We start from the raw sequence: 144,179 nt of genomic DNA, 5'->3' as shown, positions 1-144,179 counted from the left end.
GAAACTATTTCAACTGGCAGCTCATAGTGATTTTTTTCTTTTTTTTTTTTTTTTTTTTTTTTTGGTCATTACAAGCAGGATGTGCTTATGTGCATTAGAAAAAACAGGCATCTTCAGGTAGGAAACAATCTGCTGGCCCATGCAAATCCATACCTAACACTGGCGGAGGATGTCCTTAACTGAGAAAATAACATAGGACAATAAAATCATCACAAGTGGTGTATTTATTTGAAGTACAAAGACCATTTTCTGACAAAGGAAAGGGTCAAGGTGGGGAAGAGTGTGTGAAATGTTGCCATTTGAACAGTGAGTTTCTCTACAAAGCAGTATTCCAAGACATACTAGCTCTGTGGTTAAGACCTCAGTCTTATTTAGCTTTACAATGTTTGTTGAAATTTTAATAAGAGTGGATAGACAGCCAAAGAGTTTCACATTTCATCGCACAGCCAACCTATGATCTACCTCAGGTTTTTACAACTACTTCCTCATCTTGTGGTGCCTATTGCAGTTGTGGAAGGTAAGTCTCACTCTGGTTCCGGAAGTAGCAACAGAAATGTGGCTGAAGAGTTTAAACATTGAATTAATAGTATGTTCTTGGTTTAATAGCTAAAAGTTCTTTTTTTCTTATTCTTATTTCTGTCACTTTCAAGAAAATCCCATAGTGGTTAGTTTTAGTTGTGTTGTCCAAACATGAGATCTCATGTAGATCAGCACAGAAATGAGTGAGACCTGTCTCGGACTCGTGCATTCCACATTGAGGGCTTTTCATAAAGATTTATAGAAAGCAACTCTCATCAGGCTATTCTAAACAGCTTGAGGGGAAAAGATTTTTTTTTTTTCCCTTGTGGTGATGAAGCATATCAACTGTCTTGGACAACAGGAGCCTTTTTCACCTCCGACCTGCCATAACTGGGTAAGCACCTGCAGGGATACTGGGTGCTGTTCTCTTAGCACAGTTTCTGTTTTTACTAATTGCCCAGGCTTATGATGCTACACTATCATTTTCTTCCCCAGGGATCTTGGCAAAGGCATGCTTAGGAAATACCTTATGTTTCAGGTCTTTAGCAAAACAATACTCTTTTTCTTCCAAGTTTCTCAAGGAAACCATTTGCTTCATGTTAATTTCTTGAGTTGTAGTTAATTGTACTAAATCAGGAACTGGAAACTGTGTTGAAACTTGTGTGGCTTTTGAGATAACATTGAATTCTCTTTCACCATAGAGCTTCTGCCTAGAGCATTTCTTAGCCTTCTTATCCTTGCCCCCATTCCTCCTTTAAAATCATATCACAGCATTTCCAAAATTTTCCCTCAGCCTTTTTGTTTATGCTTAAAAGTAATTTTTAACACTAGCAACTTTTCACAATTTATATATCCACATGATGTGCTAGTTCTGACATTTGTTGTAATGTGGCCTAGGGGAGATATACATTTGGTTGGCTCATTCAGACTGTCCTATCCCAAGTATTGAAAGTCTCCTATTCAGTAGGATTTCAGCATCATTCCTCTGCGTCCAAACCTTTGGTGCTATGTTTCCTGATGGTGAATGCCCTGGGCTTTACCTTGGGTGGTAGGTATTTCCAGTGTAAAGAGCACTGGCTCCCTGTGTTTCAGGTGACTTGAGCTCTAGTTTATTCCTGACTGCTATGGTAGAAAGACTAGGACCTGCTGGAGTAATCTGAACCATGTTAACGCACAGATCCTGCAAGCTCCTCACAAAGACCTTCTAGCTTTGAGTACATCTTATATGGCACAGGTGCCCCCTTTTCTGCAGTTTCTTAGCTTTTAGCAGGCAGTAAGAGGCTTAATAATTGTTCCTCTACAATATTTTAGTGCGAATCTAAGGTCTGATTGAGGTCACATGGAGAGATCCTTTCAGCAAGTTGCTGACAAAAGTCTTTGATGCCAGAAGCACACGTCTTAGAACAAAGATGGTGCAACGCATGGAGTATGCAGGGAAAAAACACCACCACAGTAACGATTGCGCCAATATCAACCAACCTGGTAGCCTCATTTGTTGTAAGGAGTAAGAAGAGGGATTATCCACTTGATAAAGCTGACATAAGAACTTTTCTTGCACTCGATTTACAAGGAGAGCTGGATTAGTAGGTGGTCATGATCTAAAAAAACTCATAATTTACTTTGATGACTAGGAGTAGAATCCAAAAAAGGAAGAAAGATACAGGAGGGGGAGGAAATCCTGTTCTTAAAATGTAGGTGTGTAAGGAGTGGCTGCTGTGCAAGGAATGACTGAGCAGGCTTGAACTCTTCAGCTTGTAACAGAGGGGATGCAGTGTGAGGATGGCAGAGATCAACAAAATAAGGAGCAGTATAGAAAGAATGGATAGGGATGTGCTGTTTGTTGTTTCATCTAATATAAAACCTAGGGCAATTTAGATCATGAAAGAAACAGACTCAAAATGAATGCAAAGAGATGGTTTCTTCACCCCAAGATGAAGAAGCTGCACGGAACATCTTGACAAAAGATGTTGTGGATTTAAGAGTTTACATGGGTTCGAGAGGAGATTGAAGAATTGTTCAAAAGACACATCCCTGGAGGATCAGTAAATAAGATACATCACTCTTAAGAAATCTGAGCTGAAAGCAGTCTGAGATAGTAGCTGGGAAAGTGTCATTTGCTCTGCCCTTTCCTCAGTCTGGCACCTTCTTCTGGCCACCATCAGAGAAATTGGCCTGGAGGGGCCCTTGGACTGAATCAGCACAGCCTTTCCTGGGTACCCCAGTCAAGCCTGACATTGCTCCTCATGAAACTCCGCTAAAGCAAGATCATCTTCATATTTCGCTTTGAACCATGACAGAGGACTTCCTCTCTGTAGACCATGGCTGTGATGCAAGCTTTCTATCCCACCCACTGAGTCCCAGTGAAAGGCAGAGGCCACTTTGACCCCTTTCTGGGACACAAGCTCCAAGGGAGAAGTTTGTTATTTTCATCATACAGACTTACCTAACATAGTACATACATTAGCATGTATCAAGTGTTTCAGTGTAGATTAGTGCGACATAACCTAGCAAATACTTTACTCACATGAAATATCCTAAAAGAGGGAATGATTTTATTTGCCACCCAAATCAGTTTCCAAGAGGTACGTAATGCTGAGTCTCAGAAATTGCCTTCTTCATAAAAGGCAAAGCTGACAGATGCAGGTTCTGTGGCTTTAAATTACAAAACCTTGTAAAGATAGACATATATATATATATATATAAAAGAGAATGTAATGCTCTAAACCAAAAGCAAATAAAAATTCAATGGGCCTTCATATACTGGTTTTTGTACTCAGAAAGCAAGATTTAATAAAATTCTTTAATTTTATGGCAGAAGACATGTCAAGTGCAGTTTACATTTCTCAGTCAATAATCATATTTTCTTGCAAGTGGCTGATACATTTATTTTTTTAGAGACAGACACAACAAATAATAAGTGTTTTTATTTGAGAGGAGAAACAAGCATTTTTATCAAGATGAAAGGGGCATAATAAATTTATGAGACCTCACATACAGCTATAATATAATAAATTAGGAGGATTAATGGAATTGTGGGCTACAGTAACCCTCACTAGTAGAATGCCTATTTTATGGAGCTTGATAATATAGTTTATCATTGACTCCATGGGAATTCCCACAATATATTAGCTGTGGTGTAACAATAAAGCACACACAGTAAGAGGCATGTCTCTTTTGACACACATTCTCTTCCCACACTTATTTTACCAGGGAAACAACTCCGGTGCAGTTTAATTAAACTGCACCGCAATGAATTAGTCCAGGTCTTAGCCCCCTGACAGCGAGGAGCCTGGCATTACCACAGGGGGCTGTCCCCCTGTGACACCAGAGACTGCAGAAAACCTGGGAAAAAAAGTGTAGGGTCTCTCAAGTGACACTGTCACTGTGCAAGGCCTTAGCTGTCAATCACAGGACCTGAAAAAAGCTCAGACCCCTTTGCATTCAACTTTATCTGCCTACACTTGTTCACTTTGATCTGACCTTTGGGAGGAGATCAGAAAGTGACGTGGAGAGGTACTTAGAAGACCTCACCATTTATGAAAAAAATGGACTTCAGTGGCAGATAAACCCCTCTGTAGTGGATGTTCAGTGGATGAGGGTTGTAGTTATCCCCATGATTCTTTCAGTTTTCAGGAATAGGAATGGGTCAAAATCAAGATTCTAGAGAAAAGAATTTTTTTTTGTAAGGGGAGGTGGCACAGGCGAGTGTCAAAAACTGAATCCAAGTGGAAATGTTAAGGTTGAATGAGCAGATGGGAATCACATCGCTGCAGTCCGCAGGATTCCTTAGTGTTACACAGGCCATTGGACTGCCTGACTTGGTGCATAACTCTTTGAAGGAGAACATAGCTTCCTAGAAAATAAAAATTCCCTCTGTGTTTAGACATCAGCAGGAGCAGAAAGTTCATGACAGTCTTTGGGAACTCTGTGACTGGTTTGCTACTATGCCATTTTAAAAAGGGACATCTAATTTTGTGGACAAGTTTACCCAAGTTACACTTGTTATATGACACCACAGGATGGTGTAATGGCCTGAGTTAAATCAACTGAAGAGCAATCTGTCACGAAATTTCTGTTCCCCCAGAGACATGCAGAGGGTGTAACCAAATCACCTTAACTTGAATACGGGGAGGTCTTCAGTCTCCCAATAAATCATATTTTCCACTCCTTTTAATAGATACTTTATATCTTGTATCTGTCACTAGTACATTGAAACAATCATAAGGTGATATACTTTTCAAAGAAAAGAAGTTGATAATGATTTTTAAACCAAAAAATTGAATTTTATAATTCTCATAATCTTGGAGGGGCATTTAATACGGAGAGTGGTATTTCCCTAGAGCCAAACGTTGGAATATATAGAAAGGTAATTCCCAATAAAACAGCAAAATGATCATCCATTATTTATAGATACGCCTGTATGAAACCTTTTATTAATTCATGAGACTATTTAGGAGTAGAAAACGAGAATTTAATCTTTTAAAAATGCATTTTTAGTGAGAGTACCTTGCTGGACTTAGCTTAACTCTTTTTTGAACATGCACACCACACCACAGAGGAATTCATTAGACAATGGCAATTAGATCTCTAATCATTTGGCACTGCTGGAATTGCTGCACTCTATTTACATGCCAGACATGGTACCTTAGTGATTGGTTCATCCTGTCGCCACATTTCCATCGGCTACCGAGCCTGAGAAATGACAGTCACATTAGATGTCATGTAAAGCATCTGACCTTGCTCTCCCAGCACTTGATCTCTGCACTTCAAGTGGACATTTATCATTGTCCTGCAGAGACAGAACTCAGGTGGTTCAGATTCACCACTGGTTTTCATGTTATAAAGGCGTTATAACATTCCCTTATCTTTATCCTTCTATCTTGGGAGGAACAGAAACAGTTTTGTTGACACCTGGCTAGGTGAATTTATTCTCTGGAGAGAGAGACAAGCAGGTTCCTGTGGGTCAAAAGAGTGGAAACTAGAAGTGTTGAGTCTCTTGGAGGACATACTCTTCAACTGAAACAAATACCCAGTGCTTGTAATGGCTTGCTAGTAGAGTCAAAGAGTTTTATTAATCAATATTCACTGCTTTGTTCTTTTTATGACACAGGGAATGCAGAGGTCAGAGATTTTCAAGAGGAATAAACATAGCAGATAACAGCAGCCATAGCTGCCACACAATGGTCCCACAGCTTCAAAAGGAACAGAAAATCCCATCTGTAGCTAGTAAATTTTCCATTACAGTTCTTTCCATATTGGACATAACTGCTGTGACTGCAGTTACCCTCTCAGATATGCATGTGAGGATTCAGGAGGCCTTGAGTTAGGTTGGTGTGAAGATTTTGATATGCTGTGCAATTCCCCAAAGGGATCCAGTACAAAGCTGTTTTTTTTTTTTTTGTGCTAAAGTCTTGTGAGTTAGTTAGGACAATTTGCAGGTTTCTCTGTGTAGCAGAGATGGATTAATGCAAACTGTGGATCTGAAAGTCACAGTTAAAGCCCATATCTGTGGGTAAGCTGACTGGCTGTCTAAAACAGTGGGGAAAGTTTGCATCCAATTTCAGGCTGCAAGTTTGGGGTATATCTCTTCTTTTAACACTTGAAGGGATAAATCCACAGCTGAAGTAGCTTTTGAAAAGAAGGACTGCAAAAGTGGGTTGATTTTGTTTAGGCATGGTGTTTTTTACAGAGACTCTACCTGTGATTCTTCTCCATCAGTGCTACTCACAAGTGGGTTTTTTTGCAGGCAGACAAGTGAATTTTTGGTGGCATTTACAGGCATCATCTTTTCTGCTTACCCACTCTTATTTTAATGGTTTTGTGATCACAAGTTTTATACCATACATTAACCTCATTTTGCCTCAGTAGTTAAACAAATGTTGCTGTAATTACAGCAAAATACAGATAAAGGCAAAAGAAAACAAACTGACTGGGAACATACTGTAAAATTCAGGCTATTTGTAGCTTGTTTCTAACACTTGTTTGCACCTGTCTTTCAATTTTTTCAAATACTTGGGTACTAATTGGTAAAATTACTGTTCAGGAACAGCGTAGAGTTTATGGGGAAATCCCTCATTATTACTGTTATTTTTTACTTAACTTTTCAGGGAGACTTTTTCCACTGAATTCAGTCTCTCCATCCCCCACCCTGGTGACGCTTGTCACCCAGAGGTTCTCACCTTTTAGGCCAGAGCTGAGATCTTTTCTGGTTTTGTTCAGAACTGATTCTGCAAGGTTAGGTGTTATGAAAATAAGAATTCTCATTAGAGTTTTTAAAAGGTGTCTATAATCCCAGCACAGTCAGAACTGTAAACCATAAATTAATGGATAAATTCACACTCTAGCACAATGCCTTACTGTGGGGATAGACATACATTTTGGCTTCTGTGAGACGCAGGGCAGACTTCATCCAAGTATGCAAGAACAAAGGGAATGCTATTTTGTCTCGTGATTCACCACCACAGTTGTTGGTTGAAACCTAGCTGCAGCTTCTTTGTTACTGCTACCAAGCTAAAAGAAGTGTGACTCTTTTTTTCCTATGTTAAGCTGAAAAAAATTAGGGTAAAAATCCCCAATTTACTACCAAGACACACAATGTACGAATTTGGCCTACAAGTTGTTAAGAGAACTTATATGATATGAGACTTTTCTTACCATAATGTTTCTTTCCACTGTGGGCATGTTGATGGGATAATCTGTTCTAGTGTGAGTTATGCACCCAGTGCTAAAGGTGAGAGTGAGAGTCAAGGTCAATGATCTGACAGTGGTGCCCACGGCAAAGGGGATTTTTGTGACTCACTCTTCATATCGATGGAAGGCGCACTGTGTCCTGTTGGAAATCCTTTACTTTCTTATTTCACTTCTGACTAGATCTAGTTTCTTCCTTCAAAATTGTACTAATTCATTTCTGTAATTTGAAACTGTACATTAAATACATTGGCATGTCTGATCATTTATACAATATTATTTTAGCAACACAGTGGTAAAGTAAACCTAGAATTCTATGTGAAAGCATTAAACCATTCATCTTTTATGCTATAGCTTTCATAATAATACAACTTAAACCAGAAAAGCAACCATAAATTTCAGTGCAATGAAGGAATATTTGTAAGTCTCTCACTGCATTTTGCGTGATTCTTCCTGTGATTGAACACACTAAGGAGTGGCTGAAGTTCACAGCTGTGTGGTTTCTTTTCTTTCTTAATCACTGTTTTCCTGGACAGCTGTTTTAAGAGGGCACAGAAATAAATCTATTTGCAGCAAGTTTATCAGATGTGCTAATGTAATTTTTAATGTCTGAGAGCTTTGCATAGCTACAGCTAAATTTGAAGGCCGTGTTGATTCCCTGTACCTGTGCTTGAGACTAAACGTAGTTGCTGTTCAGTAGCCGGGCCTCCTGCAGAGGATCTTGACATCAAAGAGACAAACTAGCTAAGTCATAATTAGCCCCAAGCTTGTTTGGTGTAAATTGTAAACAATATATCAAGTTGACTAATTGTAATGAGTCTAACTACCAGACACTGAGCCTTAGGGATTGGCGCGCCTTGTCGCCACATTAGCTCCCGGTACGGCCTCTGAGCGCGGAGCAGCGCGCGGTCTGTGCGCAGGGAATCGCAGCACTTGAACCCGGCGCTGCTCAGGGACATCCATCAACGTCGGCAGCAGGCAGCAGTCAGGTGCCCCTGCCCCTCCGGGGTTTTGCGTGCACAGAGCAACTCAGCTGCGGGATTTCTCACATTAATCTGCGCGATTTGGGAGACTCTTTCAGGGGTGAAAGGGTTGAAAGCCACCAGAAGAACTGACAGGAAAGTTACAGGCTCTGTGTTTGCCAGTTTTGGTGACCCAAGCTGTCTTTTGAAATGCATGATTTTGTCTGGGAGGAAAACTTAGCCCCTTCTTTCCTGTTCTGTTTTTGAATGCTGAAGCATCCAGATGCTGAAGTAGCTAATCTATGGAAGGCTCACTAAGTATTTATTATTTACTGGGAAAAATTTCCTTGGCATCATGCAAAAGCAAACAACATTAAGGTGTGTCAGAAAGAGTCAGCTCCTCCTAAGGAAAAATAAAATCCCCTGGACCAGTTATTTTACCTGACTGACACAGATTCTCTGTACTCCTACACTAGCCCTCCTTTTCAAAGTTGCGGGTTCAAAGGCTGTGATAGGCATAACATGAGAAATGCCACACTGCTTGAGTGTCTGCTCTATTACAGGATCAATCCAACACAGAAATAGATCAAAGATTCCTAATGGGGCAAATTTTAATTAGCTCATAATAACTCTGAATATAGGAAAAAACCCACTTATTTTCAGTAATGTCTAGTGACATAAAGGAAGAAAGATGAATGTACTTGCAAACCAATAAGTTATTACAAGATTAGAAAAAAAAAAGTCCTTACAGTTTTTGGTGAGTCCTTGGCAAGTTTTTAGGAGCCCACCTTTTTTAGCAAGCTACTTTTCTCTATTTATCCTTACTAAGAAAAATTTTCCCTGTTCCTCAACTAAAATTGTGCTTGTAAGTATATAATGTATGAAAAAGGGAAGTATTTTTAGGAGCAAGGATGTATGGAGCAAGGAGCAAAATGTACAAACATTTGATTCTGAACTAATCTGAACTATGGTGTGAAGAAGCAAATTACGAAAGCTGCAAAAATGTCACCTGACATACACACTGGGGCACAAAATGTCTGTTTGTAAGAATTAAGGAAGGGTTCTCTCGTGACTTAGTCACAGCTCTGTCTTCTTACTTCACTGGAAATGTTATTTATGGCTTCCAGGAGCAGTTGGCATAGATTTTTCTGCCATTCATGCAAGAACCAATCCTGACCAAGTCATCTTAAGCTGTAATTCTAAGTTGCCTTTCTCCCAAAGCCGGGAAGAAGCACCCACAGAACACTTTCTCAGTCTCAAAGAGAGAAAAAAAAAATAGAAATGCGGTGTTCAGTCTCACAAGGATCCATCATGAAGAGGGAAGACCTTTTTTTTCCTTCCCTTTAAAATACATTTAGTGCAAAGTCAAGGAAGCTGGTGATTGCAGCCAGCTGCCCACCAGCATGGTGCAGAATCCACTCCTCCCATCAGGGCTGCCTTAGTCTTGCAGTGTCACGGGCAGGAGTGGACAGTGCAAACATATCCCAGCCATCAGTCATCTAGTCAGTTATTACACTGAGAAGAAAAGTTACGAGTTTTACTTCCTGGCCTTTAGCATAGAGTCACACTGGGGAAAGCTACGTGTGAGAGTCTTAATTTGCCAGCAGTAACACTCTTGAAGGACAGTGGCATTTTTATTTGGTAGGATGGCTTTTGTAAATTATTTGTTGTGTTTTTGGCATCTCTTCAAACTGTACAAAGCAGCATTTCAACTGTATTAAATTATCCTTAGCCTGTAATACCCTTTCTGAAGCTACATATTGTAGGTAACTCCCCCCTTTGACCCCTGATTAATGTGATGGTGTTAATTGTTCATAACTGATTCAGGATTTCTGGTTTTCTGGATTTCTCACAGATTCCTTTAGCTCAAATTCCTCATATCACAATGGCAAGCTTGGGACTTTGGTACCTGATGAGACTTAGGAAGCTACACAGTCCCCTAAGCTCTGGAATGATTGGCTTCTGAAGTGAGCAGAGTTTACAGGCCAATTCACAAACAACAGAAAAACTAAACAGAATCAGTGTGTCTCCAACTGATACTGTCTGTGTCAGTCAGCCTGTGAAATAAAAAACAGTTTCTCCCAAGTGAGACTCACTGTCCCCTGGAATCTGAAACCCAACTGTGCCAACTTGGCTGGTTTATTTTAGCGCAATGGGAAGAACAGTGAGTCTTTGTCACAATGACAAAGGTAGAATATTTGCTTGTCACCAAATCCTCCCCAAGAAGAGAGCACCAAGATGTCATGCTGTACGTTTCAGTTTGTGACAACAATGATATCCCAGCACCCCAGGAAAGCTCTTCCCCATTTTGAAGGGATACAAGATATAAAACCGAGACACACCTGGCACCAGGTCAGAAGTATCGTTAGCTCGGGAGGACATTCATAGCTTTAGATGTGTAGCTCATACCCCAGCCCTAGCATGGCTCCAACACTCAATAACATAAATATCATACTGATTCACAGGAACACGCTTTAGAGATAGCTCCAACTAACTTTGCTGTGCCACAGGGTGATAAATAACCTTATCACCCCTGTCCCGAGCTGATAAATGATCAGCTGGGCTCTGCCCAGCACACGCAAGTTGGTGCCCTTTGGAATCACCGTTTAATACCTGTATTACAGAACCTGCTGTTTGACAACAGGGTGTGCTCCCCTGAGGCGAGTCCATGGAAGGGATGCGTAAAGCAATTAAGGAGACTGTTATTCTAAAGGGCCATATCAGCTTACCCTTGTTATTATATTGCTCCCTCTCTGGAGAGCTATCACAGGGATCCAGCAATTGAGCAATAAACCCCACACCTTCATTAAGCCTGCATTAGCCTCACTTTGTAACAGCATCATTTTTAGTTAGTATTTTTATGCCTCAGAAAGGGAGTCAGGTGGTTTCCCCGTGGTTAATGTAGAAAGTTGAAGGAAGAGCTTTTAATTTTGGCCAGATGCTATTTTAATCATACACAAATAGGATTGAATGATTGGGTTTTGCATAAAAAAGGGAATGCACCTAAAATACAAAAAGATAACTGGGGAATGTGTGCTTTTTGCAACTGGGCTGGAGGAACCATCAGTTGAAGAAAAAGGTGGTAATTTGCAGCCCATTAACCATGCAACTTGATTTTATCCTGTGTCTCAGCTATTGTGGGATAGTGAGGATCCAGCTCCTTATTTCTGCTTGAGTCTACATCTTCTGATCATGTGGTCAAGAAGAAATCCCTTGGCTCTTGTTAGCTGCCTTGACTGGAAAGGCTCTCTTGGTTTGTTTGGGGTTTTTATCATCCACTGGTAACGTTATTCAGTAACACAGCTCTTCTACTAAATCTTGGGATGATCAGTGTTCCCTCTGGTTTAAATGACTTTATTGATGATGTGACTATTTTAAATTCTGTTACAGTGCTTTGAAAGTGGTCACTGTGGGTACGTCTCATTTGCTTTTACCTCTTGGGGGCTCACGTTTGCCAGTTTAGTACTTAATGGTATTTTATCTAAAACATTTTGTGCCTCTCTTGTGAAAACGTAGGGAGTGAAGCCGATATACTGGGACTGAATACTTATGCAGACACGCACGGATTGTAGAGTGTAAATATATGTACACTGATGTTCATTTCCAGTCTTGGACTCATTTAAGACTTTGAAGTTAAAGCTATAATAATGAAACAGTCAGCTGAGTAATTTTAAGTCAAATGAACATAAGTGTACCATCTGCAGTATTCTTCACAATCATAGGAAACAGAACATGCATCAAAACTTGAGTTTAGGTATCATGCTATAGCAGAATGAATCCCACTCTCCATACTTTCAAAATAGTTTAAACATTTTCACAGGTGTGTTCTTTAAACATCCCTTAGAGTATGCAATTACTTGGGAAAAAAAAGCCCTGCACTAAGATCTGTGTTACCAAAAAGAAAACACAGGATGGCAACATCATTTCCCTAAATGCACAAAGGAAGTTTAACTCTGAAGTAATTTTTGCATTAATTCTAAGATCCTGACTTGGCTTTCAAGGGGAAGGGGAAGAAAAAATATCCCTGATACTTCTCTCTTGACCCAGTACTAATTTTTAGGATAAACTGAAAATTATAACTTTCTTGCTTTCTGTAGCAATTGCTATAGGAACATCTGTCAAAATTCAAACTGATATTTTGATATTTCAATATTTGAATTTTTGTCTCTGTATCGAGCACAGTATTTTGTCACAACCTGCTTTTCTACTCTCTCTTACAGTACATTTGTTCTTTTGGTAGTTTATGTTTTCCTGGACTTGGTGGTATATCCTTCAATTTAAAATGACAACTGGTGGTCTAGTGGTAAGGGCGCGGCGCTATCACCGCGGAGACCCGGGTTCGATTCCCGGTCAGGGCCACTCCCGGGCAGGTGGAGCTCGTTAGCCCTTAAAAGGCAACCCATCTACGTCCTAAGGACCTCGCTGCCACCGTCCAAGCTCGCTTGGCCCCGGCAGATGAACCTTAGGATTAAAGGGTGGGCTCAGTTCCACGCACACTGTGTCTCACCTAAAAAATCCAATGCGCAGGCTGGAAGGTGTAAAGACCTTCCCCAGATCTTCGCTCACGAAGACTGGCCATTAAAATGACAACTAAGCCTATTGTGTGTACTATCATCCATATACATTACTGCAGGAAAAAACCCCAACACAGCTAAAAAACCTTTAGGAAAAATTCATTCTCAGATTTACAGTTGTGACAACTAGGTATCAATTAGTGATCATCAGGAAGTTAGGAGTGGTGTTTTGGCCATCAGTGAAGCGATCTGCCCAGGCAAGAGAGAATAGTGTTTTTCTGATGAAATATATTCGTGATTATGCTAATTCCTCTTAGTATCTCTGTGGTTCAGGTGTGGTGCCCACACCTCACAAGCTGTGGGTGAACCCTCCTGCTGTCACCACTTGAAGACTCTTGTTCCTCTCAACCTCTGTGATATATCTGCTCCCAAACCAGTTTATGCAGTTTCTGTGGGGAAACACCTTTTTATCATTTGAGTTCATCTAAGAACATACAGAGTAGCAGGAGTTATCATACCTAGGTGTCCCAGTTTGTAGATTTGCCATGTGGTCGGGTAAGAAATGTTTTGTTAATAGCAATTTACTTTAAACTCACCCTTTACTTATTCCAGGGGGGAAATGCTAACAAAACTAATTGTTTAAAGCATAGTGACTAGCTGTTACATTTCCAAATATTGATAAAATACACAGATAAAGGAAAACACAGTATCTACTTTTATCGAGAGTAAATGTGAAATGCGATTTTTTTTCCCAGGCCTCAGTTGGATCAGAAAACTGGGCAGACTCACCTTATACCTCTGAACTCCTAGGGAAACCCTGGTGCAGCACAGAGGTTGGAAGCCCGTGGCAAATTTGGGGGCCTGGTAATTTTAAACCAACTGTCCCAGCCCTTTATTTATTGATCTATTTAATGTGCTACCGACTAGTCATGTGTTTGCTACTGCTGTGTTTAACAGAAAGATCTGGTACTTCTTTAAGTAGATTAAGTTTGGTTGTCATTATTTTGGAGATGTAGAAGTTGTTTTGTCAAAGCAGATGTTGTCTCTTGACTACCCAGTTAACAAGCCTGTCTCAGCAAGGGGTAAAACCCAGTTTTCCTGACTTGGTTCTATTGTTCCATATCTTAACATGTAGCTCATTATTAGGTCTTAATTAGGCCAGACATCACTTTGTGTTGTCAACAGGTGTAGGGTTATTATTCTCCTAAGCCTTTTTCCATCATATCAGTGATACAATCTCTAAAACAAAGCTTTTGAACTGGCAGAAAGAGGGGTAGATTGGTTTTGCTTGAAGGAAAATTATATGCAAAACTTAAGATTAAAACTGGATTTCTAGCCCTATAGATGTTCAAAACCATAAATTTATCTAGTTCTGTTCAAAGCCTGAATCGATGTTCATACAAAAGGACCAAAGACAGATGGATCTCAACCTAAAATCTGTATACATGCAGCAGGGCTGGGCAACCATCTTTAAGAACATCTGGGTAATGAGCAAGGAGGAACAGAGAAGCAGGCTGAATTAATTTCTCTCTTCATCCTTGAAGATACCCAGAAGTCTTGAGCAGATTTGCCATTTTTGTCTGGCGTCTCCGAGATAGAGGCATGTGCTCTGCAGCACACACCCATGGGGAGCCCGAGACGCCCGACCTTCATGTGTGTGTTAAATTGAGGAAGGACTGTAACTACTGCACACATGCTGTGTCATCAGCCTGTGCATGTGTAAAAGCCACTGGTGTGAAATTTGCATTCAGAACAAGAGGCTCATGCTAAGTGGGGCAGCCTGTAAAAACCTAGACAAAAGGCCAGAGTCTTTGCATCCCACCTGGAGAAAATCTCCAAGTGGAGAAAGCAAGTGTGTCTGGGAAACATGGACAGTCCTACTCTTGCTAATGTTTGGGCAAGAATTTCTGTGATCCTGTAGCGACAGATTATGCCTAAAAGAATGCTGTAACTGTCAATTAAAATTAAATGTTTAGTCCTACCTTTAGATTATACCTGGTGTGCTGCAGCTTCAGGGACTGAAGCTGATGATACTGATGCCCCTGGTCAAACTATGGAGCTTGATCTTCTAGCTAGGATACAAACTGCACTGGCTCAAACAAGATTTTGGGTTCTTTTTTTCCCTATGGAATGCATTTTAAGAGGTAAAAATAAAAGGAAAAGTATGTAGTCTTTGCTACATGATCAATATACATCTAACTCTTTATAGTTAAATTACCCAAATCAAATAAAGATGAGTCCTTGTTCTGTTCTGAACAAAGCAAAGAAAGGGCAAGAGAAATAAGTTGGGGATTTTTGCAAGTGCATTACATCACAACTATGAGAAGCACTCAGGCTGCAAGTTTATGAGCAGAATATACAACTGTACAATAACCTGGAAAAATAAATAAAGGTAGATGACATCCTGTTTCATTTATGATGTACTGTATTGGAGAAGAGAGTGGCATTTTCTTTAGTTTGAGTTCCAATATGACAAATAGGCCTCCTGTTTGCACATTATTTAATGAAATATAGTTTGTAAGAATGTGGGGTGCAGAGGTAGTCACCTCTGCTCTACTATTGTGGTTTGCATGTGGAAATAATGGCAGGTGCTTATGTGTTCACTTACTTATTAGCCTTCATTTATGAGTATGTGTGTGAGAGAAGGCACACCTTACTAGGTATGCTTTCAAAATTGTGACTCTGATGCTCTGAGAAAGTATGAAGAGTAGGATTGGGTTTACTATGCCATGCAAACAGAGATAAGCACCATTAAGCTACCAAAAAGTCAGAGAAAGAATATAAAAACATAGCAGATCTGGTAATTTTCTGACCACAGGGACTCTTCAAAAAATTATAAACTGAGCTCAAAATTTTCCATCAAATGTGTTTAACTTAAAGAGTAACAGGCAACAGTTTTTCACCATGGCACATTTTCTTTCAGTGAAACTTTTGTACTCAAATTGACAGCAAAAAATACCCTTTCATTATCCTTTCCCACTTAAAAATAAACAAAACAAATGGTTTTCAAGGACTATGTTTTAAAATATCTACTTCAAATCAAAACTCACAAATATTTAAGTCAGTTTCAACCTTTTCACTACTGACTTTTACTGTAGATTAAGGAAATCCAAATGTAAGTTCCTGCACTAGTAAGTATTGATAAAAGTCATATTTTCACAGTTCTGTCAACAAAACACAAAAATAATTAATGAATTTTACCAAATGAGAATTCAAAGAATTTGTGCATTTAACCACTCCACTTTGATTCTAAACTCTCTGTCCTAAATATATGTTAGGTCATGTTTCCCAAATGTATTCAGCCATGTGATATGTAGTACCAGCTCATTCATATCAGATGAAGTGTGACTGGAAATAAAGCTGAATCTTTTTAAGAAGACACAGTCCTTTGCTCCATATTTCCAAACCAAAATAGCCAAGTTCATTGTATTTTTGCTACATTTCATTACTGCTCTTCTTCCTTCTAAGTGAAGACTAATGTAAAGACAATCACTAAAGAAGCAGCAATCATAATACCCTATACTAACTAAATTCAGACTTACGGCTACCCACAGGAGAAATACATGACAGATCCATTGTTCTGTATTAGCAGGATATTGTCCCAGTATATGAACACATGCAAACTTTGAAGGCTTTGAATATTTAAGGCAAGACACTAGTGGCTCATCCCAGTGGGAACCACAGAAAAGGGGAACCTGATTAAATTTAATGTCATTGTCACTTTTTTTTCCATTGCTAAGAATTATATAGGTAGCCATAGCTACCACACTGTTCAGACACCATGACCACAATATTCTCCCTCAGAGGTTGGCGTCAAGGGCTGAATTATTCACTCCAAGAATGCGATTCATTACTAGATGTGATTCTTGCAGATTAAAAGATTTGTCAGTACATAAAATACATGTACATATTCTAGCAGCTAATTTTAAAATCACTGTTATGCCCTTGCTAACCCCTAAAAGACACCAACTTTTATTAGTATGTTTATGTTTGGAGCACATTTGCCCCTGCACTATTGAGAAAGCTGTGAAGTAACTGAGCAGCTTTTTACTGTTTACTGTACAACAAACTATGAAGTTGAAAACTAATGTAGGGATATGTAGTAAGGTACTTACAGACACTGCAGTTAAAATAAGAATGTTTTTAAAATAGTTTCTTAGAAATGTTTGCCTGCTTGAACTGTCCCTTATCTATTGTTTATTCTGTCAGATGAAATCTCAAATAAATATTCTTCTTAACTGCGTAAAGCACATAACTCGGTTTCTCCACTGCTGTTTCTGTTGCTAACTCCCATCTTCCCCAGACTTGCCTCAAAGTGCTATTCCTAACTTGGATAGACTAATTAGACTCATTTCCATCCCAAATAACTTCTCCGAGCATGCCTCATTTACCACTCACTGAGTTACATGAATAAAGAAATGTCTCTATCTACGAGGATCTGCCCAGTGTAAAATGGCTGGTTCCTTTATCGTGTTTAGAGAATAACATTTTCTCCTGCGTGTGATACAAGTAACCGATTTCATCATTTTTCCTTTTTACTCACAATGAAAATCGAGTTCTAAACTAAATCTCCAGCTCATGGTGCTGACAAAGTTGAACACCACAGCAATCCTTTCATGTTATGCTGATTACTCCGACTCAAAACCGAAGTTTTGCTGGGCTTAGGGATGCGACAATGCCGAGCATGAGACAGGCCGGACCATTAACATTTATGCAACTTGATCTCAACAGGGAAGCTGATGACAGGCAAAGTGGCAGAGCGCCCTATTCTATCCCCCCTAATTGTTTCCAGCAAGCAGTGTATGGTAGGATTATCATGAAGAGCTGGTAGGTGAGCAGAGAACTGCTACACTCAGGGATTTCACCTCTGAGTGCCTGTACCTCTCTTCAAAGTATGTAGATGTGAAGGATGCTTTTTGCAAATCATGCCATAAAGCTACACAGGGCCTGCAGAGTCAGAGGCAAAATCTGGGAGCAGGGAGAAGAAACATAGATACAAATACTGAATACTTGTAAACTGGTCCACTCACAAAAGTTGACTTTAATGAATGAACAAAAGAAGTTTCTCTTTTTTTAATGAAACTGTGTTAGTAGCAACTGTGTTATGCTAGACAGAAGGAAATATTTTTTTATTATTTTCCAGTGTGATTTTTCTCAAATTAATTGGTCTGTTATGGTTTCCAGAAAGATTTCATATCCATTAACCTATTTTGAATTCAAGAATGGGCTTTCTAAATAATATAGGTAGCCATTTTCGCGTAGGTAACGTTGTAAGTTAGAAATATGTAATTTAATTATTGTCACTTCTAAGTTGCCTGGGGCCCTTGCTCAAATCAGGTATTTTCTCCTGCAAGTAGTTCTTTGAAATTAAGGTGCCTACTCACAGCAGACAACTGAGCTGAACTAACTTATCACAAATAGTGTGGCCAGCAGGATTAAGGAAGGAATTGTCCCCCTGTACTCGGCACTGGTGAGGCCACACCTCAGATCCTGTGTTCAGTTTTGGGTTCCTCAATAGAAAAAAGACATTTAGGTGCTGGAGCATGTCCAGAGAAGGGCAACAAAGCTGGTGAAGGGTCTGGAGTAATCATATGAAGAGCAGCTGAGGGAGCTGGGATTGTTTAACCTGGAGGAAAGGATGCTCGGGTGGACCTTACTGCTCTCTACAACTTTGTGAAAAGAGGTTGTAGCGAGGTGGAGATTGGTCTCTTGTCTCAAGCAACAAGCAACAGGATAAGAGGAAATGGCCTCTCAAGTTGTACCAGGAGAGGCTAAGACTGAATATTAGCAAGAAATTCCTAATGGAAAGGGCTGTCAAGTATTGGAACAGGCTGCCCAGGGAAGTGGTTGAGTCACCATCCCTGGAGGTATTTAAAAGCTGTGTGGACATGGTTTAACGATGGACATGGCAGTGCTGGGTTAATAGTTGGACTCAATGACCTTAGAAGTATTTTCCAACCTAAATCGTTCTATGATTCTAATGATAAGGGAGTCAGAGCACCAGACCCTCCATTTAGTAAGACCACAAGCATCATACAACTCTGGTCTCTTCAGAAACTGGAGCCAGTGTGGCTTCCAATAGCCATGCCATTTTCTTAGAGGTAACCCAAATCCCAACAGAAAAGCCTGAATTTGTGCCAGCATGCAGGGGTAGCACTGTCAACAGCTGCTGACCTCCTGGAGAGGTGTGCAATCCTGCTGAAGCATGGTCTGCCCCATGCTAGTGCTCTGGCTGGTCCATCACGAGAGATGGAGTGTACCCTGCCCCAGGTACTGCTGGTGGTGGGAGAACTATTTGCCTTCCATCTCCCTCTTCCCTCATGCAGAGGGATGCTTGCATTCTGGCAGCCTCTTTCAAATGCAGAAGCAAGATAGTCAGAAAGCAAATATTGCCCCAATGTAGTTTAAAGTCAATATTTTGAGCTGCTGCTTGGCCTATTTGATGACAGCCAGAGGTTAGAGGTCACCTACCTGTTGATGACGGCAGCAGGAGCACAGGGAGGCAGAGTCGGCAATCTTCCTTGCCATTGTTCAACTAGGCTTGTTTGCAGATTGAGTATGTCAATCACAAAACTCATCCCTTTCTCTTCACTGGGAGCTTTCTGCTTGTACAGAAAAGAGTGGCATGGAAAACGCCCAGTTCTTCTTACAGACAATTCCTACTTTTAGTCCTCCTGAAAAGCATTTTGCCTCTCTTGGAAATTTGTGGGAAATAACAGAGATAAATCTGGAGGCAGCCTGAACGGGATCAGGTTTTGGTGCTAAACGTTAAAGCTTCTGTCCACAGCATCAGTGAGAGGGGAACCACAGGGGCCATCGGTATAAAGCGTGCGAAAAGCCGGAGCGACTGCTCTGCTCTGCAAAGGAAGCCTGGCATCTAGTGGACATTTAGCTGTTGCATCATTTCTGCCTTTTTGCTTAGTAGAGCTGGAGGCTACCTACACACCACCCAAAAACTGGTCCTGACTCTAAATTCGTCTGCCTGACTGCAGGGTGTAGTGAGCTCTAGTCCCTCATTACGGGAAAAAATTGACCCCAACTCTTAAATCTGATCAGCTACCACTTAAAAAGTTGAGCTCTATTATAAATAGTTGCTTCATGGACTTGCCTTTGTGTGTGCTATACATCCTATTTTCTGTGGGTTATTTTCCCCCACAATGAATGTAAACATGTGGAAAACATGATGTTTTTCACGAAATCATGCTGAAAACCTGTTCAGAAAGAGAGACATGAGATACAATATCCATAAAAGGTACTACAGGAAGGACTTACATTTAATCTCAAATATATTTTTATTAGTTTTTCCAACAAGATGTCGGAAAAAACACCCCTACATTTCTTCTTTTCTTCCATTCTGAAAGTAATTTGAACTCACATCATTCTCTTTGAGTATCAAGTCAATGTTTATATGCATTATGTTCCTTTCCTATTCTTATTCAGAGTTTATGTGAGGCCAAGAAGCGTCATGCTGCATAGCTACTTTGAATGGATTTGTTCCTTTCACTTAGAGCAGCATTTTTCTGTACTTATTCATGTTAAGTTGTATGTTACTTTGCACCCAGTCCTATTAAAAATAATAGGATTAATTTTAAAAAAGGGTAATATGCAACATTAACAGGAGAGAATATGATCCATGTAATAATTAAATTATATTTGTTAATTAAGTAAAATGGTATTACAGTGCCTGGTTTATAGTAGTTTAGAAAAAAACTAAAATGAATCGTTTTCTCATAACTAATTCAGTGAGACAACTGATGGACCTAAGTCTCTGAAAAAGCTTTAGCAAGAAAAAAAGGTGCGTTTCTAAGTTGATTTTGAGTGCTTTACAAATGCCAGTGGCAGTTTCTCCCCCTGGTGGCCAGGACAACGAGCTTCCTTCGGTTCCTACATCAGCAGCATCTCTGTTTCTGCTCTCCCTCCTTAGAAGCCTGACGACCAGACTTCTGTGGAAAATGAAAATTGCTAGTGGGCCAGCATTTAGCACAGAACTTGTTCTTTGCTACTGATAGTTCTTTGCAATGGCAAGAGATTTCTCCAGAGTGGCACTCAAGATGTTAATGGGGCAGTAATTAAATTCTTGACGTGTAAATGATGGAGCCTGCCTCACTCTGGTAAAAATTTCTGTCATAATTAAATTCTTTAACCAAGTAGCCATAGAAAAGAGAAAGGCCTAAGAATATGTATTTAATTATTCTTGGTGTTTTTAAAGGAGTGAATGTACATGAAAATCTTTTTTTTTTTTTGTAAAGCTAAGCCAGAAATTATAAAAATGGTAATGACTTCATGAGTGTTTGAAAACTGAGCTGTCAGCACATCGGAAAGTTAGAAAATTAGGCATCACAGTACTTGCTAGGGAATACTTAGCAAATAGCTTATGCTATGCAGGCAATATAATGTGTTGATTTGTCTTTAATGTGTCATGCCAATTAAGAGGCACGTTTGTTTTCATCCCAAAAGGTTTATTCTGTTTTAATTGAAAATCTCAACAAAGCCTTAAAATGTGAAGCATGTCTTCAGAAACCCTTATTGACCATCCCCTTTGCCCTGCCCTTCAAAAAGAAGTGAATTTAAAGAGTTAGAAATTGGAAAAGCTCTGGAGATTAATTTTGTGTAGTGCCAAGCTCCTTTTGTTCTTGTTCTCACAGTGAAAAAAGGACCTTTTTTAAACATGCAGTACAGGAACAAACCAGGGAGAACATTGTGTTTATATGGGGTCATGTCCCTCAGTTGATACCTGCTTTATGGACTACTGTGTCAGCTTGATTTTCCATCTCTGATGCATTAGCTGGATGATGTCCGTGGTACAGCTCTTGGCTTTGCTAGGATAGCAGGAGGAGAAGGAAAATTGCTGGTTTCCGTGCTGGCCATAGTTGTCTGTCTGTCTGTTTTTTGAAGTTCATCACAAAGTGTGGTTGCCAGCAGGGATAAGAGAACTCCTGCCAGCCCCAGCCCTGAGCAGACCAGTGAATATCTGACCTCAGCAACAGCTGCAGTTATGGTGAGGGGCTGTGAAGTCTGCCTGCGCAGCCATGGCCTGTTTTTCCTTTCATCCCTGCACTACAGAGGCAAAGACCATGACAGGAAGAATCAGCAGGTAGCTAAAGGCAATAGTATCTATCTCTAGAAGCTGTAGTTTGGCTCCTCATAGCTTGAGAAGCAGTCTCTTATTCAAAATTTACCTCTTCCCTCTTTTTGTTCTTACCTTTAAAGCAGGATCTGGGAATTTGGGAGAGTGTTACATCCCTAATAGTCTAATTACAACCCATATTGTAAATGGGCTCAAACATCATTTTTTCTCATTTGATCTATGTACATATTGACCAAAGAAAACCGTAATATATTAAAATCAACTGCACAGGCTTGTTCATGTGATATTTTTGTCTTACATGGTAAAAATTATGTAAAAGGCCAAATTAAGGACACCTTCTATGAGATCTGCATGACTTTTTGAGTTGTCCCGTGTTGTTCTTGTTAAAATTGGGCACAAGAAGACAGATTAAGGAGTTAGGAAAAGCATACTAAGGAAAGAGAGAAAGAGAGAGAAATAGTAATTTTTAAAACGCAGTTGGAAGAGGCTGCAGGAGATCATCCAGTTCTTTCTCTGCCTAAAGGCAGGATCAACTATAACTATGTCAGCTTTGACAGATGTTTGCCTAACTGGTTCTTAAAAGTTTCTGATGATGACGAATTCAGAACCTCACCAGATGTTATACTCTCATGTTTAATTACCTCTATGGTTTGAAAGAATTTATTAAGCCTAATGCAATCAGTACTTGTTCTGCTTTTCATGAAAATAGGGGACAGATGTTTCTCTACCTCCTTGCTGTATCTTTATGTGTACCTGAAAACATGTTCTCCTTGGTATTCTTTACTTTACATTCAATATGTCCCATTTATTTAACCTTCCCTTAGAGGCCATGACCTAGAGAAATAAGAATAAACAGAGGTCTTCTCTGAACTATCTCCAATTCAACCACAATAAAACAAGCTGTATGTTCCAAACTGTGTCCCAAACTGGACACAGTTTCTTACCTTACTGAGAACTGGATATAAAAGTTCTACTCAAAGAAAAGAGCAGTCTTTGGGATGCACTGTTTTAATACAAACATACGTGGTATTTCCATTCTTCACAGTGGCATGTCCTGTTATCACTCCCATTTCTGCTTCTGCAGAAGAACGTTTATGTAGGCTATTTTTTGTCTGTCTTGTGTGGAATGGTGATTTTTGCTGTTGCATAAGGTGTAATTTTATTATAACAAGTTCTTTAATTTGCAAGATCACTTTGAATTTTAATCTTAATTTCAATGCAGGACCTCTAGCACGCTTACAGTCCTGTCTTTGTTTGGTGTCATCTTCAAGCTGGGCACGTGCGGTTTGCATCCCCTGACCTGAGTGGTAAATACAAGGATTGGACAAAAGCCATGGGAACACATCACATATGACAGATCCTTCTATGCTGACCACTCACTAATGGGCCATTATTCAGTTCTGGTGGTTAATCTGGATTGTGTTTCTGCCATAGGATATGTTATTGATATGTCATAAGGACACACTGCAAAAAGCCTTACTGAAGTTAATATATATAACATTTGCTGTTTTCTCCATGTTCATAAACCTTCCTGCTGTGCTTCAAAACAAGTTAAATTGTTTTGACATTGGATTTTCACAAATGCACACTGGCTGTTTCTTCCTAGGTATGTGTGTGGGGCGAGTGTGTAGGTGTGTATTAAGTGATTACAACTTCTTGGCATTTTATTGGCATAGTAAATATCTCTCACTTAAAGTGTTTCAAGATTCAGCTGGTCGTGTCACGGCCCTGAAAATTATCTTTCACCTTAGAGTAAATACAAAATCTCACTACACAGATAGGACAGAAAATTGTCATCCTTCTCTCTCTCTCAAAAGTAGCTGGGGAAAAAACAACTGGATCAGGTTTTATAAACGCAATTAGAAAAAAGAATGTAAAAAATGTTTGGTGCAAATATGTATCTGTTCATGTGTATTTATTTATGCAAGTCCCTGTGACACTGCTTTGGTGAATTATGGGGACAGTTATATGAATACTGGGCCAAAAACTTTAATTTCCTGTTCATTTTTACTCTGTCAGTTTATGTACTACACAATGTCAAAAATGCAACGGTATAGGAGAGTTACAGCAGTGTAGCCTGATAGCAGTAAGCCAGAAAGTAAGCATGCAAGCACACACTGGAAATGTACTTGTTTCACTTGGCTCAGAAGGACAAAAATACATTTTGGCACACAGTTTCAAGGTTATGCTCCTGGTAAAATGGTTCCCTGAAACAAAAAATGGATTTGTCTGCGATTTGCAAACAATAGGGGAGGTCTCAGCTGAAGGTGGCCAATCCAAGATCCTTGAGAATGATATATGTTCATACACTTCTGACCCTGAGATCCCTTCACAGTCCTGAGGACTGGCAAACTGGATGTCTACAGGATCACTATCACCTTTGAAACCCAGTTCTTACACTGACTAGATTGTTTCTGAAGCTTGTTATGGTTATTTCTTCAGTCATCAGCTATTGACCTTGAGCTGTTATTGATAGCCTTAACGTGCTAGTAGTTCCCCTTGTAATGTACACACTCTGAATACGGTATAAATAGAAATTAAAAGGTATTTATAAACAATTGAAACTGTCTTGCTGAAGAACTGTATCTGACTAATAAACTGTAGGCATTTTTTGCAATGTAACTTAGCAAACGAAGGTGGTGTGTAGAAAAGTGTCTTCAAAAAGCCTTTCTAAGTCATCCTTGACTATGCACTATCATGAATGTTTTAAACCATCGAAAGACAGTCTGCAGTCCTGTGGGGAACTCTGCATGGATCATCTGCTGTGGGAGCAGAATGAAATGTGAAACTCCCTGATTGTTTCAATGAAACTGGTGTTCCAGTCTTAGGCAGATTTATCTACAATTCAGCAGGTGCTTGTAAGGAGCAGATCTGGGCAGAAGAAAGTCCTCTGGTATAAACCATAGATCTAAATGTGTTTCATGAAACTGAGCTTTCCACCAGGCAACCTACAAAGCCAGTTCAGACTAGCCTGCTTTCATTTCTTGGAACAACAAAAGGGAAATGTCAACTGTAATATCATAAGGTCCACACCTTCAAGAGGTACATTAAATGGAAGTGGTACCAATCTTTGTAGCTGTCACTCACAATAAAATAGCTATTCCAACAGGTATGGAAAGCAGTAAAGTTTTGGGGTTTTTTGTTTCCCCTGGACTGAATTCTTTACTTAAGTAATTATGCCAGTGCAGGTACTGCACACAGTTCAATTATTTTAAGACCATGATTGGACTCTGAGGAAATACAAAGTATTTAAAAGTAAGATTCACATTTTTCTAAGGAAACGATTTGTAAATGTTTCAATATTCTAAGAAAAGAGGCAGCTCTGGGACAGTTCCGACCTAAGGCCTTACTTTGCAATCCCTGTGCAGCTCACACAACAAAACAGTTTGGATATCTATATATTTAGGTATGGTGAGGTTGCTACAGCAACGTCATGTACTACGTACAGCTCTCATTGCTTTTTCAGCTGCAGCTGAACTAGTTTCAACACTTAAATAGATTATTATTTATTATTATTAATAATATTGATAGAGTACAAACCCATCTGCATTGGACAACTTGTCTTGTTGCTCAGAATTTATAACAAAGCAGGAACACCTTCCATCTATGCTGTACAGTATCTGCATGCAAGCCCCAACAGATGTGCTGTAAGGATCTATCTATGTCACAGACTCTGATGCTTTTATACCGCAGTACAGTTTCAGTGTGCTCTCATGTTGTAGTTAATGGAGACCTTCCCCTAATGCAAAGCAGCACCCCCGTGAATATTTCTTGAAGTGACAGGGCACACAAAGGGCATGAATCAAAGGCAAAAGAACAATAGTTGAAACAACAGAGACTTGTTAGGAATGGCTGCAGACACACTTTGCTTTGGCTCATTGTTTACTAATAAACAACAATTTTACTACCTTGTCAAAATGTGGCTTTTCTTATCTTGACATATTTTAACTCCTATTATCAAACCCTTAAGATTGAATTTACTTCTACTAAAGATAATGCTAATTCAATTCTCATTAATTTCTAAATGAGTAACTTTAAACTGATGATATTTTCTTTTGCTTCTCTCAGTGTTTGGGCCATTATTATATATCACTGCTCTGTAAACCTCCACAATGATCTCAGAAGTCCTACATACCATCTGGTATGCTCCTCTATCACTGGCATAGTAACAGAACTGTAGCTTAAGTAAAAACAAGCCTAATTTAACAGCTCTAATGTTGCATGTGAAAGCAATTTTGTATATAAATAGATTCTTTTCAAATTTCTGCTACCATTCTTTCAAAAAGTCTCACAAATCAGCCTTCAAAACAATACCAGACAGCAATCTGTCAGTTCTCCAGTAAGCAGGAGCTAACTGGTGTCATTAGCACCTAAAAAAAGAGGTTTTGCCTGCCTTGCTTGCCAAGAATTCACCATAGCTTGTTAATAATACTAATATCTACCAATTACTCAGTCTTTTCAAGTTCAAAGCACTGTAAAAATATGAAATAATCTGCTGCAGCATTTTCTAGGTTCATGTTAATTCCTGTTAACACAATGCTTTTAAAAACTGACATGTTCTGGAGTGTTGAATTTAATCGCCTTCATTTTCACTGTTTTCTTATTTTGAACTTGCTTTCTCTCTCAGGTTCTGGAATTTCCTTATTCTTTTTCCCACCAAGACTGGTGTTCCTGAATGCCTTGAGTCACAAATACAGACTGACCAGAGCATATGACCCCCTTTACACTTCCTTTCTTGTCTCAACTTTTCATCTTTCTTGTCTCAGCTTTTCTAATATTACTCTTTCAGCTTTGCAGCTTCACCGCCCATTTATCTCTACATTTATCATTGCTGTTTTGGCTGTGTCCTCGAAGTCAGTCAAACAATATGACTTGACATCTATCACATGTATAGTTTATTATCCTCTCCTCATGGAAAAAGTGGTCTAAGTCTTGTCTTAAATTTTAGATGCTTCTTAAACTCTTCCTAAACCTTAGATGCTTAGATGTGTTGCTATAAGTTTGTGTGAGACAAGCACATCAGAGGTGCTAACAGCAGTAAAAATGCTTTGCAAAGAAGCTCATCAGCTTTGCGATGGATATCAGGTCCCAGGAAGGAGCTGAATCCACGTGCTAAAGTGAAAGGGTCCTCACGGCCCCTCCATTTTCTTCCTATGCCCCTCACCCAGCTTAACTTCTGATGTACATACAAGGTGCTTTATTCCCATTTTTGGGGTAACTTGCCTTTTAAGTGGGTGGAATTTCAAGTTGGTGGTAACCTGAGTGTAATTTGTCCTGACCCTATTTTCAGACTGACCTGCTGTTTGCATAAAAGCCCTTTTCATATGTCAACAGTGAGCCTAGCCCAGGAACTCCCTCCTCAGAGGATAGCCTCAGGGAATAACCTCAGATGATCCCTGAACTGCACTGTTCTGACACCAACCAGTCTGCAAATCCACCTGTGCCTTGGCATTCAGCTCTGCAGGGGAAATCTGTCTTCTCCTCCATTTACACATTCAGCTGCCACTTATTTGAATTTGGGATTAGCACAATGCAGATTCCAACAACTTTCAGCTCATCTGTTATCCAAATATTAGATTAATATTTGATTTGGAGGCAAGGCGTCTTCACTGCAGATTGATTTGTCAAATGGTTCCTCCAAATTGTTTTGCTCCTGAAAGCTTACCTGCCTTTTCTTGCTCAGGTGGAAACCCTGATGACAAACTCCTGAGGCTGGAGTGAGTGGAGGCACTATTTAGGTGTGTGAGGTGGAAAGGCCTTTTGAAGCCAATACCACTTCTCCCTGGCATTTGCCTGGTGGAAAGGGCAGGAGAACTGTAATCAGGCACAAGTGAGTCAAACCAGCTGCATGTGCTGGATGAATGCCACCTCTGAGCACTGCGATGTATTGTAAAAAGTGCAGTGGCAAAGAGAACATCAACCAATGCTCATGAGAGTCACCTTCAGAAAATCAAAGTTTATCATCATCATCATCATCATCATGATTTAGTAGGAGGTAGCCAAGACCTAGATTTGCTAACTACTGGTGATAGAAACTGATTTTGATACAAAGAAATTTCCAGGTAGATGTAACATATGTACAGGTGGCATTTCTGGATATACCTGGATCACCTCCAGCTTTTAGGATGTAGCCAGTTTGTCAGACAGCACAGCGAGCCCTGCCTCCACGCAGCCTGGAAACAAGTAATGCTGACAAGTGGCACACAACCTTGTACAGCACAGCCACAATCCTTGCTCGGCTGTTTGGGCTGCTGAAATTTAAAAGGCAAATAACATCAACGGTAAAGGAGCTGTCTGTGAGTCCAGCACTACAGGGCTGGCATGACGGATGGGGAAGTGGCTTTTTTTTTGTTGTTGTTTTTTTTTTCTGTCAGCCAGCACAATCGCTGCAAAATGTTTTTAATAGCTGCTGCACCTGGCTCCCCGGTATAATACTTATTCATATCTGCCAGGCCTTGAAACACTTTAGTTGGCTAGTATTTGAAAGGCAGATATGTAAAGGTAGTTTCGGTACCTCTCTGCCGCTTCGATATTTAAGGCCACCATTTCAGCCCTGGCAAGGTTCTCTGTGCAGTGCCAGCTAACCTCAGGGGCCTTTGCCTGTGCAGACCTGGCTGCACGGGCTCTGCCATCATGCTGCATCAGCTGAAATCCAGACTGGCAGCGGGTCCTGACCCAAGACTTCAAAAGGAGATGTTTTTTCCATTCTTCCTGCCAAAGGTACACAATCCTGGAAGCATGTTGAGGAACCTAAGCTGAAAACTGCCCTAAATCCACACTTGGGGGACAGGATGCCATCTAGAGGGATCTGGACAAGCTCAAGAAGTGGGTCCATGGGAATCTCGTAAGGTTCACCAAGATCAAGGGCAAGGTGCTTCACCAGGCCTGGGGCAACCCCTGGTATCAGTACAGGCTGGGGGATGAACAGATCAAGGGCAGCCCTGCTGAGAAGGACTTGGGGGTGCTGGTGGATGAGAGGCTGGGCATGAGCCAGCAATGTGCACTTGATACCAGAAAGACGACTGGATCCTGGGCTGTACCAAAAGCAGCGTGGCCAACAGGTCAAGGGAAGGGATACTCCCCTTCTACTCTGCTCTGGTGAAATCCCACCTGGAGTGCTGCATCCAGCTCTGGGATCCTCAGCACAGGAAGGACATTGACCTGTTGGAGCAAGTCCAGAGGAGCGCCACTAAGATGGCTACAGTGATGGAAGACCTCTCCTGTGAAAAAGGGCTGAGAGAATTGGGTTTGTTCAGCCTGGAGAAGAGAAGGCTTCGGGGTGACCTAATTGTGGCCTTCCAGTAGCTTAAGGGAGCTACAAGAACGATGGAGAGGGACTTTAGTACACACAAGGGCGTGTAGTGACAGGACCAGAGGGAATGGTTTCAAAGTGAAAGAGCGTAGTTTTAAACCAGATATTAGGAAATAATTCTTTACTGTGAGGCTGGTGACACACTGGCACAGGTTGCCCAGAGAAGCTGTGGATGCCCCATCCATGGAAGTGTTCAATGCCAGGATGGATGCCGCTCTGAGCAACCTGGTCTAGTGGAAGGTGTCCCTGCCCACAGCAGAGGGGTTGGAACTACATGATCTTTTAAGGTCCCTTCCAACCCAAAACATCCTATGATTCTATGATCCCGTGCTTTGGGGCTCCAGATCTTTTATTTTAGGTGTGTGTTGTTTGTTTGTTTGTTTTTTTCCCACGGTACCCCACCCAAAGTTTTGGATTTCGGAGCGGGACAGCAGGGTGCGAATACACAACCGTGTGCTATCTATCAAAAGGGCACCCGTGCGGTGCCAGGGGCTGGAAGGAGCAAACCCGCTCTGTCACGGCGGCAGCGGCGAAGCGCCGCGAGGCTGCAAAAACCCAAATCCCCCCCGCCCAAGCGGGACCCGCCAAGTCCACGGCCCCCTCACGGCCCCGCCTCGAGCCGCTCCCCAGAGGAAAAAGGCGCGAAAGCGCACGCGCCCGCGCGCCCCGTCCGCGCGAGGCGATTGGCGGGGCGGGAGCGGCCGCGTCATCGCCGCGCGCCGGCATGCCCGCGCCCCGCTCCTGAGGGGAGCGCGCGGTGCTCCAGCGGCACGGCCCGGCCCGCGCTGCCGCCCTTCCCGCACTCCTCCCGCCGGCCGGGAGACACCTGCCCCGGGCACGGCCGGGCCCCCGCCGCCGCTCCCCACCAGCGCCTCGCCGGGTCGGCCGCTGTGCGCGACAGGTGCGTGCGGGGCCCGCCGGCGGTGCCCGGGCTCCGTGAGGGGAGCAAGGAGGGCGGTGAGTGGGTGGGTGGGTGTGTGGGTGCATCCCCGCTGCCTGACAGCGCCGCTCGCCCCGCGTTTCGGTGGAGCGTTGGGGCCCTCCGGCCAGTCCCCTCACCAGCGTTTTCCTGATCCGTGTCTGATGGGCCCTGCCTTTCTCTCTCTCCCTCTCTCCCTCTCCCTCTCCCTGGGTTTTCCCACAGAGGCTGCCCGGCCAAGCCCGTCTCCTCTCCTGCGGACAAGGAGGAGTAGGTTAAGAATATGAGTCTCTACAATCTGGACCGGTTTCGCTTTGAGAAGAGGAGAGGCGCGGAGCGGGAGTCGCTGTCCCCTTCGGCAGCCCCAGGGGCGGCAGCTGATGCTGCCGTGGCGGGCGGTGCCGCTGGAGGGGAGGAGGATGAAGCTACAGATGACAGCAACAGGCCAGATACCCCGGCTTCGGATGTGACAGAGATAACCGGTGAGTCAGGTGTTTTGCGTGCAGCATCAGAGCAGTGTCAGTACTCAATTCCTAGGAATAAAATAATTGTCTTTTGTTTTCGTGTTTGTCCTTTTTTTTTTTTTCTTTGGCTGTTTTACAAATGTGTTTCTCTGTGCACAGCAATTTCCACTGAAGTATATGCATTTGTAACATTGTTTGCTCTAATTGAACCTGTGCATTTACAGGCAAGTCTTCTGAAATTACTTCTTTTTTTCAAGTGAGTAAATAAGATTCAAATTAAATGTTAAAGTTGTGTTTTCCTATATATTAACTTTCTTTGCTGATACTTATTTTACACTGACATCTCAGGGTTTTCAAAGAAAAAAAAAAAAGCTTTTAGTTGTCTGATAAGTGCAACACCGTAGACTTAACTTTTTCAGTAGAGCCCTTAGCTAAAGCAATGTGGAATATCACAGAAGAAACTGAAAATACAAGGAACCAAACAGTGTTGTTTTCAACTGGGCCTGGTTTTGTAAAGGACTGAGAAAGCTGCTAATGATTCTTACAAGCTGAGTGTAGTAATAGTTTCGTAGTGTGTTCGTCCTCTTTTTGGGCAGAAGCTTGGGGTCTTTGTGGAAATGTGAAAAACTTGCTTGTGGAATTTATTGGTTTCCTTTTGCTTGTGCAGTAGAGGTGTGCTGTTCCCATTGGGATTCGTTGGCTAATCCTAATAAACAACTGAAATGGCTGTTGACTGCATTATCACATTCATCAGCAACTTTTTTGTTACTGAAGGAGTAAGACGGGGAGAACAGACATTGTTTGCTGCTGATTATTTGATGCTTCTTGGACAGTCCATATAACTTCTGATATGGTGGTCAAGATACAAGTTTTATTAGAGAAAGCAGACAGACTCTGACTGTGCATTTACTCAGAAATGGAACAATATTCCTTAACGTTGTTTAACTACATTTGTTTTGCACAGGACTTTCTTGGTGGAAGGCAGCTTATCATAATACCTTATCTATGTGATAACAGAGAGCCTTTCATGTGCAAGGAGAAGTTCCTCTTGTAAAGCTGAGCCAAGTCAGAATTACAGTAGATGGATATTTACCCTTCCATGAATTTTGGTTTTGTGCACGTTGGTTGTTTTCAGTTGACTGGAATGCTCCCATGTTTACATTAGTAAATATTGGTTGGTGTTTTATGTTAAAAAAAAAAAAAAACACATGCAAAATCTCTAAGTCTTGGTTTGAGAGTTGCCAGTCTGGAGTTGAGTTGCCTGTCCACTAGCAAAAGAATGTTTTGGTGACAGGGAGAACTTAACAGAAAAAGCAAGGAACTGTTAGTTCTGGCTTCTGCATGTGTGTGCTTCATAGTGGTTATATGGAAAAATGGGCAGAAGTGCCCTTTGGAACAGGTGTTGTCTTCCTGTTTGTGATAAATCACTGTCTTGTGTAGGAGTTACTGAGTGCGAGGACCCTTCTTGAACTATGAGTGTAGTTGTGAAGTAAGGGATGGTGCTGCTTGTTTTGTGGCTTACTTGTCTTAGAGATTTATTTTATTTTAATATTATATTTCTTCCTTTAATCTGCCTATGGACTTTGTCAGTGTAAGCACGGAGCTAGACCACAGCTGCCAACAAACTTTGGAGCTTGCTGTTTTTCAAAATACTAGTGTCCCTTGGCTTAGATTCAACAGGGGTGGAGGAGAAGGGATGTGATATCCAATTTATGAGTTAAGATGCAAGATAATAAAAGATAAAGGGCAGCCTAAAAGATGAACTGCAGAGTAAGGCTGAGTAGTTGTGAGGGAAACTATAGGAGGTGGTGGTGGCTGACAGTAAAACACAGTAGAGTACAAGTTCAGGCAAAGTTACAGTAAATGTCCTTCTGAAATGAGAGTCCATGGATGCAGATGCTGGAATCAGGGCACTAATTAGCATTTAAAATTGAGATGTAATTAGTAGTGCTTTGCATTTACAAATGCTTCATTTACAGATACCGAATGTTTAAAGAAGATGGAATGGTTTAGTGACTTCTTTCCCATACTTAATATCATTGTTATGTAACCCATTTAAAAGAATTAATAACCATTTTGAAAATAAAAATCACACTTTCTACATTTACAGAAGTTAACCAAAAATAAAACACTCAAATTTTGTCTGCAGGCTGTGAGGCACTTAGTTGTGATAGAGGAGACAAGATTTGATTAGCAGATGACTGTCCTTCTTGTTTCCTAACTAGTGACAGGAAGAGAGACTTTTTCTTGCCTTGGGTCAAATAAAACAGACAGGTTTGTTTGGTTTGTTGTTTGTGTTTTGTTGGTTTTGTTTGTTTTTTGTGGTTTTTGTTTGTTGTTGTTGAATTGTAATGGAAAAGGTACAGACCTGATAAGCTTATGGCTCTATGTGCTCTCTACTGCTAAATACATAAACAAGTCAGACTGTTGAGTTCTTCTGTACAAGAAGCAGTTAACACCAAGTTAACCAAAGATAACTTACCCTAATGCTTAGTGAATCATATGAGGATATCAATTGTATTTCTTCTGCAGCCAAACAAAGTGGATTAACACAGTACTGGTACAAGAAACTGGAGAAACAAGAGCCTCCAGAGTGTTCTCTCTTTCACTTACACAAACAAAAAAACCTGTTAAATAACTGAGGACTTTTTTGTCCTATTTCTTTTGGTATCATGTAGTCGATCTATTGTGTATGTAAAAAGAATTTTAAAATCAGACTTTTTCCTTCAGGAGCACAAATACTTCAGTATAATTTCCTAGGGATTTCTTCAGATTTCTGTTTTGTCTAGTGCCCTGAAATATGCATTTACCAAAGAGATATGGTTGTCTTAATTTCAGTCATCTTCAAAAAAAATAGTCAGGTGATGTCTGTTGTCTTGAAACACTATTATCTTTTTAACTACTTTTTTTTAGTTTTGTTTTCCCAGAACAAACTAATATTGGTAGATTGTTCTGTACCTCAGGTATGTCTGTATGTAATGCTTCTTGTTGGTTTGTATTGAACATACACACCTTATGTGTATGTTTGTGGCACAATGGCCAGAAGAATTGGTCATCTTTGTACAGCTTCTGTGTATTCAAAATAGCACAGGCTTACAAGGTGTAGGCAGTAATCCTGAACACCACGTGACCGAGTGGTAGAAACCAACTGTGGGAACAGTTATCAAATTATATCTGAGAGCCATCTGTAAAGAGTTGGAAAAATGCATTGGAGTGACTTACTACAATTTTCTATACAAATTAACCAAACTGTTCAGTAATACTAATCTTAGTCTGTTAAGAAAACAGTGAAGCATCTTTTTAGTTTTCATTTAGATGTTTTTAATGCAATGTTTTATGCAAATAGTCTGGTGTACTATGATAATGAAATTATTCCAGTTGTAGAAATAGAGCAGAGCTCTGTTAAAACTGCACAAATTAGAATAATTACTGTAGTTATTTTCAAAATGAGATTTGTATTCGAATCTTGAAAAGCATGCCTACAAAGCTTCAACAATTAATTGAAATAAAAGTTGTGGATTAAATTAAACTACAGTATATAATCCTGTTATTGATGGTTGATTTTGTTGATGTCCTCTCCATACTGTTTGAATGTGTCCCAAATGACTGCACTTTGAGGTTATAATGCTGAGAGTTCACTTGCACTGGGACTGCACTTTTTTGTTCTCATCTGTTGTGATTTCCTTTATGGTCTGAGGAAGCCTTGTCTTTTGCCTATGTCTCAGTTCATAGAGTGTAATTCTACTTAAAGTATTTCTGGTAAAATGTGATGACTGCAGTACCTAGTGACCTTTTCTGAGGATTCATGGGAAGATATATTGAATAATTTTAAAGGACATGTTCAAGAAGCACCTTAGAGTAAGACTGCTATTAAGGATTATTTTAGCCTATAAAAAAGGCTTTCCTTTGAAAACGGAGTATTTTTTAGATTGTAAACTTGAGCAGCATATGCTTGATACTACTTTCCAAAACTAGGTGGAAGTTACTTTCCATTGGACAGTGTATGTTGGACAGTGTTAGTAAATGTGGTAAGCTCTAAGTATTACCTCTCTTTTGTTCTTACTAGGGAGAGAAGGAGCTGACTTTCTTGGAGTGTGATCGATGGCTTGAGTAGGAGGTTGTGTTTAGAATTACAGGGCAGTGTATTCTCTTCTTGTGATAGCAAAAATGGGTTGTTGTTGGGATTTGGTTTTGATGTTAATGCCTACATGTAGGGGTACTTCAGTGTGCTCTTATTTCTGGCCTTAGAGTCAAATACCGGTCTTATGATTGCAGACATTCCTTAATAGTTCTTTTTAACTGCCTAGAATCAGAAAATTCTGCCTCCCATAATACATGTTGTGGCAATAACTTTAATCTGTTACTACTTTACAAGGTTATAATTTACTCTAAATATGAAGACTACTTATTACATGGGTGATTTCTGCTTCCCCCCCTTAATAAAGGATTCTGTTCGTGGAGGAGGGAGAGAAGAAAGTACTGGATCTTTTGAGAGCGAGAATACTTTTTTTTTTCCCCAGGACACTCAGCATTTTATAGGTATAGTTAGGAGTTGTCACAAAGACTGGACAATGATTGCTAAATAAAGTAAAAATAAAATGAGAAATCACTGAGTGAAGCAGTAAATATTAGTTTTATTTAAATATAAACCTTTATACTGTAAAGAATAAAATAACTTTTGTAAACCATACCATTTTTGTAAAATTTTCTTGTGTTTTTGTTTTGTTTTAAAGTCCACTAAAGATGCTTCTTAGCAAAGTTGTCACGGGTACCTGTCATTTCCATGTCATACTGCTTGCAGGAGGAATATGTTTGGAATTAAACCTAAACTACAAGGCAAAGATCATGAAAAGTGACTCTATCAATTCTGTTAATTCAGTATAGATGTGAATTTCTCATGCTTCTTGTAGCCCTGTTTTGGTATTTTCATTCACATCTTTTTATGCATCTTGTATTTCTGTCCTGTTGTGATAGCCCTTGCTTTGCTAACCCAACTTTATAACATTCCCAAAGGTCGCTCTTGCTCGTTTCCTGTCTTCATCTAAAAACTTAAATGGTTTTCAGATGAAACAACTCATCAAGGACAACACATCTTCTTCCAAAAATCGAGAGATTTTTGGTACTGCTGAGGAAGCTTCTACTGCCAACATGTTGGTCTTGGATGCAAGGATGTCTGTCTTGGGATGGTGTATTACTGCTTCAGAACTAATAATTTTTAGGCATTCCTGAGTTTACATGTGTATCAGCTTTTCAAGATAAAAAGATTAATTTGCAAAGCGAGACTTTTCCTTCTTCTAAAAATCATTACCATATTCCTCTGTGTTTTGAAAGTGATGGAAAAGCTTTAGATTTTTAGGATAATTCAATTAAAATTGAGGCCTTTTATCACAGATGAAGGAATTAGACACTCTGTAGCTCATTTCTGCATTTAATCATCAATTTAGTCTAACTTCATCTGTGTCTTGTGTCTACTGGCAAATCAGCTTTGAAAACTGATGTTACACCCTGTAGTCATTTGATTCACCGAGTTTCTATATGAGTGAAGGGAGTCAGAAGAAACTACCTTTATTTCCAGCAGAAATTGTGGTTCCAGAGTCAGCAGCACCAGTAGTGTTTGGTTTACTGTCACATGAGTGTTAAGAAAGGATGGGTGTGTTAAGAGGGGGGAGGATGCCTATGGTGCTGTATTTGCATTATGAGGATTTAAGATCCTTCTATATGAGGACTTACACTGACAGTTGTATTATTAAAACACAACTTTGCCAGGAGTTTTTTTTAGCTGGCTCTCCTGCTCCTTATGCTGGATTTTTCCTGTGCATAGCTAAGGTGACCTCCTTGAGGAATCCATTGAATATAGGGAGCTCGGGGTGCAGCTGCACTGAGAGCTCTGGGGCGTAGGAACCCCAGGCAAGAGGCTGTGACCTGCCAACCCTTTGCTTATCAAAGGGCCTGGGGATGTGTGGCACTGGCCAGGTGACTGGACACAGAGGGACACAGCAGAGCCCATGACTCCAGGCTTCCTGGCCCTTAGACTGTGAGGGTATAAAAGCCCAGGATCGGTGTTCCTCTTTGTAGACACCAGTTTGAGCTGTTATGCTGTTATTGCACTGTGATGAAATTATATTAAGGATCTGGATGTCTGAGACTCTGCTATGGGAAAGGTGGTCTGACTGTGAGTGTGAGGTGTGTAGCTGTGAAGGGGCCTCAGTCCCAGCTCAGAGGGTGTGAGAGTGACTGCCAGGGTAGCTCATGGATGGTCCAACAGGGAAGTTTCTTTAACAACCTTAGGTCTTAAGGCTTCAATGATTGCTCTTCTGAATTGGTATTGAACCCTTATTTACCTTTCCTCATAAATACTAAGTTCGAGTTACGTTCACGCCCATCTCTCTAACCACTGTTAAGCTCCATTTTTGTGGAGCTTTAAGTTATTTTCTTCCTTTGAAGTAGTGCACTCTGTAACGTTTGGTATCATATTTCTTTTGGTTCATTGAGTGCCTTTCCCTTACAAAACCTTTTAGATTCTTGTGTCAATAAAATGCTTGTAATTCTAGGATTTATCTTTTTACCCATTCAATGCTGCCACAGTGAGTTATTTTAAATTTATTTTCTGCAAGATTTCTTTCATGCAGAAAATGCTCTCTGTTGTGCTGTTGTGTGCAGCCGTTGTGTTCTCTGCTCCATGCATCAGTCTTTCTCTCATCATTCATATGCCTATGTTTCTATCCATGTCCTGATTATCTTGGAAGTAGTTCAGAGGGATTTGCTCCAGAATAAATATGTATTTATCTGTAGTTATTAACCTAAAATAAGTGTTCTCTTAAACTTTGTGGTATAAAAATTATTTGTTTGATGTAAGAGGGCTGAAGACCCTTTACCAGGTAAGTTATCACTGTAAGGAATACAGCTTACAGGATAAGGATGTGAGTTCTGTTCAAATGACTGGTGTGTCTACAGAAGAAATAACAGCTGATGTTTTAGGTACAAATAAATATTTAAAGTTATAAGTCATTATCTTCTATTTTTTTCTCCTATTGAAATGCCTTGCACAGAGTATCCCACCATCCCAGAAACTCCCGAAGCTCAGAGGACAAAGAAGCAATTCTATTTCAAGCATCAGCGAGGGGTGCAGTTCCTAGACACGTCTTCAGATAGTGAAGATGAAGAACCAAGAAACTTCAGTGCTGCAAAAGAAAACAAGGCTCTGAGGAGAGACGTGGCCGTAATGTACGCTTTAAACCAGACTTCTGTTGTGCAACCTGATGTGACGTTCTAAGTTGAAATACAGAACCGAAAATCAGTGGGTAGCTTAGGTTCTGGTTTACTCCTTTGTGATTTACCTGCCTCTAACTAAACCCTACTGGATTTTCAAGGAACAAATATCTAGCTAAGACATTTTCTCAGAGGGAGGAGTTCTGTAATACTGAATGATGAGTGTGATGTTTCTGCATTTATAAGTTTATACATTTACACCTCTGCAGTCCTCTTAACTTGAGAGCTTAACTATAAAATATTTACTTTATTAATTTTAAACTGTTGGAGTTGATTTTAGCTTCTTCCTTTTTTTTTTTTTTTTTTTTTTTTAATGAAACTGATGGGACAGGAAAACCAGTAGAGCTTTGATACGTAGTATCAGTTCCTGAGGTAAATTTAAGTATTAGTTGCATATTGTGTTTACTGTGCTTAGTGAAAGGATTTTTTGTAAGTGATTTGGAAATTTATATTTCTTAGTGTTCTGAGAGGGAAGAGTCACTGTGCAGGAGTCACTTGAGTGTGTGCTGAAAAGGCAGCAAGGAGAGGGCAGGTGAGACAAGATGCAGACAGATACCTGCAACCATTTGGAATGGTTTAAAGAAACCCCTGCTAGTTACCTGTCTGTGTGGGAATTGCCTGTGCACCTTAAATGTTCTAGTGCCAAGCAAAACAAGATGACTTAACCTGCATTTTTGATAGTCTGGTTCAACTAATCTGTAGAAAACTTTTATGGGAATCACAGCCTTAACAGGTGTAGTCTCTTGTCAGATTTTCAGTCCTATACAGAGCACGGAGCTACTGAGACATGTTAGCAGAAATGAAATAATGCCTTTTCCTGCTTCTACTGTCTGAAATTCTTTGTTTTTTCTGATTTTCTTTTTAATGCATCTTCCCTGAAGTTTCAACTTAGGGCAGCTGCTTGAGAAGGAGAAAAAAAGTAGTTAGCGGAGTGAACTGCTGTTTCTCTCTGTGGTTGAAGTGGTAGGTTGTGCAAGGATGCAGATATGGCCAGCTGGTTGCATGCAGCACATTGGCTTGTGTGCAGTGCTGTGTAAATATAGTTGCACTGCTCCTGGGATCAAGCCCATCTGGGAGCAAGACGAGTGGTTTCGTACCATGTGGAGCCAATGCTGATAAGCTTTGCAGGATCCAACTTGCAGAGCCACAGCTTGCTATTCCTACTTTGTATTGCAATTGCTGGGAGTAAGAGAGAGAGACAGCCAAGTGACTCCTAGCGGGATTGATGAACATAAAGCTTTGTCCTCTTCTAGTCCTCAGTATTCCTGTGTATCCACCAGTCTCTTCTGCACCAGGCACCCCAGTGTCCAACCCTTTGTCTCCGTGTGTTGTCTCAGATGCTAATTGATGTGTATGGAACCCACTAACTTGTCTCACCAATGACTGTTCTGATTGATTTAGCAGACAAAGTGAGAGTGTGGCACGAGTTAGCTTCTATCTGCCCAGGCTTAGGAGCTCTGGCTTGTGCTGAATTTAGCCTGGTTTTGCACATAATTGGTCATTTGAGTGTCTTTGCATTGTGCATTTTAGTGCATGTGCTACCCGGTGTTTGGGAGATTTGTGGTTTGTTTTTGTGGAGTATCCCAGCTTCCCTCATTCTGAACAAGGACTAGAACAGAAAACAGAAAGTTTGTCTTTCCTAGAAGGAAGTGTACTGCAAGCTTTTTGCCAGAGTCACTGTCTGGACTCTGTTGAATTCAAAGCAGAACTCTAACACAAGGTTTTGTGGGTCTGAGTTGTTTAGCAATTAAATGAGTGTTTCTTCATGCTTGATAAGAATGTGACTGTACAGAGAGGATGAGATTTTTGATGTGTGCAACCCTGGCTTTGTTGACAAATATCGAGATGTTATTCCCTAATAGGAATGGATAGGATAATTGCAGTGATAGTATTTTCATCAATCATTGGATTGATTTTTTTTTAATGCATTTTTTAAAGGAATCTTCTTCCCTATCAATGCAAAAAGATGAGAAATATGCAAAAAGAAGTTTAATATGATATTTCATTAAGACATTTTTAAAGTGGAAGTGGGATTCACCTTTTGAGGCTTACTGTTTGATGCTTGGTGGGCTGAAGAAGAATTTGGGTTATTTCTTATTATTTTCTTACTCTTAAGAGGCACAGCAGAGAGCCCATGCAGCTGTCCATGCCTTTGGAATGGGGAGAAAGGGATTCTATGATGAACAGTTCTCTGTGTGTCTGTTATGTGAGTGGCACGTTACTATTTTTTCCAGAATTGTGTTGCAATCTGCCTGTTGCAACTGCTTAAGAAAGATAGGGTGAGAAAAAGCAGGTTTATTTTTAGTCTTCTACTGTGTAGAGACACCTGCAGGCAAACCTTTCTGATGGTGAAATCCTTATGAAGTGGCCAACTCCATATAGTTCAATTAATTTTCATTGCAAAAGGAGATTCTTATGTGTCTATGGAAAGATGTAGGATGGGAGACCTGTGCTTCTGTTCATTCTCATCTGTACAACTGCATATTGTTAAAGATACATAGGATTGCTTTTCCTGCAGGTTAGCTCTCACAATAAATCTTCCAGTAAATTCTGTTGGGTTGTGGTTTTGTTTTGTTTGTTTGATGTTTTTTGTTTGTTTGTTTGGGTTTTTGTGGGTTTTTGGTTGGGTTTTTTTGTGGGGTTTTGTGTGGTTTTTTTTTTGTTTGGTTGGTTGGGTTTTTGTGGTTTTTTTTTTTTTTGTTTTGGTTTTGGTTTTGGTTGGTTTTTTGGGTTTTTTTGGTTTTTGTTTTTTCAGAAAGGCTCTTGCCATGTTTATATGTTTAAGATGCTGCATAAGGATCTTTTGAATTTTCTTTCTCAGTGAGCTGAGAACTAGAACAGAGTTGATGCTGCATCTGGAAAGTATTTGCAAAGATCTTAATCCATATCTGTTTATCTGTTGGGCAAATAAACAGTAGCAAGACTTTGAGACAAAATTGAGGTAGACTGATGTAATTCAGGTAGCTGAAATGATGAAATATATTAAGGTAATTGTTGCTAAATTGGCAAGTAACCTTTTATAGCACAGTATTAGGGTAAGTCATGGTATTTGCCTCATCTGTTCCTCCTTTCTTCTTCCCTTTGCTAAGTTGAAGTGTGTTTAATGCAAACAGAAGACCATACTTAATACATGCCTTATTTGTCCTGAATGGAGATACCACTTTGGGTACAAGTTGATTCATTGTTACTGAATGCATTTAAACACATTTTGTGCAATCTGTTGGTTTTAGCTTACAGTAATGTTCTGGTAGGGTAAAACATTCATAATCAAAAATAAATTTTAATTCTTTATTTTCTTCCCCTGTACATTGTAGCTCTGATCAGTCTGATGATGATGAAGAGTCTGAAGATGAACTGCCTAAGATGGCATTTGTAAATGGTGGAGATCAGCAGCCAGCTATGAAGAAGGATGTAGAGGAAGACATCAGAGACTCGAAGCTGCAAACATTGAAGGAACTTTTTCCCCAAAGAAGTGACCAAGAATTACTAAAAGTAATAATACTCAGTTCTTTGAGTTATTTTGACTGTTTCATAAGCCGTATTCTTAAGGCTCTGGCTTTATTACAGGGAACAGCCTTGTGGTGGGCTGACCCTGTCTGGATACCAGGTGTCCACCAAAGCTGCTCTGTCACTCTTTTCCTCAACTGGACAGTGGAGAGAATAGAGTGAAAGGCTCATGGGTCAAGATGTGGACAGGGAGAGATCACTCACTGTTCTGGGCAAAACAGACTCAACTTGTGGAAAATTAATTTATTACCAATCAGATCAGACTAGGATAATAGAAATAAACCTTAAAATGCCTTCCTCCCATTCCTCCCTTATTCCTGGGTTTAACTTTATTGCCGATTTTCCCCCACACAGGGGAGCAGAGCACAGGGACTGCCATCACTTCATCACATGTCTCTAGTGCTCCTTCCTCCTCAGCAGGGGGACACCTCACATTCTTCCCCTGCTCGGGTGTGGGTCCCTCTCCACAGGGTACAGGCCTTCAGCCACAGACTGTTCCAATGTGGGTCCCTTCCACAGGGTCACAAGTCCTGCTAGCAGACCTGCTCTGGCATGGGCTCCTCTCTCTGTGGCTCCACAGGTCCTGCCAGGAGCCAGCTTCCAGCATGGGCATCCCATGGGGTCACAGCTTCCTTCTGGCATCCACCTGCTCTGGTGTGGGGTCTTCCACTGACTGCAGGTGGATCTCTGCTCCACCATGGACCTTGATGGGCTGCAGGGGCACAGCTGCCTCACCATGGTCTGCACCACTGGCTGCAGAGGAATCTGCTCTGGTGCCTGGAGCACATCCTCCCCCTCCTTCACAGACCTTGGTGCCTGCAGGGCTGTTTCTCTCATTGATTCTCCCTCCTCTCCTGGTACATGTGTCCCTCTGTGCTCCCCCCCAACCCCTTCCTCTGTTATCCAGAGGTGCTGCCACTGTCGCTGATGGACTTGACCAGTGGTGGGTCTGTCTTGGGGCCAACTGGCATTGGCTCTGTCGGACATGGGGGCAGCTTCTGGCAGCTCCTCATGGAAGAAGACACCCCTATAGCTGCTCTGCTATAAAACCTTGCCACTCAAACACAGTACAAGTCTTAATTGTTGTTTTGTTGAAATCAATAGAGTGTATAAAAGTAACATATTTTAAGGGAAGTACAGCCATGTAATGCTTCCATATACATGTGAATGCGTACATGGGCACTTAGATATGTAAAAAAGTAGAATATATACCCAGACACTTTATATAAATAACTTTGGGTAAGTTCAACAACAGTTGATTCTTTCAGTGTATAGGATATTTTTCTATTATTTCTTTATGTTGTGGCATTTAAGCTTAATTATAGCTGGTTTTGTTGATAACTATTGGTAACTGCCATTGCCCAAGTGCAGCTAACTGATTAAAGGCAGAATGAGTGGAATCATTTCCATCTTCTCCAGCAGACAAAACATTGCACCCCTGCATTTATGACATTTAACATGCAAAGACTTTAGTACTTCCAGTGAGGGGTAAAAGCATAAGTTTCAGCTTACTATCATTTATTCTGATTATGCTGACATGTGAATGTGAGGTACTCTTGACCATTGTCCAATGTACAGCACAAACCTACTGGAACACTGTGGTAATTCATTACAGTAAATTACCCTCCGTACAGTAAAATGTATTTTTAGCAAGGCTACTTTTCAGTACTGATCTGTAACTAGGTTTTCACTAGCTTAGTTTTCAAAGCTAAACGTGTTTCAATTAATCTGTTAAGTTTCCTGGTTGTTGAAATGGCATTAAAGAAACACAGATATTTTCCTGGTGTTCCTTTCTGAGTGTTTTGTTTCCCAGTAGATCAAGCAGTATGTTTAGGCTCCCTTTACTTTAGGAAAGGGTTGCAAGTAGCAGTTTTGGAATTTTTCTCCTGAACATTGCAATAAAATTTTTATTGTTTGTGTATTTTTTCAGTTTTTGGCTATGTAGAATTACTTGAACCAGAGACAGATGACAGTTTGTTGTCACTTAAGAACTAGCTAGAAATGATATGCGGCCTGTCTGACTGCTGCTTTGTGACTTGGCTGCTGGGCAGTATGTAGTACTGGTGGTGTTTGTTTTCAGGAGAATGTGAGATAGATCCTGTATCAGCAGGACTTAGTAGGAAATTGAGGCTGTGCAAGTTTTCGTCCACAGTTACATAGTTGCAGTATTTTTGAAGGAGGACAGAGGCATATCAGGCAAATCTATTGATCTAGAGGATCTAGATCTAAAGGATCTAGAACAGTCTGTCGTGATTAAACCTTGCAAACCTGACAAACTGTTGAAGGCTACTAAGGAAAAATCGTGAGCCTTTTGAAAAGGAAATTGTATGTTTACAGCAAAATTGTAAGATGCTGTTTCCAAACGTTGACAGATACTTGGGCATCAGGATTCCTTGTAACTTCATTTTTTTGTGGATTTTTTTGTATCCGAAACCTTTAGGCCATTTGCTTTTGTTGTAGTTATCTCACTTGCAAAAAGCATTCTAAAAGTATCGATGTAGAATTTGTAAACAAGATCTATTGAAATTATATGTGGATGGAGAAAGAATCTAGGACTGCAGGGAAGTATAGACAAACTTTGAGGCATGTTTAGAAGTTTCATGCATGTTACTTACAGGAAATAGAGCAGTGTGACATAACAATATACAGACATTTTGTGAGTTAATAAATTAGTTTTTTGTTTCATCTTGTTTTATGATAATAGCACTGAATAGACATTGAAAAAAATGCTTTTTAAGTAAACCTGCAGGTATGTTTGTGAAGTAGGGAAAAAGTGATAATAAGATTGTATTTAAAATGCTTTCCAGTATGTGTTTTAAACTGTTTCCAAACACAGCTTATGTGGTACCTATTGATTTTGATCTTGGATTTCATAGTACATGTGTATTTGGGGTGGCTTTTTTAAAGTGTATTTCATTCACGCTGATCCAGCAGTGTCTTCCTCTGTTCAACTGGATTCAATTTCTCCACTTAGCAGTTGACTTTTTTGTTTTGCAGTTGATAGACTCGTCAAGCACAATGGAAGAAGCAGTAGCTGCTGGTTTGAAGCTCAATGACAAAGGTATGTTTAACAAAACAAACAAACAAACAAAAACCGCAAATGAAAACAAAACCTAAAGTTCAGAAGCTGTAGCTAATTTTGTGAACTTGATTGGAAGGTGTTTTAAAAGTGGCGAATTATGTGCTAAAAGTTACACTGTTTATTCTAATAACCCAAATTGAAGTTACAGGCTTTGCAAGGGAAAGATGGGAAGAGGATGTCGACCAAAATCCATAGATAAGGCAATAAAGGAGAATCTGTTGTGTGAAGCTCAGGATTGCTTCATATATATGGATCCTTAAGTGATTTCTGTTCTTGCTGATTCCTTCTTTGCCCAGAACTTGAGGCAAATAGTTATGGGTTAGCAGCAGTAATTCTGAATGTTGTAGGTGAGAAATCTGATAGTATGGAAAAAACATACTGTAGTATATATATCTATTCATAACTAGATCTTTTTTTATCAAGGCCTGTCACAGTTTTCTGTTCAGGTTGATTTCAAGACTTGCTTGTAATTCTGAATAAGAACTGTTAGCCCTGAACATTAGACAGATCCTCAGGGTTCTCTAGCAAAATGTCACCCAAAGCATGCTTTTGAACCCTCAGAGCTTATTTAAGGGTGTTTGTTCTGCACCTGAATTTATACAGTCTCATACTGATATCAAGACAAAACACCCAGCACATGGTGTGGGAGCGTTGAAAGTGTTAGAAGTGGTAAAGGGCCATAATTCTTCATTTGTTTCTTGACATCACCCAAGTCCAGAATTAAATCTTTTTTGTCTTATACTAATCTTTTTGACTGATTTGTTGGAACTGGTGGGGAAGAGTGGAAGATTGATATGAATTCTGATGTCATTATAAAAAGCTAGACCACCATCTGTTTACAGTTTGATTTTCCATGGTTTTCCTGAGAGATCTTCATGGATACAAAGGAAAAAGCTATTTTTGATCACTCTTGATTATTTTAGTTTTTCTGAGTGGTTCATGTGTCTTCATGCAGTATCCTATGGATTTGGAGGCTGAGGAAGAACACCTTTACTGCCTTTTTAAAGTACAAAAGTTTTTGCTTATTCTGTTCCCCCTGTCGTCCTTGCTGTATTTTCATCTTCTGATTTTTCTGTACAAATTCAAAGATTTTTAACCATTATCAGAAAGCTTTAAGAACATTCAGGATAATTTTAGTGAAGGTTGCTTTTGTGTTTATGTTGTTTGATGGATTTTTTTTTTAACCCAACCAGACCAACGTTTGGGGTTATCAATGTGTGCATGGCCAGATTCTATAGATTGAATTTCTTGTATGCTGGTATATTTTTGAGAAGCACACTACTTCTGAGTACTTCTGTTCCTGGAAAATCCCTTCCTGGAAGACTGATTACTTTTCAAGAGTTTCGATTAATATTAAACCAATTTAGGCTAATACATGTCCTTAAACTTTGTCGCAGTCCACAGTGTTTGAACTAAAACACTTTGATTTCTGGTATGTAGGCCTTGCCTTTTGGCCATGTTTTGTTGATCTAAGAATGTTGTTTCACATCCTTTCAATATGAGCCCACAGAAAAATCTTGGCAGCAAAATTCTCACTAATCACAGCTGTTGTATAAAATATTTAGTTAGGAGTAAGAATGCCTGAATGTGATAGTATAAATCACCTCACTTTGGACACATTTTTTAAAAAATGGAGACATTACTGAACATCTGCTTATTTATGTCAATTTATGGTACACTTTGCTTGTTGTGAAATGTTGACTGTGTGAGAGGTCAGGGTGAGATGCCGTCTTGTGAAGCATGGCTTTGCTAAAAAAGTGTGACCAAGACATCCTTGAATTTTTCTGTCCTTTCAAAAAGACAAAAACTTGTATTTATAGCTTGGATTCAATATTTATAACTAAAACAAGAAGCATGACAGACTTTTTACAGGTATGAAGATTAGATGTGACACACTGAAAATCTGTGTGAAGAAAGATATGAAGCTGTAGTATTACCCGCTGTTGTGATTTTTTTCTCATGGTGTCTTCTGTACACCTTGAAAACCATGAAATCAGTGAGGGTGCTTCTGAGCTGAAACCTCATGTTAATCTGTCTGTCTGATGTTCACTGTTTCTTGAGCAGTCAGAAGTGTAGTAGCAGAGGAAGTCACAGAAATAAAGATTTATATTTTTTTTTTTTGTAGAGGTAGCAGTAAATACCAGTGTAAGTAATTAGAAATGCTTCTCTAAAATTTGCTTTTCTCATTGCTCAATAGTTATAAAATTTATGGAAAGAACAAAGATTCCTCTGGAATCTTTGGAAGGCCTGGTGTGCCCTGTCTCCACTCCAAAGATGGTTCCCATCTAGCAGTAGAAGAGTTTCCTCATCCCCTCAGCTGTATGCTTCCTTAGCACAGAAAGGAATAATTAGGTCTACTTCACAAAGTAAATGTCTAAAGAAAGTTGGCATTTTTGTCATTTGCAAACAGGTTTCAAAAGACCACAAGTTATTTTAAAACAATTCTGTGTGTTGATGGGTTCCTGAGACCATGGTTATCCAGATCCTTTGTTGTGGTTTAATTGCCCTCTAAAATTACTCACAACAAGGCTTTCTTCAAATACTATTGAGTGTTCAGCGCATGACCTAAGAGCAGGAAAGTCTTTGAAATACTCTTATATAAAGCCCTTGTATTTTTTTTTAAGGGCAAAGAGGTTTGCAGGCTCACTGGTTGTATTCAGAATTGTCTATCCTGAATGCAGTTTTAATTAAGCATAAGCAGTAATAACATGAGACCTCCAATGGCTTCCAGTGCTTGACCCAACAGCAGCCTGACAGGTCTTAGCTTTGCTGTCAAGAACATCACAGATTTCTCAGACTTAAACTAGAAGCATATCTTCTCCTGGTGATATTGTTTAAATTAGGTCTTGGACAGAAAGGTCAAGGTCTGAATGGTGAAGGAGACCCACCTGGCATGTTCTCTGGATGCTTTCTTTGAATTGCCTCTTGTATATGTTGCATCCTTCCGTACCTGAAGGGAATGTACAGGAAAGACAGAGGGGGACTTCTGACAAGAGAATGTAGTGATGGGACAAGGGAGAATGGCTTTAAGCTGAAAGAGAGTAGGTTTAGCTTAGATGTTAAAAAGAAATGCCATATTGTCAGGATGGTGAGGCACTGGAACAGACTGCCCAGAGAAGCTGTGGATGCCCCATCCCTGGAAGTATTCAAGACCAGACTGGATGGAGCTCTGAGAAATCTGGTCTAGTGGAAAGGTGTCCCTGCCCATGGCAGAAGGGTTAGAACTAGATGGTCTTTAAGCTCCCTTCCAACCCAAACCATTCTATGATTCCATGATATTTTTACCTACGTATATAAATACAGAGAGTTTTGAAGAAAAATTGTAGTGTTTTCTGCTATCTCTTGCTAGATCCTTTAAGGAAGAATTGCTTATAGTTTTCTGCCTGTGGGATGTTTAAATGATTTATGTTTTAAATATTTGTATGTCACATCTCTGATGTTGGAGTGAATGAGTTCAGCAGAAAATGTCTTTGAAAGTATTTCTACACAAAATATCTTCTAGTGTAAAGATATGGCTACTTAATTTTCCAAACTAAAACTATTTTCATCATCCAGACAGACAGTCTCTTGGTCTGGGAAAACAAGTGTGCTTTTTGTGTGTGCACATGTGCTTGTTCACTGGTCTCCTGTGGCAGACTGGGAGGGGAGGTTGGCCTGAGATGCTGATATCAAGACATGAAAGCTCTGCAGGCAGCTACTCTTCCAAAAAATGTTTAACTCTCAGTACAATTTCAGATCATGGACTAGGAATTTTTACTGATTTGTTCTGATAATGCTACTTCAAGCAAAGGTGTTGTGCAGCAACAGTGGTAACGTGTTTGTACCTTTGTGAGCTGTGCACAGTCTGAAAATGCACCTGGCTGGGCAGGTCTCATTGCTGAGATGATAATCTCTTGATAATCACCAGGCCCCAAAGATATTCAGAAAATTATGGCTCATATGGATGTATTCATAAGTAATAAGGTTATCGCAGACTTGATATGCATAATTTTCTTTCAGACATCTGGATTTAATGTTAACAAGTGTTTGGTAACCTCTTTGGTGTGCACCTGAGCCAGAAATCAGTCATCAGCACTTCAAAATTGTCAGTGATGTACATATTCCAACCCACAGATGGGATTCAGCCTGGATTAAATACATGCTTGAATAAAATCAGACAGATATACCTTTACGCAACTTATGTGCAGAAACATGTGGCAAATATAAAAACCAGTATAATAAAATGCTATTTCAGTTGTTATATATATGAGAGGCAACTGCTTGATTAATTGCCAAACCACTAAAGAAAACTTACAGGTAAATAAACATGTACTTTCAAGCAGCTGCTTTGCTTCAAGTTTCAGTGTATCTGTGGGCTATAGTAGGAAACTTATCATGGAGATTGATAAACACATAGTGCAGGTCATTAATAGCTACTGCAGTGTAGGTGCTTGATAATTATCCTACTGTTTTGGGGTGAATGTAGTGAAAATAATTAATTCTTGTTTCCTGTCTCAATTCTTTTTGAAGCTGCCTCTGGTAAAAGGAAAGTAAGAGATTCTCCCACAAATTACAAAACCAGGAAGGAGCAAGTTGCAAAGAAGTCCAAAGCTAGTTATGTAAGTACTGTGGTTTTTTTCTCTCTGTTCATTGTAAAATAAATGGAACTACCTGACTTGGTCTGTCTCTTACCAGAAAATCCAGTCCAATTCAGATCTTGCCATCTGAATGAGGTTTTTCTACTTCCTTATTCTTGCCAGTCTTAGTGGGTTTACCTGCTTTGTTCCTTAGTGCTGGTGGACTTGTATCACAGTACTTATTTCCCTGCTTCAGTGGAAGTGTTTGATGGCAGATAGCAGTATGTGAGGTACTGAGTACCATTCAGTTTTTGCTGATGTTAGTGGGAATTACAGGATATGGATCACTTTGACTCGTCGGGTCATTCCTTATGTTTCCTCAAACAGATGAAGTTAATATCTGTTGCTACTGTTACTCTCTGTAACAGTAGAGGAATAGTAGAGGAAATGTTGCTTATATTTGAAACTATGACTTAAGGAAATCTTTAAAAATAGTGATTACCTTGAAAGGAATGATTACTTTGACTTCTGCTAATAAATAGGAACTGTGTCGTGATCCTGGTGCATTCAGGTTGGTATTTGGCAGATTTGCACAGTCCTACAGTGCTGTCCTGAGGCCATCTCCCAGGCATCCCAATAGACATCCTTGAAAAACATTTATGGTAGATAAAGGGCATTCCACAGTTAATACTGGAGGCTGGTTGGTGGAGAGTGACTGGTTTTGTGTTGAAATTTAGGCTAATATTGTCCTCAGTCAGAACCAAATAAAGAAAATGCAGTTTTCCATTAAAGCAAAAATAATATTACATGTATAGTCCCCTTCTTCCAGAAAGAGAGAGATGAGTTGGGTTTTTTCCTCCTCACCAAACCCCTGGGTTAGGTTATAAAAGGAGAATTTACTGAATTGTTACTCAAGCAACCTAGCAAACAATGCTTCACTGGACATGGTTTCATGCAGCAGTTTGATTTCTGTTCTTAACAGTTTTATGACAATTAAAAGGGGAAGGATTGGAAAAAACAAATCTGGAACATGGGGTTTTAGAACTCGTTATAGAGAACTATAGTGAGACAACTTTCAGGATATTTTTCCTTTCTCTTGCTTTTGCCTCTAGTTCCTAAGACTAGAGCATACTTGACCAGCTTTGTATGGACTGTAACTGCACTCTTAATGGCATTGTAGACTCACTGAGGAAAGGACTAATGTAGGCTCACTGAGGAAAGGAATAATGTCCTCTCTTACTCAGAGTGTTTCTGGGTGATCTGGTCTGTGCTCTTTCAGCAAATAGCACCATTCAGCAAAGTAAATATTGATCAAACCTGTTGGTATCTCTGCTCTAGATGAGTAGATCTGTAACCACTTTGCATTCAAAGCTCTATGAAGAAACTTGTGTAGTTCTTCGTGGTGAATACAAAATGGAGCAGCTTATGGCATGTGGAAGTTTTGGCACTTGTTTGTAAGAAACCCCCCATTTTGCAGGCTGGTAGTAGCTGTTAGTGAAGCTATTGTTGATGAAAACTTTTGCCAGCTTTTGAGGTGACTTCATGATGCTATGGCATAATATTTGTGGATTTTTTTACCCATGAATCTCACTATAAACACACCATTTGACATGTTTGTAGGCTTTCATGTGTTAAATACTGCATGCTTGGTAATCTAATCTGTCAACCTTGCCATCTTCTGCTTTAAATATCATCCAGAATTACGAATGACTTTTGTTTTTAAAGAAAAACAAACTAGATAGTTCTAAATTATTTACATTTTTGTGTATAACTTGCACTGTGTATGCTTATCAAGTAGAGTACCAGTTCTTCATGACTGAAGGCAGTTTCTAGACGTATGAAGTTTTTTGGTCTTTTTTGATCATTAACTAGGTATGAGGAGTCACTTCAACTTAAATTCATCTTAACTCCTTTTGTCATTTAGAGCACCTCTTTAAGGATAGGCAATATTGATTAGGTTTTCTTGTGTTTCTATACTTGTAATTTATATTCAGCCTAACAGATTTCTTTTTTTAACATAGCTTGATGACTCAGAACCCCAAAGACAATGGGAGAGGCAAGAGATGCTTGTGAAGAGGCTTCAAAAGATATTCCCTGGATTGGATAAGGAGGTGAGCTCCTGTTCCCTGATGGCATGTCAGGTTTTGACTTTTTAAGAAAATTGCAGCTGTTGATAGGCCTAATGAAACAGTTCTTACACCAGCAGCACTCTTGCAAAGAGCCCAGGGTAGGAAAGCCTTTGCTGCTTTTGGAATGTAACATGTCCTCAACTGAGAGCAGTTGCATGTGGTTGGGACTATATGGAACTTCTTATCCTTCTTTTCTGGCCCTGTGACAACCTGGTGTAGTTAAATTTGATGACCTTTTATAAGTATGCATGGGGAAATTATCCCTCCCTCTGGCACACATTCTTCCCACCCCCACCCCCGGGACCATTAGATACATTGTGCACTTTATATTACTTTAATACCTGATAACCAGCAACTGATGGAGGCCCTTCAATACTGTGCTTTAAATTGTTGGAAGCAAAGCTTGTTTGTGTATTCTTACACTTTTCGAAAGTGGAGTGCAGCTCTGCCTACACTGAGTGTGTAAGGAGAAACTGAGGGGTTTTCTGCTTTGCATTTCCTTTATTTTGAATCATGTGACTTGCAGGGTTTTTCTTTGCCTTAATGTTATTAGGCACAGAAATTTAGCTTGTGCTTATGTCACCACAATACAGAATGTCTTGTTTTTTTTACTAGGAAATAAGAGAAGTACTTGAGGAACATAACTGGGTGTATGATGAAGCACTGGAGGCCCTGACAATATTTGCAGATGATGAGGGTAAAGACAGATTTATAATCCATTTTATTCCAAGACAAAACAGACTTGTGATGCAAATATTTTCTAATGTCCAGCGATGACAGTCCTGACAGCACCATGCCTGGAAACTTGCACTTATACTTGAAATTAGTATTATGGGCAGGATAGGAGAAGGAAACTCAATTTTTCTGTATTTTCATCTTTTACTCTGTAAGTAGAGATAAATATCTTTGCCCTGCTAATACAGATATTCATAAAAAGTTGTGATTACCTATGGGTATGTCTTAAAAAATGTATTTTGAAATGTGTCAAAGCTGACACCTGCCCCCTTCCTGCTTGTTTAAAAATAAGTTTGTTTTTTAACTGGAATAATTTGTAAATTACTGATTTCTGAACCAGTAACTGCAGATAACTGCATAGGTGGCAAGTGACATGCCATTTTGTCCTTTTAAAATATATTCTGGGAGAGAAAAATACTGGAAATAGGCCTTAAATTATACAACTCATTTGTAAATACCACTACTTTAGATGTGGCAGGGAGCAAAAACAGTCATTCCAAGTAAATCTGCAAGTTAGAACTTAAATACTATTAATGAGTTGAGTGCATTTCAGTGTGTAAGACAGCTGTCAGACATGCATGTGTTTTGCTGTATCAGCTATTTAAGTGTAGTTGGGGTAGGGCATTGTTCTTATTTGGAAGTGGAGAGAGCTGTCAGTGTGCATGAAGTTGTCTCCTTACTGCTGCTTCTGAAGAGGTAGACATCAGGGTTGGAATCAACCAGCAGCAAGCTGGGATTGGGCAGACAAACTTCAACTGCTCTCTTCCCATGAGGGGAAAAAAACCCCCCACAAATCACTTCTGAAAACTACTTGCTCATGTTCAGTTAAATAACTTCTGTCTTATTTTAACACAGTAGGGTTATTTGGTCGGCAATACCTCGTTCTTTGAGTTTCCTTAACAAGTGTATGTTTTCATTGTCCCACCTCTAATACTGTACTACAATGCATTAAAATTTAAAAAATATATAATTTTCATCATGAAAGAAGGCTTGTTTTGTCAAATCAACAGAATTAATATCTCTGCAGTTGTGTGCAGTGTGACCAGTATCTTACCCTTGTGATACATCAGAGTTCTTAACTGTTTGCTCTTACTTCTGAAGCTCACAAATATTATACAACATTGATCATCTGTATTTTAAGATAGTTGCTTAAAACCTTCTGCTATTTGAGCATTATACAAATGAGTATTGCTTATACTCACAGTTGGATCTACTGACGTGTTTTATACAGACTTGCATTTTTTATAAAGACTTGCTTTTCTTTTCTCTCAGTAACACCTCCTGTTGAGTTCTTGTGTATGAAATACTAGAATTGTGTCTTATAGGTTTCATATCGGAAGAACAGTGTGGGTTTTCATTCTCCCTTAACCAGTATGCATTGACTTGTTGCCTTCCATATTGCATGCACAGAAATGGGATTTTCTCCCAGAAGAAAAACTTCTAACTTGACCAAAGCCTCCACCAAGAGCACAAGTGATGAGAGCAAAGAGAAGACAAAGCAGAAACCTGAGAAAGAGCAGAATGGCTTTCAGAAAAAGGCCAAAACCAAAAGGAGCATTTGGAATATTACAAGAGAAACACAAGGCTCAGAGGACGAGTCAGCTTCCGAAGACGGTGGTAGCTCCCTCGACGAGGACTATGGTGGTGCTGATGAAGTGATGGAAGATGGCTACAAAGTGAAAATCCTCAGCTTCCTGCAGGATGCTTCCCCGGGTGAACTGACTTTGATCCCCCAGTGTTCTCAGAAAAAGGCTCAGAAGATAATCGCGCTCCGGCCCTTTAACACCTGGGAGGCTCTGGTAGGTCTGCATTCTTCTTTCCCTATCCCCAGCCTGCCTAGAGTCAAGGTGGCTTCAGCCTAGGGAGGCTTAGATGGGTGGCCTTATCCTGATTAGGCTAAAATGCTGTGTTCCTCCTAAGCCAATAGCATTTCAAATAGTGTCATATGACCTGATTTTGAATGAATTAAGGGGTGATTTTTGTGGAAAACTCAAGCTGATTGGCTGACATTACTGTCACTCACTCTGTAGCATAGAAAGTTGGTTGATTTCACTGCAGAAGAAGAAATTAGAGCTTTCACTTGGGAAGGAGTGTGTTTGCTAGCCTGTTCTGAGCTCTTGTGGCTGAAAACCGATGCAGGAGGGAAGAACGTGGCAGGACCTTTACTGCAGGCACTTGTATTGCAGCAGCAGCTTCCAGAGTAGCTCCATGACTGAAGGAGCCAGCATGGATATTTTCAGTTTCATGCAAGGATGGTCGCTCTCTTTTTCTTTTTTTTTTGTTTGTATTTGTTTTTTTTTTATAACCTACTGCGGCTTTAGTCTCTAGCATGGTTTTGCTGGCTAAGCAGTGCAGCCATGTTTAGTGGAGCGAGCTGCTCTGTTTTTATAAATAAAAAGATAAAGCATCAGAAGGCTGAACCACAATCCACCACAGAAGGGAAAGCAATACCTGTTGGTAAGTACCTTATCTACTGTCACTGGGATGTTACTTTCAAACATTTTCCATAGTTTGTTTGTTGCCTTTGCATTTCATACAGTTCCAGTGAACTGCAAGACATCAAATGCGATAAGAGCAATGTCCTGGTAAGAAACTTGAAGTGTGTTAAGGCAGCTTGTCTTTATTTAATTATTTATTAAATTAATGGTTTGGATTTTAAAGCAGTAACTGTGCACAGGCCCTCTTACAGAGTAGTTGGTGTGTTTTATTTTCAGTATTTGTTCTGAAACCTCCCCCACTGATGTATGCTTGAAATTCTTCCATATGTGTAAAACAATAACGTTTATTATGTGATGTGCAAAATATTTTACCACAAAATAGCAAGAGATACTAAACAGATTTTTAAGGAAAACAAAATGATCTTTGTATGTTGTGTTAAAAGGGGAGAGGGGGGAGACAAGAGGAGGATACTTGAAAAAAATGCAGGGTACAGGTATGCTGCAAAAGAAATCCGTTTTGCCCCAAGCCTTTGGCTTCTCACAGAACATCTGTCACACAGCTATTCCTTTCTAAACTTGTCGGATTTTGCCTGAACTTAATTCTTTGCAGAAATATTTGCTACAGGGCTGTTCTCCTTTTCTCTGTGTAAAAAATTTAACAGTAAAAAAAAGCTGCATGGGCCTGTTTGCGTTGAAAATTTGTCTTTCATAAAGATTGCTGCTGTCAGCAACCACATGTTTATGTAGCGTTGTGAATACTTGCCCAAAGTAGAAGTGGTTTGCAGCAGATTTTAGCAGATGTTTTGTATCAGTGTGAATTTAATTGTTTATAAAGATCCAGTAGCTCAGTCACCCAGCATTTTTCCTAGCAATTAATGAGTGGTTAGAGTAATGGAGAGTGCTGGTTCAGTTACAGCATTAAAGAAATTGGGTTAGTTTCAAGGTCTGCTTTACTGTAATAGTATCTTTTGTAACACAGTGTAAAGCACTAGAAGTTATTATCACTTGTTCATTATTAGAATTAAGGAAGATACTAAGGCTCTCAGGCTGAGATTAAAACTTAAGCCTACTTATTTGTAAAATAAATGTTTTATTCCAGGAAAACATAAGTTAGAATGTCTTATTTATTCTAGACAACCTTTTTAAGTTAGACAGATTTTTTTTAAATGGATTTAAATTATTTTCAAGCCTGTGAAACTAATAAGAGCGCTTCGAAATACTTATTCTTTGGAGTTGATATTTTAGACAAATGTTTAACTTGATCTAGTAACTCTTAAAATACAGAGAAAAAAATTTGTGTTCTGAGATTGCCTTTCTCAGTGCTCATCATATTCACAGCCTAAAATTGCTCATTCCTTCCTGAGGCAGAAGGTTTGGAAAGGTGGCTCCAGGTGCTTCTGCAAAGCCCAGGCATGGAGCTGAGACAGAAGAGGAAGGAGATGTGATGGTCAAATGGGAAATCATGAGGAGCAGCTCTGTTGCAGGAGTAGGGGATTAGAACACAAGGAGAACAGATGGGGATGCAGAGGTAGACAAAGTAAAGGGTGGTCATCAGAAAGCATGGCTGTGAGAGCCAGGAGAGGGAGGGACAAGTACTGAGAATGTCGTTGACATTCTTCCACATGTGAAGGGCAAGGTGAAGCAAAGGTTCAGAACACGCTCAGGACAGGGTGGATAGGAAAGTTCACCTCTCTGTGTCTTGATCTGATGTCATATGTTACATAGTTTTTGTGCAAGGGGCCAGTGTTCAGTGATGTTTTCCTCTCTCGGTGCAGGAAACTGCTTAAAGTGGAACTGGAGTTGGTTGATCGAGGCTGAGGCTGACTTTCACCCTTAAGCAGTAAAGTGAAATCCTGCATCACCTGCAAGTGGTGTAAAGTAGGCCGAGGCAGAATATGCTGGTGTGGCGGTTCAAAGTGTGCTGTGAGAGCTCACAGATTCACTTGTCTGTGATGGTCTCACACTTTTGGGCCTCATTTGAAAAAAAAAAATGAACTTGGGAAGCTGTCATAACCTCTAGTAAACCAAAGGCCACCCGTGGATCTGCTTTGTGTTCTGTACAACGGGGTAACACCCTGTGTTTCACATGCAAACCAGTGGCTAAAGTTTTTCTTGTTGCAACTTGGAGCTGCATGTTAATGTGCTGACATGAAACAATACAATTTCTGTTAGTAGCAGATGGCTTAATTCTCCACACCTGTATTTATGGATTACAGGATTTCTATTCATGCCAACCAGAACTTTAGGCATCAAAACAAATCTTGGTATTTTGTAGTCACCTGTTAGAAACAGTGTTCTTTTTTATTGCTAAATAGAAGTGTCTATTTAGAAAACTTCTTTGCAGGTATTTGACATGTGCTCTCCTTGTCCTGTGAGTGTAGCTAAACTTTCTGGGATTTGTTTAAAATGGAAAAAAACAAAACACCTCCTCCCCAAACGGTAATTGCCTCACTCCATTTCTCTCTTTTTTTTTTTTTTAGTGAAAGCATTGTCTGGTTATACACTTCACCTTAAAAAACCTTGCTTTTACTCTGCAATGTGGCAGTATTGATGAGCTACATAATAGCTGGATCATGCAACCCCTTTTTTTATGGAAGGATTTCTTGGAGTATATAAGTATCTGAAGTCTTGTGCTAAATTTTAACAGATCCCTGGTTTAAAATTCAAATAATCTGTTTGGAAATTACTTATCTTTTAATATAAACATTCTTTAAATCCATTAATAAAAAAATAGGTCTGTCCTGTGAAATATGCATATGTACGCATGAAAATGCTGTAATTACAAATGTGATCCCAGTTACTGCAGAAATATATTTATTAGTTGGTTTTACACTTTCTTCAGACAGCACTACATGGGGTTCAGGAGAAATCCATGGGCCTGGAGGGCATGTTTTGACACAACTTCAGGCTTCTTGGCTCTGACATGGAGAATATCCATATTGTAGGGAAGATTTGAAGTTTAGAGGAAGAAAATAAGAAGTAACTAGTGTGGACTGGAGGAAGCAAGTGGTGGAAGTCAGGCTTCTGTGTCTGTCAGTACTTGGTGACCACAGAAAACCCAGCACAGTTTAGGGAATCTTCTTATCCCTTTTTTTTTGTTTTTTTTCAGTATGCCTAAGTCCAGTTTGGATGTGCCATTTGGGCTAGAGGTTAGAACTGAAACTGAATAATATTGAGCCCCAGACAGACTCCTAAAAAAATCCGATAGCTTTCTTTACAGGTTCTTTGGTGTGCCTTGGTGCCTACATTATGCTTTCATATTATATCTTTAGTATGTAATAGGGTGTGCTCAAAAGGATATGTAATGATATTCAGGGCATTTCTTCTTCCTTTTGGTGTTTTGTTCTGTTGCTGGGCCTTGGCCTTCAAAGCTTGCTTTATGCTATATGTTGCCTCCCGCAGAGGATTTTGAGTCTAATGCTCCTGTATTTTTCATTAGAAACTCTTTAGAGAATTTGAATCTTTTAGGATTTCAGGTTTTACAGAGCAGGGAGCTCTAATGATGACCTTCCGTGTGGATCCACAGTTTGCAGTGGGTCAGGTGTGTAAGGAGTATTGGAGGTTTTGAGAGAAGATCTGGATTCTTTTGCTGTCTCGTACTTGAATTAATTACTGCCTGCAGTAATGGATTTTCACTGTAGCACTTTTGCTGCTGTTACCAGTGTTCATAGAATCTTTTTTTTTGTTATTTTGCAGTTTACAAAAATGACTACAACTGCTGGTTTGTCAGAAGATATAGTGTGGAACTGCAAGATACTGCTGAAGGAGAGGGACGTGGTTTTAAAGCTCATGAATAAATGTGAAGATATTTCAAATAAACTGACAAAGCAAGTAACCAGGATTACTGGAGATGGAGGATGTGGATGGAACATAGAGCAACCCTCCATTCTGAATCGGAGGTATCTTTCCCTTTTTTATACTTACAAGGCTGTTGGACAGTGAGATGTACTTGAAGGCCTTGTTTTACTTCCTCCAGTTTTTGATGGATGTAAAAGTCAACCGTGAGCAATGGGATCATGAGTTGTCTACTTACTTCAAATGAAAGCCCAAACAAACCTGCTTCTGTTATAGGGGATCTTAGCAGTTTCAAAGATGCCAAATTGAAATAAATCTGAGCAAACTTGGAAGGTTTATCAGCTGGACAAAAGACCTTGGTCAGGAAGTTGAGATGTACAAAATAATCTGGAACTTTTTATCCATTGGAAATGGCACCAGGGATGTGTTGGGGAAGGATTTATTTCACAGAGGTAAATTGGTAAGAATCTCCAAATGGATAGGAATAAAGAGAGAACTTAGGAGGAATAGAAATGGATATGGTAGAAGGCATTATCCTAAGGATTAGGAAGCGTGGGGACGAAGGTGCCAGAATATTAACTTGAATTAGACTGTTAGTGGTGAATAGCAAGACAATTCTCAGCTATGTGAAAATAAAACCTGAGAGGAAGGAACTGTCTGGGGGAGCTTGTCAGTGATGTTTCTTTGGCAAAAAGTTCTGAACTAGGTGGTTTGCTGTTGAGTGTGTTTCATGGGTTGGGTGTGTTTGGGTTTTTCTTTGGTGCTGACACAGCCAGTAATTGTACAACAGAGCAAACTTACTGATGCAACTGCTAAATGCCACTTATTTATAGTGTATTTTTAAAATTAGCAGTTCTGTAACTGCTTTTAGCTGGTTGTGTATCATTGATTTTAGAAAAGAAGTATTTATTGTGTTACTCATTTTGATCATTTAAGATCTATGAAAATTCAGATAAACTCATTTTGGAAATACTCTTTGTATTCAGGTGACTGATTAAATAAAATCTGTGGTTTTCACTGCACAAGGAGACCTGGACTGTTAAAATATAGGCAATGTAACACTTGCCATTCTGTGATTACCTTACCATAAGTGTAAAGTTATGTTTCATGGGGAAACAAATGAAAGGTGGTATCAAGCTTGATTTTTTTTTTTTATTTAATAACAGTTTGAAACTGAAGCCGTATCAGAAGATTGGTTTGAACTGGTTAGCACTGCTGTATAAACACAGATTGAATGGCATATTGGCTGATGAAATGGTAAGTGTGAAACTGATTACTTAAGAATCATTTAAAGTTTGCAAAAATGTACTTTGTTAAATTCTTTCCTTTCCTGGAAACTTCAAGCAGATTATAAGTAATTTGTTTTCATTAATATAACTTAAATTGCAAACAGTTTCTCCAAAAGCTTAGAAGCTGCTGAGCTCTTACTTTCATTTTGAAAGCCAAAGGTGTAGCCTAAGATTCGTGACCACTGACAGTGACAAGTCACATGGTGTCTTCTAACACAATGGAATCAGTTTCTGCCTTAAGAGGTTGTTCTCAAACCATGCTTTTAATAACTTCTTGCCCGTAAATACAATTCACTCTACTTGTCCAACATTTAGTGCAGTGAGCCCCTATCTTCTACATTTCTCCACCAGTTTCAAAAGAGGTGGTTAACAGTACAGGAAAAACTAAGTGCCTAGAAACCTTTTCTGCTTCTCCAGAAGCAGCGTTTTCACCATGTCATGGGTTTTGAGGTTTTGTTAAAGGCTGACACCACCAGTAGCTGTACAACACAAAAAACTTAGTAATGCTGCTGCTAAGTGTGTTGTCCTTGCTTTTAATCGTGGCTGCTTTCATCTTGTGATGAACCTTGAATGAGTGGATTGGTTTGCTGCACTATCAGTCAGTGTTTCTCAACTTCTGTATGTTTCATGTTTGTAAGAATGTGCCTGTTTTGTGATAGAAAAGATAAATTTTTAAATGCCTGATACAGAAAACGTGAAAGTGAGTATTGGTGGAAATGTGGACTTATCTTAAAGAAATCCAATTGCCATATTAAATTCCATTTCAGATGTTGCTGGAATACCCTTTGTACAGCTGATGCAAATGGAAATAAACATTTTGTTTCCAAGTCATCATTTTTTTTCATTGGTTTAGGAAGGTAAATTTTTGAAGATGATTTGAGAGATGAACTTGCACTAAAATGAAAAGCTTCATAAATGGAAAAGATGAATCTTTGATGCTCAAATATTGAGCTGAAATGATAATGGAGTTTGACTGAGGCTCTACATAAGGAGGAACTGTCTTCTGTGAAAGTGTGGTTAAGCAGAACAAACTTTCTAATCAGATTTCTAATCTTTACTGAGTCTTTGCTACACTGTAATTGTCCTATGTGTACACTATTATGTTCTACAGACTGTAAGTTTTGTTTAAATGGATTTGTTTTCTCTTAGGGCTTGGGAAAAACAATTCAAGCTATTGCATTTCTAGCTTATCTCTACCAAGAGGGCAATAGAGGTCCCCATTTGATAGTTGTGCCAGCTTCAACATTAGGTAAGTTCTAAGCTTCAAAAATATTTCTTTGTTTAAAAAAAAACAAACAAAAAAACAAAAAAAAACCAAAAAACAAAAGGCAATCATGGACAGACTGAAGCAAAGATAATTTAATGAAAGAAAACTTGATTTTTTTATGATAGTATTCAACTCCTTAAGTAACTTGGATTGGAATGCAAACCATATTGAAGACAATCTTGTTCTGAATTAATTAGACCTAGCATGGAATTTTTTTTGAATGATATATATGCTTTGCAAAAAATAAAGCTGCTTGTTAGAATTTGAACTTGTGTAGCAAAGTAATCATTTTACTTACCAAATATTGGCTGAAATTCCAACTCTTCAGGCTGTGCTTAGGGTTAGGTTTCATGACATTTGAAACATTCGGTGTCTTTTTTCCTCTTTGTGCACAGCATCTGTCAAAGCAGATCAAAATCCTAAAATGATGAGGCTGACTGTCTTTTAGGTGTGTGTTCTGATTGTTTTATGGCCTCAGTTGAAAGTAGGAAGAATATGGTGGAATAAAATATGTCAACAGAGCTGATGAGGTTGAGCAGAAACTGGTTCTTGATAGAGTTGAATTTGGTTTTGTTGAATGATTATAGAAAGAAGAAAGTAACAACTTGAATTTAGAAAGTAAATGCTGAGTTTAATATAAAATACTTATCTGGGCTTCAAAAATTTCTCTTAACACATCAGAAAAGCTTCTGGTTGTTCAACTGCAGTTCAAAATTGCCATTTTTAGTGTGCTTTCAAAGTTCACTAGAACCCGCCTTTTTTTTCATAACTCTTAAGCATGCATATTGCTTAAAACCCGAGGTGTACATAAATATGTGAACAAAGATGCTTTTGTGAAGTCAGCCTTAGAGGTTCATGAATTGTAGTGGCAGGTTGGCCACTAGAATTGACCTCTGGGATGCCTGGGAAGTACAGCCTACTGGCAGCTTTCCTAACACTTTTCTGGAGGTATCTCCCCAGTCCTGATCTGGGTCCTGCCCATGCCCAAGTGGCATTTACCTGCGGCCCCCTTCTGCTGTGGTTTGGGGTCAGAGGTGGTTGGTGTTGGCTGTCAAACAGCTTCCCCTCGGGCACAGCAGAGTTGCCCATGGCCTCTCTGCTGGCTGCACACCTGGAGCTGTGTCGGGTTGTCAGGCTGCCTTGCCTGCCCCCAGAGGCACTGTCTCTCCTGATGACACACATCTGGAGGCAAGTACTGACAAATGAAGTGATTTGCTTTCTGAGGAATTAACTGTCTAGGGAACAAATCAAGCTGCAAAGTTAAGCATTGTGTTAATTTTGTATGGTGGTTACAGATCATGCAGGGTCTGTTTGTGTAGGAGTTTAAAGTGCAAGCTGGTCAAGCAAGAGTTACTGGAAGTCCAGTTGTGGGATGTTCAGTTTCTTTTATATTATCAGTTTTCCAGTATTGAGACATAATGTTTCTTAACCTTCAGGAGAATTTAAAAGAATTTGCTTTAAACTCAGATGTTTGTTTCAGGTCTGAGGTGTGATGTTATGTAAGACATAATAAGGTATAAATGACTTGGTTTTTGTTTTATTGATGTCTTACAGATAACTGGATAAGAGAAGTTCATCTGTGGTGTCCTGAGCTGAATGTCCTTTTTTACTATGGTGAGGAATCCAATTTAGGAGTGAATCCAATGATACAGCTACTTGTGGTCAGCCGAAGAAAAGATTAATTGCTCATGGAAGCATTATTTTAAGACAGTTGTTTAAATACACACATTTAATGATGAATGATTTCTGTGTACTGTCTTTAATTTTTATGTATATATAAATTTATGTAACTGTACTTCTGTTTTGTCCTTTTGTAGGATCTCTAGAAGATAGGAAACATCTCAGGCTGGACATTATTAATAAAGTCATTGATTTCAATGTGATCGTAACTACGTAAGTGCAGTTATAAAACTACAAAAAAGTGAGATTTAGTGAGGTCCTGCTGACCTCTAGTGGTACAGCAAAACAGACAGTCTTGGGATTTGGTTTTCAGTCACAGTTAACTGGAGTTTTATTGTTGTGTAAGATACTATGTCATAGATGCTTTAGATACTATCTGTACATGCTGACAGATACATCTTATGCTGTAATAGATTTGCACAGCTTTTTGGAAAGTGTTACAGAGAGCATTGGCTCATCAAGTACACTGTGATTATTTGCCAGTAGTAAACTACCTTGCCTTATGGTTGGTTACTTCCAGGCAGTTTCACTGCCCCTCATGTATTCTCTCCACAACTCTTAACAATTTTAGAGAATTTGATTTGATTGTGATAAGAGTTTTAAAAAACAGACTAAGTGCAAGTGATATCTTTCTCTGACAGATACAACTCTGCAATTAGTAGCTCAGAAGATCGAGGACTGTTCCGCAAGTTGAAGCTTAACTATGCCATTTTTGATGAAGGTCATATGCTCAAGAACATGAGCTCTGTACGCTACCAGCACCTTATGACAATCAACGTAAGAGGTTTAGTTATTGTTGGGTAAGGGGGAACAACTCCTGGTTTTTCTGTTCTGTAGCTATGAGTGGAAGGGAAGTGGAATATTAACTGTCAAGTACATGTAGTACTTGTCCAATAGTAATATACTTAAGATCACTTGCTGCAACTTATTTTTCAAGATGTTTTCATCAATAGCCTTTTTAAGAAGCTGATCTTTAAGCAATAAAACTATGGTTTTTACTTGCAATTCAAAACTTGCGCATAAGTACTGTATAACATTAGAGAACTTAATAGGGGAGCAACAATAAGCACAATCATTAAGGAAGGGGGAAAAATCCCAACAAAAAACCCTGCAACAAGAGCAACCAAAACAAAACGCTAACAGAACAATTGAGAAAATAAATCCAGGAAGGCTTTTTTTGAAAATTGTCTTAGATTGTTATGTGCACAGTTCCCCACAGATCTGTAAGCAGTTTTGTTGACTTAACAAGGAAATTATTCCATGAGATCCAAATATATAATAACTTGAAGCAGTTATAATTAAAACCAAGCTCATTTTCTCACTTCTCCATAGCTATGTTGTCTCTGCCAATAGTAATTTTTAGCCTGTTTGACCAATGTTTCTTGCTGCTCTTTCCACTTTGCACAAACAGGCCAAGAATCGCTTGCTGCTAACAGGGACTCCAGTTCAAAATAATCTGTTGGAATTGATGTCCCTCTTGAATTTTGTCATGCCACATATGTTCAGCAGTAGCACGAGTGAAATTCGAAGGATGTTCTCTTCAAAAACAGTAAGTATTATGTATTCTCTTGTTGAAAATAACTTTTTTTTGCTAGCAGACTGTGGTTGCCGCATAGCTTCTGTTTTATTGGTGTCTTACGGAAACAGGTAATGGGATTATGAAAATCTAGAAAATGAAACAATGGAATAAACCATTTAAAGTGAAATATGTCATAACAGGATATCTCAGAGTACTAATGGTCATGTTAAATATGTCTCTTCTGGCTGGGTTTTTCCATCGAGTTTTAACAGTTAAGGTGGTGGCATCACAACTGAAAACTTAACACTGTGATTTAATTCTTGCAATATTTTCTTTAGAAGAGTGCTGAAGAACAAAGCATATATGAAAAGGAGAGAATTGCACATGCAAAGCAGATAATAAAACCATTCATCTTGAGAAGAGTAAAAGATGAGGTAACGTTTTATCTTTAAAATAATGGTTTCGTATTATCAAAAAGCCTGATAATCTTTGAGACCAACAGCTTAATATAAGGTGAAATTTTTGGTAGTGCTAGTTTTACCTGTTTATCTAGCAAGAACAAGAAACTTGAGCTATCTTTCAGGTTTTTGCAAGTAAATGTGACCTGGTGCAGCTTTGTATTTTGATATTTGCTGACTATTTACTGTTGAGAATTTTAGTTAGGAAAGATCACCAAATAGTGTTTCAGTGCACTAAGTGACAAGAATTGAAAAGTCCTCCAGATCATGAAAATATTTGTGACTTTATAGTAATGGCATTTTAACTGAAGGGATTAAGGAGTGAATGTACATGTATTTGTATATGACTAGAAATGCGTGATTTCTGTTATTTTACCATCAAAAAGATTTCTTTTATTCAAAAATCCAAAACCTATTTAAATTCTTCTTTTTAGAATTGCATTTATAAAAGAAACAGAAAATTTACTGATCTGAAAAAATGTTAATGTGTACTTGCAGACTTCAGTGGTCAGTGCCCTGACGAGGGTAACCCTGATTAGCAGGGAAGGAGATTCCAGGTATTGCATGTAATATTATTTCACGCGGTTCTGGAGTGTGCAGACCATGTTACTTGGTGTGGGGGTTGATGTATAATCCAAATCAAGGTTTTGTGTATGTTGAGTTGCTGACAAAGTTAGTGGAGTTGACAAGCAATGAAAGGAGTTGGGATGGGGAAAATAATTAGAGTAGCTTAAAAGCAGGTTTGTAAGACAGTACTGAATTACAGAATCACTGACTGTCCACAGCAGTACAGGTTTCATCTGGTATGATTTTGTTTTGTCAGGTCCTTAAACAACTACCTCCCAAGAAAGATCTCATTGAATTATGTGCCATGTCTGAGAAACAGGAACAGCTCTATTTTGATCTCTTAAACAAGCTCAAGAAAACTATTAAAAGTAATGGTATGTAAGGGTTTTTTGGTTTCCTTTTGGTGGATTTTTTTTCATGGTGAGAAATTTGTTGAGCGTGACTGCAAAGCTTTTCCTTTATAGAAATGTCTAATTCTCATAAACTAACTATGTCCTTCTGTGAGTTTTTCTGAAGTTCAGGTAAAAGGTGAAATTTCAAACTCAGTTCTTAAAAATAAAGCTCTCCTGAGAGATAAAGATTTATGAGGCATCTATGTATTATTGCGAAATATACCTTATTTCTTTGTTTACAGAGAAAAACTCTGATATGGGAAATGCAATGATGCAACTTAGAAAAATGGCTAATCACCCTCTCTTGCATCGTCAGTATTACACGAATGACAGGCTCAGGACCATGTCCATGCTTATGCTCAAGGTAAGGGGATGAGATTCAGGAGCAGTCTTTTATTTCTCAGAATTTCTAATGCAACTTAAATAAGCGTTGTTTTGTGGGTTTTGATTTGTTTGTTTTGTTGTCAGTCCTCTGGTCAAAAGTGTGTCTTTGCAAAAACTTAATTAAATGTTACTGCTTTCTATTTCTCTGCATCTAATCAAGCTCTGTTTGTGTTCAGCACTGATTTTTGTATCAGATATTAGAATGGAGAGAACAGTTGTGTGTCTGCAGTCATCTCCTTTTCATTAGCTGCCGCTTAGTACCTCTTCCCTCCACCCCAAAAATTTAAAGCCAAAGTGCTTAGGAAAAAAAAATATTGGATGGACACTTGAGTTTAATAGCTTTCTGTGTAGCAAGAAAGCCAAGCTGTACACAACTAAAGTAGGGAAGGCATAAGTATTGAAGTGTTGAGGATTTTTTTTTTTTTTTTAATTTGGCTGGAATTAATGCCTGAGGAGTTTGGGAAAATTTTTGCTTTTTTCTAAAGTATGAAACAAAATTCTGAATGTGCAGCAGGTTCTCTAAGAAAGCTGCAGCTGGCCTTGAATATTCTTCAGCTTTGTTTTCAGTGAAGCCAGACAAGGCTGGGGAGAAGGTAAGAAGTGATCCATTGGTTTATGAAGGATATTTGACCCTTTTTATTCCTACTCATACCATCCTACTTTCCAGATGTGGCTTTTCTTTTCCTCTTTCTTCCAGGCATGACATCCCTCTACCCCAGCCTACATCTTGGGCTGGGCTTCCCATGTCTTCTACCATCTGTCCAAGGATTGGACCTCCCTTTTAGGGAGCGTGTCTTCAGGGGAAGAGATCTGATAAAGGGGTAAAAGGTCATAGGGCTTGATGGGAACTAGGTAATTACTGTGGAGGTTGAGCATATACTACTTAGCTTTCGGTAGTAGAGATGCTTGTATAAGCTAAACAGTGAAATAATGAACCTCTACTGTAAACCTGGGGTTACAGAGTTCATCTTGTGTTGCTTGCATGAGCCATGCTCTGGCATTTGTCCATGTCTAGGTGTGCTACTTTTTTTCTTTCAGAAATTCTAGATGTTGTTGTGTGGTGTTTTGTTCCTTCTCTGGTGAGATTGTGTATTGCATTATTTCCCTTCCTTTTTGCTAACAGGAACCCACACATTGTGATGCTAACCCTGACCTTATCTTTGAAGATATGACAGTAATGACAGATTTTGAGCTGCATTTGCTTTGTAAACAATATTCTCACATCAGTGAATTCAAGTTAGACATGGATCAGATCTTGGATTCTGGGAAGTTTAGAGCACTGGAACACATTCTCTCTGACCGTAAAGAAAAGGTATTACAGATGGCTGAAACTTCTTTTCCTCTCTATCTGAAGAGTTGCTCTAAATAACTGGTTAAATTAACCTCTGTTATCTGTGTACACAACCCTTATGCTTTGCTGTGATGTATTACAATAGGATTTAGTGCATGTGCAGAACAGTACTTACAACTCTTAATGTGCAGTCTTGAGTATGCATGTCACTTTAGAGACAACTGAAATAAGCTTTCCCACTTCTTACAAGTTTCAGAATATTCATCCAAGTTATCAATATTTATCAATATTTGGGGTCTTGAGTAATTTTTGCACCCCATGAACTTCACCTTCTTTTAGCAATTGAGTAAGACTGTGTTATGTTAGAATAATTATGTATGTGTAAAGCCCATGTAAAGGTTAAGAAGAGGTCCCTGCTTGGAGTCCTGCCCTGAGATTCAAACAAGGTTATTTTACAAATAAGCATGTACCATAATGCTTCAGAGGGATCCTGAGTTTGCACAAGTGTGTGCTATGTGTCTGACTGTTTCAGACAAAAGAGTGTTACTGCTCTAAATTATATGGACTATCATTTAAATTTAAGGTTTTAATGAAAATAGTTTGATGCTTATGGATGGAGTGGATCCATGATTTATGCATTTGATATGTGATTTGCTTGAGTCACCTAAGTACACAGTAACTAAAATATTACTGCATTGACAAACAGTGGGTTAATGTAGCAGAAATACTGGATACAATATCTTCGTGAAAGTCTGTCCTGACTTGCTAAATTTCAACATAGTCTTTCAGTTTGGAAAATAGGGTTTCAGTGAAAGTAATATCACTTGCTTGCACCAATAAAGAATTTCTGTAGTTCATAGCTGACATGTTTTAAAACTTTTGTTTTGCTTTGTCATTTCCAGGGTGATCGAGTTGTGTTGTTCAGCCAGTTTACTATGATGTTGGATATCTTGGAAGTTTTCCTAAAACACAGACAACATAGATATATCAGACTGGATGGAAAAACACAGATACCTGATCGGTATGTGGCTCTTTTTCCAAAGATGAAAAAGTGAATGTGCGTTTGGAGAAAGGGAGGTAACCTAAACCCCTTACTTTTCTTTTCCAATGTATAGAATCTGTGATCAGTGGGCATTGACTGTGGAAGGGCTTTAATGTTGGATTTCAGTTAACTTTAGCAGGGATGAGGCTGAAAGATGACTTTTAGGTTGTCAGGTTGCAGTCTTACCCATTGAAATGGAAAGCTTGTATCTTCAGCAGTTCATGGTGTGTTTGTGTGACAGTATGCCATAACAAAAGCTTACATGTAGCTATTCCTTGGAAGTACAGTATATTTCTGTTACAGTAGCCAGATAAACCCCTTTGTTTCTCTAGGACAAATCATGTAGTCTGCCCTTACAGCTGAAAATGTTGCAGCACTTTTCTTGTATTTGAGCTGTGCATGTCTGTTGTCTCAGGAATTCTAAGGAAAAAAAGTATTTTAGATGTTTTTTCCTTCATTTCAAAAAAATTTGTTTCTTGTTGTGGTGTTACTTCCGTCTTACAGCTGATGTCTGTCACTGCCCTCGCAGTTGCTACGGAAGACAGTCATGGAGCAAAACTCATCCCCTGCCTCCCCATTTGTTTCATGTACTTCAGTCTTCCCATCCTCCAACTTGCTCTTTGTGTTCTGTGATCATCAAAAATCTTTTTCCAAGCCTTTTTTCATTCCTTGCTATTGATTTGTCACTCGGTATGTTTCTTTGGTCACTGCTGAGGACTGTTGGTACCCTTTTCCCTTCTGCATAACATCTGTGCTTTTGGCATGCTGTGCAGTGCCACTGTCCTTTCATCATCCAAACTTCTGTATTCAGTTCCACAGCCAGTGCGGTGTTTTTTCCAAGGCCTGATGCATGTGTGTCTCGTGTTCTGCAGGATACATCTAATAGATCAGTTCAATACAGATATGGGAATATTTGTATTCCTTCTGTCAACCAAAGCTGGTGGCTTGGGAATTAATCTGACCTCAGCAAATGTCGTTATTCTTCATGACATTGATTGCAACCCGTACAACGATAAGCAAGCAGAAGACCGATGCCACAGAGTAGGTCAGACAAGGTAAGACTCTTTTTAATTGTACTTGGGTTTTTTTGGAGGCAAACGCTCAAAGGAGGCTAAAAGGATGAAATTTTGTGATTAAGAATTCCATTTCAAGCAGAGACTTGTGTAAACCAGCTCTGTGTTTTATGGCAGCTAGGAATTGTAATTGTCCTAGCATATGTTGCTGCCAGACCAAACCTTATTTACACTCTCATCCTTTTTCTGGTTCTCTACAACTCAAATTCTCTAAAATTGTCGAGTTTCTGGTACTGGGAACTGTTCTGAGGCAAATCTGAAGTCTTTGGGACTGTTTGGCCAAACTGTTCTCTTCAAGAGACTTCTAAGCTTTTGTGTGCCACCCTATCATAAAGAGTGAAACCATAGAATGTGTTTAATAACAGGTATTTCAACTGTAATATAGAATTAGGGGGAATTTGACTTGTTTGTATGAGTGGAGATTTTTGTGACTGTCCAGGCTCTTGCAAGTGGCTGAGAGTGCAAGAGAAAACTTGTTTTCTGGCAGTGCAGAGCACAGTTGTTCCAGAGAGAAAAACTAGGAGCTTTGTATTGCCCTTTCATTCATTTCCTCATCCTTGCTTTAGACCACTGCCAGCAAAGGCCTAGCATCCTTCCCTTTTGCACTGATCCAAAGAAAATATAAAAACGAATTTATCCTATTTTGTGGTTTTCAGAGAAGTAAAAGTCATAAAGCTAATCAGTAAGGGGACTATTGAAGAATCCATGCTCAAAGTCAGCCAGCAGAAATTGAAGTTAGAACAGGATATGACCGCAGCGGATGCAGGTAGGTGTCTTGCACATAATGATGTCCTCTTAAGTAAATTAGCGGTGCTGCAATATATCATTCTGATAAAAGAAGGTTCTTGATGCAGACAAGCCTTTTGTTGTGTTTTTTTGTGTTAAACTAGAAAGATGTATTTGTGCTGATTATTGTTCAATTTGACAGTAAGTGCCCAAGAAGTCTGACCCAGAAATCAGTGAAAAAGTCTTTAAGCAGAGGATTTTTTTTTTTTTTACAGTCTTGTGGAATGTAGACCTTTGTTTATGTGAAATATTTTAAGCTCCACTCATATTTGGTTTTATTCCTCAGGAGAAGAAGGAACCATTCCAGCAGATATAGCCACACTATTAAAAGCTTCGTTGGGTCTCTAAAATGTAAATATGTTGTGAAATTCAAGGAAAGGTGATGATGTACCCCAAGGACTCTTACATTACTGATGACCAGGAGTTTTATGAACATTTATAACTTTTTATAGTTTCTTTATTGTATTCCTCATGATGTTGAAACTTTTTAACACCGATAGCATTCTTAGGATGCTTTAAAACATAAATGGCCCAAATGTGCCAACAAGAGATGCTGAATAAACATTATTTTACAGATCACTTTTCAAAATGGGGACCTAAATAGTAATTGTTTTAACCAATCTACTACTGCTTAAGATTTGTCAGTATTTTTGTAATTATTTCTACCTCCAAATATAAATATATATATATATATATAAACTGTCTGTTTCACTGGATTCTGAGTGTAGATTTTTTTATATGTGCCTTATTTGACAATGCTCGAGTCTGTTTGTTTCTGCTTGTTTGGGTTCATTTGATGTACCGTACTGGTTTTGTATCAACTTGTTCCAATAAAATTCTGTAGATTGACAAAATATTTTCATGGTTGTGGTTATTTGAGGCAGATGGGGGGTGATAACTTGCATGTTATAAATCAAATAGGCAGCTTTCAAACTTGCTGAAATGTTCCATTTGGACTGACTTGGCTTTATCCAGCAGTAGTTAATTACTGATGTTTCATTATACTCTAATCACAGTGGTGTTAGTATGTTGATTGTATAAACAGAATTCTTGCCAATTGGAACTTTCCAAATTGTAATTTTTTGGTCAATCCTTGTTGTAGATACATGATCTGCATTCTGACAATGAAGTGCTCTAAACACAAAGTTTGTCTTGCTCTCTTCTTGACATTTCAATGAATTTTGAGTTCATCTCAGTGAAATGAAGAGCCTCAGGGGGTATCAGTGGTGAGGTGTGCCTCCACCTGAAGTTTCTAATCTGCTGGCAAGAATGTGATCTGAGGAGGTAGGAGAGGAAGATGTCCATTTCCATGGACAGAAATTTTTTGGTTTTTTTTTTTGAACTCGAGTGGTTGAATCAGACTGCTGCTTTTTAAAAAGCAGTGGGGGAAGGCAAAGTATGGTGGAGTTCTTATTGCCCCTGCCCTCTGTCAGAGCCTCAGCTGCTGTATGGTCTGTGCAGAGCTCAGCAAATCTGTACCAGGCTGAAGCACTCTGAGTGTTGTGTCTGAGAATTCACTCTGGTTTGCAGTAGGGGTTTGGTAGTTTGTTACCCCTTTGCTAGACCTGGCTGCCACAGTCAAAAGTCACTTGTTTGATTTTTTGAAGGAACTTAAACAGTGTTCTATAAAGAAGGAGGGAAGAGGAGCTGGAGTCCATCATTTCTCAGTATTTCAACCTGTCTGTGAGTTGGACATGCTTTTTTTTTTTTTTTTTTTTCCATTTGGCTGTTGGTATTTTTGTGGGTGTTTTGTGGGTGGTTTTAGTCAACTGTGCATTATTTCTGCAAGTTCAAAATAGATGGAAGATTAAATCCCATAAAAGTTTTTCAGAGTTTGAACTAAACTTCTTGGGTTTTCCTAGAAAATACTCTGTGCTGTGCTGTATGTTCCAAAATGCACAGCTGAAACAGAGTGAAGAAATATTTTATTATATGGGAAAGAGAGATGGGTAAGAATCAGTTCATCTGCCATGCTCCTATAATTCCACTGCTTCTCTTGGACTAAATAGTGGGATTTAACAGACAACCACAGGTGTTTAATGCCACAGTTAATGAATGAGGTTGCCTGTTTCTGTTGAGAATCATCATTCTTTTGATGCTAACCCAACTCTTAGCCCATTGTGTTTGCATATTCTCACCAGTTTGGTTCAGATGTGAATTGAAACAAAATCCCTGCCCTGTAGGGTGGTTTGTGTGGTGTTTTGGATGTGTATGGAATCCGTTCATATAGTCTGGCTGAGCAGTGGGTACTTCACAAAGAATCGTAGCTGCAGACCCCCAGGATCAATATCTGTCTCAAAGTCCTATGATGCTTATATGTGTTTCTACCTTTTTTAATTTATTGTAACTATTTCTGCCCTGTTTAATTTAGGGTCTCAAGAGATTGTAGAGTCACTGTCCTCGGAGATAATCAAAAGCTGTCTGGATGCAGTCCTGGGCAGCTGGCTCTAGGTGGCCCTGCTTGAAGCAGGGGGTTGGACCAGGTGACCTCCAGTGGTCCCTTCAACTTCAGCCATTCTATGATTCTGTGTCTCTGACTGGGAATGATGTACGGAGGTGAAAAGACAAAAAGCACCATGATCTGAAGTCAGTTGCTGAAGAAGAGAGGAGATGGGAGCTGAAGAAGGATAAATCTGTAAAGAGCCAGAACAAAGTGTGCAAGGAATTGCAAAGCAGGTGAAGATACTACATTGGAATGAGCTAAAGATTGGTTCTTGCTTTCTGTTCTGGCAGTACCTTACCTGTCTCTGAACTGTTAGTGTTTGGTTGGTGTCACTCATGATTCAGTGAAATAATACTAATGGTGGGAGGGAAAAGCAAGTGTGAAGGGAAATACTTTCCTAGCAGTGGCCATTTCCAACCCAGAGGATTGCCCAAATTTGTTGTGGTGTATCTGCTTATATCACACAGTGTAGTCCTTGTGCAAGCACTTGTCTCCCCTTGAGTTCGTGTAAACTGCTTGCACTTACAACCATCCACATCACCAGGACTTCCACCTACCTTTTCCCTAGTCCTGGAAGAACGACCTCTTCCTTTGTTCTAAACCTGGTTGCCACCACCAACCCCTAGTTTGTGTCTCCTACTGAATCTCCTACAGTATCTCCTTACTGAAAGAGATACTGAGCTGTTGATGTTGCAGCTGGTGTGCTTCCAGAAAACTGGTGCTGGTGTGGGCACCACCTCAGCTGTACAGTTGCTTTTTTGTGCTGTTTTGGAGGTTTTGGGTTTGTTTTTTTCAGTGGCAGAGCATAAGCTTCAAGCTTCTCAAATGCTTCCTATAGTCTTTTGAATTTTATTGACCAAGTGGGTCTTTTTTTGTTTTTCCTTAGTGTCCATAGTCTTCCCACACATTTACCCTCACTATTTAACCTGTTTTCCTCTGGATTGAAAGACTGCAAGAGGAAAAATATTGTTGAGATTGCACCTCTCCAGGAAGGTTTATTCATCTCTTCTCCATTTGAGAGTGCTAAAACATTAACTGGTTTGATCAAACACTGTATTAATAGAGGAGGAATGTGATTGAAACCACACCTCTTCAAAACAGTATTTATTACTCTACCAAATCAGTATTTTAAATTCTTTCCTAGAAAAAGTGGTAGGTTTTGATTTGATGCAGCGTACCCATCTGAAGTTAACATAAATGATTTTGAAGTTAATAACTTAGGATGCTAGTCACATTAAAAACTAAACATGCATATGTTTTTCTGAACAGCTGATCTACATTACACTCTTTGGTCTTTTCTGGATCCAGGCTGCAATAGCTGGAAGTGCTTGCACTCTCTCTTTGAGAGCCAAAAGCCTGGGGTATTTGTCTGCCAGGTCAGGTTTACAGGACAGAAGTGTTGTACTGCACACATCCCAGTAGAAATCGGCCCATGTTACCTAGTGGAAGTAGGAGAAAAAGCAGTAAATTTTAGTTTGTTATCTCAAAACCTGGAACTACTAATATTCTCAATAAACTGCAGAAATTAAACATGAATTTATCTGTTTTGCTGAAGTTGTTGCTTTGCGTTTTTTTCTGAAGCCCATCATTACAGAGCAGTAATTAGGTTCCAATGCAAGGCTTGACTTCAGTAAAATATTGGTTAAAATAAAACCCTTGCTACAAATATTACTTCTCTTACAAGATTAATCTTTCCTGCTGAAACTATGCTGCAGAAAAGTATTTAAAACAGTTTTGGGTAAAAAAGGATATTATATTTTTATAGAGGTTTTTTCATATTACCTTATATATTGGTCAGTGATTATAAGTGGAATGAGCTTCTGTTCACTAGTACAGAGGCATTTAAAATGTTTTGTGTCAATGTACTTATGAATTGGTTTAGAAAATACAGATCCTAAGTGAGGTTAACCTCACTTTTCCAATGGTATTGTGTATTGGTAAGAATAAAGACTTAAAAGTGTGGGAGAGCTGTTTCATGGGCTGGCATGAAACAGAAATTCAGTTACTTTCTGGCAACCTGATTGGAATGGGAGAAACAAAAATTATACTTACAGAATTCCCTACCAGCCAGTTTTTGTCCCCTAAGAAAATATCCAAATCTTTCAGTAACTCAGGTGCTTTGTTGGTGAGGATGTCATCAAATGCTTTTTTCTGGAGGAAGAACAAAACACAGAGATGCAAACCAATGTGTAAGCACAGCAGCTGGCAAAACTGAATTTTTGGTGGTGGGGGGAGGGGTTATTTGTGAAAAAGGAACCTGAAATGTGAAAGATTAAAGTTGGGTGCCCAAAACATGGCATATGGCTCACTGAGCCATGACTTAAAGCCTATTGCTCCCTTAATGAAAACCTGAGAGCTCCTCAATGCCGAGACATGATGTCTGAGGTGATGCTGCACCTTTCTCTGTGCTAACAGTCACCCAGCCATGGCAAGGCAGGAGCCCTGCCATAGATTTGGGAAGAATCTAGCTGCAAAATATATTCCCTATGTCTCACAGTCATTTTTGGGGAGGCTCTTGAATGTCATGTTTTCTAGTGTACAGAGTTTCAAATTTCCAGAATTCCTTAAGCTCAGTCTTTCCATGCTATCAGTCAGATGCTGATCAGTTATCTGTGCTTACCAGCCCATCTCATGTGAGATGTGGAACCTGGGTTTTGAGCTTTTGCTGGGGTTTATCTTTGAACTTTGAAGTTCAGGTTATTCTGCCTTTTTGTTTTGTTTTGTTTTTGTCTCTGCAACAATAAGATTTGAGGTGGCTAGCGTGTTTCTAAAGGATGAAGTACGGATCAAAGGACTCAGGCCTTAGTATGTGCATGTTAATGGCTGAAGAATGAGGTTATGTGTGATGGTGGTTTTCTGCTAGCTGTTTCACCATAGCAGAAAGTTTTAAGGCTGCTTTTAAAGGGTTAAACTGTTTCCTTTGGAGAGGGAAACTGTTTCTGGTTTTCTCTTCTAACTTGCAGGGAAACCAGTGCAGACTGTTGTGGTCATCTGGTTAACCCATGTGGCACATTTTGTGCAATTGATGTGCTTGGCTGAATTTTGGAGGAACATACTCGAGCTTGGTTAAATAAGGACTGGTGTACAGGAATGGAATTATTTCTAGAGCCTTGAAACTTAGGTTAATTAAAAAAAAATTAAATTTAGAAGAGGCAGAAACCTAAATGCAGGCTGAAATAAAAATGGTGTTTCTACAGACACCAGTGAAAATTCATCATAATTTTCTGCCATCTGTTAAGAACTTAGTAACTGGATGAGATGGCTACAAATATCACCCACAAGTTTGCAGTCCAGAGATCTCATATCCATACCCTGTGCTGCAGTACTTCCTTTCTTTTAGGTAAGTAAGTCATCCCCCCACCCTTCTACCCCACAAAGAAAACCCCAAACTGTTGTGTGATCGTGGTGGTGATGACCTCCCCCAACTACAGGAGTACACAGTCAAGCTGTGAAGCTGGTGAGGACAAGACCACGATCCCCCTTCTGGGGTGGCACAACCTTTTCATCTCAGCCCTGGAGCTCCACACTGGTGCGTGACAAAGCTGTGGCAATGCCAGCTCTGTTTTTGGGTGATGTAAGGTGAAGGGAGGCTGTGTCTGGAACCAAGGGAGCTTCCATGGGCAGCTTCCACCTCTGCTCCCTGTACCTTGCTTTAATTTCTCTTTGCTACTGTGTAGATAACATAGCACATCCTTTCACCTTTCTCTGAGGGATTTGTGTTCCTGTAATCACTTGTCAGGCCTGGGGAGGTGTTCTGACTTTAGTATGGGTAAATGACTTAAATCTGGCCTGGTGAGGCCATGAGATGGCACTTCTGCCACAAGGTGGTGGCAGTGGACCCGGGAAGAGAGAGGGAGAACAGCCAACAGGGAGAAGAATGTTGGGAGAGTCCGGCAAAGTAAATTTCTTGATCATCCTTGGCCCCAGCACACAACCTTGCGTGTATACGTGCATGCAGGCAGATGGATTGCCTGCCAACTCTCTTCCTGTTTAAATTAATCACTGGTGACATGATCTGGGTCTTTGTTTCGGAGAAGTGCTTGAGTACAAGCTGGGACACACGCAGGCATTACCAAAGGCGTTTCCCTGAGGAGGAGGAGTAGTGCTGCTTCTGCACTAGCAGATCAGCAATAATGTGACTGTTCCAAAATGATTAAAATTCATGCATCATTTTATCCTACCCAAAGTAGGAAACTTCAGGAAATCCCTACGAAATGTAAGTAATTCATGCTGTTAAATACTAAACCTCCAAATACACTTTGATTTTCCCCTACAAGATTTCAGAGCTCTTTCATATTTTTTTACGTATCTATTAATTATTGGTTTGGGGCAACATTATGTACTCTGTGGTTTCTGCAATACCAGTACCCTGGTTGATCTGAAATGTTACCTTTGAGTAAATGGAAGGTGGCTGCACTGGTAGGTAGTTCATGGTGAGACCTGTTGTTACACTACCACTTGCCTGAAAGAGTCAGGTCATCTGTTTGGGTCAGAACTGTGTGGAGCCACTGTAACATCTGGGTTGACTCATCCATCACCCTCTTCCCCCAGCAGCTGATCTGCATGATTGCATTTGGAGTTCTGGTGAGAGTCACCGAACTGATGCCAAAAAAAGCCCCAAATGCTGTAGGGCCATGCCCATGACTGTGTGTTAAAATAGCCATGGCAGTGTGTTAGCCTGGTGTCAGTATTTGCAGGAGCACCCCCAAGGACTCAGGTGGGCCATGGCAGTCTGAAGAGGACGGCTGCAGTGACAGTGAAGGATGTGCCACCTCCCCTGTTAAGCAGCGCCCTCTCTCCCTACACTGTTGTGGGCATTGAAAAGCAGTTGTCCTGGCAGCTGATGTTATTGAAGACTCATACTGATTGAAAACCAGGATGATATCTTTCAGCACTTCTGCATTTTGATGGGATGAGGCTGTGAGTTAGCACAAGAGAAAGATTTGAGCCTAGGTGGTTTGCGACAAGAGCGAGGCATTACACAGTGCCAGCTGGGGTGGAGGTGTCCTGTCTTTCCCCTTTTGAAGAGCAGTTTGGTGTACACACATATGGCATCCTTGGTTCAAGGGGAACCAGTGAGAGGCAGGTCATGATGGCCTCCTTTCCCACCAAGGGTGGAAAAAATCAGGTAAAATGGGACAGGGAAGAGGGCAGGCAGCTTTGTCTGCATTAGCCTCTAGGAGGAACCAGGGAGATCCTCCAGCTCAGCTTTGCTGGAGGTGAGGCGATGGAACCAGTGGCTGACACGCCTCAGTATCTCCAGAGGAGATGATCAGTCATGGCTTATGTGCTGTATTTGTTTACATTAGTGATTGTCTTACTCTCACGTCCTGGTTTTTCTCTGCCCAAGGGAACAGTGTCATGAAGTCATCTATGGTGTCCACAATGGCATCAGCTAGTGCCTGTTCCACAGGTGTCTGACCTGCCAGACCTGTGGGAAGCAAGCGTATAAAGGGAAGTTAGAGACAGTGTCAGCAGGAACTTTTGATACCCCAGAGGTAAACTCTGAATATTTTCATAAAAATACCTGCTCTCTAAGACTTTTTTTTGATGCTAACAACATGGATTTGACTCTTTGCATCCAGGTGCAATCTCATCTACCTCTGCTTTTTTCCTTCTCCAGCTTCATACAGCCATCTGATGTAGTGAGTTGTACGTTCCATCACCTGAGCCCACAGCCTCAATATTATTTCTTTATCCTCTCTGCTTTCCACCGTCCCAGCACATTCAGTGAGAGTCAGCACAAATTCCTGTCCATTAATCTTTCCCCACCCAAACTTTCAATGTCCTTCTCCATCTCATGGTCTTTTCATTTTGGTCAATGCATTCTTCAAAGCATCTGTGAAAACCTGCTTCCCTTTCCCTCTACCCCACTCATTCAGCCCCACTGAGAACATTGAGGGCACGGGCTTAAGCTCTACCGGGGAGATTTAGGTTGGATATTAGAAAGAAGTTCTTCACAGAGAGAGTGATCAGGCATTGGAATGGCCTGTCCAGAGAGGTGGTGGATTCACCATCCCTGGAGGTTTTTAAGATGTGGCTGGATGTGGCTCTGAGCGCCATGATCTAGTAATCACAGTGGGGTTGGATCAAGGGTTGAACTTGATGATCTTGGAGGTCTCATCCAATGTAGTTGATTCTATGATTTTCATGACACCCCACTTGCTTTTGATTACTTCATTGTAATCAGGTACCTTAGCCAAACTTCATCTTGTTTACAGATCTGCTTTTCTCTCCTCTTGTCCTTTGGCTTTCCTGCAGTTCTCATAATGCTACTGCTTTTTTTCCCCTCTCACTTTCATTTCACAGATGTGCATTCATGCTTTCACCTCTGCAGGTTCAGGTCATCCTTCTTTTCCTCTCTGCTCTTTAAGCCTCACCTAGAAGTTTTGCTTTCTACAAACTGTACACCTTTCCTCTGCCAAGTCATCTCCCTTACTGAAACTCTGCTTTTGAAGGTGAGAAGTGTGCCTCTCCTATTTGGGAATCAAGTTCTTGGAACCTTCAGTTAAGAGTTGTTGATGATGGGCATCTAAAAATGCCATTTCTTAATTTTGAAGTATCAGTGACATCTATGCAAACTTAATGGCAGAACCAGCAAGTCTTGACTGTGATGTTGAAAATATATTTTTCCCTTTCTGTGCTTCTTTCCCCTTCTTTTTTCTGTTGTAGCTGACAGCATGACTAACCCTGAAAAGAGAACAGCATGGCCTGAGTGTGCTTCAGATCCCAAGCCCTTGTGTCCTAGGCAGGTCATCAGAAAAGGTGTCAGGGGAATGTAGAAGTCAGAACTTCAGACTTCATAAGCAGCACAGCTCCAGATCAGCCTCCCAACAGGAGATAGGGAGGAAGGAAGCATGGGTGGAAGGCAGGCTTTCTCATTGCTTTTCATTACTAGGTGGACTCTCATCATCCTCTTCTCTTGCAAGGACTAGATTGTATCAAGGCTGAAGGAAATTGGCCGGAACACGGTACTGCAGTCACGCTTGAAAATAAGTTGTGCTACTGCCTAGAGGAATAATGCTCTGAACTAGAAAATGTGAGATATTTTGAAAGGCAGGTTACATCCCTTTGCCCAGAGTGTAAAAAAAGTAGGATAGTACTTGCTTCCCAGCCCCCCTCTTCAATCTGCTGACATTCAGCATGCCATGATCACATCTGCCTTCAGCCAGACCAATTTTGCAGATGGTTTTGAATGAGAGCTTGCTGACCTAAAGGAAAGCTTGGCTACTCTCTTTGATTACTTGCATTACTAAGTCTAATATCACTTTATCTAACTGGTTGAGTACTTCCATAGCATGTAGGTATTTAAAGATGCAAGTGATGTCACCATCTGATCTAATCTTTCTGTCAGCTCAGAGCTGTTGCCTAAATCTGCTTCAGAGTGCTCTGCCTGCTGTGATAATCTCTAATGCTTCCAAAACCTCCTTCTCCTGGTCATCTCTCTGGTTAGCCTGGCAGCTCAAAGTTTAACTTCAGGGGAAACTGCCCTGAGAGCCTTAGGGAGGCCACAGGTATGCACTTTCTGTCATGCAGTGACAAGTGAATAAAGTTTATTGGCTGGAGAAGTCAGCCCAAACCCCAGGTGCTGTATCCAGAGTGGAAACTCAATCAGACATGGGAGGGATTATTTCTGAGTTTTTCTTTAGGCATGCACACTTACAGTGCAAATTCAGAGTTCAACCACATGACTTCAGCTCTGAAAGTCATAGCATTTCACACTGCAGGTTGTTACTTTGAACCTTTTCTTGATCTCGTTTTTTACTTTCTCCATGACATCTGAGTGACTCTAAACTGTGCCATACAGCACCCTAGTGGATGTGGCTCGCTCCATTTCTTCTTTCTCATCCTGGAACGGCAGAGAACGTAGCCTGAGATCTCATCAGGATTGCCACAGCAGTCCCAACTCAGTGAGCACAGTTTGTCACCAAATTATGGTAAGGAAGGCTGCTGGAAGTGGCCATGGCACCACACAGTGCTCCTCGGTGCTTTTTTGAGTGGCAGCTCTCATAGCATCCTGTAGTATACACTGCATTCCTGTGGTCAGCACTTGGCGCTGGCAAACTACAGATGCAACAAGGGGATGACAACTGTGAGCTGTTTGTACTTGGGAAAAGCACCAGTACCGTGATTGCCGTGCTGGTGTTGACTTCTGCATGGCTGGGCTTGCCAGGCTGTTGGTTTGTTTTTGTTTTTACTACTAGTGTATTTTTTTTTCCTGAGCATTAAAGGTGAGTTCAGAACAGAGAAAGAAAATAGACAAATATGTTACCTGATTCTCTGGCAAGGTATCTTGCTATTGCCAGGCTCTGGTGAATGATAACTCCATCTACTTCCAGAATAGGGAGTTTGCCAAATGGGATAGCTTGGAGGAGAAATTAAAAAAAAAAAACAAAAGAAAGAAAAAAATCAACCAAAAGTTAAATCATAGCCATTAACAGTGGGAGTCTGTGACAACTGCACTTTTACCACTCGGAGGATATGCATTGTTATAGCACTTAACAGTTTCACGGTGTTTCTGTGGGGAAATGCATGGACTGAAAATAAAAAGTAAGGGGTAAGGATGTAACGAGATTGCAGTGTATGAGGGCAACTATAGCAAAGAAACCAGGCATTGCATTTCCTGTTCCCTAGCCTTGTGCTGAAGAGGCTGAATATGTGCCTGTACTTCCAGAATTCTTTAGGTAAGGAAATTTTTCAGAGGAATATTAGTTTTTCCTTCTCTCCCCTGCTTTCCCCCCACCCCCAGGAGAGTGACTGCCAAGTTTAAGTACAGTAATACTGGAAATTTTGTAGAGCAGGATCCAGCCAGGAGCATGAAGTAAGAGATTGGGTAAAGACTACGAGGTGCTTTTTCATTTACACTTGTTTTAAATCCAGAAGCAGTGATTGAGGGAAGCATCTGCATTTCTGAACTGACATTGTGATGAGACATTTCATTTGGCAGTCATCACTGAGACAAATATATCTTTCACACTGAACTGCAAATGCTAAGAAGGTAGTCAAATTTACTTGACTTGGCTTGCAGTCAAAAAAATTTCCGTCAGTTGTGGGGAAGAAGCCTCCAGACTTGAAGGACAGGGAAAGAAAAACTAAGCAGGTGTCAGGGATATCTGTGAGACAGTTTGAGATAAGAAATAAATCTTATTTTTCACTTAGTAAATTGGTAGTTATGTGAAAACTTGGAATTCTGTTCTGCTATCTTTTGGAGGAACTGCTGGCATGATATCAAATGGGGCTGGAACCTTGGAGCAAAGATTAATCTGCAAAAAATGGTTGTGTTTAGGGCAGTGAGAATCTGCTTGTAGGAACCTGGTGCTGTTCACCAGAGGAACTGTAAATCTCTGCATCTCAAAGGATGCTATTTTATAAATTCCAAGTCTGTGACTGCAAGCGCTGATCATAGCTAAATGGTTTGTACCTGATTTTCATCTGGATTGCACTTGATGTAAATAAGATCTATATATCACCCTAAGAATTCCTTGTGATGTAAAAAGGTGGTAGTGAAAAAGTGAAAACACTTATTGGAAACATAAAAGGTGCTTTCGAACCCATGAGAATTGCCTTTACGGGACAGCTGGAATGACACCTCCATTCCGTGAGGATTTTTAGTTCTTAGTGAAAGGGGCAAAATAATGAAGCCTCATGCATTAGTAACTGTTTATCAAGGCAACTTCATAAATGATGAACACTGCCACGTGGCTCTGTGGTTTAGCAAGCAGTAGGTGAATCACATTAGGTACAGGATCTTAGATGTTAAATCCATATCTGCAAAATTAATTTGGCAGTTGCACAAGACACACAGGACTTCTCTGTGCTTTTTTTTTTGCTCATGATACCCTTTTTTTTTCTTACGTTCAGCACACTGGGAAGTCAGTATAAATTTTTATGCTGATGACTAGCAGAAGCAAGAGAGCTCAATGAGCATTAGCTGCTGCCCCGGAGGGAGAAAGATTGCTCTGCTAGCTGTTATTGAAACAACAATAACCTACTTGGATAGCAGGCTTTCATATGTTTATTATCTGGAGTGCAACAAGATCCTGGCAAGTCTGTGTTTTGTTTCATTGAGAATCTAAAGAGGAAAGGATGCAGCTCGTAACGTTTAACTGAAAAGCTCTCTGGCTGTGAAAATGAGAAGAGCCTTGGTGCTGTGCTGTGGATTAATCGTGCAGAGTGCCCTGAGCATCACTGCCTCCAAAGCAAGAGCTGTGCAATAGTGTTTGCTTTTGCAGGATACCAGCGCATCTTTCAGGCAGGCACAAGTAGAAGGGATGAGAGTAGAAGGGATGTGACCCCTGGATGTGCCAGTGTGGGGGCCACCATCAGATCCCCCCTAGACCACATAGGGCTGTACACTAATGCCTGGTAACAGGTAACTGCACAAGTGCAGCCAACTCAGGAGCAATATCAGCCACCCCTGAAGGAGTTAACCAGGCTGTTTTGGAGGCCCCAGGAGGAGTGCCATGGGACTGATGCAGTTTTGGCCAGGTCAGTATGACTAAGCCAGTCTCTGTAGCAATAACTGTCAAAACACGCTGGTTGCTGCTCAGGTTGGGAAACGGTGATTGCTTCATCTAGAAACCAAACAGACCATTTTCTGCTGTGTTTACATACAGGGGAAGTCTAAAAGTCCTGGCTTTGACTGATGTTTCACTTCGTGGGTCAGTACAAGAAGAAAGGTTTCTATGGATATCTTTTTTTTTTTTTTACTTTTTTTTTTTAAGAACCTCTTGATTACAGGGGAGGCATCTTTCTGACATTTGTGGTGTCAAAATGAGTTAGATGGTAGTCATCTCTCGTATTTCTGTTTCTCAGGGATCTGCTCATTTCTGAATTCAAGGGAATTACTATTCATTCCTTGGAAACATGAGTAATGCCTACAAAGGTCTTCCTCCTCAGTGCTGAGCTATTTTCATTAAGACCTGGTTATTCTTCCCTGAAAAAGAAACTGAGTTTACAAATAAAAATGTACAAAGATAGCTTTGTTTTGTGTACGTACACTTTCCTGGCGCATAATGCAATTGTAAAATTAATAAATGAGAGCAGATTTTGTTGCACATTGTCCCCCAAGCCTTAAATGTCCAAAAGGATTTATGCTTTGATTCATAATGAGACTTAGGGGGGGGATTGTTAGGAGGCAGCATATCTATTGCCATAGCAGATATTCCTTCCTTTCTTGTGTGTTCAAAATGCTATTTCATTTTTTCTTATGAAGAACAGGGAAAAAAATTGTGATTTGAAAATAAACAGATTTTTTTTTCTTGCTGATAGAGTGTAGGTATATGATTGACACTGACTTTTGTTGATTATTGAGTTAATAAGCTGTAAATGAGTGCAATTCTGAGAGGTCTGAAGAAAGTATCCTTGTGATTTTTTTCATTTTAAAAATCTGTTGTTTCTTCTTGGGTGCAGGGTATGCTGTTCTTGCACACCAGAAAGTACAGCAGATATTCAGGCTGATTTACAGCTGAAGAAAAAAACAGAGACAAGTCAAGGGGCAGAAAATATTTATAGTACATCTCCTCCATATGCGAGTAGATACAATGGCTTATAAAGTTTCATTTTCAGTCTGGAAAAATGTAAGGAATAAAACCCCAACTTTGCATTTGAAACGTTATTGTCCAACATTCCAACATTCATGGAATGGCCAAAATTTTTAGGAACCTGCAGTGAAGTATCTTTTTGCTTTTGTAACTTAAAAGAATAACTTCCTATATTGATAAATTCATAGCAAACCCAAGTGATTTTATATATATATATGTGTGTGTGTGTGTGTGTGTGTGTGTTTGACTGTTGTGGGCAGGAATGCATTCCCTGTGAAAATTGTAATCTTCCTTTTCCAACTGGAGAAGGAGGTGGATTTGTGTCACACAGTTCATCCTAAGGAAGAATGCAAAGATCCTTCACACCGGATGGACACAGTTCAATTGTAGGAGGCAAGGTCGGGGTTTGACAAATGATCTCAGTGTGGCCTCCAGACACCTTACCTGTGTCAAAAACCACATCCAGGCCATATTCTCAGGGGCTCCAAACTACAGCAGAAACCTGTCTGTACATGGATTTAAGCAGTGTTACCCTTAGACTCATGGACGTGGGTTTCTGTGCCTTGCTTTGAGCCTTCTGTGGTGCTTTTGGCCCTACTCTGCTCATTGACATTATGTGTTTGAGGAGCCTTGGGGTTGCCCAAATTGCTTGTGTGTATAAACATTGTACTAGACCTGCCAAATTTCTCGTGATTTTGGTGAAAGGCGTGGTTGGTGCAACTCCAGATAAGCAGAGGAGGTAGGTTGATTCCTTCCAGGCTCCTACATTGCTTGAGGATGGGAAAAGCTGGTGTGGGAGAGGGATCTCACTGGGGTAGAATCTGTGTCATGGGGGCACATCGTGAAATAACATGTATTGAGGAGCAATCATAAATGAACAGCTAAGCCAACATAGTGCAGACTGGAAGGATGTGCGTGTCACTTTGCTGATTTTTCTTTGACTCTGATCAGTTTAGGGGGCTGTTTAGTACTTACGTCAGTTTATACCCTTGTGTATCCATACAGATGTCCTTTCCCTGTTTTTCAAAACAATGTTGTCTTATAATGTTTCCAACTCCCACTTGAGCAAATAAATTTTAAGGAAAACCAGAAAAACCTATTGCTGTCGTCATACAAACAGCGTCATTTCTCAGGCATGCACAAAATATGGCCTTGCCCTTTTAGTTCCCGCTTACTTTGTTGCTCATCTGAAGTAGAAAGCGCTATAAATGCTTGTGTTGGTTTCCAAATTTACATTGAAAACTCACTGAAAAGAGGAATACAGTTTTAAAAAACATCCTGTTTAAATGATTAAACCTGCAGTCTTCTTTAAATTGAGCTTTTATCAGCAAATTCTTGCTTTTCATATTATGTTGGTTATTTATTGGGTTTTTTGCATTGCATTCTGGAATGAAATCTGCACAGTCTTTACACTCAGCCTCTGTCAAGATTTTCTTCATGAGGAGGGTAAAGTCATCACACTGATTTGCAGTCTCTCTTCTTGTTTGAGGAAAGACTCACTGAAGTATCTGTGCTGTATTTAGAAATTGGATGAATTCTTTTCTATACTACTTTAATTTTGATTGGCTTTTAGGACTAGAACTGTGGTGTTTATATGTGTCTCTGCTGGATGCTAAGTTGAGGAGGTGAGGCTTCATGTGTGTTACAAGCAAGGGCATCTGTTTAATTTGTCTCTGTCCCATAAAGTCCCTAAGGATTGTGATAACAGTCCCCATCCTGGCATGCCTATAGGTTCTCACTAGTGTTCAGGCCTTCGTTTTGAACACACAAGCTCTTCACTCATCCTCCTGGGCACTACCCAGTGGATGGTGCTTGTGTGGGACTGTTCCTCTGTCAAGGGCAGGGAGGGGACACACAACACAGAGCTGAGCAGTTTTGTCAAAGTCTGGTATTTGGGCTGGTTGGCTGCTGGTGCCATGCTGTGCTTCTCACTGCTGTTCTCCCCTACGCAGATAGTTTTTAATTTTCTCCTTCCCTTAGCTCTTTCTTCCTTTTCCACTCAACTTCTTCATTATTATTCTTCTCTTTATTTCTGTTCTGTCCTTCTCACGTTTATACTGACTCACCTCAGCTTTGCTCCCAGTCATGAGTTCAGGTTTCCCCATTTACCCTGAGCTGACCTGCTCTTCCCTGTGACTTGTCCTGCCCACCTTGTAATCATCTATGGCATTGATTGCAAAGCAGCCTGTGTTTAAGCACTTGATTATTGCTCAGAAGCTGAATAATTAATAGTTTTGCAATCAAGCAGCTTACATTGGTTCATTAATAAGGCAGCTGGATTGGTCAAATATGGGGGGAAATAAAAGTCACAGTCATACTGCTTTACAAATATATCTGTGTCAAAATAAGTTCTCCTTTGCCTTGAAAACTAACCATAACAATTTCTCCTTTCCATTCATCTTTAAATTGGGTCATGAGAAACAAATAATGAGACATTTAGCATCTTCTAATAAGAAATGCATGAATGATGTATCTTTTGTAAGGCTGGCAGAGCAGCAAGACCCTTGGGAAGTGGTTGGCCTGGAGCTGGGGATATCCAGAATCTGTTTCTTTTAGAAAGGCATGACCAGCAGGATGCTTTGGTTTAACCTCAGCCTAGGTTTAGTGCTGTAGCTATTACAACTCATATTCTCCTTGCAAGTGCTTGCTAAGCCCTACTTTTTACCCAGAGATAGCCATTTGCACATCTTAGCTAAGGGTACATAGCAGCAAGTCACTAAGCATACAGAACAACTATTCCCCTGAGGAATTCTTGCCTGCAGTTAGGTGCTTCTCAAGATTTATCTGTTATCTTGGAAGTATTTTCAATGCAATTAGTCTGTCAAGTTTCCCAAGGACCTTTCAAGCACCATTGTACACCTCCTAAACAGTTTATGGGCTGTTTACAGCCATCACTGTGATTAAAGCATCCTTTGCTATGTTGATAAAGTCTGTGTTATTGCCATTGCTTCAAATTCCCTGATGGAGCCACAGATCAAAAGCTGTTACTACCTGCTAGCCCAATATCTCAAGGCAATGATAACTGTATGTTACAGTGGATTTTCTACTGTGTCATGATTTTTGTCAGAGCAATAATGCTTTTTGTGAGGAGCCCATTATGTGGAAATACTGATCTTGAATGAGTCTATTACAGATCTTGAATTGACTACCCTTTAAATGGTGGCATGGTCAAGTCAAAGTCTGTTCAAAAGGAAATGTAAAGCATGAGTTTGCTTACTTGTTTAAATAATTATTGACTTATATAGAGTGCAGGGTTATGGAAAGCTGCTACTTGATATTTGTCTGGGTTTTTTTTAATTCTGCGCTAAAGCTGATCAATACTAATACTTATCCACTGATTTGCTTAAGAGTGTTTATAGTATAAACTATAAACTTGCCTGAAATTAGCAACTGGAAATTTTGGCAAAGATGATCTTATTAGAGTCGGAAGGGAAAAAAATATATGTTGAGTTATAGACATTTTAATTTCAGATTGTATAAGCCAAGTAACATAACTTCTTATGTTATAATATGCCTTCCTTTTCTACAGGAAAAAAGCACCACTTAGGTGTAAACAAATTCAAGTGGGATGGTATTTCCAGGAGGGAGGACTTATTTATTTACCTGAAGGTACGTTAAGACTACAGCTTACTGGTGGAAGCCACATGAAAAATGCCAAAACAAACAACAAACCCCACCACACTCTTCAGTTCAGGTCAAAAATTAAACCTGCATCAGCCACAAGTCCTCCTTCTAAATGGCCTTTCTGAACATTAATCTCAATGCACAAATTTTCCCATCAATTTTACTAAACTCTTTTCTTCAGAGTAACGATGATAGTTTCTAGTTTATGTGGTATGGTGATTTGGCTGGGTTGGTATTTGTTTGCAAAACCCTACTTTAATTTTGTGAGAACTGCTGAAGCAAACCTGTCCTCTCAGATCTCAGCCAGAGACCTGACTCCTTGTCCTCTTAGACAAACTTGAATTCTTCAATTTGTTTCTTAGTCGCTCAAGAAACCTGAAGTGCTCTTCTTGTCCTAACTTCTTCCTTAAGTATTTTTCTTTAATCTTGACTGATCATACTTGAGGCTTTTAAAAAGAAAGACATCAGGTTGTATGGCAAATGCTGCACAACCTAGTCCCTAGCCAGTAGGCAACCATTTCTTGTGCTGAGTCAGAGCCTGCAAAGTTAGGCTTTAGGTATCTTGGGGCAGTCTGGGGCCCTGGGTATTGGTCTTGCTGAAAAGTGTAACGCTGTTTACTCCAAAGGCCCGTTGCTACCTTTAATTCAGGAGTTTTGCTGAATGATTTGCCTGTGGGAGAATACTTTGTCTGGAAATGCCATGAGTAACTATGAGAATTACTATTGCTTCAAAAAGGAGGAGGTAGCTATCAGTTACATGATCTCCAGACAATTTCCTTAGCAGCATTACATTTTTATGCATGCAAGCAACCTTTACTCTTGTTCTAGTTGGCAGAGGTCTTAATTGCATGTTGTCTGTAATGCCGATGTCACCGGTGGCAGAGGGCACCATTCCATTGGTGCTTGAGCTAGGATTTAGGGAGCCTTCCAGAGCAGGAGTTTAGTATCCTGGCATAAGATGTAGTAGCACTTATAGATGTGCATCCATTTATTTCTTTGTAGGTTTATGTTTTCATGGTCAATTAGCATAATACATTCCAGTTCCCATCCTCTGACTAACTGGGTTTCTGCAGAAGTCTGAAATTCAAAGAACTCTTAGGCCAGAATAAATTTTACACAGCTGATTTCACAAATCTGAGAGCAGCAGCCCCCACATTTTGCTAAACTTCTTATCTCCTTTGGAATTTCTTCCAGGGATCAGTCATAGAGGCTGCTGTGAAAGGCCATTATGCAGAGAAGATGAAAAGTCTTAATTAACCCTTGGTAAACCTGCTAGCAAATTTTTGCATCACAGAAAGGGAAACAAAGACAATCCAAGGTCCAATAACTTAACCACCATTTGTTAATGCAGCAGATACAGCTACAAACTGTATGGTTTAGGATTTTTAGGGTGCCTCTGCTCCCAGTGTTTTGGTGGTAATGGTGCTGTAAGCAGTAGTAAGCATAGCAGTAAGCACTGTAGTGAACGAGTACTGTACACATAAAGCTTCACTTCATGATGTGAATACTGAAGAAAAGCATGGCAAGAATTTTCCTGCATTGTTTCTTGCACTGGCTCAGACACAGGATACATCAGCAACATTTAAAGAGAGGTGCAATGCTTTTACCTTGTCTGATAGACCTGCTGTTAGAACTTCTTGTCCTAGGATATAAACGCCTCTGTAGCCTTTAATTGACTAATTATGCTTTGTCTTTTTAATTTGTTTTACTTAAAAATAAGTATGCAAGACTCTACGTAAAATTAAACTTAACTTATATTCTCAACTTTGTTTCAGGACATTAGTGAGTGTGCACACATGTGAATATGTATGAAAGACCTATGCAGAGCTTTCCTCAGGTCGTCTGAATTCTTAATCTCACCTTTAGTTTCCACCCTGCCTCCCTGAGAATTGTAGCGGGAGAGAAATAAGCTATACCACATGTCAGCAGGCTTAAGCTCTTACAAAGGAAAGGTTTCCAAAGTCAGTCATCCCTAACTGAAAACATTACATTTCCACTGCTTTATTCTCTGTGGGTAGTTTGCCAGTGTCTTCTAGGTTTGAGCACCACAGAAGGGTTCAGCTGCCACTTGGAGTGGTGCTTGAGTATTTGTCATTCAAGTCACTGCAAACAGGAGAAAACAAACTTAACTGCATCCTATAAGCATTTGATAGCCTGCTGGCTGGGCTTATTAAATGGTGGGAAACGCTATCAACAAACATCGTTTAATGAATAGAAATTACCTTGTGCATTACCTTGTGCCAAACTGAAGGCATGATCCTTCATTCTGGATGAGAAAAATCATAGCCCATGTAGTAGAACACAGGCTTAATCCATGACATGAAAACACAGATTTCTCTGATTTCGCACTCTCAGTCTTCAAACTCAAGGTCTCTTTCATTTGAACTAAGTCTAATTTAATAAACAGAAATTACAAATACCTTTAATGGCTGAAAACGGATTATTTTAACTAAAAAACATTAAATGGATGGGGTACAATTGTCTGCAGGGTATCTGAGGCTGGTAGGGCTTGTTCTTAGTAACAATTATTTTCTAGTGTTTCTTTTATTCCTTTTGGTTTTTAACTTTGCTGTATCAACTAATTTATTGTGTTTTCTCTCATCACTTTCCCTCTCTGAAAACCTTTCTGGTTACAAAGGAGTGTCCTTTCTGTCACTTCTTTCCAATTTGGCTTTCTAAAACCCAGTGTAGAGGCTGAGGTGTGGTCCTTGAGACCACATTCTCCAAAGAAGCTGAGAAGACCAGCACTCATTTAGCTATCCTTAGGTAGACAAAATCTGTACTGAATATACTGAATATAGGAGTAGAAGCCCAGCTGGATGACAGCAGGTAAGTCATTTTGGATTGTCTGAAGGTTTGGATCCAGACTTCTGCAAGAGCATCAGGAATGGCATTTTTGCCTATCTCACCATAAAATTCCCATAGGCTTAAATAAAACCAGAAAGTAGCTGTATTTCTGCTCATGAAACATACAGATGCCTCTTAAATTGCTTTGCTTTTTGACAGCATTTCTAGTGGAGCTTTGGCTGTAAGAACCCGTGCCACTTACTTGGTTTGATTTTGGGCCAGTCTGCTGCTTCTATTCTGTGGTCTTCATACTTCTTGCCCGAGTAGGCAAACAGGTAGCGGCTGATTTCTGCTCGCCCTCGCAGGTTGAAGTAGGTCAGCTTGTACTGCGGCATGCTGGCTGCCTGGGAGGGGGGACACCGAGTGGCTTTAGACAGGAGTAACTCAACTCCTTTTTGCAGAAGCACACCCTGCGCTTGTTTCCGAAAGGCATTGCTTGTACAACGTAAAGGAAATATTACACCAAGCCACGGTGTGTTGTGCTTTGCAATCATTGCATTACCCGCACCTTTTTGTTCTGCGCTTCTCACGCACAGCACGCAGATGTGCACAGTGACAGCTGAACCTGCAGTTCCTCCTTATTCCTCTCTAGAGAGATGGCTTGATTTTTTTACAGACATATTAGGAATTTTTAGTTTTTGTTTATTTTTCTTGTGACTCCAAACTGAGGCCATTTTTATAAAGTTTGGTTGTATTTTTTTTTTCCAGAGTGCAAATCTAAAATCATATACTATAGCAGAAAATAGTTGCTGTCTTGAGCAGCAACGTTGTTCAAGCATGCTCAGCCCCTATTGCTTATGGAGACCTTCATCCAAGACCAAATTATGAGAACTGATAAACTGTTGTGTTTTTTCCTCATTAATTAGTATTATAGTTGTGTAGGCAGTTGACCAAAATTATTTTAGATGGAAATTTTGCTATGGAAACCAGTCTACAGTGTTATTTTGAGTGAATCGTCACCGAATTTTCAGTTTCTTGTACAGAAGCCAAGAGAAAACTTGAAATTACTTTGTTAGGTTTTCATGAGGTTTGTTGTTTTTTTTTTTTTTTTACTTCAGTTCTAGTTAGACTGTTACTTCATGTAACAGAAAGGTTCTATTTGTTTTTAAGTGTAACAGGCAGCAAAAGAAAGTATCTGGGAGTTTGATTGTACAACAAGAACGGTTCAGGAAAGGTAAACATATATAGCTGATTTTAAATCAAAAGTAAGTGTTTAAATTCTGCACACACTTTATTGAGAGAGATCTATGAGCTCAGCTGAGGTTTAAATGTGCTGGCTAAAGGATAGTAAAACAACCATCTGCCTCCTCACCCAAAGCAAAAACCTTTCTCCTTTTGGCTTTAAAGTAGCCTTTGCATGTCATTTACCATTCTTTTATATCCATCAGAGTGTTAGTAAGACAGCATGCAACACAGATAATCTGCACTAGGACAGGAAGGGAACTCTTCTTTTTTAATGAGTGAGTGCTACTGTATAACCTTGCAACAGAAACAACCCTCTGTTTAGTCATAGCCCTTGAAAACACATGCTTGAAGGCAGATGTATCATCAGCTTTGGCTTTAGAAGGAAAATCTCCTTGCTCAGAAATAGAAAGCCTGCCTTTAACTCACATTGAAAAGAACAAATTACTTTTGCCACTTGCTCCTCAAAAAGTCAAAACACCTACTTTCTGTCCTAAGAGTAACAAAGGCAAAAAACCCCACAAAAAACATATGTCATACCAAATGAGCTCACTTAGAGGCTACTTCACTTACTGTGAAAGTTGTCTGTTCCCCTACTGCACACACCAGACTTGGAAGAGCTTATTAGTAAAAGGAGACTTTTCACATGTGATGGCCCAGTAGAGAAGCAGGAACAGAGACAGAGAATTGCTAGTGGAGATATCTACAAGTGCTTCAAAACAAAGACACCACTGTAATTACTGTTTTCTAAGTCAAGTGTTTTCCTTTGCACCGTATAAAACAGGGACGCTGCAGACAAAATGAGTTGCATGGTTTAGGTAAGGGGCAGAAGTATATTTTCAAATTTTATGCCCAGATTAATTACTTTTTATGCTTTATTGTGCTTATATAACATTATACTATTTTTATGCAGGATGAATTTGGATTATACGTTTACAAAGTCAAAGTAAGAACAGAGAATGCGATTGTTGGGGTTTTTTTCTTCCCATTTGTCCCCGCTTCTGATTTGATGTTGTCATTTGAGAGCAAGGAATGGCATTTTTAAAAGAGGATGTGTTATCTGGATGAGTTTCAAATTAGACATCACAGTGATTTGGCAGTAAAAGGGAAAAAAAGCCCACTTGATTATTTTCAGGTTTTCTAGAGGCAAGCAACTACTGCTGATTCAGTCTACTACTGCTGATTTGCAGATGACACAACCTTTAACATACAAAATCCAGTGTCTGCTTCCCTTCTTTAGGTGTGCCCACAGAGCTTTTTTCATAAACATTCATAGCAGTTCCAGTGCCCTGCACTTATTACACCACTCACACATGGTTCCAGTATCTTGGCTACCTCTGACCCACTTAGCCCTGTGTTAGCAAAACGTTGTTGGCAGCTGTAAGGCTTTTCAGAGCACAAGAATCATAGATTTTAAGGTCCAGCCATGAGGAAGGGAGTAGACAGCTGTATATAGAGCGGGCTAGAGATGACTGAGGCCTAAGATTTCTGTAGGTGAGTGTGTTGAAAGAGTCTAATGCTTGCTGTGGGAGAACTTTGTATACAAAGACTTGTCTAATCAGGAGTAGTGAGATGATGTAAAGAAACTAGGAATTTTGGCCGAAGATCAGGAAGTCTCTCTGGCTGTTATACTAGATTGTAGAATATTCTGGTCTGTCAAGGAAGCAGTGGAAACTATTGTTTGAATTGTCTAAAGCAAAGCTAAACAAATTTCTAATGAACACACCGTAAGGAGTAATCAAATATTTGTAGTGGTGATGCACTTTGAGGATTATAAATTTTTTTCCATCCATGAACCAAAAAAAAACCCAAAACAAAACCAACCCTACAAAGAGTTTGCTAAAAATACTTGACATTTTAAAAGCCTTTATAGCTTTATTGTAAGCATGTTTTTGTAAATGTTTGTAGGTTTTATTTTTTATTTGTATTTATTATGAAATGTCAGGAGTGGTGCTTCCTAAACAATGACAGATAAGTTTCTAAATGAAAGAAATGGTTGTATTCAGAATAGCTTTTTACCAAACATACAAAGTAAGTTGGTTTTGGATTTTTTCCCTTTTCCTCCTTTACCTCATTTACTCAGTGTGTTTTGTAAAGGAGTGGATCATGAACAAATTAAAACCATTCAAAGAACAATCAGAATTACTGACTCATTGAAAAATATAATTTCCAAAGGAAAAGGGTCTATTTGGGGTCTTTGAGTTCATGCTTTGGGGGTTGAGGTTTGTTTGTTTGGGGTCTTTTGGTTTTGGGGTTTTTTTTGGCAGGGGGAAGCAAGAAAATCTTTAAAACTATTCAAATTTATTTCTCTTTTTTTAGGCTAGTCATGGCTTAAAAATACTGGAAGATGTTGGTGATGGGTGGACCTCAGTGCCCAGACTTGCAGGCATTTATCCACCTGCTTAGTGCTATTAAATCTCTTCAGGTGAGTTTGTTGCAAAGCCAAGTGTGTATAAATGCAGAAGGGGGCTGATTTACCTTTCACCAATAAACCTGCCATCTAAGCAGTGTTTCTTCACTTTCTAGCTGGTGAATGCACAGCTCAGACACCCCTGTACACCTGCCCTGCCCTCCACTGACAGCACTGCAGTCCCAGTTTCATCGCATACAGCTTTCAAAGCTGTGAACCCAACTGGTTTAAATTTACTATTAAATTAGCTTTAATACTTTAAAGTTGTTGACCCGCTTAGCTGATTTTCTAGCTTTCCTCTGTGACTTTCTGAAAGCCAGCTTAACTGGCTTTAACATACCTTTAAACAGAAGATTAGTGGATCTCATGATTCAATTCAACTGTTGGAGCCACTTAGTGACAAAATCAAATGGGAAGTCTGAGAGAAGGTCAAATATGTGTAAAAGGTGGCATCCTCTGTGTTACTCATGAGTCAAATTTCAGGGTGGAGTTACAAGTGTCTAAGACACCTCAGGACAGATTTCAAATAATTTAAAACTGATCGTGGCTTTATGGAGATACTGTATTACCCAATGAACTTGAGATGCTTTTATTCCAGTTGAAGCAGGACTGAACAATCAATTTTGAAAACTTCAAGCAAGATCAGAGTGTAAAAGCAGAGCTCAGGAAGGAATCAGTGTCATTCTCTGAGAAGTAAAATGCTGAGTTCCGGATAACATTAGTAGAGAAGAGGAAAAATGCTGGCAGAATGAAAACTGCTCAGGAGGAGTTTCAGGTGCATGCCCAGTGCAACCCAGCACAGGCTGCCTCTGCTATCCAGAATTTGATTCTGCATGCCCAGCCTGAGCTGTTGGCTTATAAGATTATGCACTGAAACTCTGCTGGACTTTATAAAGGAGCAGTGTTTCATCTCTGTTCTGGAAAATTCAGCCCTCAAGGTAACACAAGGAAATGTCCTTCAGGCTCATGAAAGACACCAAAACATGAATGCAGATTCTCAGTATGTGAATTCAGAAAAAAAATTGAAAAAAAAAAAAAAAGCCAAAACAAAACAAAAAGGAGCACTTAATTACGTTTTCTTGTATAAGGTTATTAGTATTTGAGGTGTCAAGCCAGGAGAGAATTTTCCCTGAGCTGGGGCCAGAGGGAGAGAAACCAGCTAAGCTGAGCTCTGTGTTCACATACACCTAAAGTCTGACAAAGAGTCTGTGGTGACAACGTCCCCCTTAATTGTACTTTGCACTGCAAGAAATTAAAGGTTTTCATGCCTTAAGGTTTCATCATTGTTAGAGGATGTAAAAAAGCCCAGCTGTTTCCCTTCAGCAATTAAGACCAGCAGGGTTGGGTTAAGGTTCATCTGGGCACTTCTAAAAATGTGGACTCTAACTATCTGCCTGGAAGAGATGATGCATTGCTCTGTATTTATATTTATTTAACATGAGGGCTCTTCATTAATTTAGGAGTCACTGATGGAAAGCACTGCACTTAGTACCTGACACAATGGTGCCCTGGCAGTGGGCCTGCCAAAAAGGAGAAGCTGGAAGTTTCAGTTGCCAAGTGTCATCGTCCTCTCTTGAATTGCAACTAGACCATGACGATGACTGAGGAGGGATGACTCAGGCAAAGGATACCTTTATTTTATTGTAAGATTATTTTATTGTTTATTTAATTGTAAGATTAAGCTGTTACATCAATTTGAATTGTTTGAGTTGCTGGAACTGATTATATATTCCATTTTCATTATTTTATAGGATGAAAATATAACAACAAATCAGCTTCCACTCATGTAAGCCTGCAAGTATCTTTCTGCCAAGAAACATCTTGCTTTATGAAATGTGAAATGGAGTTCGTGCACTAAACTAGCTAAAGGTGAAAAGTTTCGTGGATGTTTTTTTTTTTAAGTGCTGTTTTCAAAACATTTTCTACTTCTTATGAGATGTTTCTGCAAAATTGTCCTGAAAATCAAATGAGTAGGTTTGGAAGAGGTGCAGACACAACAGCCTGATTTGGGTATCCTACTGGGTGGAGGGAGCCCTGCAATTTCACCCAATTCAAACATTTACTCATATATTTCTGTGATGTTCTAGATGTACAGTTTGAAGTCTTATAACCAGTATCAGCTGAACGTTTTCCATTAATGGTAACACTGGGATCTCAGGGGGAAAACTTCCCTGTCTTCCTTACTCCCAGTGACAGGGCCAAGTAGTACTAATGTCAGTTAGGAAACTCAGTTTAGAAAAGGAAAGGAGAGGAGCTGCCTGGGTCTATGTCTGTATGTACAGACAGAAGAGTCTTTACACAATAAATGAGAGATTTGCCATAGATTATTATGCAGGAGTGACCTATCCGTGTATGAGGCATGGATTTTTGGTTCTGATCCTTAGGGGTTGGGGAGGGTTGTGTTACTTACAGAGTACGAAGAAAAAATTTTTTTAACTAGGAAAGTGACTTAGTCTGCTTTGTTTCTCCTCAGAAACATTAGAAATATTAAGTCCAATTTTGCCTGTCTTGCTTCGTGTCCTTCTCATTCATGGGAATTCCTCACCTCTCTAATTGGAGAACTGAGCATTAAAGCAGCTTTCTCTCTTCTCAGTTTTAAAAAATGTTTGCCTGTCCAAGTGAGTCTTTCTGCCTTCATTTTTTTTAAATATTCATAATTCAGAGGAAGGGACCAGAGAGACAAGACTCAAATAGTTACTGTAGAAGGCAAGTAAAGAAAAGCTCCCACAGCTATAACTTTATAAAGTGCACTTTGCAAGGTAGGAAAGACAGAAAGTGTCTATGTGCAGAACTTCTTCCCTTTTATCTAACCAACCTAACATAGTGGTCAGAAGGGTTTGGGGAAAGGCCTACTTGGTTATGTTTTCCCATTTGAGCAATGCTGAAAAGGCAAGAGCCAGCTGGGAAGCAGCCTTGCCCTTGCCTGCAGACGTGGTGCTGCTCTCCTCCTGGCTGCTAATCAAATTGGTTGCTGCAGGAATACCTTCAATTTTTTCCCTTGGTGAAAAGTTATTCTATATATTTATATTTTCTGTCTAAATTTTGAGCTGAAAGTACAAAGAGAAATCATGATGTATTGATCTTTTTTGGAGAGGAAAGTTTAATGCTAAGAAATTGGGTCACGCCAGCAAAAACCAGCCATGGGATGGCTGTTGGTCACTTTCTCACTCCTCGTTTTTGAGGAAAGTTGGCAACTCTGCCTGGCAAAGGCACTGGCTTAATACAACCTGTTTATCCAGATGTAAGAAACACTAAGACAATTCACTTCTGGCTTTACCTGGGAAAAACTGAGAGGTATGTGATATGCTCCCTAAATGGGGAAGTTAATGACTTTGGGATTTTTGTTAAGACATAGAGAATTAAAGAATCAGATGGTCCTCTTTATTGCTGAGCAAAAAAGGAAAAATTCTCATTTTTCTTTCCTTGGACGTAAACTTATTCATCTTCTAACACAGAGTCAAAAGTATTAAAGATATAAGAGATTTTCAGCCTTTGAAATCTAAAAATAGTAATGATTTGATGATTTGTATGTGTGTGGGTATTCTTATAAAAGATGTTTTTATTAATCCCTTTTTTTTTAACAAAGAAAATAAGACATTTTCTGCCTGTCTTTTGGGGGAGAAGGATTCAAGAATATTGGAAGATTAATGGAAGAATACAAATCTTCCAGTGGAAGATTTCTATAGTAGTCTGTTTTGACAGAGAATACAGTTGAAAATTCCAAGTAATTCTAAATATTTTCAGTCAGCTGTCAGTCTGACATAAACTCTCTTTCTGAAAATGGATGTTTTCTTTTCCCACTCCACCCCAGTTATAGAAAATAAACATTTTAATTTGATCTCTTATTTTTCTGTCAGATAGCAATCTAGACCTAGGAGAGAAAAGAGAAAAAAATCTGCACACCCTTTTCTGTACACAAATCAACTGAAGTAAATGTTTATGCAATTTGATGCAGGTTGAGTTTTGAAATAACAAATTCCAAATATAATGATTGTGGCCTCATAATTCTTAGCATGATTTTCAAGGTTAGATATATGCATGACTTAAAGCATATATAGCTAGAATTTTTTTTAGAAGGATTTTACATGTCTTTACCCGGTGTGCTGTTTGTTTATGACCTCTGGGGGAAATCAGCCTCCCAAAATGAGAAGTTTAAAAGCATTGGTATTATTGAGTAGTACTAATGATTAATGAGTATGTTAAGTGACCTGATGAGTAAAAGTCTGCCCTGTGAGCAAAGCCTGATCTGTCAATATGTGGGCTTAAGAGAATGGGCTGTACGAGACATTAAAGCAATTATCTGTCTGAGGAAGCTCCAAGCTTGTTTTGATGATGTGGAAAATCAGAACTCCAGAAAAATCCTGCAAGAACACAGCAAAAAACCCCACTTTTGTTAAATAGAGGTTTTTTCTTTTTCTTTTACTTAAAAAAAAAAAAAAAGCCACAATATAGAGGAGGATAAGAAGAATACTTATTCTGAGAGGGTTTTTTTGAGAGTCCACTCTGAGGGGACAATGAATGGGTGTTCACTGTGAAGGCTGTTGTTTAAGGAGATCGCCAGGGCCACAGGATTTCTCAAAGCTGGCTTTGTAGCTGCTGCCCTTCATGTGATTGCCCCTTAGGCAACTGCAGTCAAACTGATAACAATTGGGATATTTGAAGTTCACCCCATTCATTTGAAATGGAGTGAGTGAGGGAGCTTCTACATGTCAGCAGGTACAAGGAGACAGGAAGGTGGTAACAGATGGGGATTCACTCAGCCACCTTGTCAGAGTGTGCTCCTTTTGCCTGGCTGGCCAGGCTCTTTCATTTATGGCCTGAGCATCTGTGGTGACTTTGCTTTCTGTCTGATCCTCACTCTTTTGGTTTGCATCTACTTTCGTCCCAGATTTATGTAAATAACTTTTGAAATCGTTTTGTGCAGCCTCCAAAGCTGTAATGAACATCAGGTGAATAAATTGCACACCTGGGACCATGAAATACTGGTAAGTAAAACTGCAAGAGGAGAGATCTCAGAAAAGATGCAGACAAAGGAGTGGTTAGGATAATTTCTCAGGAGAAACTATTTAAGTCTTCATTTCCTCATCAGGTGTTTTAAGAATTCCCTGAAGCATTTTGTGGTAGAACAAAAGCCTAAATAATCTTAATTCTTGCCAACACCAGTCATTCCTGTACAATTCGTGCCTCGCATCTGTCTCTGTAGTCTTCAGATGAATCAGCAGCACTTCGTGATATTCCTACAAAGTACAGAGCTCGATTGTGAGTGATGTTACTGTGTATTAAGTTGTTTAGTTGGCTCTCCAAAGGCAGCTGCTGGTTTTGCCAGGATAATTTCATCCGTTTCCCAAGCTCTTGAGCTTTTCCAGGACAGTAATTTGTATAACAACTGTCTTATCCACCTAACATCTTTCCTTGGATGTTAAAAAGTGAGGTTTTTTTCTATCTCAGCCATGTCTGTATGTGTGGGTGTATATGTACAAAGGGAATACAGCTATCAAATCCTTCCCCCTGCTAGTTTAAACTACCTTGCTCTTGAACTGTTGCATGTTGTGAATCCACTATACAGTTTACTAAAAATAAAATTGCAGGTGTGAAAGAAAGAATTAGATAGGCTTTTAAGCACTATGTATGATCCCTGCAGCCTGTACGGGTTTGACTGGGCAAGGTTTTACTCACTTTGCAGAGTTCTCCAGCACTCCCCACTTTGTCTCCTGCTCACAAATTCCTGGTGTCCTTCTGCTCTGCCCTGGGATGTCTGGCACATTGCCACCCCGCCCAAGAGGCACCAGCACAGTGGGCCAGGGCAGAGATTTCAAGTATTTTCAGATATTTTGGAATTGTTTTCTCAGCCAGAGTGAGCCCGAGGAGACCCAGAACCTTGCTAAAATGCTCTGCAGGTACTGCCAATCTCCTTGAGAGGACCAGCCCTGTGAAACATGGACCTACAGCCCTGTGCAACAACCAGACAGAAACCTGGGAACCACCTAGATTTGGCCGTAAGTGATAAACCAATTTCACCTTTGTTCATGGAAACACCAGGCAGAGTCTGGCTCTGGGGTAGTGCCCATTGCTGTGTATTCCCTGCTCTGCCCCAGAGTACCCTGCCCCCCCCCACCCCCGAAAAAAGTACCTGCTTACCTGAGACACACAGTTACAGAGGCTGATGTCCCACATTTATTTTTTCCTGTTGACAAACATCAACTAAAGAAAGCTTGCAAGACAGCTCAAACCTTTGTCTTCCTGTACACCTTTCTTTGTTTGCCTTCTCCCTTTACCATCTGCTACCCAAAACCAAAGCATAATACAAAGACTGGCACTCCTGAATGCCCTTGTTTTCTCTCTTACTCCATTACATTTTCTCTCTTATTCCAAAGCTTATGCTTTACTGAATCATTCCAGCAACACTTTTAGTTCCTTCTAAAAAGATAAAAAAATCAGGCATTTCGTTTTTTCCAGTTCATTGTTGTAGCTTTTTCTTTGGGGGGGGGGGGTTGGGGGTGAAGTTTTAGCAGCTTGACTCCAGATAAACAAGGTTCTTCAAAATATTGGCACTTTGAAATGTATATGTGGGATTTGGCAGATTTTTCTTTCCCTTTTTCTTTTTCTCCCTCTCTTGGACTAACTGTCATAAGGTTGGAAAAAAAAAAAAATCACCTGTTTGAAATTTGCAGCATATGTAAGTCTTCAGCTGGTGTGAATAGCTTTCAGTGGCACAGCGTGCCCCTTGCTAATCCAACATACACTAGTATGTCAATGGCTCCTGGGCAGTGTAATTACTTTCTGGGGAGATTTTGATCGAAGGTGTTTTGAAAGTGAGCACCGACTTCAATTACTTCTGCTTTTTAACTGCTCTGGAGAAGTTTGTGTGTGAAAGACAGCAACCAGAAACCTTAACAGCACACCCTTAGAGCAGCAGAACGTGTTTGTCAGTGGCACAGCAGTGTGCTGCACTGAAGGTGACTGGCTAACGTGCTTGCTTGTGCACAAGCCCAGAACTTTAAGAATAACTTGGTGTACATTTTCAGCTTACAATATGGAGAGCTTCAGTTTAATTTCTATCCAGATAGTTTTGATTGTGTGCCTGGTCATGTGTGCATCTGCAGCAGTGAATAATTCACAGGATGTACCCATTTTTAGGGAGAGGTGGATTCTATTTTAGATTAAGAAAACAAAAGAATAAACAAAAGTAAACTTGCGAAAGACCTCTAGGGGTTTGTTTGTTTTGTTTTTTTTTAAAAAACGTTACAACTTTTGAGCATGAAAGTACTAGTGTTTACAAGCAATTCTAAGGAGTACAGAAGCCCAGGAAAGATAGTTTGTTTACTTGGATAGTCTGCGAAGAGCAGTGAACAAAAGATAGCTTTTAACAGACAAAATGTGTACAGGAGGATTATGTACACGGGCAAATTACAGCAGTTGGAATTTAAAGAAAAAAATCCTTAACAGCTATTCAGAGTATAGTTTTGAAGTAAAAGACAAAAATCAACAGCAAAAAACCCCAGTGAGTTTTGATAAGGAGAAAAATGCAGCCACTGGAAGCAGATACAGGAGGTTTTTTTCTTTTAGGGAATGATGGTGGGAATTAGGACCAGGTTATGTTAATCCACTGGTGAACCAAAACACAGGAATTTGAAAAATGAACAGAACAGTGCACAAAAATGACCTAAACGAATTGGTTGGTGCTGCTTAATATTCATCTAATTTCTCTGACGTTAGCCTAGATTTGGCTTGGTTATGTAAGTGAACGCATAGAAGCCAGCCTTTACATCTAATGGAATATTGGTTTAAAATCGTTTTTCACTTACTGAAAACTCCCTGCAGAATGCCCAGAGCTTCCTCACTCCAGCTTTTTGCTGATGAGGTTGTATTTTCTTTGGGAAGTACCCTGACACGTTGCCTGACTACCGAAGTAGCTCAGTACTGATTACATAAGGCACTGGTGAGAAACGGGGGCTTGATGTACCAACAGGCTACTGATCTGCCTTTTTGCCTCTAGAAAGCAGTTCATTATTTCTGGTAAAGTCCGATTTTAGCAGTGCATGTGATTGTACAGATGTTTTAAGTAAAGCAGGCTGTTGAAAGATGCCTGAAAGTAGCAAAGAAGGCATATAGATGAGATACTTGAGTTATACTTGCAGACACCCTGTAGTGCTCCCGGTTATCCCTTTCTGTGCAGGTCGTCAGAGACTCTTGCTGAGTAAACTGAACAAAAATCTAAAAATTAAATACTCTCAGTACCTGCTCTACGTGTAGATGTAACTAATCTGTTGAAACTAACCCCCACATAGCCACTATATAACAGTAGCCCTAGGAAGGGCAGAGTAGGATTAAAAGAAGAAAGGGGAAAGAGAGGCTGCGGCAGTAAGCGAAGCTGAAACAGAACTCACTCTGGTGCAGTGATACGTGGTCCCTTCCTCAGCGCACACGAGTCCCTCTGAGTGCTGACCTCGGTGGAAAAGGCTTTTATATGCTCAAGCAGTGTTTATTAATATGCAAACCACTCCCCATGACAAGTATGCCTTCATTACTCACTCTCTCCCCCCCTCTCATACACAGGCACACACACAGCAAATTCATAATTTTCTCAGATAACAAGCAAGTTTGGTGACTTTTGGGACTAATACAGCAAATTGTGTGCTGGAGTTTTTCAGCTTGTGTTTGAAGACAAGAAACATTTTAAAGTGCCATTTAAAGAATATATAATGATTATTAAAAACACAGGCACTGGCGAGCTGAGTCAGGCGATGGGTGTTTTTTCTACATGTAAGAAGTGTGGAACAAGCCAAGAAATGTCTTTCTTGGATTATTTCTAACTCATGTGAAGCCCCACAATATCTGATCTAATTCTAGAACAATACCTTAAATAGCTGTAATCTCACTTTTACATAAAGAACAAAGTGTGATTTAAGTTGAATTGGTTTTTTGTTTTGGTTCGGCTCTTTTTTGTTATCAGTGAAGAAGGGTAAAGATCAAGCTCAGTCCATGAGTAATGCACGTTAGAAGTTAGGGCTTTGGGATGTTATTGCTTCTTATCTGTTGTGAATTTCATGCTTTACTGTTTGTTTTTTCTCTTCCTTTTCATTGGTACTTTGGCCTTAGCAAAGCCATTCAATGCTGCTGTACTTTGCTTTCCTCTGAGCTTGTGACCAGAAAGCAGCAGCAATGGAGCAAAGCTTTCTGATGCTAAAAAGATAGGTCTGATGTGTACTACACAAATCTGCTCTGAGGCCTCCTTCGTTTTTTGTAAATAAAACAGTCGTGGGTGTTCTCCACAGGTGCAGCAGGGAGCAGTGCTAGCCAAAGCACTCTCCCCTAGGATGAGGATATGCCAGATCCTCGTAGCTCACACCATTAATCATTTGCCACAGGTCAACTCATTTCCACGTAATACATGTTTTTCCCTGGTGTCCACAGCTGACTTTTCAATCACCAGCAGCCTTTAGAGCTAAGAGAAAATTTACAAAAAGAACCCTGAAATATCTTCCAGCTGGGACTGGTGTAATCTGTGTGGTGAGCCAAATTGCTGAGGCTTACCTTGATGGTGGCATTCCGTGCTTTTGGATTTACCTTTGCTGCGGACTTATGATTTAACATTCCTTTTCTCCAGCATGTCAACTTGGGAATGGTGGTTTCAAGTACATTACAAAAAGGGAAGTTTAAAGTGGTTTAAGTAGCACCATATTTCTCCAGTTTTTAATTGCTGATCGTTGAATAAGCAGCCTCTTTCAGATACAGCAGCTCTTTCACTTGCGGAGAAGCAGTCTGAGGTGTTTTCCTCATGTCATTAGCAGAAAACTGAATGAGTATTTATGGTGCTCAGGTAAATGGAATTTGAAACAAACTTACTTTACAAGTGTTTGCAAGATTTTGAGCCACTTAGATGTTTTATTTATTTTAAGTTGGAGCAGAGTGTGGAACACAGTGGTATGTTGAGGGATCTGGTTCTCATCCTTCTCGAAGGGAAGCAGAAAGTATTCTCCAGGAACTGTTTTCAACAGACAGCAGTTTACTCCTACCCTGGCAAGGTTGCTAGTGATAATACATGGTAAAGCATTAGTAAAACCACCAGTAATCTAGCTTTTACTTTCGATATGAGGTATTTAGTGACTTAAAACTGTAGTTCAATCCAAGATTTCCTTTTGTTGAGCTGTTATGGAGCACAAGAACTTCTTTGTGCTACAGTTTTACCCTCAGTGACTGACAAGGTAACAAAAACCCCTTTTTCCCTTTGCTGTAGGAAATCTTTAACATGGATCAGGAAGAAAAGATTTCCAATCTGTGGCAGGACTGTGCTGGGACCAAATGTTTAACCTCATGTTTTAAATGGGTAACTCAGCCTCCATCTGGTGGAAGCTGCGCTCAGGCCATGCATCATGGGCAGGTGTTAATCCTTCCCCTCAGTGCTGCTCTGAGCACCTGAGGGCCTGGCAGGGGGTGTGGTTAGGCAAACAGTGGGATTTCCAGAGGCTGTGCTCAGGAGCACCTATTACTTAGGTGACTGCAGCTCTGTACAAGATCAGGAGGCTTCTTCTAAAGAAAAAGAAAAAATTCTTCCTTTCTGCCAAATTCTGCTCAGTGCACATGTGGAAAATCAAATAAATTCCTGTGCTTTCTAAAACAGGAACTGATATAAGTTTAAAATAATGAAGTTAGTGATACACTGAAGTGATTTAACCTTGCTTTCCTCTGTTGATGTTTTCTTACAGATTAAACTATCCCTTACTGTTGCCCTTTCGGCCTGCAACTCCTGGTGCTGTCATGAAAAATTTTCTGAACAGCCAGTTGTAAGCAGTCAGGCTTGGGACTGTGTATAAATCTGTTGCTTCAAGTGTCTTCCACCTCTGTCCAACTTCTGGAAACTTCAGGGCTGGGAGAACAAACCAGTCAAGATCATGATGTATTAAACAAGGTGTGTATAAAACCTGGGTGCAGAGACATCCATTCATATCCGACACCTTTCCCACAAGCAGTGGCAGAGGCATTTTCATAGGAGGAGCTGTGGTGAAGTGTCCCACAACTCAGCAGTTTGCCTTTTGACAATTTACCCTTTGTTCATGGAGCAACATCCAGATTTGTTGTAGTCAGCCAAGCCCTGTGGACAGCTCTGCAGGCATGTCTGGCAATTGTATGGAGCCACCAGGTCAGTAAAAGGATGCTTTCTGTTTATTTTATCCAGAGAAGCAAAGACATTAACTAAATGATACATCTCCTTTCTTGGTCAGCACAGCAGCTCTCCTCTCAGTTCAAAAGCCCTAGATAAATGCAGAGGAAGTCACTTGGATTAAATTTAAATCCAAGATTTAGTTCGGCAGATGTCCCTTTCAGAGCATTCACAGGCTATTAGGGGATCAACACACTGCAGGGCAGATCTCCTGCCCTGTGATTCTCTGAGTCTTGTGGATCACTCTGGCTACTGACTTGTGCCCAGACCTTCCCCACCTCTCCTGTCGCAGTTGTTGCACCCCAGAATTAATAGTTAAGCTGAAGATTTGAAACAAGATGCAGTATCTCATGCTGTTGCCTGTGTTTTGTTGTTTGTCTCTGTGGTGAGATAGCTTGCTTTCTGTGTGTGCCAGTAAAAACATCTACAGTTCCTGACATCTTGCTTTGGGAACAACAAGAGCCCAGCTCACCAGAGCTGAAATGGGAGCTAGTACATGACCATGGTGCAGGATTTTCCCTATTGGATGGGGAAATTCCAACTAGGCTATTATGGAGAGTCGACTATTTTGTACTGCACAAAACATGAACAACTTATTGAGATTGGTAACCCACACTTAGTGCATCTACTTGTGTGTCCAGGAGAATAAATCTACTCAAGTCAGAAGTTTTACTATATACTTAGATATAGTCATCATGTTCCCTTCCTTAAAAATTTCCTTATTTCCTCATACCATCCCTGCCTTGTTTTGGTTTTTTGGTTTTGTTTGTTTGTTTTTTTTAATTACAGTGCTATACTGCTATTGCAAACCTGAGCAAATTAAAATTTAGGATTATATAAAGGAAGTGAATAATTCTGAGTTTCATCATTTTTAAGCCCCTTTTGACAGATATTAGGCCTGTAAAATGTTAGACCTGCAAATGCAGCAAAGGCACTTGGCCTTTTATGTTTATATGTAATAGAGCTCAGCAATTTACCTTCTTTAGCAAGCAGTAAATTCAGCCAGAAAAAGACACCTTCAGACAGATCTTATGTTGGACATCTATACCTTAAATTTAGAAATACTTTTGATCAAAGAAGTACTGTGGGAGAATTAAAAATACCAGGTATTTCCTTTTTTTTTTTGAAGTTGGCACATTTAAACTTTTTATTAGTGTTCTTGTTGCTTTTTTTCTCATTTGAAAGATAACCATAAAAAAGGTTTAGTATATTTAAAAACACCATCTGTGAGAATACAAGCATGTTCCTACATGTGCAGCTTGCTTTTCTCATGCATATTCCATTACTTTGTTTATGATGTTTTGTAAAAAGTATGCAGAAGGGTCGTGAATTTATTTGAAATAAATTATCCATTCTTAATCAAATATCCTTCTAGTGTTACTGTGGCTCTAGTAAAAGGCAATGTTTAATGATCAATGAGATCATTATACAAAGAGTAATGAGATTTGTTTTTGAAACAGAGCAGCTTAGAGAAGCAATCAACTACAGACAAGCCTGCAATTTCGGGGTTTTAAGTTTAGCCGATAATGTGTTTTTTTTTCCTCTTCTCCTGGCAGCAGGGAGCTTTTGTGCGTAGGAGAGTGAAAAGCATCAGCTGAAAAACTCATCCTCAAATTACTACATGGAGAGCAAAAGCCATAAAGAGCAGTCGGTTAGACACAGTTCTTTATGATCAGAAGTAATCTCTCGGCTTTATTCATAAATAGGCAAGTTCACAGGTGCAGATGGTTTTATATGAAAGACCCTGATCCAAAGTCCACTGAAGCCAGCACAAGGATTTATGCTGACTTGAGTGGGCTCTTATCTCAGGTGCTGGTTTTGCAATTGAGAATTTTGGCAGGACCATAATGGCTCATTTAGTTGAAGCACTTGGAATTACCTTGCCTAGTGCATGTGCTTCGGCATTTCGTGTAAGTTGTGCAGAGTCCTGAGCTAGCTAGCAGACTATTTGCTTTATCTTAGCACTTTTGTTTATGAGAAACTGGCCAAAGTAATAAAAACCCAGTTACCACAGAGAATGCATTTATCCTAATACCTTCTCTGGGTTAGTGCAAAGGACTAAGGAGGAGAAATGATGCTCTTCCCAGCTCATAGGGAGATACATGCACGCATGACATTTCAGCAAAAATTCTTGATGAGTAGCCAGGGGACCCATTGTCATTCAGAAGATGAAGTTCAGCATATAGGTGCTGAATGGAGGTCCTTGGTATGTCAGCTGATGGCTGACTCATACCCTTTTGAGGTCTCTATACTGATGCTTTGTTTCCCATTACATCCTGCAGAAACTTTTCACAGAACTGAAAAACCACGTGCCCAAGTCAGAGCCCATCAGCTGCTTTTCTTATTTCAATTCATGTTTTGTTATATCTGTTTAAAAGAGAAGTAAGAGTTAAGAAATAAATACGTGTACAAGTTGCAGAAAATAAGAGAGCTTTGTTCCTCATCTTGTTCATGTGGACAAAGTATTGGTGAAAGCTGGAGATGCTGTCTGCTTACATTTGGATAGATAAATCACGAGGTTTCATCCCCTTGTGGGCCTTTGTGATTGTATCACATTGCATGGACAACTACATAAAGGAATCAGCTGTGCTTTATGAGCAGGGGAATAATCTGTGATTCACAGAAAGAGGTCAATGCAATTAATGAAATGTTAAGCCTCATAATGTAATGTAACATGTGCTGTCTGCCTGATTCCATCCACATCAGTTTCAGAAGGGATAACACACAAATGTGTTACTTAACAAGTAAATAAAAGCTTCTAAAGAGAGCCCTCTTAAAAACCCTTAAAAAAACCCTCTTAAAAAGCCCCTTCATCTCATGAACAAGTCTGGTCTCACTAGGAAGCTTCCTGGGAGTCCTGAGCAGGCACAGGACCTGGGTAGGGAGGGCACACTTTTTGTTTGCACATATGAACTGAAAGGCTGGAGGAGGAGAAAATCTTCACTTCAACCTCTTGAAATATGAGAGTTCTTAAAAAAATAATCTCTTCATGCCATGCTTTGTGATTCCACAAAAGGAATCATTCAATGTCACAATCACTCTCAAGGAAACTAAAGTGGATTAAGAAGAACATGGTGTAAAGACTTTGTGGGTTTGGGGTTTTTTTTGTGGCAGTTTTGTTGTTTGCTTGGTTGCTGTGGGATTTTTTAGTTTGTTTTCTGGATTTTTGCTGTAGGAGAATTCTTCTGTTCCTGGAAGTATGTGGGAGTGATCTGTCAAAGTGAGAAGACCAAAGGATCAATGTCTAAGCCTTAGTTATGTTGCCACGCAAAAGAGCCGCAGGTGACTTGCGTAGCCCATAAGCTCAGTACTTCACCCTGCCTGAAAAAGAGAATGCTGCTTTTAAAGATGTAAAGCCTACCCATGGCTCTAGTAGTGACTTTGCAGCACCAAATGCTCTATCAAGGCAGAAACCAGTACTGGTAAATCCAACAAAATGCAGTAGGGGAATGCTTGTATTTGTTTCCAGATCACAGAACTTAGTTCCATAGCCAGCCTACCTCTAAAGCTCACTGTGTTGCCAGTGTACTGGTATGGTGAAGGAGGTTAGAGGAAGTATAAAATATATAAGAAAACCCTATTGAAAGTATCAGGTGAGGAATTAACTTGTTTGGCTGAAACACTAGATGCCTTTGATTAAAGATTCTCAGAACTTACTGCAGAGACAGGAGGAAGAAACGGTAAATCTTTGTGCAGCAGAAGCAAATTTGAACTCAAAAACAAGGGAAGCTTGAGTGTGGAAGTCAGTGCACAATTAACAGAAGAGAACAGAAAATTGCCTTGGTTTTATGAGCAAGGAAATTATTTGTTTGTTCTTTCATACTTAAGGAGAAAGGGACTCTGTCTGTTGTGCTTCTCAAAGACCAAAATAAAAATAATCTCATATTTGGATTGCTCTTCTTCCTCCTTGAATTAAGCAACAGCCTGAGGTGCTCAAACAGAAGTTATTCAGGTGTTCTTTGCCTGAATTTATACTCGATATGGAAAAAGGAAAGCAGGTAGGTAAGAGGGGTTTAACCCCTTCTATTCTTTGCTCTGGTGATCTGCCCAGTGGTTTCTGAAGCTGCAGACAGACAGCTCTTGCCCAAGTGCAACTTCATCACCCATGTTCCCAGACGAGGTGACTGTGCTGTGATGAGCAGCATGAGGTGATATTTTTGTCTGGCGAGGTCTCACGGGGACTTCAGCTAAGGTGTACTGCCCCAGCCCCTGGTGCAGTCACTTGGCCTCCCTGCCTTTCCCTCACATCCTTTTTTGGGTGGATGCTGTGTTCAGACCTACAGGCAACATTTTTAAGGGTAATTGCTTCCAGTGTTTTGAAGCTCTGAGTGCAAAGCCCCAGGTAACTGTGTGCGGTAGGCGGCTACAGTGTTAATTTGTCCATAGAATGCAAAGAAGCACAAAGCTAGGTGCAGGGACCTGGAGGGCATTTCTAAAGCTGGTTACAAATATTTTGCTGTTTTATCTCTGTCTTGTGCTTCTCTGCAGTTGTTGTAGGCTCAGAGGTTAAATATTAAAGCAACATCTTTTGTGTAGTGGCTTAAATAACAGCAGAAGCGGAAGGGAGCTAGCATTTGTTTGATATTAGACAGGTGTAAACAGCAAAAATAATGAAAAATCAGCAAATACTAGGTATGATTAGAATGAGAATCAGTTGGGAAAAGCTCTGCAAGGAGAGTGACAGGGATTGCCTTTGGCTTCAGGTTCTCCTCTTGCAGCTCTGGAGAACAGAGGGGTGTTTGCCCTTTTCCTCAGATGCCAGAGAGCATAAAAAAACCATGCTGTTGTGGTGCATGAAAGGATGATCTGGGTCAAAATGCAGTTCCCAACAGTAGTTGTACTCTGTGTTCATACTCTGATAACCAGACATAGTGGTCATCATGAAAGGGCAGAGCAAAACTTCAAACCCTCTCTCTTTGCACTGCTTCTGTAGCAACAATATGGAAGAAATACCATCTTTTCTGGTAATAAGCTCCTTTTAGCTTTGAGGAGATATTTGGAAGTATTACTGTGTAGACAAGATGTGTACATCAGCAGTAAGTAACCAGAGATATTTGCTCATAGTGGTAAAGTTACAAAGTGGCAGAGATGGCACTGAGCAAAGTGACATAGCTGGAAGAAGTCACTTTGGGGTAAAATGAACTTATATATAACCAATTCAATTACTGTTTTCTATTCATGCAAAGTTATTCTTCAACTTCAGTAATATGAGCTTTAATTCATATGAAGACCAGAGCTTACCCTGTCAAGATTGCTGTATTAATCCTTTTCTCCTCAGCATAACAGAAAATAGCACGAAATGCCTCCAGCTTCCCAGAGATGAGCTTTTCAAGGTCAGTATCAGTACTTTTATTGCCTTGCCAAAACCGAAATATGTTCCACGTTCCACCTGCTTCCCTTCCAGAAGTCTCAAATGTTTAAGATTCCTGTTTAGTGAGTTGTTCCTAAGAGATTTCTGGTTTTGAATTCTTGGTCCTCCATCAGTCATGGTATTGTGAAAATGCTTATTTCTGCCATCCCTTCTCCTTGCAGTGTTCTTTTCAGGAGATACAGAATAGCATAACAGCCTCTGAGATATATTAAGACTTTCAAATGGCCGCTGTTCTTCAATTATTCTTTCTTCTCCTTTTTTTTCCCCATAAACTGCAGACATTTAAAAAGTGATAATTAGAAGAACCTCCTGCTTTTGACAGGTGCTGCTGTGTAACTGACTTCATGTATCCAGCAAAATTCTGACTGTGAGGACTGTAAAGGGTCTTACACGTATTTTGTCCTTAAATTTATAGCACTTTTTTTCATTGTTGATTTTAAAATACAGAAATTCTTAGTGACAAACTGCAGTGGTATTTGCAGAGCAGTTCGTTCTTCATGCTTGCTGCAAAGGTTCGGCATGATTTAGATAACTGGAGAAGTACAATTGCATTTCACCAGAAATGGTTCTAGGTTTGGGTGCAAGCGGTGTTTGAAAGCTCTTAGTTAACAGAATAAAAACCAAAAGAAACCAAAAATTTGCAAGTGCATCATCTGAAAAGACCGAGCTCTGTAGTGTTGTAAAGTTTGATATTTTTGTCATTTTATACTTCAGGAAGGAAAAATACTTGGATTGTCATGTAAAATACTTTATTTGAATGTATTTAGGACTATTCTCTCTACCCTTATAAAATTGCAGGAAAATGTAAGTTGCTTGAACTACAAGTATTTTGATGCTTATCCAAAATATTTACTGTAATCTTAAGGCTTTTGCAACATTGTGGGTAATTGTATTTTTCTTGGCAAAAAAATTTTTTTTTCCCAAGAGTGTTAAATACTTGTGTAAGTTGTCCTTGTCTCCATTATGGTTTTTTTATTTTACTGTTTCAATAACTAAAATTATTTCTTACGTGCAAATTCTTGTGGTGTTCTGACCTATGTAGCTGTGGCACATGGTTTGACATACTATTTTGTACTAATCAGCAAAATTGTGAATATGCAGCATCCCACACGCGATAGAGACTCCCCTCTGCCTGCTATATGTTAAATAATCACTGCACTTCTGCAGAAGTGCAGTAAGAAATGGAGATAAATGGAGACAAAATAATGTCTCTGTATTCTTTTCTGTTGCTCAGCTTTTCTGGAAGTTGTGACTCTCCCGTCCAGACAATACTCCCTTTTGTTTCCACTGATTCACGGAGCAGCAGGAAGAGAGGAGGAGCAGCCTGTGGAGCTGGCTGTGTTGTTAGGGTGGGGTTGAATATCAGATGTAGGTCTGCACTAGGCTGGTTTCATAGCTAAAGATAAAGCAGAGGTACTGGTCCAGCCCTAAGTGTCATGCTGTCAGTCCAACAACTTGCCTGCAGGCAGCTTTCTTACCTCTTTACCAGTCTTCTGACCTGTCTAAATGAGTGATCAGGGAGTTTTTGCTTATACAAGTAGTCTCCTGAGTTTGTTAGAAGTTACCCAAGCCAACCATGTCTCCCATCTATCTCAGTATCCCTGCTGATCTACACATAGCAAGAGCTGCTTCTTTCTCATTGTGAAGCAAATGGCTGTAGCTCCGACAGGGCATGAGATGCCACCTCATGAAGTTGTGAGAGTCACAGTCGATGGCTGGAATCAGAGAGTCACAGTCTACAGCTGAAGCTAAGTGAGAGCTGAGACATTTGAAAACAATCCTGGCCTGTATGCAAGCAGGCTTGCAGGCTTGGTGTATGCCCAAGAGAGGAAAAAAAGAGCACTTGCTCAGGTACTTCTGTCTTTTCAGATGAGACTTTCCTCTTATCCTCTTCTTTTTTTTCTGTATTTCACAACATGAGATGATGCTGCAACCCTTCTGTGCTGAGTGTGAAACTGTAGTGCCCTGAAGTCATGAATGCTGCCTGCTCATCACTGCAGGATATGTGCAGGAAATGTTACAGAATGTGGTTCACCACACTGTGTATGTCTCTTTCTCCATACTAAAATGCTCCTTGCTGAGCAATTTCTGCTTGGAAATTTCCACTTTCATTAAGATGTTAGTAAACTTACTAAGTCTCTTTTAGTTTTCTTTTATCCAAACTCTGCTTTTATACAGGCTTTCAGCACTACACTTCTGCTTTTCCTCTAAAGAAGCAGCAAAATTATTGGCGAGTTATTCTGACTTGTTAGCACAGTATTAAAGAAATAAAAGTGCCTTTGTGTTCTTGATATATATTTTGCAAATTTTTAAAAGCTATTGCGTTAAAGTAACTGGAATTAAATATATAAATTCATTCCAGAAAGTTGCTATAAAAACAAGAGGAACAGTGTTGTCTGCCTACGCCTTGTAGTGCTGATCTCTTACCGTGATCAAGGATTGTTCTGATGAGAAGGGAAATTACAAGAGTCACAGATGATGAACTGCAGCTAGTGAGGTAAGGATCCCTCTTTTCTGAGTTGTCTGCGGAGGTTTCTATCCCCAGGAGAAGCTGAAGAGTGACATTTCTGTTTCCAACCTGAGATGGATCAGCTATGTTCTGATAGAAAGCAGAAGTGGTAAGGGCCTTGAGGACCCTGTGTGAGACACAGCACACTGCTCTGGAAAGAAAGTACAGTAAGAGTTTATCTAGGAGTACCTATATGTGCATGTTAGTGTTTGAAAGCAAGGTAGAATTTTGTTACTTGCAGAAGTACGTTGTTGATTTAGTTACTCAGTGGCTCAAAAATGTCTTTGCATTCTTCAGGGCAAAAATAAAGGTAAAATATTTTAGCTGCATCCTCAAAGTTTAGCACAGTTTATGCTTTTTCACAAGGTCTGGTTTACATAAATCCCTCTACTTCTAAGCAGAGAAGTTAGGAGTTCTGAAAGCAATCACAGGCAAGGCAAGGGTTATCTCTTTTAGTACAGCAAGTTGCTGGAAAGAGGATTTGCCCTTTGTATGACTTTGGTTGCACACACTTTAGCTGACCACTAAAGCAGATGACGTGTTTGTTCCATTGCTGAAGCTATCTTTGACCCCATTTCCTCACATTATACCCAACTAGAGGGTAATCAATAGGATCTATTTGCAGTTACTTGTAGCCCAATTAAAACTACAGACAATCCAAAAAATGGTGCTACATGTGCAAGAACATAGCAGTCAGTAATAAAATAACTTTTTTGTGTCTGCTGGTGCAGATTATGGTCTTAATGGTAGAGTAGTTCAGGTTGGAAGGAACCTCTTGAGATCTTCTAGTCAAACACCACTGCTTAAGCCGGGGCAGCAAGAGCCAGTTGCTCAGGACAATGTCCAGTCGGGTTTTTAATATCTCCACAACCTCTCTGTGCAACATTTTTCTCTATCTTACCACCTTTACAGTAAAAAAAAAAAAAAAAAAAAAAGGTATATCCTTGATGGAATATCAAAGATGGAATTTCATGTGCTTTACTGTATATCCGTTGCTTCTTGTCCTGTCTGTGGGCACTACTGAGCAGCATTTGGCTCCCTTGTCTTCAGTACCCTTCCCTTGGGTATTTACCTACATTAATAAGATCCCTTGAGCCTTCTCTTCTTCAGGCTGAACAGTCCCAGCTCTCTCAGCCTCCCCATGTATGACAGATGTTCCAGTAACTTAGATATATCTTTCTTGCCCTGGGCTGGTCCTCACTGGTCCCACTCTAGTGAATCCACATCTTTCTTATACTGGGTTGCCCAAAACTGTGACTGAAGCTGGTGAAGGTGCACTCACCAGAAGCAAGAACCTAAAACTGTGCACTTGTGCTATCCTCTGGGCAAAGCTGAAATACTTCTGTAAATTATACAAATTTAGGACTTCTTCCAGGAAGGTGTTGCACAATCTCAGTTTCTGTAGCACTTGATACGAGCTCTTGGCACTAAAGCAAAAGACTTTTGAACACTATGCAACAGAAATGTGAAAACAACCTGGCCTGTTCATGATTATGTTAGACTTAAACCCACTTATTCCTACAGCACATCCTTGCAGTGCCAAATGGTGACGTTAATCTTTAATAAACTGAGTAGAGACGACAGATCATGCATGATAAAACCACTGACATTTTCTCACTGCAGCTATTTTTTCTTCTCTTCCTGACTGGGGCACCATCCTGAAAGTGGTCTCTTCTTTCAGTTTGAAATTGGTGACTCTCTTCCTAGTCACAGGATGGGAGGGTTATTTAGAGAGTCCTGAATCATTCTTTGATTCTGAAATAGTGAAGACAGAAGCCTGGAAACAAAGTTTCATGTTATTATGGATGGCATACGTGAGGAAATGTGATTCTCAGCTTACGAAAACTGGAAATAATCAACCTAACTTATGAAAGTTTATGGAAGTGCTGCTGTAAATTGATTCACCAGAAGAAATTAATTCCTACAGATAAGTATCTGTCAAGCAAAGAGATAAAAGACTGCTGAATTAGTAATCTAGCTGTATTAGTCCTCTATGCCTCAGAAAAACAGTGGAAATTGATATTCAAAAAAAGACGTCTCCTAGTAGCACGTAGTTTAAATCTAAAAAATTAACAAATCTCTCCCAAGTCAATGGAAACTATCAGTAATTTGGTGAGTCTAAGCGTTTACTTACCCTCGTTCCAGAAGAATAATTGTTTTCATCTTCCAGAAGCTAAGGAATTGGCTTATCTAGCCTTGAGGGTTCAGAGTGAGACTAATTCCTTCAGATCTGTTTTCCAGTGCTTCCCAGCTGGCATTTACTACACTTGTGTCATGGAAGTTCTGCCTCCCACTCCTGACGTACCACTCCTACATGGTAAGTAAGGCTCTAGTCAACATGCCAAATGTGTCAGGCCCTTGGAGAGTCAGAGCAGCAGCTGTATGAGGGCTGGTTCAAGGTGTCCTCTGAAGGCAGGCTAGCAGCAATCAAGCACTGCAGTGTGCTCATCCCGCTGACAGGGGCATATCTGCCCCAAGACATGGTCTTCCACGTGTGACCTCAACTTACACACTTGGGATTTTCCTTATTCAGAAAGATTTGATTAAGGCAATTTCTCAACAGTTAAGCAGTACAGCTAAATGCAGCTGTTAGGGCTTTTTGCTGCGACAGGAAGACAGAGTAGTAGTGAAGAAGCTTCAAGCACTATAACATTTATGTCAGAATCACTTTCCAGGAATGGATAGAAATGAGACCCTGACCAACAGAAATGGACCTATCAGGGAGAATGTGAAACCCTGTGGACTTTGGCTGCTTCTGTGTAAAAGGCAGAGGAACAACTGCAATATAAGACACTGTAAGCTGGTTTGAGATTAATATTTGCCCCGGCATACTTGGCTTCTGGGTAACTATTACTCAGACTATTGAAAGCCAGCCATTCACTTGTAGTTCCAGTCATTTCCCTGCATTGCCAGCAGGGTACTTGCCAAACTGAAGCTAGATCCCTGGAGCTGGTCAGACTGACTAGCATGGGTGTCCTGCCTGAGAAAGGAAGTGGGCTGCCTTTGCAAGTGTCCCAGGGTGGTTGGACATGACCTGCTACACACTCTGGGCTTTGGGACTCCAAAAAATAGTATATGCTTTTACAGATTATTCAACCTCAAAAGCTGCCATCATATTGATTAAATGAAATAACAACATGGGAGGGGACCTAAATCTAGTTCTAATTAATAGAGCAAAAAATCATTCTATGGGCAGCAAACTATTCCATATCCGCCTTTTGTCCTGGTGAAGTCCTTTCAAAGAATTAGTGGTGGTCAGTGTCAAAAGTGGGATAGTGCTGGGTGAAACTCAGCTCTGACTGCAACTTGTACATCTTCGGTATGAACAAGGAATGGTTTCAGAAGAGCTGCAAGACAGGCTTCGATAAATAATTGGCACCTCAGAAGTACGGCAGGGTTAATGTCATTGTGTGACTTCCAAAGAATATCTGTAAATCACAGAAGAAGAGAACATGACAGATTATCAATGAATAAGCATAAGGAATAATGGATAAAACTACACATAATTAAATCCGAGGGAAAAAATCAGGTATTTGTTATAGGAACACTTCTTCAAGAAAGCTAAGGCAAAGTACTCTTTGGAATATGTGCATGGCAACTGGGACAAAAGTTAATATAAACACAGAAAAGCAGTTTTCCAGCCCACATCTATTGCAAATACTATCTGCAGTAGAAAAGATATACTTTTTGTAGGGTTGAATCTTAACAAATTCCTTCTCTTATTGCTAATGTTGGAATCCCATTTGTCTGAAAGGAATGTTTCTAGTTATATATTCATGGAACTGCATCTTGAACTGAAATGCATCATGGTTAAGTGCTCTACAAAATCTGGATGTAAATGAAAAGCTTGGTAGAATAAACTATAAATAACTTCCTTAGAAATCAACTTCATTTGGAAACTCATACTCGAGTGCACAATCCCATTTTCCATAAACATCCACTCAAATTTACAAGTTGCGTGGAAAATTAAATTATTATTGCAAAGCCACAAAAGAGCCTCATTTTGGCTTAAATTTTCCACGTGTCCAGCATGTCTGTACCGATTACCTTGGTGTTTCGTGTTTAGTTTCAGCTTCTAAAATGCCTCACTGCACTGACAATGTTTCAGCTTTCAGCTCTGAGGAGATTGAGCTCCTCTGCTGGGAAGTGCTTGTGCACTGGCAAAGGTGCTGCTGAGGATGGATTTGTGAATGGCACTTGTCTCCTTGTCACAGTTTGTGAAGCCCCTGTGAAATCAGGGCTTTTAGGCACTCAGGAAAGACCCCCTGGCCGGTACAATTGATCTTACTGCTTTGCATGGTCTGGTGAACTCGTTCATGGCATTGGCTTTATATACGCCCATCTTTTAAAAATAATGCTGTTTTCCACACACTGTTACTGTGTGTGGCTCATATAAAATATTTGTGCCTGCTATCTTTTGAATATCAACACCATATGTTTCATAAGAAACATATAAAATGACTAGGCAATGAAGCAATTAATTGATTTTATAATGAAAGCATGAAATCAAATAGACTTTGAGATAGAGTTGAGTGAATCTGGTGTCTGATCTGATTAAGATCAATGTTATTTTCTGCTTGTTGGAGCCCAGGGGCTGCTGGTGAAGTCATTAGTTTTAGTTTAGTGGTCATAGCACATTTTGACAGGTTTTACTTAGTGATATTCGAGCGACAGCTCAGTCTTAAGGGTCATCAGTGCAATAGTGATGAGGTTGTTTTGGTGTTTTCAGATTTATACCAGAAAAAAGGGACTGCAAAAAATTTTAATGGGTGCTTTACCTTTTGATGACAGAAAAAGTTCTTTCCCTGGTTGGAGTGGTGAATCCATCGTCTCCTTATGGGTAAACACGAGTATACTTTGAAGAAATAATAAACATCAATAGAGTCATTAATTTCTTTGGTTTGAAACCATTTCAATGAACAGCACTTCCAAAGAAATTCAAGATGCCCAGCTGCTTTTGCTCTGTGGTGTGGTTTGGTTTTGCTTTCTCCATGGTGTTTCCCATGGAACTGGCAACCTTGCAAAGATGAATTTAAATTAAGAGATGTTTTGTATCCATCTGCTTCCCCACAGACTTGTGTTTGCACAATCAGGATGTAGTTGAGAAATGTCTTTAAAAGGTTCCTTTGATTTATAGACCAATATATCTCAGCTCCAGAAAATTGCAGTTGTATCATTGAGTAGTGACCTGTGTGAGGAAATGTTCTTTACCTTGAAGTATAAAGAGATAGTGTTAATAGAAGAATTTCTAGGACAGTAGTAATTACACTCATTTGATACATACTACAGAAGTCTCTCAGATGGAAGAGGACTATTATGAGAGCTAAGCAGTATTTGGATTTGCTCCTGAATAAGGAAGTCTGGTATTTGCATGCAGAGCTTTGCTGATATGAAGTGCTCATGTTTCAAAGTTTTTTCCTGTGAATCAGAGTTCTAAAAAATCAAGAATTTACCAATGTAGAAGTACTTTCCACCTCAATGAGATATTTTCATGCTTCAAACTTTGCAAAATGACTTTGTAACTTATCCAGATTTTCCCATTTTCAGTGCTTTGCAGGGGTGACTGAGGTAAAAAGCATCCTTTTGAAAAAAAGAAATCTTATAGCTATTCTTCTCTTACCAAAATAATTTTCTTCTTTTCTATTACTCCAATGCAGTTCAACCAGAGAGGTAATTGTAATATCAACCCTGGACGAGAACAGGGGTCAATATATTCCTTCTGGGGCAAAGGGAAAAGTAGTTTTCTGTTTTGTTAACTGCCAGGAAGTAAGTCATATCAGTCAGTTTAGCAAAATGAAATACACTACTTTCTGTACAAGCCAAGCTGAAATGAAATTCTATTGTTTTGTTTGTTTGTTTTTAATATTCTAGTCTAATTCAGTAAATTTCCTATAAAATCTGTGCTTCCCTGGAAAATAAGGAACTCTTGGTTAGTTCTGTGTAATATATTGAAGAAGTCCTTTGCTGAGTTCTTGGGTTTAGCAAATCTTTGAATGTTGAGTAATGTTAATATATCTCTGCAATATCATACTGGGGTTTTTTTCATAGCACTATTCACTTTCTAAGTTATAACTAAGAAGCAGAAATAAATGCTTTAAACTTTTATCCAGGGTAGGAAATGCGAAAACAAGTATAGAAAATATCTGTGAATATATTTTTGAAGACAGCTTAAGAGAGTTCTTAAGCAGGCAGATCAAAGGGAAAAAGTACTCATACAATGAAATATGGCTGCAAAAATGAGTCCATTTAAATAATTTCTAGCATGATAATACATTTTTAGATGTGTTAAACTTAGAGTGATCCTTCATTTGCCAGCAGGTTTTAAAGTGAGACTGGATGGGATTTTGCCACTGGACAAAAAGAACATTGCACTAACCCTGGGATGTGAACTGTCTCAGCAGCCCGTTTGCTGAGGGAGGATATCTATCAGCTGGCTAGCTATGGTTTTTGAAGGGTGCGTAAGACGTCAATTCTTCTGTGAAATGTCCCTCCCAAATAGTAGCACTATTTGAAGATCATAATGTGGTAGACACTTTACTATGGGAGAAGCAAGTGCTATCTCCATAGTTCATTGTCTTTTCCCTTTTCACAGGTTAATCAAATTTCAGCAGTTCTTCACAGCCCAGTGGAATCATCACAGACCCGTTATATTTAGCTGTCTCATGCTGCTTTGTATTCATGTTTTGAGCTATGGGTGAATGCAAAGCAGTAGGTGAATATAATTTTATGAACGTAATACCATTTCATGCTAGACCTTATAAGCACAAACAACACTAGCTTTGTAAACAGACTTTCCTTGCACTTTATACTAAGCCTGAGAACCCTGAGAGTTTGAAGTGTCCTGTAAATCTGTTAGCTAATGTATGCTAGCATGTTTTAAGAAATGTGGCTTTTACTACAGAAGTAATACCCTAAAGGTTTAAGCAATGTTTGGTATAGTTAACATCCAAAATACATGTATGGATACTTCTTTGCTCTTTGAATCAAACTAAAGTTTGTTCTTTAAATGGTACAAAATGAATCTACGTGGTAAACTCATAGATTCCATAAACTCATGGTCTCTTTTTGGGAATACTTTGATTTTTATGAAATGTGAAGTATATGCACTAGCTAGCTTGCTCACACTCAGAAGTTCTGCTTTTCTCTAAAATCTACCAAATACCCTTTTCCCCAAACCACTGAAGGTTTATCAGAGCCCTTTTTAACCTCAGTTAATAATGAAATTTATCTCTCAGTATAAGCATTCAAAAACCTATAGTTCTGGAAACTAAATCTAAACCCCATGCTAAGTTTCATGTATACCTGCTTTTCATACCTTGAAGACAAAAGGTTTTTTGAAGACATTTTTGTAGCAGCATCTGTAAAGCTAAAATTATCAGTTTGCTGACACGCTGGTTGTTGAGGGTGCCAAGTTACCTCTTTTTTTTTTTTTTTTTTTTTTTTTTTTAACAAAAATGCTTTAGAATAATTATGTTTTATAAACCAGAAACAGTTCTGCATATTCAAACTCTTCAGTGTAGTAAATCTTTTAATGAGACAACTATTAAACCAGTTGAGTGGCTGTAATTTTTTTTCCACAATGGAAAAAAAAGAGATGCTTTCAACTCTTCTTTGACTTTACTTCTTCTTTTCAGTTTTGCCTGAGAGGCATGTTACCTGCAGTCTTTCATGTATGACATTACTCAGAAATACCATGTCCAGAAGAATATGGTATCAACTCATCCTTGTGTTTCCTTTCCAGAGATGATCACATCAGTTAGGTGGATGCTGAGCAGCTGTGGGATTGGATGAAAGAGTTATGGAATTCCCTGGAGAAAGCAGGAGGCTCTCCAAGTAACACAAAGGCAGTGGTGATCAAGAAGCAGGAAAATGCCTATGCTGGGAAGGAACTGTAGAAATCGTTATACATGCCAAATCTGTCAAGAATAATAATTACTATTAGCAATAAGTTATGCAGTTATCGTCAGATCACAGTGAAATAGTGACAGCAAGTTTAACAAGATGTTTATGTAGTTAATCCTTTGGTTGATGTATTGTTTGTAAAGTACTACAATGGTAGTGAAACTGTCATGCCTCCAGTGAGGCCTCTTAAATGAAATAAAAACAAGTCGGTACATGGTTAAAATTGAGGTTGTACAATTCTACATGGTGCTGCTCTATTCACCATGCTATGTTCCTGTTAGACCAAAACAGGGTCAGGAAAGTCTGAAGTGAGAGGTGCTGAAAGAAACAAGAAAAGAGAGAAGATGCAGCCTCATCTGCATGGAGGCAGATGGGGTGAAGGTGCTCGTTACACTGAAAAGTCGGCTCTAAAGGAGTTTCTCTGGAGTCTGTTACAGATGCCCCCACCAGGAAGAAGAGATGGATGAATTATTCTGTCAGTGGCTGGCTGATGTTTCACAATTGACAGCCCTCGTTCTTATGGGAGACTTTAACCTGTGGGATGTCTGCTGGAAACTCGACACAGTGGAGAGCAGGAAGTCTAGGAGATTCCTGGAGTGTGTGGAAGATAACTATCTGTTGCAGCTGGTAAGTGAGCCTACCAGGGGTGATGTCCTACTAGACTACCTGTTTACAGATAGAGAAGGGCTGGTGGAAGATGTGGTAGTCAGAGGCCATCTTGGGCACAACCACCAGTAAATGATGGAGTTGTCAGTACTCGGTGAAGTAAGGAGGGGTGTCAACAAAACTTTTACCCTGGACTTCTGGAGGGCAGATTTTGGCCTATTCAGGACCCTGATTCAGGAAGTCCCTTGGGAAGAAGCCCTTAAAAAACAAGGGGTCCAGGAAGGATGGACATACTTCAAGAAAGAAATCTTGAAGGCACAGGAACAGGCTGTTTCTATGTGCTGAAAAATGGGCCAGTGGGGAAGATGACTGGCCTGGTGGAACAGGGAGCTTTTGCAGGAACTCAGGGTGTAAAAAGGGTGTAACACCTCTGGGAAAAGGGTCAGGCAACTCAGGAAGTGTTTAAGGATATCATTAGGTCATGCAGAAAGAAGGTGAGAGAGGTGAAAGTTCAGTTAGAACTTAATCTGGGCACTTCTGTTAAGGACAACAAAAAGTGTTTTTATAAATACATTAATAGCAAATGGAGGGGCAAGGAAAACCTCCATTCTTTATTGGATTTGGGGGGGGATATAGTCACCAAAGATGAGGAAAAGTCTGAGGTACTTAATCCCTTCTTTACCTCAGTCTTCAGCATTAAGATTGGTTATCCTCAGGACAACTGGCCTCCTAAACTAGAAGAAAGGGATGGGAGCAGAATGAACCACCTGTAATCCAGGAAGAAGTAGTTAGTGACCTGCTGAGCCACTTAATACTCACAAGTCTATGGGACAGGATGGGATTCATCCTAGGATGATAAGGGAGCCAGGCAGAAGAACTTACTAAGCTGCTCTCCATCATTAATCATCAGTCCTGGATAAAAGAGGAGGTCCCAGATGATCTAGGCATTGGCCAATGGGATGCCCATTCACAAGAGGGCTGGAAGGAGGATCCAGGGAACCACAGACCTGTCAACTTGACCTCTGTACTCAGCAAGGTTGTGGAGCAGATCCTCTAGAGTGTGATCACATGGCATATAAAGGACAACCAGGAGATCAGACCCAGCTAGCATGGATTTAGGAGGGCCTGGTCCTGCCTGACCAACCTGATCTCTTTCTGGGAGCAGGTAATCCACCTGGTGGATGAGGGGAAGGCTGTGGATGTGTCTATCTGGACTTCAGCAAAGCCTTTGACACTGTCTTCCACACCATTCTTCTGGAAAAGCTGGCAGCTCATGTGCTTGGACAGGGGCACTCTGTGCTGGGTCAGGAACTGGCTGGAGGGCCGGGCCCAAAGAGTGCTGGTGAACGGGGCTGCATCCAGCTGGCGGCCGGTCACCAGTGGTGTCCCCCAGGGATCAGTGCTGGGCCCAGTCCTGTTTAACATCTTTATCGATGATCTGGATGAGGGAATCGAGTGTACCATTAGTAAATGTTTGGACAACACTAAGTTGGGTTGGAGTGTCCATCTGCTGGAGGGCAGGCAGGCTCTGCAGAGGGACCTGGACAGGCTGGATCAGTGGGCCAAGGGCACTTGTATAGGTTGAGCAAGACCAAGTAACAAGTCCTACATTTTGGCCACAATAACCCCATGCAGGCTGGGGGCAGAGTGGCTGGAAAGCTGCCTGGCAGAAAAAGACCTTGGGGTGCTGGTCGACAGCCAGCTGAACATGAGCCAGCAGTGTGCCCAGGTGGCCAAGAAAGCCAATGGCACCCTGGCTTGTATGAGAAATAGTGAGGCTGGCAGGACTGATTCTTCCCCTCTACTTGGCACTGGGGAGGGTGCACTTTGCGTACTGTATGCAGTTCTGGGCCCCTCAGTTCAGGAAGGACATCGAGGTGCTGGAGCGAGTCCAGAGAAGGGCAAAAAAGCTGGTGAGGGGTCTGCAGCACATGTCCTGTGAGGAGCAGCTGAGGAAGCTGTGGTTGTTCAGCCTGGAGAAAAGGAGGCTCAAGGGAGACCTCATCATTCTCTACAACTACCTGAGAGGAGGTTGTAGCCAGGTGGGTGTTGGTCTCTTCTCCCAGGAAACCAGCAGTAGGACAAGGGGGCATGATCTTAAACTGTGCCAGGGGAGGTTTAGGCTAGACTTTAGGAAGTTCTTCACAGAATGGTTGATTGGGCATTGGAATGGGCTGTCCATGGAGGTGGTGGAGTCACCATCCCTGGAGATATTTAAGAAAAGACTGGATTGGCACTTAGTGCCATGGTCTATTTGACAAGGTGGTGGCATTCATTCATATGTTGAATTCTATGATCTCAGAGGTCTTTTCCAATCTAATTGATTCTGTGACTCTGGGATGTGCAGAGAACAGCTCTGTGTTGGGCAGAATTTTAATTTTGGAAATTAGGTGGGGAAAAAGTGAGCAGAGCGAAGGTGTTAGAACAAGAAAGGCCAATAGTAAAGTAAAGGCTAACTGTTTGTCATTTGTGCCCAGAAATAGCTCTCATTAGCAATGTGAAAATAGAATAAAGCTGTGGCTTTAATGCATGTGTGAAGATCAATGTTGTAAACAAACTTTGATTCTCACTATGTATATCAGATATATAAGCCAAAATGAAGTTGATCTGGTAAGCTCACAAGCATCCCACTCCCAATCCCTTCTGTCTCTGCTCTGCAATTTTGAGCTTTGAGGAAGAGTATCCATTCCTGAAAGCACCTAGGCAGACAGCTGCTTTTACATTCCATCTATCCCTTTTTCACTAATGTTTTTGGAAAAAAAAGTCTAACTTATTTCAAAGCTTTCTTTATTAATGATTTCTAGAAAAAGCAACACTTTGTCTCCTTTTCAGGAAACATGTACATTTGTTTTGTGGTTTCTGTGGGAAATGTGGGAAAGCAGCTACATGTGGAAGTAGCTGTTCTTGCTTATACCTGTTGCCAAGGAAAGAAGGACACCAGCTGGTCGACGAAGCCCAGGCGCCTGAGTCCCATACCAGCTTCCTTCGTGGTACCCATCAGGTCTTTTCATTTGTATACCCTGCTCTTAGACCAAAGAGTTTTATCTTAAATGCTTCATTTTAGTGAAGTGCTGGATTTTTTCAGTAATATCTATTTTGCTGAAGAAGGTAAGTGCTTCCTGATGACTTCTGCACCAGATGGAACAGGGATTACAGGAACTCATGTGGCATTAAGCCAAGAAAGCTGAGAAATGGGCTCAGTTTGTGACAGAGAAGAAATTATAGACCAGAGATTATTCAGGGAAGGGAAGAACAGGGTTTTGTAACAATTTTTTTTCTCTTTCTTATGGAATTAAAGTGTATTTAAGTATTAAATCTTTTTCTAAGATGTTCTTCCAAATAGTGGGGTATTTTTGTTTGGTTGGATTTTTTTGTGTGGTTTTGGTGGGTTTTTTTGTTTGGTTGGTTGGTTTTGGGTTTTCTTGGTGTTTTGTTTTTTTTTAATGGAAGATAATTGAAATTTCTGAAGATAAAAAAATCACAGAAGATTATATTTGAAAGAAAAGTTAGATAATTTGAGTTTATTTTTCTTTATTTTTAGCACCTGCATGTGAAAACCAATCTCAGATTCAGACCTCAAATTGTCATCCAGAAGGTATTATTGATTACAGTTGGCTTATTTTTCAAGCAGAGATAAAATTCAAGTTTCTTCTCATTTCAGGATAAATGTATAATTATGCATCTAATTCAGTTACTTGGCACTATTGCTTCTGTTTTCTGAGGTAAGAATCAACAATGGTTTTGGTGTTTGCCATTGAGTTTTGAAGATATTAAAGCCAAGGCTCAACCCAAATTTTTAAAGGAGTTTGTAGTTTAAATTTCATTTTATTCTGGTTCAGCCTGTGCTTTAGGACAGTGTTATATAAAGAGCAATTCAGACCAGAGGATTACTTGGTCTAAGATGGCTGAAGAATATGTTATGTATTGTTTTTTGCACCACAGTACATCCTGAGATCTTCTGAAACGTGTTACTATCTTATGCCCTTAATTTTAATGGGACCTGGATTTTAGTTCCCCTGGTTTGAGAGAAATAAGTAATAGATCACAATGAAGGTTCCTGCAGAGCTGGAACTGGTGTTTGATCACTGAGGTGACATCTGTCAGGGCTATGCTCACAAAGGTCACATCTCACGTGCTTCCATTGCCGCACTCTGCCAAGTGCCACAGTTGGAACATGGCAGGCCATTTCCTACGAGCTGCCCTGTGCTCACAGAGCCCACGTTACTGCATCATCAGGGACCATCAGAGCAGTGTTAGGTGCTCTGGGGGATCCCCTGGAGCCAACCCTTAACAGGGCAGAGCACTTTCTGCTAAGTGTTCAGGGCAGTAGCACGGCTTTTGCCTAACAGGTATTCCTCATGGATTGTGACAGTTGTCCCTCTGGCTCTTCAAGGACGTGCTGGTCAGAGTCACTTTACATCCAAGTTTATTCTTCTTCCCTTTGTCATATAGGAACTGAAGACCTATAAGCGCTTCCTTGTTTCGGTCTGTCTCTTTTAAAAAGACCATTTGAATTAGGGAGCCACTACCAAGTTTGAATGTCTTTTTTTTAACCTAATTACCAAGAGCTTGTCTAAGCATTGATAGGGCTCTGATGCATTCAGGTGCCAGAACGAAATTCTCCAGGCTGGCTTTTTACACAAAAGGATTTTGTTTTAAGCATGTGAAGTGTGAAAATGTTTCTGTTTATAGAAATAAGTCACCTTTGGCCAGAAATGGAAAACTTCAGTATGGAAGATAACAGCACAACAACAACAACAAAGTCTATGTGACTGTCACTGCCATGACTTTGACAGTGAAAGTTGTGACTTTTAGGGTTTTTTCATAAGCTGTTGAAGAAAACTTTGTGACCGAATAAAGCCAGAGAAAAACTTGTGGCTCCATAAAAAATCAGAATGTCTTTCCTGTGGAAAACTCTGGTATCCTGAAATGTGTTTTTCAACTAAAATTAGTGTTGAAAGTAAAAAGGTTGTATTTTGCTTACTATTTTGTTACTTAAATTTTGTCAGACAACCCTGATTTGAAGTCAGTTTACAGTATTGGTGGTGCAGCAAAATGTTGGTCTGAGATCCCTGTTCCAGGACAGGTCCACTTCCATTCCTGTTCAAACAACCTTTCCACTCACTCTAGAAGTGGCAACTAAGAGCCAATATTCCTGTCTCCCCAGAGCATTATGAATTCCTCTTGCCTTGCACTCTAGTCCTTTGACACTTGCTATTCTTTCCCTGCTGTTTTGTGTCTCCAACAGAGATAGACAGCACTCCGTGGCTGTGGCTTGGTGTGGAACGACCCTCTCCTTGGGAGGCAGGAGCTTCAAAGGCCATGAAGACTACAAGGCATGGCTAAAAATCCTTTTCTGTATCTGGGGAAATGAATGCCTTCACCTGAGGAATGAGATTAGACGTGGATCTTGACTGGGTTGTTCTTTCCATGGAAAGGACTCTACGTAAGGATGAGCCTGGAATGCAAATTGTGTCCTGGTAATTCATTTCTGCTGGTAAAATAAGGAAATAGGAGGGATATCAGCCTCTGTGGGAGAAGGGGCTGGGAGAAGGGGATAGGAATTATGCTGAAGCCCCTGTTGCAGCAGGGACTACCACCTCAGGTATCTCCAACTTCTCCCTCTCAGTGATAGCAAGCAAGGGTTTCTGAAGGCTTGGGATAGGCAAAGTAGAACGAAAAGACAAATGCATAATTAAACTCCACCACTGCCATTAACATATGCCTTCTCTTAGTGGGGGAGGAGAAGAAAAGGGTCCAGCTTGTACAGATTTACATTTTTGCTAGTGAGATGACGTGTGCATAAGGTGTGTCCTAGATGAGCACTGTCATGTCTTCTTTGTCCCTCATGAGCACTGTAACAGAGAGATGCACATTGCAATTCTGTGATTGAGTCTAACCCATACCTTGATGTTAATGACTTCATTCGTATCCTGAAATTCAGATTATACTGCAGATGTTCAGCATTTGAAAAACTGTTGGTTTTCCATGGTGACTAACCCTACCTGAGAAGCAACAGACCAGGGAATTTCTTGAGAGCTTTTCCAGGCCCTTAAGTTTCTAGGGTTGTTTCACTCACAAGCCAAGCTGGCCTGACCCATACTGACACTTTGTTTTCCTTTGCAATTAAAATGTATCAGCTGCCATGTGAAACATGCGAGGCTTTTCAGAGTTGTTAGAAACTCAGCAGGACAATATCAAGTGTTTTCACTGCAGTTTATGACAGTCCTGAGATTAATTCTCAGATCAACCTTGTAGCTATTTTTAATCGAGTGAAAGATAGGGACTGCTGAAGAAATCTATTCTGCTCATTGGCATATGATTCTGTTCCCACTGTTTCTTTTCACTGTTCTTTTTTCTACAGCTCAAAACACATTTCCAAACATACCTCTGTGCTCTCCCAAAATAAGCATGTGACTGTAGATTCTTCAGTCTTTAACACCCCATCCTAGTCCAACAGCACATCTGGAAAAGGATTTGGGTGCTATTTCTTTTCTTTTTAAAGCTAGAATATACCAGTTCAGTGGCCATGTGTATCTCTTTCTGCCAGTTTTTGTTGTTTTGATTTTAGTTGATTTTAATAATCATGCAGTGCTCACCTTATTTTTTACTCTTCAGTGATTATAGCATTGGTGACCACAAGTATGGCCATAACTCACCATAAAAAGGAGTGAGATGCCTGACTATGACTCTTAGACAAGGGGAGTATGACACTCACTCCCATCCCACTGAATCTGTAGACTGGAGGAGCTTTGCAGCATGAGTCTGTTCCCTTTGCCATTATGGATAGTATAGCCCATAACTGAATTTAGCCTGCTTGGCTAACCCCTACTGCTCAGAAATTTCCAAGGAGCTGGTCAGGAAGGCTGTTGTCAGACTCTTGCCTTAGGAAGCAGCATATGTGGGTGGTCTGTTGGATGTGAAACATGTTTGAAACTTGCCATGTTACCAGAATTAAGGCTGCAATAAAAGAAAGATGACCTCGGAGAAGGCTCAGATCAGAGTTGACTGCTTAAGTCAGTTAAAAGGTGGCCAGTTTAGATTACACAAAAGAAAGAGGTTTTTTGCAATAAGGGTTGGGAAAACACAGGAACAGGTTGCCCAGAGAGATGGTGAATGACCAATCCCTGGAAACATTCAAGGTCAGGTTTGGTGGGGCTCTGAGCAACCTGATCTAGTCAAGCATGTCCCTGTTAGTTGCATGGGCCTTGGACTAGATGACCTTTAAGGGTGCCTTACAATCCAAACTATTCTATGATTCTAAGTGTGAAGCACCTTTTAATTGACCACTGGGTTCTGGTTTTGTGCCTGGATGTTTACAGTCCATCTCTGCTTTCTCTCTGTCTGGTGAATGTAACACTCTAGTGTTGAAAGGAAGGAGACTATGGGATGTGAAGGCATCTCACGCTGAGGTCGGTGCCCTGAGGAGATGGGTCATGAGAAAGTCTGCCCTGGGCATGGCAGGTCTGCAAGATCTGTGATAAAGTCATCATCACCTGTGGTAACTGGAGAAATACCAGCAGACTTCTCCTAACAACTGCTTAATCCAGGATTCAGCACCAGTTCCAGCTGTTGACAATTATACTCTCCCTGTAGCTTTGCTTAGATGTGGTGTTTGTCACAACAGATCTAACCTGTTAAACAGTTACTGATTTTTGCTCCAGCAGGGATGCCTTTAGTGACAGATAAAATGATTTCAGTGTACAGTGGATAATGTCCTTCAATTTGTTAAATTTGCCAACTGCTTTGGGATCCTGTGGGACAAAAGGTGTCATAGAAATATAAAGCACTATTATTCATCCAAAATGATTGTGCTTCATTTTCTCAAAAAAAAAAAAAACAAAAAAACCCAACCAAAAAAAAAAAAACAAAAAACAAAAAACAAAAAAAACACACACACCCCCAAAACAAAACAAAACAAACAAAAAAACCACAACCACATATACTTCTTTCCTGCATTTTGTTCAATGTTTGTTTGGTTTCTTTAATTCTCTACATTGATCTACTACCATCAGTATCTTAGTTGAGGATCTTGTCTGTCTCAGATACTTATCTGATCTTTATTAGGCAGTTACCCTTACCTGCTTCTCCAGTTACTTGAGTAATCTGTTTTCAGTGAGTAATTTTAAGACATTAATTTTCAGTGCTTTTACTCAAACGCACATTGATTTTAAGCACTTGCATTTCATAAAGCTCACTGAGTGCAAATACTTTGTCTGGTTGCACTCGCTTGATTTACTGTATTTTCCCATGTCCCAGGATTAATTACAAACAGCTGAAATAGAAAGGCCTAATGAAGAACTAATCTTGACGTGAGTGCAGGGAAGAGAGATGTGTGGGACAGCAGTCCAGTAAGCCTCTAGCTGGAGGCTTAGTTGTACCCAAATACTATCATTCATGGAGCCAACTAAAACTGTCGATCAAACCCCTGTCAGTCTAAACAAGTCTGAAACTTGAAGAAGTTTGCTTTAGTTGGCATTTAACTTTCTCTTGGCATCCAATTCTTAGTTTCAATCAGAATATCTCACAGAAAATAGGGTTCATTTTGAGTCCAGCTCTGTGAGGTATTGTGTATAGTGGCCTGACCTCAGAGAAGTTTCAGCTCCACCTTGCAGACATGGGAGTGAACAACACCAGCAAAGAAAACAATTCCTTAGAAAGACATCTGAGCAGTTTGTCAGGTCTCTGTTCCCAAGAGCAGCATTTGCAGCATTTTACTTACTCCTGTAAGCAAAGGCAAAAAGGGGACCCATCTGTGGATGTTAGAGATCTGATCTTTTCTCAAGCAGCCTCTGTTACCTTAAAGAAAACTTAAAACACACTAATGATAAAATATGTTATCAACCAAAAAATTGTTAATCTACAAGGTCTGAAGCTGAAAATAAAGTATAAAGTAGCTCCAAAATTGTGTATAAATTTTCTTCATAAAGCTAATGTTTATGGAAAAAGTTGTATGGGAACCAAAATTTTTGTGCCTCATGGTACATCTAGAATATCAATATGATATTTTTAAGGAAAAAAGGAATAATCTAATGGACCACATCATTTAGATAATAGAGAGGTGCAATAAAGAAAAAAAAAAACTAACTACATAACTGTAACGATGTGTCATTTGGTGGATTTGAACTCAAAGCATATAAAGTAATGGAAAGAACTGTAGTTCTCTTGCAAACATATTTGTAATCAGCAGATTAAAGAGACCAAGTCAACAGGTGGACCTGAAAAATAAATCATCAAGATGCTGAGGTACATCTGACTGTAAAAGACAGCAGTTAATTGCTGGATATCTTCAGAGAAGGGAATTGGAACCTGTCAAGTCAAATGATTGAATCAAAATAAGGTGGTTCAGTAAGGAATGAAAACCAAGGATGAAGTAATAAAGACCAACATACTGTATCAATGTCTAAATTATGTATGACAATGATACCATAATGTGGGGTTTATAATACAGTGTGTAACAATATATTGTGTTTTCACTGAAGTCTGTTTAGTTGGTTTTTGTTTGTTTTGTTGGTTTATTTTCTGTTCTGGCAGACTATACCTTTTATTGTAACATATCCATAATGTCTTTGGGATATTAAAGGCCAAAGAAAACTTTGCTTTGATATCTAGACCTCCAATTTAGGAAGTTCTGTGGTTATCTCCAGCATTTGCAGATTATCTGTGTGGTATATGTTCACCATACTTGTAATTTTTATGTCTGTAGTTGAATTTCTGTTGTCTTTCAAATCATCAGTTAAAAGACCTAATCTGTGGGCAGAAATAGTTTTAAGATTCTCCTGAGAAGCTGTGACCACTGTCATGCCCTAGATGGAAGGGCCATGTAAGTCCCTTGAATTGTGTTTTAATTGCTGTTTCTACTCCCATCTCTACAACTTTGAACCTTTTCTTCTCAGGATAAACCTCGGTCTCACACATTCTCTCCATTCATACCTTTTAAAAGGTGAACACTGAAACCAGGTATGTAAAAAAGGTTGCTAATATATTGAAAAATAAATATATATATATAGGGGTAGAAATGTAACTATTTTTCTGATGTCCTTCTGCCCAGGCTCTCAAAGAACATGCCTCTTATCAGATCCCTGCTCTTTTCATCACATTTCAGTGCTTCCGAAATGCTCAGCTTTACGAACGTGTCATCAACAAGTTGATGTGAGGTAAGAAATTCCTGTGACCCATTCACTGCTGTGAAACAGGAGATGTTTGAATGTCTAGGCATATTCTGCAAATTAAATTTTGGTGACTCCAGGGTAAGTTGCTGGGAAGAGTCTGATTTATACCCTGTCCCAGTTTCTTGACTGCCCTGCAAGAAACCCAGCTATGCGTTAGGCATGTAGCTGCTCACATATGCAGTAGGGCACAGACAGCCTAACCCAGCCATGGGTGTGCTCATGGGCCGTGGGGATGGAGCACAGGACGTGCAGAGGGAAAATCGGAGCCTGGTATGACCAGCCAGGAGAGGCCGAGGGAAGGGGGGGCGGAGGGGGGTGCCCGGCTGCTGTTTGCAGCCACCTAAAGGGGGTTCCAGGGAAGGAGGGCAGAGCCAGGCTCCTCGCAGCGAAAGCATAAGAGGCCACGGGCGCGACTGGCCGCTAGAGAAAACCTCAGACGGCGCCCTCCATCCCTGGCTGCCCAGGCTGCCTGGTCGGGACTGCGGGATGCAGGTATGCAGCAGGCAGAGCCCTGGGCACGCACTGTCCAGGATGCCCAGCCTCGGGGGTGGTACCCTCCGAGGCTAGGGATGCTACTGGGATGGGCTGGGCAGAGATACCCGGTTTGGCTGCACTGAAAACGAGCTCCTCTGGGTGTCCATCCTTTTTTTTTTTTTTTTAAAAATTTTTGTTTTGTTTTGGGTTTGTGTGTGTGTGTTTGTGTGTGTTGGGGTTTTTTTGTTTGTTTGTTTGGGTGCGGTTGGTTGATCGATTGGTTGAAAGTCATCTTTCTGCATTTGAAACAGTTGTGGTGTGGCCAGCGAGGCTGAATAGCGGGATGTGTGGTTTGCTGGGGGCTCACGCTGCGGTTCGATGCGCTGCCGGGGCTGGCCGGCTGGCAGCCCAGGAGGGGCTTGCGAGCGGCTTTTTAAAGGCTGGGATTTCAAGCGCTCTTCGGGATGAGTCGCAGCTCGGCAGCCCTGCACAGAGCGGATGTGTGGAGGGAAGGGAAATGCTTTCGGCTGAACCCAAAAAGTACGTGGCAAGAGGAAGGCTTCAGAAAGTGGGAGCTGGGCAGAGAGAATGGAAGGGAGCATTTCCCTTCTTCTGTGTTTTCTAAGGAATGGTTTAAATCAATTGCTTCTCCTGTAAAAGGAAAATCTCATTGAAGTTTTTTTGATGTAGTGAATTTGTGTGTGTGTGTGTGCATCTGACCCAGCTCTCCCCAAAGGGAAATGTATTTTCTTTGTGCTGTTTAGATTTTTAGAATCGATTTGGAGTTTGGCTGATGAGAAAACTGGTTATACAGAGCAGGATGTAGCAGGAGGCTGCTTAAATTTGTTGAATTGTCTAGTTCTAGTTGATTAAACCTTATTGTGATCTGGTCTATTAATAGAAAGAAAATTTTGATAAAAAAGGAAATATTAATGAAGTCCTAAAGCAGATTTCAGAGCTGTTATCCTTTTGTGGAGCTGATTAATGTAAAGCAAAGTGACCTAAATGAAGTACTGTAGAAAGGCTTGACAATTGTTTATACAATTAACTAGGATTATTTGAACACATTCATAAAGAAAAGAGGATTTTCTTGTTCATTACAAATTAGTTATGATGATTTGGGCCAGGAGGCTGAGATAGGGCAGCAAACTAAATATGAAAAATTTGGGTACCTCATACAACCCCATCCTTGTATACCCTGACCTTATACCATTACAATATTTTGTAGAGATTTTAGGATAGAAAATTTACTGCTGAATCTTTGATAACTTACCTGAACTTAATTTTATTAGCCAGTCCAGCCCTATAATTCAAGGAATTCTACCAAGAATATCTGTTTCTCTTTCTAGTCTGGAGAGTGGAAGAGAAAAGGTTACGGGAGAACCTTCAGCTTCGGAGGGAAACTGTGGATGTTATCTCATTGCAACAGGTCATTGTCCTGGAATAAATCGGAAAAAAGTTGGGCAAGCCTTTTATAGAGTTCTTTTAAATAATAAAGAAATGACAAGTGAACAGGAGGTTGAGCATGTAACTCATAACTCCAAATTATTTAACTGTGCTGAGAAGGTTCTGGCACTGCTAAAGGTCTTAACTTTTAGTTTATTTTGTCTTTTTAGTCACATCTTTATCATGGTGGCACTTTGCATTATTTTTGCTGTTAAATTTCTCCAGAGTTTCTGAGGAAAACCAAGTTTTGTTCCCTGTCAGTATATACTCACCAAATTCTGAGCTAGTTCACATCCTGCATTACTTTCTCGTGCCATAAACTTAGCTTTGCAAAAGCGTGTATGTGCCTTCAGAGTTTGCGAATTCCACCCCCTCACAGGATGTCCTGTATTTCCAATGCTCTGGGGGGCCAATCTACAGAGAGAAGGTGGCTGCTGAAGAAGGTCTGCTTATTCCAACAGCCCTTGGCTAAGCAGAGTTGGAAGCAGAATCCACTGCACACTCCAGACTGGACCCACAATAGAGACGTGTGTCTGCACATTGTTGCAGGTGGTTAAAAGAGGCTGGTAACACTCCTGAACCACCAGAGCATGATAAAGTGATGTTATGGGATGAGATGATTCTGCCTTTGGTATCAAGGTACTCAGGAGTTTTTCAAAGTTCATGCAATACAAGTCAAGCTCTCTGAGCCCTGAACAGTAGGAAATCTTAGTATACAGGTGCAAGTGAACTGAATTAGTTATTCTTAATGCAGCCAAAAGGCAACCATCAGACTGACTTTCACAAAATGATTGCACTCTATTAAACCACTGAAGAATATGGCCTCTAGATGCCTTTTATAAATTCTGCGAAAAGGACAGCCACTCTAGGAAATGTTGAAATAAAAAGATAGTGTTCGAACTTCATATGCAGCTTTGGTAGACACTGGGACTTGAGAGCATGCTTAGCAAGTAGATCCTTAAGCAGTCAGAAATGCCTGATACAGGTGATAGTCACTAGCTCAAAGTGTGATGTGACCCACTCAGGATGCATGGCATGGTTCAAGGATGCAGACTTGGGCTGCTGTGCAGCTGGATCACTGCCTACACCTCTGGGGCAGCCTGTTGCAGTTAGGTCTGAGCTTGGAGTTGCCAGCTGTCCTGCTGGGAGCGACCTAGGGAATGGTATTAGCAGCTTTCTCTGACAGCATTTGCAAAGTTGAAACATACCCTAAGCAGAAAGCACAGGAAATAGGGAGATGGACTTTTCTGATGCTTGTGGAGCAAATGGGCAGAGCATTGTGAGAGGCTTCTGAGTTTAATGGAGAATGCAAACCAGAAGAGTTTAATGAAGGATGCAGACCAGAAGACTTGAATGCCTGATACCTTGGACTGACTGCCATCAGCACAGCTGTGCTGCCAATGAAGTGACTGACTGGGTGAAACTAAGCCCTTGCTGACTGGATGATGAAATGGTCAATGTCTCAGTAGCTACAGGTAATCTAAAGCTAATAGAGCGATAGGAAGGAGCATGATTTCTTTGTGCCTCGTTAACTTAGCAATGTCTGAAAAAGGATTTCTCTGGAGTGAGGAGGAAATTTATTTGCATTTTTATTATAAAAAGGACAAAGTACTTCCTCTGGACTTTCTGCAACCAGTAACTTTACTTGCTTTTTGTTGACAATCAAAAAATATGCATGGTTTCTTAAGTACCAGATTTCTTTTGCTATGATTTCTATACTGAAACTTGTGCTAATATTCAAATAATGTAGTTGAGTTTACTGTGATAAAGGTAAAGAGTGAGTATGGCTTAGAAACTCACAGTGTTGAGCTCACCATGCCATTGCTGTAGTAAAAAGGCCCCTCCCTCCATGGCACTAGGGAGACGATTGTATTGAAGCTGAGCATTAGCTAATGGAAGTTAGCAGTGACTTCAGGAGCACCAAGGAGACTCTGAATTAATGCTGGTGCTTTGGAAAACACTAGTGGCAGTGCTATAGGTAAGTGCCAGTCAGTTACTCCTCAAGCAGCTGATGAGGGAAGGCAGTTTGTCTCAAATGCTGGAGGGCTACAAGAATCTCCAGTACTTGGGATCCCTCCTCCACAGCACAGGAGACAGTAGTTTGCTGGTGGTGTCCTGGATAATGCTTCCAGACCCTTAAGTAACTCATTTGTAATAGAATTATTCTGTATTCAGAATTAATTACCGTGAAATTGCTTTGCACGCTGTGAATAGCTCAGTGTTTAGTGTTTGATCACAAGAAAACTAGCAGGAAACTTTTGCTAAAGTTCAATGCAAGTTTGCAAATAATAGTGACTGTTTGTTTTCAGTGGGCTTTTACTTGTGGAGAAAACTTTAGTCAGTACCTTTCTTACCCCCACAGCTGTTGTGAACAAATTTTTCCCTGGCACATTTTTGCACTGAGAGGTGCTCTTTAATGTGATGCTTTTCTGGAGTTGGGTGGAGAGAGAAAGTGTGAACTCAAATTTAGTATGGACATGACTTGAGACAGACACATGGCTTTGTTACTTTTGTTTTGTGAGATTCTCTGGTGCATATTGCTTTGCTGACTTGCTCATATACTTTTTAAAATAAAGGTTAATTTTTGCAAAATGGCACACTTCTTCTTAGCCCAGAAAAAAAGAAGTTGCCTTGTGCTGAGATTTTCTTTTCTGGTTGTTCATTATGGTTCCAAGCTGATGTTGCAATGCCAATATAGGATAGAGTTGCTTCAAAGCCACTGGATATCCTAAGTTTATGGCAAGGCTAAGGTTATGAGAGGAAGATGGTGTTTCCTAATATAGATATGCTAAAACTTCTGTTAGCTTTTGCAGAGTCCTGAAAAGTGGCCTGCAGAATTAAAACAAGAGACCACATTAAAACTAATACATCATCCCTATTTTCAGTGTGTTACACTGAGCAGTGGAGAGGGAAAGGGTGAGGCTCCTTCACTGCAATAGCAAAGTTGTCTTAATGCTTCTCCAAGCTAAAGTAAGGGTAATAGTTTTTGTGTGAGATATTGTTTCTTCTTTCAAGATGTGCACTGCCATGAGATAATTAGGTTTTTTGAGAGATACAGAAGTTATTTTTACTATACACACCTTTTCCCACCAAATGTGTCAATGCATGCTTCATTAGTTTAGTGTTTCAGAAATCTGGGAGTCTTTTGATTGACATCATTTATCTCTAGTTATGCCTGTATCGCAGTTTCTTATTAGTTTACTAGTGTTGCTTCAACCTTTGAAATGTCTTCAGTACAGCAGTAGATTCTAATGATAAGTGGAGCTGCCAGTTTCACTTGTTCATTTGACATTGGTCTCTTTGTTCCTTTAGCAATGCTAAATCCACAAGGAATTCCTAAGTGCTTCACCCTCCACGTGACTAGAAAAGCAATGATCTCCTTTCTGGATGAGAGTCTGTTTTACTCTTGTTTTAGAGAGTTAAGGGAAGTTGTGCTATTGCCAAATGGTTTCATTCGGCAATAAAGACTTGCCTTTTGCTGCAGAGATGGGTCATCTTGAATGTATTTCACTCAAAAATTTCTTTCTCTTCCCAGTCATCTCTTTTATCTCCATTATCTGTTCTTTATTCTGAACTGAGTATGTAGAATATCTAGTGGGAATCTGTCAGACTAGAATGCATTAGGCCGCTGGACTAAACAGTTTATCAGTGATGTAGTTAAATCCTCTAAAATTATTCATAAAATATTTCAAAGCAAAATTTTCATGATACTTATGCACCTAACAGTGCAGATAAACACCAGAGAGTATTATCAACACCACAGGAGAAGAGTAGGTGTTTTTCCACCAGTGCAATCAATAGGTGTGAAGTGCCTAAAACCTCTGGAAATCGTTCTTTTCACTCAGGATTTAAAGCCACAGTAGGAAAGAGAGTTATAAATGAATTGAAACACTTAACTGCAGCCTTCCTATCCAGGAAACATGGTCTCTGTAGAGCTTATCAATTGAAATCAGTCAACAGTCTGTGAGTGCAAAACACATACTTAGGTTCACTTGGCTCTGGATGTTGTCCCCAATATCTTTTGAAAGTAAAATAAGGTAGTTAGGAAGATTTTCAGTTTACTGAGACAGAATACCTGTCCTCAAGGAACTGAAATAATATTTCATTTCACTTATGGCTTAAACCTTTATTTTTTTAACTGTATGTTTTGGAGGTTTTATTACTGGCATTATGGAATATTTGAGGTTGGAATGGTGACTGTCAAGTCCCACAGCCTGCTCCAAGCAGAGCTAACTTCAACGTTTTTAAATGCTCTGTGGATGAAGATTGTGCAGCCCTTCTGGGTCCCTGTTTCTGTGCTTCACAAATCTCACTGAACACTTCACCTGCTGCAGCTTGTACGTGCTACCTCTCTTCATTCCCTGTGCACCTCTGGGAAGTGTCTGGCTCTGCCTTCTGCACATCCCCACTTCTATTAATAGAGGAATATTAAACAGAAGCAAACATATAACATGGAATAATCCTCAACTTAGAGTGATCAGACATGTCTTTGATCTAAGCAGAAACTGAATGCTACAGTGTTTATACTAATATTACAAATTTGCTTGAAGTTAGCAGACTGAGAATGCTCCCTCGCTGTATTCCCCATGTTCTTCCCCTAAAAGCATCTGTTACCAGACACTGTCAGGTGTAAGACACAGGAGATGGTGGACCTCTGATCTGACTACTAGTAGTTTTCCTGTTCTCAGATGTACATGATGTAATGAAGCAAATGACGTAGAGAAGTTTGGTTGCCCTTCACCCCCACCCTATCACCCATGACAAAATTTCTTGTTGAAATATGGAAATTACCCTAGTTGAAGATGTCTCTGGTTTCAGACCTTCATTTAAGATTATTTCCCGCAGAAGAAAAATCAGTTTGTTTATAAATAGTGAAATGTAGAGAGCGAGATGGATTCTTTGGTAAACCTGCAGTTCTTTATGCTCAACTAGTAAAAATTGTAAACAGACTTTATGGTAATGTAGTTAGAGAAGGAACTGTCATTCTACTATTATCATTTGTGCTTCGTCATTCACCACACTTCTTCACAGCTGACAGAATAAATATAGAGCAGGGAATGCAGCAGGAACAAAATGACCACATAGATGAAAATTATTAGCTATACATATTTTTAAAAAGCAGCAGTAGAAAGATTATATAGGATTAGTATAAGTTATTAACGTCTTGTCTTAACTGGTTTATTGAGGTGTGTTTTCATTTTGTAATTACCCTTTGAAAAGCTAATGTCAGCTGATGGGGTTTTTTTCACAGTCTTTAAAATAGGCATGTTTTCATGGTATGTGTTTAAAATGCAGGGCCCTCAGAGCAAATTTCACACATAGATCTTCTGCAGCAGGTGAGTGGGTCTCCCCAAGAAGTTGAACAATGGAATGAAAAGACTACTAACACCTAGCTGAGGTGCATAAAACTGGAGAAGGATTTGCTTTCAGCTATCAACAGTAAGGAAGATTTTTTTTTTTTTTTATAATTAAATATGGAAGTCTAGCTGCCCAGAAGCCAGAATATATGTTCAAGCTCTTTGAGATCAGAAACCAGTGACAGAGATGAGAATTTGAAATTGTGTTGCCAGCATCTGTGGACAGAGACATTTCTTCATATGGCTTTGTTAAATCCAGTAACGTGAGCATCACCCGGCAGCTGAGCTCACTGCTGCTCATCCTGAAGCCTGGGGCTGATGGAGTGGGAGAGGGCTTGTTCCAGGCAGGTGATGGATGCAGTGACACTGTGTTGTCATCAGCAAACAGTGGTAGCTGATGAAATGTTTTTTGATGCGTGGTGGGCAGGCTGGAGCGGGAGCATCCTGGTCGGAGGCATCTGTGGCTGGTGAAATGGGAGTAGTGGCAGTCTGGCACCCTGGGATGAGTAAAACAGACCATGATGAGCTACAGGAGCTCAAAAGAGGTGGAGAAGGGAGAGCAACTCAGGTGAAGAGCCCATGTTATCCCCAAGGGTTACAGTGCCAGTGAGTTCAAAACACCTTTGTCACTGAGTGGCAATCATAGAATAACAGGATTTCTTTTTTTAGTTGAATTTTGTGTGACTATTAAAGAAACACAGTTAGCAGGAGGATACTCAGAGGGAGAAAAATAATGTCTAAAAATACCATAATAAGATTAAAACAAGTATTTGCTGTAGCAAATACCCAAAGACTGCAAAATTTATTATATTGAAGGAATTAACCACTGTATTATGTTTTGACCACCCATGTTTTAGTCTAACATGTTCTAAGGCTCTAAAAATGTATATCCTGAGATTTCTGCATACTGCTTTGTTGTTGCACTGTGCTAACAGTCATCTGTTCCCTCATGGCCAAACAAATATGCACTGGACTGTGATAGCCCAGCTAATTTTGATGCAGTGTCAGCATTGATTAGATGTGTTCAGTGTGCTGCCTGCCTAAGCATGCATAGCTGGTGTTGTAATTTGAGATGCATTCAGACATAGCACCAGATAAATTTGATGATGTTTGTGGCCAAGGGGACAACATGGTGAGTGTCTCAGGGGTCACATTAAGGAACTGTGTGCTGGCATGCAAGCCTGTGAGAGATAATAAGGGAAAGTTGGACTGAGCCCTCAGCTGAGTATTAACAGCTTCTGGTAGTGGGTTTCTACTTGTTTGTTTTTCAAAAATTCTTAAGTCAGGGTTGAATTTGGTTCTTTTAGGTCTCAGGCTAGAATTGGATATGTTTAAATAGAACATAAAATTTCTGTAGAGGAAAATGTTGTGAAGACCTGGTTAATGCTACCTTAACTGGATTATGCAAGTACACTAGTACTGAAAAAGAAATGCTCCCAGGAAACATGCCTTTAGTATCTTGCTCTAAAATGTTCAGGCTTGAAATTAAAGTCCAGTGCCTCAAGGTTTGATTATAGTAACTCAGATTCAGGAAGAGGAAAAAAAAGGGTGCAGGTTAGTTGCCAGTGCTTCCCCACAAAAACCAAGGAAGTGAGTAACACAGTGTTCCTCCCAAGGCTGGGTTGTGCAGGCACACTGTGTAGAATAAGTTGTAGAACTTTGAGTTAGGTGCTGTGTTTGCTAACCCCTATCCAGGCCCTGCAGATAGTGCTTAAGCTGAAACATGATCCAGGTTGTTTTTCAGCTGGGCTGATTTTTGTTCTTGGGGGTATTTTTTGTTTGGTTTTTTTTACTCTGAGAAGCAAATGTGTCTTTTATCACTGATATCAGTGGTGTGGCTGAAGATGTACATAAAAAGCAATGTGTTTGTGCTTTCCAGAATAGACTTTACATTTTAAGTTTCTTATAAGTCTACAGAGAGATGAAAATATGCCCTTAGACAGCTTTATAACCAGCAGATTGATATTTAAACTTAAATTACTTTCACTTTTATTGTTTGCTTCTGATTCCTGTATTATTCTCATGTGCATGATTTTATTATAATGTTTTATTACTATAAATTATATTAATTATTAATATCCCTTGCTTACATTGACTCATTTGTCTGGATATTTAGACATCTGAGTCTGCCTACTTTGCTGAATATCTATCTGGTTTATTCTCATGGTATTGAGAACTTGATCAGATTTTGATGGTTTTCTCTTGGGGTTTTTTTTGAGGTTTTTCTACCATCCCCAGCCATGTGTCATTAGATTGCTTGCAAGAAGTTTAAAAACAGATATAAAAGGCCTGAAAGAAAGCATCTCATCAAAGCAGAGGCTGTGCTGAACACGAGATCTTAAGGATCCATACCCCAAATCAGTGTTGAAATCAAATATTAAATGCTTTTTTTCAACTGGCTGTTCATTTCACTAACAGCCCAGAAGCAAATTGCTGGAATGGAATTAACTAGATACATATGTTATTGTAGAAAAAAATTCTCAAGGTTTTCCCACAAACTTATGACCTCAGTCTGGATGAACACCTGCCTAGGTCTGGAGCAGATACCTGACTTTGGCATCCATCTGGCTTTGCTGTTTTTCCTGTTGTATACAGCACTGGCATCTCCTGTTCTCCTTTGCCACTTTTGGATGGAGTGCGTTGAATTCACAGGTCTGTTGGCTAAACCAATTTTCATTTTTATTAAATGCATACTATAGATACGTGTTTGAGTGCTCCTTTGCTTTGGCATGTGAGCTGATTGGAACGAGCTGTGGAAGAAGGCTGTCACCCGGAGACTGACAAGAAAAGTAACATTTCCACATGTGGATGATCAGGGTTTAACTTGACTTTCTGAGGAGTGAATTAATCTGAACTTGCTGTGTGGTGTTGAAAGGCAGTATTGTTAACCGGAACATGCATAGTTGTTGTTTTGATTTGGTTTGGGGTTTTTTTAATATCCAAATATATTAAAAATATTTTCCACAAGTCTTCATTTTAAATACATCATCTTTTGAAAAATACTTGATGATCACTAGCTCTGCTATAGTCACCACATAGCAACAACCTTCTCCTTGCTGCTGCAAGAGTTCCTGTGTACAAGATATTCATAATTACAAGATATTCATTAATTCCCAATTTTTTTTGCAATTTCAAACCAGGTGGTTCTTCACACTGAAATTACCCCTGATATGGATTATGAGTGAAAGTACAAGGAACTTGGCAAGTACTATCTGGTAGCTGGCACACATAGATTGCTCCTATCTCATCATACTTAAGTATTATTTACTGGTTTTCTTTAAAACTTGTAGGTGTAACTGTATAGAAAAGTTTTTTGTACAGTAAGTGAAACTTCTACATAGTGACTCCACATACCAGTTCAACACAGCAAGGCTATGTTGTTGATTCATTCCCTTGTTAGTGCACATTAATCCCCCATGTAAGCAAGCCCTTGCTTAAGCTCATTTCAGTGTAAATCATTTCCACAAGATGAGCTTGCACCCATGAGCAAAATCAGAGCGTAAATAAAGCTTTAGATAATCTTACATCCACCTAATGCAAATCATACAACCATTTCTAAATTCAGTCCATTATTTTCTACCCCTATCCATTGAAGGGGACCTGCCCTTGCCCCCCTTTTTTAATGACAATGTTTTGTTTTCTGCATTGCAATCTTTATTAATCTTTCCAGCTGGAAAGTAGAAACAGATGTCTCTAATTATTTGGACACCATTTTATCACTAAAAATCAAGTTAAAAAAGCTTTCATAGAATAATTTCTCCTATCTGTCAAGTTTTCCATTTTTGGGGGGAAGAAATAGACCAGGTTTATTTTTATATCTGATGTCTGCTTCCTTTACCAGACAGTTAAGGGACAACTGTTAATTTTTTTATCCTCCATTTTCATGCAGATCTGATAGTTAGCCTGCCAGGAAAGCCCTCCAAGCAGCCTCATAGGTGACAACATTTTGATTTTGTAGGCACTTGGTATATAAGGGTAAGGCCACATCATGTTTTATGAGAGTTGTCAGGTCCAACATCTCAAAGAGTCAAAATGCAAGTGACTGTAGCATTAATTCAGAAGGAATCAAACAAAGCGAGCACAGGGTCAGCAAGTATGCCAGAAGCTGGCCCTGCTGCAATTACTGGCATCTTCATGGGCTGATTGTTTACATTTGCATTTTTGAGTTAAACAATCAGGTCATTCTGGATGGTGCCCTTAAAATCTTCACTTAGGAAATGGATGTGTCTTCAGCAGAGTGCTCAGGATTCTGTCCCAGGACCACAAATGGAGGGAGGCAAAGCCAGTCTGGGGGAAAAAGGGCAAGGTAGCACATCTCACGTGAGCACTTGAAAATTCACTTCACCCACTGAATATTCAATACATGCACTGAATAAAATTTAATGCCTGCCTTCATTATAATTATGTTAAATCATATCATTAAAGAGAAGGCTGCAATGATACTGAGAACCCATAAACAAAATTGGTTGAGATTGACACAATGATGTCAGCTGTACATTACCATGGCAGTGTGAAACAGCTGAAGCTGAGGGATCATCTCCCAGTGTGTTCTTTAACTTTTAAATTTTGCAATTACATTCTCAAGGAGTCTAAATTTGCTGTTAATAAAATGAAAATGATTAGTCTAAAGTATAAAAACAAAGAATAACTGCACAGTGTACTCTAGCAGTTAGACAGTGGTGGCATGAGATGGATTCAAAATCTGTACTTTGGTAAGTCCAATGGGTAGGACCTTTCCCCTAGTAAAAATTAATTTTTTTGCAGAGTCACGCCAGCTGTCATTGACCATACATCGTTTTGGTGCTAAGAGAGGCTAATATAGACATAACCCAGTAAGACTCACTAGTGTCTTAGTGAATGCAACCTGCTGTACTTAGCTGCTCTCCTACTTTTCAAGTTATGTGGAAAGATTTGTAATAGTTATTTGGGTTTTCCTGGCTTGAAGTCTCATAGAAACTTGGAATATTCTCCTATAACTTAATATTATTTGTATTACTTGTAAGAAACTAAAAGTAAAAAAAAAAAAAATAAAAATGCATAGAGTTGCAACAGCTTTTGAGAACATCTGCAAAAACCAGCTTCTCACTGAGGCTCGTCACCAAGCTTGGAATTTCTTTTCTGTTTCATATTTCTAGTCCTCACCTCCATGCAGTGAAATATTTACTTTAACAAGCATTTAACTTGTGAATTACAATTGCCAAAAGGCCAGCTTTTCCGAGGTGATACTGTAGGAAAATAGAAAAAACTTAAATTTAGTGAATATTCTAAAGACTCAATGATACTGCTAGTTGTCTCCAGCTGGGTGTTATTCTGCATTGAGAATGGGTCTGTATTAGAAAAGCAGAATTTTTTCAACAGCTATACTTTAAATTATCAACCTTAAGTGTATTTAAATCTTTTTTCTAAAA

At 39.9% G+C, this 144,179-nt stretch overlaps 2 protein-coding genes across 2 annotated transcripts; one reads left to right on the top strand and one right to left on the bottom strand.

The window, feature by feature from the left end:
* The first annotated feature begins 29,839 nt into the window (after positions 1 to 29,839).
* On the top strand, positions 29,840 to 70,578 carry SMARCAD1 (SWI/SNF-related, matrix-associated actin-dependent regulator of chromatin, subfamily a, containing DEAD/H box 1). Its single transcript, XM_050338464.1, has 24 exons — positions 29,840 to 29,983; positions 30,227 to 30,483; positions 37,515 to 37,689; positions 41,049 to 41,226; positions 44,239 to 44,302; positions 48,833 to 48,921; positions 50,901 to 50,990; positions 51,624 to 51,705; positions 53,154 to 53,542; positions 57,878 to 58,080; positions 59,143 to 59,233; positions 60,415 to 60,514; positions 62,087 to 62,146; positions 62,350 to 62,425; positions 62,854 to 62,989; positions 63,624 to 63,761; positions 64,070 to 64,165; positions 65,013 to 65,130; positions 65,391 to 65,512; positions 66,656 to 66,844; positions 67,726 to 67,844; positions 68,738 to 68,920; positions 69,595 to 69,704; positions 70,011 to 70,578. The coding sequence occupies exons 2-24, from the start codon at positions 30,285 to 30,287 to the stop codon at positions 70,070 to 70,072; spliced, it is 3,069 nt and encodes a 1,022-aa protein (XP_050194421.1). The 5' UTR covers positions 29,840 to 29,983; positions 30,227 to 30,284; the 3' UTR covers positions 70,073 to 70,578.
* A 2,680-nt stretch (positions 70,579 to 73,258) lies between these two features.
* On the bottom strand, positions 73,259 to 102,232 carry HPGDS (hematopoietic prostaglandin D synthase). The gene is made up of 6 exons (XM_050338659.1): positions 102,161 to 102,232; positions 90,384 to 90,525; positions 80,440 to 80,532; positions 77,489 to 77,598; positions 74,220 to 74,318; positions 73,259 to 73,606 (listed from the first exon to the last, which is right to left on the bottom strand). The coding sequence occupies exons 2-6, from the start codon at positions 90,514 to 90,516 to the stop codon at positions 73,442 to 73,444; spliced, it is 600 nt and encodes a 199-aa protein (XP_050194616.1). The 5' UTR covers positions 90,517 to 90,525; positions 102,161 to 102,232; the 3' UTR covers positions 73,259 to 73,441.
* Between the last annotated feature and the right edge of the window lie 41,947 nt (positions 102,233 to 144,179).

This window comes from Myiozetetes cayanensis, unplaced genomic scaffold (assembly GCF_022539395.1).
Source record: "Myiozetetes cayanensis isolate MyiCay16 unplaced genomic scaffold, myiCay2020 scf7, whole genome shotgun sequence".
Lineage (NCBI taxonomy): Eukaryota > Metazoa > Chordata > Aves > Passeriformes > Tyrannidae > Myiozetetes > Myiozetetes cayanensis.
Note: the sequence above shows the minus strand (reverse complement) of the source record. Positions and strands in the feature narration are given on the sequence as shown.

What these genes read in the sequence shown, in the direction of transcription:
- SMARCAD1 (XM_050338464.1), top strand. Translation starts at nt 30,285, where the DNA reads ATGAGTCTCTACAATCTGGACCGGTTTCGCTTTGAGAAGAGGAGAGGC. An exon ending in GAAAACTATTAAAAGTAATG is followed by an intron (nt 65,131 to 65,390) that starts GTATGTAAGGGT and finishes CTTTGTTTACAG; the next exon opens with AGAAAAACTCTGATATGGGA. An exon ending in CACAGAGTAGGTCAGACAAG is followed by an intron (nt 68,921 to 69,594) that starts GTAAGACTCTTT and finishes TGTGGTTTTCAG; the next exon opens with AGAAGTAAAAGTCATAAAGC.
- HPGDS (XM_050338659.1), bottom strand. Translation starts at nt 90,516, where the DNA reads ATGCCGCAGTACAAGCTGACCTACTTCAACCTGCGAGGGCGAGCAGAA. An exon ending in CTGGCCCAAAATCAAACCAA is followed by an intron (nt 80,533 to 90,383) that starts GTAAGTGGCACG and finishes TTCTCCTCCAAG; the next exon opens with CTATCCCATTTGGCAAACTC. An exon ending in ATACCTTGCCAGAGAATCAG is followed by an intron (nt 77,599 to 80,439) that starts GTAACATATTTG and finishes TGCTTCCCACAG; the next exon opens with GTCTGGCAGGTCAGACACCT.